The 109,032-nt window shown below is 36.3% G+C and overlaps 2 protein-coding genes across 2 annotated transcripts; both read left to right on the forward strand.

Moving 5' to 3' along the window:
* The first annotated feature begins 13,670 nt into the window (after positions 1–13,670).
* LOC149820330 (receptor-like serine/threonine-protein kinase ALE2) lies at positions 13,671–16,532 on the forward strand. The gene is made up of 5 exons (XM_089983411.1): positions 13,671–13,983; positions 14,066–14,350; positions 14,473–14,862; positions 14,974–15,217; positions 15,319–16,532. The coding sequence occupies exons 1-5, from the start codon at positions 13,686–13,688 to the stop codon at positions 15,800–15,802; spliced, it is 1,701 nt and encodes a 566-aa protein (XP_089839537.1). The 5' UTR covers positions 13,671–13,685; the 3' UTR covers positions 15,803–16,532.
* A 30,914-nt stretch (positions 16,533–47,446) lies between these two features.
* Positions 47,447–105,317, forward strand: LOC149820331 (ATP-dependent zinc metalloprotease FTSH 5, mitochondrial-like). Its single transcript, XM_089983407.1, has 7 exons — positions 47,447–47,679; positions 49,879–49,966; positions 76,521–76,781; positions 81,201–81,437; positions 81,528–81,652; positions 103,506–103,982; positions 104,059–105,317. The coding sequence occupies exons 1-7, from the start codon at positions 47,653–47,655 to the stop codon at positions 104,968–104,970; spliced, it is 2,127 nt and encodes a 708-aa protein (XP_089839533.1). The 5' UTR covers positions 47,447–47,652; the 3' UTR covers positions 104,971–105,317.
* The last annotated feature ends 3,715 nt before the right edge of the window (positions 105,318–109,032 follow it).

Raw genomic sequence — 109,032 nt, forward strand, 5'->3', positions numbered from 1 at the left:
GATTCCTGAAACCTTATTAGTGAAAGGTGTGATTTCATGCTTTTTAATGTCGAATGAAGTAATGATGCATATTGATGATATATATGCTTGAGTCCATATTGGTGGCTATCGATCTTGATAACGGTCATTTCTGGTATCACTATCTTGGAACCAGTTGAGGACCTTTTCCATAAAGGATTATCTGTGAGGGTGTGTATGACCAAGATCAGGTAATCCGGTTAGAGCGGTAGATCTTTGTGAGGTAATACATTGTCCAAGAACGGGTAGCCGCAAAGACGGTAGATTCCTGTGAGGAAGTGTATTGTCCAAGACCAGGTTTACCATTTAGGGCGGTAATTCCGTGTGAGGTTGTGCATTTCCTAGACCAGGTGATCCGACGTGGATTTTGTTAATCTTTAAATAATAAAAAGTTATGGTAAATTGGGATAACTTGCTGAGATTGATTGATATAGCATTGGCTTTAGTAATAGCAGAATTGGATTATTATTGATTTTAGATCTTGATACAATGTTATGTTTATGTCTTTCGTGGATATATGAGCCATTCTGTGAGAGAATTATGTCTCGAGTGAAATCTCGATCGGAGACAAATAGTCGCGAAAAGCCTTGAGAAATAGGAATTAGTGGAGGTTAGTCAGGATAAAAAGTCTATTAGAAATAGCAAAGACAAAAACAACGACGTGGTTATGATAAAATAAAGAAAATTTCATCCAATAATCTAGAACAAGCTAAAGGAATAGCAGGTCATGTCTATTATCCGTGACTAAAACAAGTAGGAAGTAGTGAACATACACTCTAACTGCCTCAGGGTAAGAGTTTCTAGTGATTCAGTACAAATTTTGCCATCAATGAAATCATGTACGAATTTTGATGAGACCGACTTTTAGCACCAAACGTCTCTTAGAAACTCATTGTGCGTTGTCCTGCTCCTTATATGTTGGGATATATGTTGGGAGTTTGCACATATATGTGCATCCTTGTCGATAACAACTCCCTCAGACTACGATCTCTACGGCATTTGTACAATGAAATTTCGAGGACGAAATTCTTTTTAGGGGGAAAGGATGTAATACCCACGATTTTTATTAGATAAATAAATTTAGATTTTAAGTCATTAAGGTGATACACGAATATTTTATTGTTTTAATTATTTATTCGAATTTGGATCTTGGATAACCTATTTGGATCCTTGAAGTAAATCGGATTTTAATGAGAAAATTTCTACAACACTTTAGTTAGAACTGGTATAGCTTAAGGCGATGTTCGGATCCACAATATTGCATTTGGATCTTCGATATCAGAATTTCAATATATATATGGATCCTTGTATTGAAACCATAGAGATCAATGTATATTTAGTTGGATCCATAGTTCCAAATCATATAATTAAAACTTCAGATTTCTGGATCCAGATTTATTAAAAGGATTTACGAAGCACAATGGATCCTGGATCCATATTAAGTTATGTCAATTTTTGGTTAACGTAAATGGATTTATATTAACCTATGAAAGACCCACAAGATCGTATCGAAGAATAAACCAAATGTATTAAGAAAATAATATTTTAAAGCTTGTAATATTTTGAATCCTTAGACATATCCAAATTGCCCAACTGGGTGGTTTCATTAAAGATTTGGGTTGCGGGTCTCAGTGGTGGCCAAACCGAAACCGTACCCGATTGGGGTGTATATATATATATATATATATATATATATATATATATATATATATATATATATATATAAAAATAGTAATAATAATACCAAGTATAAATATATACTTGGATCCGCAGTTGGATCCGTATGGGTTCAAATTGCAGACCCAAACTGTAGGCAAACCACAGTTACACACCGCAGCCGGATTGTGGGTCACGGACCCGATCCCAAGCTGTGCCCCGAGCATGTTACGCGAAAAAAAAAACGAACCCTGGTCGGATCCGGACCCGACCCGAACCCGTTAGGGTTAAAGCTGAGGGGCGAGAGTTCTTTTCCCCTCATGCGCCGCACTCTTCCGTTACGAAAAAAAAGAGGAAGGGGAAACCCTTTTTCAGGTTTCCTGAAAGGCACCCCGTGTGTTTTAAAAAAAAACACGCAGGGGAGAGGGGGCCTCACCTCGCAGCCCCTCTCCTCCTCCTTCACTTTCTCTCTCGTCCCCCTCCTTGCTGCATCTCCAACGAGCCTTGCACGATCCTTCCTCGACAGCCGCCGCCGACAACGACAGTCCCCATCGGCGACCCGCGACCAAGTGTCACTGTCGGCCGACGTTCCCTTCTCCGATAGCCTTGCCAGCGACCCCCAACAGCATCAGCCTCCTCCCTCTCGCCGGACAAGGTAGGAACTCAGTAGCTTTTCTTGCTGGGTTATGGATTGGGTTTGGTTGGGAATTGGGTCTGTCATGGGGGTGAAAGGGAAAACCTATTATCGCAGGTTCAATTGATCCTGATGGGGTTCTTGGCTACCGGAAAACCCAAAGTGGGTGAATGGGATTTTCGGCAGCTGCAACATTTTGATTTGGGGAAATTTCGTGGTAACCCCAGATTTTGGGGGTTTCCGATGGTAGCATGGGATAACTTAGATCCGAGGATTTTCAGCTGTAGCATTCGGATAATCCCAGATTTTTTTTTGGGGGGGTTCACTGCTAGTTTTGGTGGAAAGGAATGTGTATTGTGTATGTTCTATTCGGTAAATTGTAACCTGAGTATGATAAATCTATGTTGGCCAATAACATGTGTTTTCTTCTGAAAAATATAACCTGATTATGTTAATTTCCATTAGCCGATTTCGACTGTTTCATTTTTGTAAAACATAGCCTGATGGGTATGTTCTATTCGGTAAATTGTAACCTGAGTATGATAAGTCTATGTTGGCCAATAACATGTGTTTTCTTCTGAAAAATATAACCTGATTATGTTAATTTCCATTAGCCGATTTCGACTGTTTCATTTTTGTAAAACATAGCCTGATGGGTATGTTCTATTCGGTAAATTGTAACCTGAGTATGATAAATCGATGTGGCCAATAACATGTGTTTTCTTCTGAAAAATATAACCTGATTATGTTAACTTCCATTAGCCGATTTCGACTGTTTCATTTTATAAAACATAGCCTGATGGGTATGTTCTATTCTGTAAATTGTAACCTGAGTATGATAAATCTATGTTGGCCAATAACATATGTTTTGTTCAAAAAAAAAATATACAACCTGATTATATTAATTCCCAATAACCGATTTTGACTGTTTCATTTTGTAAAATATAGCATGTTTAGGTTGGCCGATTGTGTCTATCTCATTTTGAAAGAAATCGTAACATGGTTATGAAAAACAAAATTATGATTAACAGCATGCCTCGTTAATAAGTTAGTATTAACTGCATACATTGGTACATGCTTACCAGTTCATGTTAATGGATCACCAGGTGATATGCTGATCAGTTAATATTACATGTATACCCCATTATATTCTGATTATTATACCCTGTGATACTTGGACCAGCATACCTGGTTATCCTCTGGTTAAATATAGTCAAACCGTAGGCACAACACTGATTTTAGTGCAACAATATGACCTACTTTTACCATTCGGATTTTTTTTGTTGAACCATTGCTTTCACATACCTGATTTTTCTTGAAACAATAGAAAGTGACTTCACTCGATTACAGTAACATTGACTATGGGTTTTGTATTAGGTTACACCAGTTCGTTTACTTCTCCTATTTGTGGATATTTGAGATACATTCTCCTGTATGTCTTGTTCTGTTGATATTGCAATATGCTATTAAATATGTCGTTGTTCAATATGCTGGAGCATATGAAATGTAACCTAATCTAGTAGGATATTACATTGGAAACAGGTGAGTGCATGCTTATTGAAATTATATCCCACACGGAAAGTTTCTATCCCAAAGTGTCTCTGAGGTTAGAGTCATGAAATCATGTAAACTTGGAATGTATATGACAAAATATTCCTGTTGTACTTAGTTGATGTTGGGCTCCATATGTTTCTCTAGTGTTGTGACTGATTTATATGAAATGCCATGTGCTTCTACTGCCTTTTGCTAGAAAATGTATGATTTGAATTGCTTGTATGCAGCATGTTAACTGTGTTGAGGAATGAGGTTATATTGGTTCCAAACATATGATGATGCACTTAGTGACATATGGACATGTACCTTTCCGCGAGGCAGACACTTGGAGAAAACCCTACCTAATGGGCAATATGGGTTGAATACCCGATACGGGTATTTGGGCTATTAGCCTTTGTATTATGGCAAGAAAAATGATGAAAACTTAATCATAAAGGTTGTGCGACCGACTAGTTTAAAGGTACCGGGGTCTTGGTACTTTACAGTTTAAAGGTACCGAAGCAATTAGAACAATGATCATAATACTGATAAGAAACTTAAATATAATATTGTTGCCCGACTGGTTTAAAGGCACTGGGGCATTCGTTCTTGACTGGTTTAAAGGCACCGGAGCACTTTGGGTGGGTTATGAAATCAATATGACAAAGGATTGGGACTGGTTAATACCCCTTGGTAAAATGACTAAGGTTGGGAATTCTACTGCTATGATAGTAGAAGGAAGTTGGGGAAATGCCCCATACTTCGGAAACATAATTAAATGAAAAGATTAACCCACTCAGATTCGGGCTTACCTTGGAGAGGGTAGGTGGTACAAAACTCCGGGGACGTGTTTTACTGTTTCGAGCTAAAGTGACTCGATGGTCCCCAGTCCTCGGAGTTGGGGGACCCGGACTACCAATATGTCCTAGGTGGTAGCTCTTTGTTCTTCTGCAGAAGTTAGGGATGCATCCTGTTTTGGTTTTTGGCCTTTGGGAGTTTCTCTCGGTCACTGACCGCTCCCTTGGGATTTCAGTCTCAGTTAAAATGTTCGGGTTAATAAAATACCCTTGAATAGTATACCCCCGAACGTTTTCTTCTGAGATGGTTGTCTTGGCCCACGTGTACCCATGGGATAAGAAAAGATAAACATCAATTAGAACAGTTAGGTATCACTGTGATAGAGTCATTAAAGAGACATTTGCATATTTTTCAGTATGCTTTATATTGTGAAATTGTAATGATCTGAAATTCGGAAATGGGTAAATACAAGGTGATTGAACTATTACATGAAAGTTATGCATGTTATTGTTATTGTTGTTGCATCGCCTACCTCACTTGCTTATTAATGTTGCATATTATGCCTTACCTGCTCAGTTATTGTTATTGCATAATCGTTTACCTTCTCCTGTATATGACTGTTGATTTTTGTTGTTGCTTACTTGCTTATGTATATGTTGAAAATCACCCATGACACCCACATCTCATACTGGACTCATGATATACCTGCATTAAGAGTTACAGTTTTCCTACTTGGACGTGTTAGTCTAATTCCAATCAATTTACTATTTTTTTCAGGTAAAGAATATGGTTTATGAGCAGCTGCGGGATGAGGCATCGGATTGAGATTTTTGGATTTATTGTTCCAGAGATCGCTTTGGTTCCTTTTATGATTTTAACTCTGATTATTTTCATTGATATTGAAATGAAATAAATGTGTTGGGTTTTCTCTCCACCGTAATGTCTCGAAATACTTAACCCTATATTATTTCTTGTTTCTACTGTAAAAAAAAAAAATCCTCTTAAATTTGGGTTAAAATTTCGGGGCGTTACAAATGGTATCAGAGCCTGGGAACAATAAATCAAAGATCACGGTCGTGCCACACCCTGCAAGCGCTCTGTGAGTATAATTTATTTTGTTTTGTTTTGTTATTGGTCATGTTACTTGTTCTTTTGTGATGCTCATATTAGCATATAAGTAAATTCACGTTTACAATTGATCAATTTTGACCTATTAGGTGAATGACACATCACTTCTACAAATGATTAGCGTTTATGTTGTCGACTTATCACGCCAACAAATCATTAGTGTCAACCTACTAGGTGGATCATGTACTACACCTGCATTGTTTCATTGTAGATGACCGTATTATGATTGACTGGATGGATCTATCATACTCGTATAGCATGATTGATGTGTGTATTAGGGACACTTGACTAAATTTCTTAGTAGATATGTGCGTGTATTTCATGTCGAAAGAATTGAATGTGATTTGATGTAAGAATTATCAATGCACATGAAATGAAGAATTGATCTGAATGTCTCATAAACATAGATGATTGGAATCCTATCTGCATAACTCGAACTAAGTAGAAGTTACGTATCTTAAGGTTTAGTTGATTTTCGATATATAAATGAGCACATGGTATAAAACTCATGCTTCGAGGTTAAATTTGGAAAATGTCATGTTCCTGGTGGCAATGATATGATACATAGGATAATAGGCTTTTGCATGATATGATTGAAATGCCACGTGATCTGAAATTTTGAAAGCATGCGATATATGCTTAAGTTCAATGGTGAACTATGATTCCTGAAACCTTATTAGTGAAAGGTGTGATTTCATGCTTTTTAATGTCGAATGAAGTAATGATGCATATTGATGATATATATGCTTGAGTCCATATTGGTGGCTATCGATCTTGATAACGGTCATTTCTGGTATCACTATCTTGGAACCAGTTGAGGACCTTTTCCATAAAGGATTATCTGTGAGGGTGTGTATGACCAAGATCAGGTAATCCGGTTAGAGCGGTAGATCTTTGTGAGGTAATACATTGTCCAAGAACGGGTAGCCGCAAAGACGGTAGATTCCTGTGAGGAAGTGTATTGTCCAAGACCAGGTTTACCATTTAGGGCGGTAATTCCGTGTGAGGTTGTGCATTTCCTAGACCAGGTGATCCGACGTGGATTTTGTTAATCTTTAAATAATAAAAAGTTATGGTAAATTGGGATAACTTGCTGAGATTGATTGATATAGCATTGGCTTTAGTAATAGCAGAATTGGATTATTATTGATTTTAGATCTTGATACAATGTTATGTTTATGTCTTTCGTGGATATATGAGCCATTCTGTGAGAGAATTATGTCTCGAGTGAAATCTCGATCGGAGACAAATAGTCGCGAAAAGCCTTGAGAAATAGGAATTAGTGGAGGTTAGTCAGGATAAAAAGTCTATTAGAAATAGCAAAGACAAAAACAACGACGTGGTTATGATAAAATAAAGAAAATTTCATCCAATAATCTAGAACAAGCTAAAGGAATAGCAGGTCATGTCTATTATCCGTGACTAAAACAAGTAGGAAGTAGTGAACATACACTCTAACTGCCTCAGGGTAAGAGTTTCTAGTGATTCAGTACAAATTTTGCCATCAATGAAATCATGTACGAATTTTGATGAGACCGACTTTTAGCACCAAACGTCTCTTAGAAACTCATTGTGCGTTGTCCTGCTCCTTATATGTTGGGATATATGTTGGGAGTTTGCACATATATGTGCATCCTTGTCGATAACAACTCCCTCAGACTACGATCTCTACGGCATTTGTACAATGAAATTTCGAGGACGAAATTCTTTTTAGGGGGAAAGGATGTAATACCCACGATTTTTATTAGATAAATAAATTTAGATTTTAAGTCATTAAGGTGATACACGAATATTTTATTGTTTTAATTATTTATTCGAATTTGGATCTTGGATAACCTATTTGGATCCTTGAAGTAAATCGGATTTTAATGAGAAAATTTCTACAACACTTTAGTTAGAACTGGTATAGCTTAAGGCGATGTTCGGATCCACAATATTGCATTTGGATCTTCGATATCAGAATTTCAATATATATATGGATCCTTGTATTGAAACCATAGAGATCAATGTATATTTAGTTGGATCCATAGTTCCAAATCATATAATTAAAACTTCAGATTTCTGGATCCAGATTTATTAAAAGGATTTACGAAGCACAATGGATCCTGGATCCATATTAAGTTATGTCAATTTTTGGTTAACGTAAATGGATTTATATTAACCTATGAAAGACCCACAAGATCGTATCGAAGAATAAACCAAATGTATTAAGAAAATAATATTTTAAAGCTTGTAATATTTTGAATCCTTAGACATATCCAAATTGCCCAACTGGGTGGTTTCATTAAAGATTTGGGTTGCGGGTCTCAGTGGTGGCCAAACCGAAACCGTACCCGATTGGGGTGTAATATATATATATATATATATATATATATATATATATATATATATATATATATAAAAATAGTAATAATAATACCAAGTATAAATATATACTTGGATCCGCAGTTGGATCCGTATGGGTTCAAATTGCAGACCCAAACTGTAGGCAAACCACAGTTACACACCGCAGCCGGATTGTGGGTCACGGACCCGATCCCAAGCTGTGCCCCGAGCATGTTACGCGAAAAAAAAAACGAACCCTGGTCGGATCCGGACCCGACCCGAACCCGTTAGGGTTAAAGCTGAGGGGCGAGAGTTCTTTTCCCCTCATGCGCCGCACTCTTCCGTTACGAAAAAAAAGAGGAAGGGGAAACCCTTTTTCAGGTTTCCTGAAAGGCACCCCGTGTGTTTTAAAAAAAAACACGCAGGGGAGAGGGGGCCTCACCTCGCAGCCCCTCTCCTCCTCCTTCACTTTCTCTCTCGTCCCCCTCCTTGCTGCATCTCCAACGAGCCTTGCACGATCCTTCCTCGACAGCCGCCGCCGACAACGACAGTCCCCATCGGCGACCCGCGACCAAGTGTCACTGTCGGCCGACGTTCCCTTCTCCGATAGCCTTGCCAGCGACCCCCAACAGCATCAGCCTCCTCCCTCTCGCCGGACAAGGTAGGAACTCAGTAGCTTTTCTTGCTGGGTTATGGATTGGGTTTGGTTGGGAATTGGGTCTGTCATGGGGGTGAAAGGGAAAACCTATTATCGCAGGTTCAATTGATCCTGATGGGGTTCTTGGCTACCGGAAAACCCAAAGTGGGTGAATGGGATTTTCGGCAGCTGCAACATTTTGATTTGGGGAAATTTCGTGGTAACCCCAGATTTTGGGGGTTTCCGATGGTAGCATGGGATAACTTAGATCCGAGGATTTTCAGCTGTAGCATTCGGATAATCCCAGATTTTTTTTTGGGGGGGTTCACTGCTAGTTTTGGTGGAAAGGAATGTGTATTGTGTATGTTCTATTCGGTAAATTGTAACCTGAGTATGATAAATCTATGTTGGCCAATAACATGTGTTTTCTTCTGAAAAATATAACCTGATTATGTTAATTTCCATTAGCCGATTTCGACTGTTTCATTTTTGTAAAACATAGCCTGATGGGTATGTTCTATTCGGTAAATTGTAACCTGAGTATGATAAGTCTATGTTGGCCAATAACATGTGTTTTCTTCTGAAAAATATAACCTGATTATGTTAATTTCCATTAGCCGATTTCGACTGTTTCATTTTTGTAAAACATAGCCTGATGGGTATGTTCTATTCGGTAAATTGTAACCTGAGTATGATAAATCGATGTGGCCAATAACATGTGTTTTCTTCTGAAAAATATAACCTGATTATGTTAACTTCCATTAGCCGATTTCGACTGTTTCATTTTATAAAACATAGCCTGATGGGTATGTTCTATTCTGTAAATTGTAACCTGAGTATGATAAATCTATGTTGGCCAATAACATATGTTTTGTTCAAAAAAAAAATATACAACCTGATTATATTAATTCCCAATAACCGATTTTGACTGTTTCATTTTGTAAAATATAGCATGTTTAGGTTGGCCGATTGTGTCTATCTCATTTTGAAAGAAATCGTAACATGGTTATGAAAAACAAAATTATGATTAACAGCATGCCTCGTTAATAAGTTAGTATTAACTGCATACATTGGTACATGCTTACCAGTTCATGTTAATGGATCACCAGGTGATATGCTGATCAGTTAATATTACATGTATACCCTATTATATTCTGATTATTATACCCTGTGATACTTGGACCAGCATACCTGGTTATCCTCTGGTTAAATATAGTCAAACCGTAGGCACAACACTGATTTTAGTGCAACAATATGACCTACTTTTACCATTCGGATTTTTTTTGTTGAACCATTGCTTTCACATACCTGATTTTTCTTGAAACAATAGAAAGTGACTTCACTCGATTACAGTAACATTGACTATGGGTTTTGTATTAGGTTACACCAGTTCGTTTACTTCTCCTATTTGTGGATATTTGAGATACATTCTCCTGTATGTCTTGTTCTGTTGATATTGCAATATGCTATTAAATATGTCGTTGTTCAATATGCTGGAGCATATGAAATGTAACCTAATCTAGTAGGATATTACATTGGAAACAGGTGAGTGCATGCTTATTGAAATTATATCCCACACGGAAAGTTTCTATCCCAAAGTGTCTCTGAGGTTAGAGTCATGAAATCATGTAAACTTGGAATGTATATGACAAAATATTCCTGTTGTACTTAGTTGATGTTGGGCTCCATAGGTTTCTCTAGTGCTGTGACTGATTTATATGAAATGCCATGTGCTTCTACTGCCTTTTGCTAGAAAATGTATGATTTGAATTGCTTGTATGCAGCATGTTAACTGTGTTGAGGAATGAGGTTATATTGGTTCCAAACATATGATGATGCACTTAGTGACATATGGACATGTGCCTTTCTGCGAGGCAGACACTTGGAGAAAACCCTGCCTAATGGGCAATATGGGTTGAATACCCGATACGGGTATTTGGGCTATTAGCCTTTGTATTATGGCAAGAAAAATGATGAAAACTTAATCATAAAGGTTGTGCGACCGACTGGTTTAAAGGTACCGGGGTCTTGGTACTTTACAATTTAAAGGTACCGAAGCAATTAGAACAATGATCATAATACTGATAAGAAACTTAAATATAATATTGTTGCCCGACTGGTTTAAAGGCACCGGGGCATTCGTGCTTGACTGGTTTAAAGGCACCGGAGCACTTTGGGTGGGTTATGAAATCAATATGACAAAGGATTGGGACTGGTTAATACCCCTTGGTAAAATGACTAAGGTTGGGAATTCTACTGCTATGATAGTAGAAGGAAGTTGGGGAAATGCCCCATACTTCGGGAACATAATTAAATGAAAAGATTAACCCACTCAGATTCGGGCTTACCTTGGAGAGGGTAGGTGGTACAAAACTCCGGGGACATGTGTTTTACTGTTTCGAGCTAAAGTGACTCGATGGTCCCTAGTCATCGGAGTTGGGGGACCCGGACTACCAATATGTCCTAGGTGGTAGCTCTTTGTTCTTCTGCAGAAGTTAGGGATGCATCCTGTTTTGGTTTTTGGCCTTTGGGAGTTTCTCTTGGTCACTGACCGCTCCCTTGGGATTTCAGTCTCAGTTAAAATGTTCGGGTTAATAAAATACCCTTGAATAATATACCCCCGAACGTTTTCTTCTGCGATGGTTGCCTTGGCCCACATGTACCCGTGGGATAATAAAAGATAAACATCAATTAGAACAGTTAGGTATCACTGTGATAGAGACATTTGCATATTTTTCAGGATGCTTTATATTGTGAAATTGTAATGATCTGAAATTCGGAAATGGGTAAATACAAGGTGATTGAACTATTACATGAAAGTTATGCATGTTATTGTTATTGTTGTTGCATCGCCTACCTCACTTGCTTATTAATGTTGCATATTATGCCTTACCTGCTCAGTTATTGTTATTGCATAATCGTTTACCTGCTCTTGTATATGACTGTTGATTTCTGTTGTTGCTTACTTGCTTATGTATATGTTGAAAATCACCCATGACACCCACATCTCATACTGGACTCATGATATACCTGCATTAAGAGTTACAGTTTTCCTACTTGGACGTGGTAGTCTAATTCCAATCAATTTACTATTTTTTTCAGGTAAAGAATATGGTTTATGAGCAGCTGCGGGATGAGGCATCGGATTGAGATTTTTGGATTTATTGTTCCAGAGATCGCTTTGGTTCCTTTTATGATTTTAACTCTGATTATTTTCATTGATATTGAAATGAAATAAATGTGTTGGGTTTTCTCTCCACCGTAATGTCTCGAAATACTTAACCTTATATTATTTCTTGTTTCTACTGTAAAAAAAAAATCCTCTTAAATTTGGGTTAAAATTTCGGGGCGATACAAAATTTGCCTCTTCCAGGTTAAATAATTTGAATTGTTCAGTTTTTCAGAGATAAGTTGACCAAGAAAACTTGACGGTAGAGAAGGAGAATCCATGACGAAAGAATATGAAGGAAGATCAATAAAAAAAATGTCAAGTGCAGCAATACTAGGAAACAATCGGTGCAGCAATAGCAGAAATTCCAGCAATCCAAGTTCGTCTTCCTTTTTTTTTTGAATGAGGACAAGCTAGCTGCAGATAATCAAATATTCCCAACTATGCTGATGATGCCTAGTATTCTGGAAAGGCCAAACAGGGCAGTAGTCTGATTTAATTAAAACCAAATCATATTTGCTGCTGACGTCAAGAGTGGTCAAGAATAGAGGTAACGTCAAGAATAGGATAAAGGATTCAGATCAGGCAAAGAGCAGAACAAAGGGCTCAGATCTGATAATGAAAACAGATCTGACGTTAATGCTAGATCTGGTGCAGCGTGAACAAATTTCAATTTGTTTCACGTGTGCTCATCTGATAATGAAAACAGATCTGACGTTAATGTTAGATCTGATGCAGCGTGCACAGATTTCAATCTGTTTCACGTATGCTCAGGTGTTGTAAAGAATTGATGTTCAGATCTGGAGGAGAAGAACGATTTCAAGGGAGAAGGGAAAGATTTGAAATCAGAAATATAGAAGAGTATTGATTATTTTGTAGATCAAAAAAGGGAGATTTGAAATCAGAGATCAAGACAGAAAGAGTAATGGAGAAGAATTGACGTTGAGAGATAGGAAAGAATCACAGTGACCTGTTAAAGCGTTGGATCTCGCAGGACACACCTTCTGAAACCAATTTTGTGCACTTCGGGCGGTGATCAGAATCGAGCCCGCTCTGATACCATGTAAGAATTCATCCTCCAGAGTTCGGTTGATGCAGAAGAAGGAGAAGATTGTGAGAGAGAGGGGCAGCTGCAACAAATGGTTCAATCTCACACGCTGGGATCGTGCCCTATATTTCATATATATATTACAAATTGGATTGGGTCTAGATATTACATCAGTTCCAGACCCGATATAAAAAATACAAAGGAGTTAGGGTTAATACATAGATTTCGGGTCCAGATGGGTAAAACAACCCAGTCTCAATACCCACCTCTCTCTTTCTCTCTCGCACACACATTTTTTCATTCTGTTATTCTCATGCTACACAAACAAGCAAAAAAATTTCATTTGGAAAAGTTATCATTATCAAAACTTCTCATAGGCAAACTTTTCTTTTCTTATGAAAATTTTTCTTGCTTCCAAACGTGCCCTAACTGAGGTCATTGTCTTTTATGGTCAACAAAACATGATGCTTTCGTGGGTCAGTTGCTACAACTTTAAGTCAAGCTTTTTGCTAAAGCATGTTGCTTAGACTCACATTCTCTTGCAAATGACAATGACTAATGATCTCGGAGTCATGTACTTAGGTTTCTGGGCATTGTTTGATTATCTGAAAAGTAGTTTAATCGAATGGCTTGAGGAATAATTCTTGATTTGATCAAATGTGCAGATTGCAACCAATTTGCATGCACAAAGCCCTACACAAACACCCCACCAGGATCACCATGTGGCTGTGTGTTGCCGATGCAAGTTGGATTACGTCTCAGTGTTTCACTTTATACATTTTTTCCTTTGGTTCCAGAGCTAGCATCAGAAATTGCATCTAATGTCCTCATGAAAGTGAGCCAGGTCCGTATTATGGGTGCAAATGCAGACAGCCAGCAGCAGGAGAAAACCATTGTACTCGTTGATTTTATGCCACTTTGTCCAAGATTTGATACTAATGCAGCATTTTTTATCTATGAAAAATTCTGGCACAAGCTGGTTGCGATCAATAGTGACTTATTTGGTGACTATGAAGTATTATATGTTCACTATCCAGGTAAGATAATTTCTGAACTTTTTGTTTCCCAGATGAAAGGATATTTGGCTTTAGCATGCTCCAGCTTGCTTTTCTTTTGTAGGGCTTCCTCCTCCTCCACCTTCAGCACCAGCAGATATCGCACTCAGTGGTGGACCATTTATTCCTGGAAATAATTTGAGGGCCTTTAAACCTCTTGGGGTCGATGTGAGTAAACGGGAGAAAAAATTGGGGAATAGCCTGATAGCTGTCATAGCTCTCTTGTCGGCTGTAGCATTGGTTATATGTCTTGGTGCATCTTGGTTGTTTATTTTTAAGCATAGAAACCACTCTCAAACCTCTAAATCATCACTACAGGCAATGGCCTCAACTTTCACAAACCCAGCAGGTACAGTTCATGTGTTTCATCTGAGCCCAACCTGTTTTCCTGACAACCTATTTATGCATCCAAGGAATTGGATGTAGCATTCTTTTCTGCTTATGCTTTGTGATGTTCTTTGCGTTTGGCAGGAATTGGATCACCATTATCAGGCAGTGGGCTGAGTTCAATATCTTTGTCCTATGGTTCTAGCATTGCAACATATACTGGATCTGCTAAAACATTCACATTAAGTGAGATGGAAAAAGCTACAGGTAATTTTGATCCTGCAAGAATACTTGGAGAGGGTGGCTTTGGGCAAGTTTACAGTGGAATTCTTCAAGATGGGATAAAAGTGGCAGTGAAGGTTCTCAAGCGGGATGATCAACAAGGTGGGAGGGAGTTTCTTGCTGAGGTTGAGATGCTTAGTCGTCTGCATCACCGAAATTTGGTCAAGTTAATTGGTATATGCATAGAGGAACAAAACCGCTGCTTGGTATATGAACTTGTTTCTAATGGTAGTGTCGCATCCCATTTGCATGGTATGTTTTCTACGGCAATATGTATCACCAATTTAGATTAAATGCACCATTTCATTTTTCTTTTGCTGAGAATGTTTCTGGATTCTTCTGAAGTATGGTTGCTTATTACAGGAGTGGACAAGGAGATCGCTCCACTTGATTGGGGTGCCAGAATGAAGATTGCACTTGGTGCAGCTCGAGGTCTTGCATATCTACATGAGGATTCAAGCCCTTGTGTTATCCACAGGGATTTTAAGTCAAGCAACATATTGTTGGAAGATGATTTTACACCAAAAGTCTCTGATTTTGGCTTGGCTAGAGTGGCTTTAGCAGAGGGGAATGAGCAAATCTCCACGCATGTTATGGGAACTTTTGGGTATGATCCTATCATTCTGCTGAGACAAATTCCCTCAATATTTACCTTCACAATATCATCTGTATCAAAGAAAATAAATAATTGTTAGCTTTACACTGCAGTTATGTTGCTCCTGAGTATGCTATGACTGGTCATCTTCTTGTCAAGAGTGACGTTTACAGCTATGGTGTTGTTCTTCTTGAGCTATTAACTGGAAGAAAACCTGTGGATATGTTGCAGCCTCAAGGCCAAGAAAACTTGGTGGCTTGGGCTCGTCCACTTCTCACAAGTAAGGAAGAGTTGGAGATGATTGTTGACCCAGCCTTGTCCGGTAACTACCCGTTCAACAGTGTAGCCAAAGTCGCTGCAATTGCTTCTATGTGTGTCCAGCCTGAAGTTTCACATCGTCCATTTATGGGTGAGGTGGTGCAGGCTTTGAAGCTGGTATGCTGCGACACTGATGAGAAGATTGGAGGATCTGGAAGTTGTAGACAAGAGCAGTTCTCCCTGCATGATATTAAGATCGAAACCAGCTCAGCAGGCTCGGTGCCTTTGGTTCATTCTTCATCCTTTGTCACAGTTTTTTATGACCAGTCTAAAAGCTGAGGTTACTGTCAGCATCAGATGAATTAAGTAGTTCAGCAAGGTTTGTCCAACCAATATCAGGTTCCTTAAGGAGACCTAGTTCTGGCCCACTAAGATCAAACAGAAAGCAGCCATTCTGACAGAATTAGAAGTATATCAAGCAGCACGGTGAGTGAACATGGAGTTGCCCTAAGATCATGGCCCAGTTTACATGGGCATTTGGATGAGCTCTGTCCTCAACTCACCAGAAGATAGTTGCACATCATGGTTATTATAACCAAATGTTAGATTTGCATGCAGCCACCAAGAAACTGGCATGCATGAAAGAGTAGTGAAAGAATGCCAACTTCTCTTTCTATATGGAAATTTTGCTAGAAAAAGCTGCTTTTTCATTGTTGACATTAAAGCAGCTGATCTTATTCTCAAAAATCATATTGCTTTAGTGGTTAATTGGAAGCCTGGATGGAATGCAACAGGCAAAAGTCGATGGTGCTGGTGCAATTTGGCAGTTTTATGGTAGATCCTTATTTGATTTGGTTCTTTTTTTTAATTGGCCGAGGCTCTAACATGTTCATTTACCACTGCTGTTTTCTGGGAATGGCAATTCCTTGGATTGATGGGTGATAGATCTGGCATCCATTCAGACAAATTATTAGAGAATCACCAAGAAAGCTTACTGGGTATTCTATGGAACAGAATTCATTTTAATTTATCTTGTCGTGTAATATAATAGACTTGAATTTCAGTGCAATGCAAAAGGCCACGAGTGCTGGTGAGATGAAAGAGGTTTGGCGACCAATTGCTGCTGTAATGAAATCGTGAGCTCTTTGAATCACGATCACAAACACAAGACTAGTGGGATGATACGAAAGCCACTAATGGGCAAATACAGCTCAAGAGAGCTCACAAGTATAAAAATAAATATGTTTTACTCATGACATGCTTAAGAAAAGCATGAGAAATAATATGGGTTAACTCCCATATTTATATGCAAGAGGAGAGCCAAAGGCTAGGGATGGCAGTGGACGGGGCGTGGGTGGGGGATAAGGTCTCCACCCCCATCCCGTCTCAAAATCTGAACCTCCATCCCTGCAAGGTGATGGATTTTAACCTCCATCCCCGTTTCAAGTCCTCCATCCCCGGTCCAAACGGGGGCAAGGCGGGGCGAGCCCCGTTTCCCCTCGGTCTATAGTCATCCTTTCAAGGATTGGAGACGGGGCGGGGCGGGGCGGGGCGGAGCAAGGTGGGGATTGTGATGGGGATGGGTTGGGGCGGGGAAAAGCATAAGTCCATCCCCGCCTGCATCCTCGCACAGGGATAGATTTTAACCTTCATCCTCGCCTTCATCCCCGTTTCATGCCCTTTATCCTCGGTCCAAATGGGGCGAGGCGAGATGGGGCCCTGTTGTCCCCCGGTTCACTGCCATCCTTACCAGAGGCTAGTCCAAACTAGCTGTTGGGTAAGTCCAATAGCTAGTTTGACTGGTCGTTGGGCAACGGCTACATGGACCAAACTAAAAAAAAATGAAAAACGTCAGTATTGTACTATAAATTTGATGTGTTTTCTGAAATGCCCTACAAATTTCAAAATCTGCCAAATGTCTAATTTTGATTTTGTAGGTTTCTATTTTTTAGAATTGTTTTACCATTAGAACGTGCGGATCTTTTAAGTTTCACGCATTACGTTGTGATGCTATCTCGATTTTGTTAAAATATCACTAAAAATGAATTTTACATGATATTTATGTGGAAATCCTGAATTCCATGCACTACGCCAGTGACATTTGCTCCACTTTTGCAAAATCTCCACGAATTTTGCAACTATATTATGATAATCGCCACAGCTCTTGTGAAAATCCCTTATGTGCAAAATTTGTCTAAGATTTTCGCATGTGGTAGTCATGAAAGTCAAGTTTCGATGTGAAATTCATGAAAAGTTGCAGAATTCATGAAATGTTGCATGATATAGACTTTAAGAGATGTGAGATTCTATTTTACCATTAGAGTTTTATTGTATATATAGGCGATTAGGGTGTGAATTTTGTCTAGTGTGAATTTCACAAGCATTTAATGAAGTTGTTTCATTTCTTAACCCTATTTTTGTGCAAACTGGTGATCCTCAAACCCTATTTTTGCATAACCTAGGGTTTCCTATGGTTCCCAAAGCTCTTCTTTTCTGGCAAAATTTTCGGCGGCTATTTTTGGTGACTCTTTTCGATGATATGCACATCGACAATACTTCATCAACGACTGTTTTAGCCAATCATTCTAGTTTTTTCGGTAAGGTCATTTTTCGGTGAATCATTTTTTTATAATTGAGGAAAAAGAAAAACAGAGTGATTTTTTCATGCTGCAGATATTCTATATTTTCATCAAGATAAGTTTAGATATATGTTTTTTGTGCTCTATTACAACATGAGATTATGTTGTTGTTTTGCTCTATTAAACAAAGAGATTATGTTGTTTTTTAAGCTCTATTAAATAGAGATATTATGTTATTTTAGATATATTTTGTTTTATGTGATTATATTGTTTTTTGTGCTCTATTACCAAATGAGATTATGTTGTTTTTTGTGTTCTATTAAACAAATAGAATATGGTTGCTATTTTTACCATAACCCTATGCAGATTTATGGTTTTGTGCCTTGCAGAGTAATATGGTTGTGTTGTCCATTGCCTACCAGCTATTTTTATCATTATCCTTTCCAGATTTATGGTTGCTATTTTTACCTAATTCCTCTACAATAAACTTGTTTTAACTTAATTTTTGAGTGAAGCTATTTTGAGTATTTAGCAATTGTTTGTACTTGTCTCTATTATTAGGTGCAACTATGAAATGCAGGCAATGACTTGTGATGCATTCTAGCATGGTATTATAGGAAGCATTTTCATTTAACTTTTCTAATTTTGCAAACAAGTTACAAGGTTATCACAATGTGGATTGGCACAGTAGTTTTGTGATATCAAATTTCACACTAAGAACATTTCAACAGATTGTCAAGTCATAATTTTTATATTTCTGCTATGAGATTTGTTATTGGTCCAGAGTGCATTCCTTTTGATTACTTAAGCTTGTTGTTTAGGCTTATAATTACTTATTGTTTGATCTAATATGTATGACTGATTAGTGATGGAAATGAATCACTAAAATCATCATATTATCGCCTATGAATGCTCTTATTTTGCATGTGTAAAGTAATATAACTATTCCTCATTTCTGTTATTATAGGAATTTCTTCTTCTAGTTATTGCAATATGGCACCAAAGAAGAGGGAAAATGCATAATCTACAATAGGCATCCCTATAGATACCCAAATTTTTCAAAACGCATAAAACCCCAAAAGGTCCATTTGTCCTACCCTAGAAAGGCACACTTGAGTTGTCGTCTAGACCCCGGGTCTTATCACAGGATGGCACACTATGTGTCATCCCAACCTGTCCAGGTTGTCCTATCCCTATTATCCAGTTTGTCCCTAGATTGTCCCCTTTGTTTGGGATGACAGAATATGTTATGTCATCCCAGTCTATCCTCTTGTCTAGGACGGCATAACATGTTCTATCATCCCAGCCTGTCCAGGTTATTCCCCTTGTTTGGGATGGTAGAACATGTTTTGTCATCCAAGTTTGACCCCTTGTATGGTTTGGCAAAAAATGCTCTGTTGTCTTAACCTGTCTAGGCCATCCCACATGTCTCAGCCTCTCCCAATTCATTCCTGCCTTGGAACAACCCCCCCCCCCCCTATTGCCAATCTCACCTTGGGATAGCTCCTGTTCGGCCATCCCACCTTGGGATGGACCCCTTGTGTGGTCGTCCCACCTTGGGATATCTCTCAGTTTGGCCATCCTACCTTGGGACGACCAAATACTTTAGTCGTCCCATGACCCGAATGCAGAGATAATAAGCCAAATGGCTTATCCCCATCTGTATCTTTATCCTTCTATGCATTTTTTAGGAGGAAAGGACTCTTCTAGATGAGTCTTATCCCCTCTTAGGGATAAACTCGAATCTATTTAGGTTGAATCCAAATTCAGAAATTTCGGTGATCCATATCTTATTCAAAATTCTATAAATAAGGCTCACCCCTACAGTCTGTTTATCAAGAAATTCTCTATCTGAGCATTGGCCATAGGGAGAATGAGCCTTAGCTTTGCCATACCCTTCTCTCTCAAGTTGTCATACCTACGAGGAGGTGTCGTCGAAGCTACTGTAACAACCCCCGTACCTACTTGGAGGTGTTGTCAGATTAAAAAAAGCCTAAAAGAACAAAAATGGACCCCTAAGTCCAAAAAATGTACTTTCCAGATCCTTGGTTTATTTATCATGATTTTATTTAATATGTCAATCAATGCTTACACATGTTTGATTTTTATTTGAATACTTGAATCTGTGTTGGTTAGATTAGAACTGCAATAATCGAAAACCTACCTTGGCTTTACCTTTCCTTCCGACAAAGGATGATCAATACTTGCAAACAGCATCCCCACATCTTTCAAAAGGATTTTATAAACCTGGGTCAGTCAATCTTTCCCTTCATAAATTTTTATCAAAAGTTTGGAGATCATGATGGGATGTCATATTTTTTTTTCAATTTTCTATAGTTTGAATTGCATTTTCGATAAAATTTGGGTCCTAACAAACCAAAAACTCCTAAACTTTGGTTTTTTTTAGTTTGGACAAAAAAAACCCTTTTGTTGTCTGTAGGGTTTGGTCATCTAGTCCTCTGCTACCCAAACCCTAGCCTACAGGTTTGGCGTCTGGCCCATATGCTGCCTAGACCCTGGTCTGCAAGTTTGGTTGTTTGGTCATATGATCCCTTTGCCTCCCAAACCCTGGTCTACAGGTTTGGTCGTCTGGCTCCCATTTTGGCGGTCTGAACCCTCTGCCAATCGGTATAGGGTTTGGCCATTTGGCCCCCTTTTGGCAGCTCGAACCCTCGGGAGCCTCGTACAAGTTCTTTCCTTTCTAATCTGACGATAAGTTGAGGTGTTAGGCTCTTCGTTGCTGAAACTTTCCCTAAAGATTAACGACAACTTCTAAAGCCGATGCTTTTATTAACAACAACTGACCTTACTCTGACGATAACCGAGGTTGTCGTTAGCACAAATTTGGCACTTTTATAAAGTCTAAAAGCTTGGTTCCATATCAGTCAATTTTGGTGGGCCTTTTCTCTTAATTTTCTATACTTTTTTGTCTTTTATCATGGTGATAATCAAGAAGGATGACATCTTTTATCACTTTGACATTATACGGCTAACCCACGAGTACCATCGCATGGAGAAAGAGGATGTGGTAAGGCTACTTTTCCTTTTTATCCTTTTCATTGAGCTTCTTTATTGATTGTGTCCTTTTCTTTTGCAGAATTTGAGGGATATTGTACCTTCAAGTACCTTTCCTGCTTGGTTTATAGATTGGGTACCCGTATTTGAGCTCTCTTCCATGAGGAGTACTTGATTTTCTTTCGCTTATTGATGGTTGCTTGGCTTTGTTCCTTTAATGTGAATGGGGCCCTTATTTCAGTTCTCGTGGAAAGGTGGAATCCATGCACCAACACATTTTGACTTCTGATGGGGGAGCTGACGATTACTTTGGACGAGTGCATCACCATTTTGAGGCTTGCTCCTCCTTCTCGAGGTTAGACCATTCATGATTAATTCTTCCTAAATTTCCCTCCTTTTGATGAATAGATTGCCTTGCATAACCTAACTGGTAGAGCACAGTGGCAGTGTATGGATCGTGATGGGGTCTCATGCTTGTCTCTGTGATCCTTGTGGGAGGCATATCATAACTTTACTGACCTCACGAACTTGTCTGAGCAGAGTGTGAAGAGACTGAGGAGCAGTTTTACACTATGTCTGGTTGCCTTAATTGTCTTTGTCGAGACTCAAGAGCTTATGGACCTTCATCATGTTCACTTGCTGAAAAGCTAGTTCCGTCATGAAAGACGTCTCTCACTGAGCATGGTGGCTTTGGCTTGTCTGTACTGGGGCCTAAGTTTTTGCATGTATCTTTGTGACAAGAGCTTTGTTGGCAGAAAGGTCCTCTTAGAGATTTGGCTCTACAAGCACCTCTCATATTTTTGCCCTCCTCAGGTTCTTTCGATGGGTATCCTGTTAGGAAAATACAAAGACTTCACAGGATCTTTGAGGCATCGATCCTTGAAAGTTTATCGCAGAGTACTCAATGATTTGACTGAGGATTTTGTCACTTATGATATCCTGCCTCGACTACTTTTGGTTTGCAAGTTTATTGTGTTGACTCGGTTCTGTGGTTGGCAGGTCCTTATTATAGGATCATGTATCGTCCTGACCAGTGCATGCGCCAATTTTCTCAGATTCAGGGAACCTGTTCAATCGAGCTTCTAAAGATAAGATGGAGGTGACCAAACTGGATTCTAATGAGTAGATTGCTTACTTGGACATGGTTACCTCCTCTTGGCATTCTGTTGTGTTGGTTCTAAGGGCTTCTGAGGGTCCGAGTACTACTGCTAGTTTTGACCATTCGTGGGAGGATGTACGACTTTATTTTGATTTCAATTACTCCCCTAAAGGTCCTCAATGATGATGTTATGCTTTGCATGAATAAAATGAATGCCATCTTTTTTGTGTAATTCTTATAAATGCAATGAATGAATATAATTTTTGTGAATTTTTTTATGAATGAATGCATATGAAAACTATGTCTGAATGTGAATATGCATGTAGAACAGGTAAAATTCCTGTTTTTGGATTTTTTGGCATATGTTTTCCCAATTGGATTGGTGATAATGCTTTCTGAGATGAAAACGTAACCATAGAGGTCCTTTTTATGGATGAAAACACCAAAAATTGGCAGAAATCAAAGGGTGTCCCTTCCATTTTCAAAAAAAAAATCTCCAAATTAGATTTTTGTGCAAAAATCTTGCAAAAATGCAAGTTTATGGGCCTAAAATGTTTGAAAACTTGATCAGGAACATCCTAGTGGTGTTTTAGGAAATTAGATTTAGGATATTTTTTTTAAGAAAATGGTCGAAAAGAGGCCAAACTATGGTCGAAAACATTAAGATATTGACTGCAATTCATCTTCGACGTTGTCAGCTATAAGGACACTACCAATAGTGCTAACGATAATGCTTACACCATTGAGTTGTTGTCAGCGGACCCAATCTAAGGACTAACGACAACTTGACTTGTCATCAATGATGGTCATTTTTAAGCCATGGCTGCCTCATCCTCAGCGATCCTTTGACGACAACCTCAAGTTATCGTTAGAGGTCCTTTGACGACAACTTCAAGTTGTTAGAGGTTGATCCTAACGACTGAGCTGAAATGAGAAGGTGAGTTTGATGAGAGACTTACCTGGCCTTTTCAGCGAGAGACTAGCCATTACCTCACGAGAAGTAGAAAGAGTTGCTTCTCCTATGAGATGGCATCAGGGGAGAGTGTGGAGCCTGGAGAGCCCAATGTTTTTCCTCACAAGACCATCTTGAGAGAGGGTTGAGGGCGATTTTTCCTGGAGTCTTTAACAAGCATAGAGGCTTCTCCAGCTATGGTGGTTCCTTGCTCGATGTCGAAAGGAAACCGACAGTAGCAGTGCTTCCATTCTGACGTCTCCATTCTTTCACTGGCTATTCGGGCATTTCTGTCGAACCAAGAGTGATCATATCTCCAGCCCTTATGGGCAAGGTATACTTCTACCTTTTTGCTTGGCTCCTTTGTTAACTTTTTAGTCCTTTGCTGACTAATATTCTTTCTTTTTAGGACATTCAAGAGGAGCGTGTGATCACACCATGAGCTACTACGGACCTACAGACTTCACGACAATCTCGAGCTGATGTCTTCTATGGATGAGATCAGCTTTGGCACTTTGGCTCGCTGCAGGATGACTCCAAGATGATTCTAGCCCTGGTCGAGAGGTGGGGTGAGAGACCAACACCTTTCACTTTTCTTGGGGTGAGATAACCATTACACCAAATGAGGTTCATCTTTTACTGGGCCTCCCAATGGGTCCGAATCTGATTGTGCCTTCTAGTATGGATCTAATACAACTTTTTTGAGCAACTTTTGGGTGCCCTCCTCCTTCAGATAACAAGGTTTTGATAAGCTGGTTATATACAGAGTTTGTTGCTTCTACATCCGGCATTCGCCATCCTCTTTCTATTCGTTGCCTTGCTTAAATTTTGTATCCGATGGCCATCATGATTTTTCCTTTGGGTGATGGCATGTGGATGCCTATTAGATTCTCACAGTATACATTAGAGTATGCTCGGTATGACTGGTGCAGCAACACATTGGCTCATTCTTACTTTTATTTCAGCTAGTTTGTATTGAAGAAGACCTCAAATTTCGAACATTTCCAGTTGTGGAGGTACATACGGGTTTCTGTTAGCAAGGTAGTAGTTTCACCTCCCTTGAGTCATCGTAGGATAGCTTGGTGGATGGCTCCTCACTCGAAGGCAGAGCATTCATAGTCAGCTCCTCAGGTAGCGATCGACTCACTAGATCACTCTAGGGTACAACTCTTTTTTTCTTTTGCTTTCTGACATCTTTTCTCTATTTTTGGCTTCTCTCCTAACTTGCTTTCTTTCCTTTTCAGGTAATTTGGAGACCTTATACCTTAAAAGAGGAGCAGTCATTGGGAGCTCTTGTTGGACTAGGCCCCTTGCACTTTCTTGTTTGACCGGATCAGGGAGCCTTACTATCTTGACTGGGTGATGAGACAATTCAGCCTTCGCCAGGGTGTCCCTGCAGCACCGTCAGGTAAGCGACTTTACACTGCTCCTTAGTATAAGTTAGGAGTTGAGAAGATGGTGGAGGCTAGCACTACTTGGAAGAATCAAGCAGCTTGAGTGATACAGGGAACACCTTGAGAGCATCCTCAGGATGACATGGAGTACTTGTAGTAGTGCTCCTCAATGCAGTTGGGTCCACTTTTAGAGTAATGATATTGAAATCATACCTAGTTTATGCTCATAGACCCACCTTTTTTTTAATACAGACTTTTGACAAAAATTTAAAAACATATTTATTTATGTTTTTTAGAAATTCTGACACTTTCTCCTTTGAAAATTTTTGTAGACAGGAAAGCATATGGAGTATCGCGAGAAGTCATGAGAAGCTGGAGCACAATGAGAAGCTTCATATGCAGGTGGACATGCTATTGACTTGTGCCCACAAGCAGACAGAGCAGCTTGGTGGATGGGCTCTCACCCTGATGACTGGGTTGTCCTGAGGGCAACCTCCAATACCAGTTTGAGTGGAGAGCGATTGTCTAGAGGTGTCTTCAGGGTTCCTCGTAGAAACCCTCGGGCCATACAAGAGACAAGGCAGGCACAAGTCCTGCCTCACAATGAGAACATGGAAAGAATTATGTAAAAAAAAAATCTCAAACTAGATCTGTCAGTGTTCGCCTGCAAAGCCAATTTAGAGCTTGTGAAGAGTTGGATTGAAGAGACAAAACATGTGTTCTAAGTATTATCAGTGCTTGAGGAAAAGAAAACAGGTTTTGACACCTATCACCTTAAGGACAATGCACGAAAGTAGAGGGATGCCACCAAATGAATCCAGTTTTTAGGGAATGAGGTCATCCCATGAAAGGATTTTTGGAAGGCCTTTCTTTATATCTAATTCCCTCTACACTCTAGAAACAAAAAGAAAATAGAATTCTTGGAGTTAGGACAATGCATTATGAGTCTAATTGACTATACTATCAAGTCCCAAAACTTTGAACAATATTGCTCTACGTTATTCAAAACTGACCAGAAGAGGGCAAACATGTAAAACTCAATATTTTCTTAATGATTAAAGTGAATAAATAATGGATTATTGATGTGATTATGACTATAATTGTGCATTCTTAATTTTCTTGATTTTCTTGATTTTTTTGATCTTCTTGATTTCATGATATTATTGATTCTCTTTGATTTTCTTGATTTTGATTAATTATGAATCTTTGTCTCAAGTTATGAATGATATTTCAAGAATAATCAAAAAGGATAGATTATAAAGATCTTATGAGTTTGGAGTGGTTTGGATTTTAACTTCAGTTCTAGATCCAAAATCATCATTTGGATCCAAGTTGGATCTGGGGTGCAGTTTGGTTTGGATCCAATTTAAAATGTTATTTGGATCCAATGGATACATATTGGACCCTCATATGGGACATCCTATGTGGACCCCATTTGGATCCAGGAGTCCATATGGATTAAATTATCATATAGTTTTAAATTCATAACAATAATTAAATAAAAATAAAAGTAAATGAATAATTAAGACTTTTAATTTAAGTATTTTTTAAGCAATAAATAAATGGAACTTAGAGGCTGGGACGTCCCACACCTCTAAAAGAGTCCACATAAGTTAGATAGGCTAGAGTTAGTTGTTTAATAGTCAAACCTAATTATCTCACTAAAATAAAATTAGAAAAAAAATCAAATTAGTTAAAGAATTAGGAGTTTAGATGTTAGAATTTTCTATAGATCTCTAGAATTGACTCTTCTCCCCCTCCACACAATTTTGGAGAGAGAGAGTCTAGATTTGATTAGCTTAGGGTTGGGAAGGGTATATAAATACCCCCTCCCACACGCCTCTCACATCTTTTGAGAAAAAATATCTCTCTCTCTCTCTCTCTCTCTCTCTCTCTCTCTCTCTCTCTCTCTCTCTCTCTCTCTCTCTCTCTCTCTCCTTTTTGGTTTTGCTTCCTCTCTTCTCCAAAACGACTAGGACGTTCGGAGAAGAGTTGTGCTACCATTAAACTTGCACATACCTTGTTGGTGGTGGTGGTGTAGAGATCGGATTATTTGATTCCCTCATTCTACCTTAAAGATCTATCGATTCTCAGGTAAGATTTATGTAGTTGATGCTCTTTATGTACATAAAGCATGCATATCTAAATTATTTTAGTTTTAGTAGCATATTTACATGTTTTGATCTATTCTACATGTTTTCTTTGTTGAAGAAATTGTTTCTTTGATTCTAAAAAGATAAATAATAAGTTTTTCATAAAAATAATTTTGAGAAACATGCATAATTAGGGTTTCATTATTGTTTCATATTAGATTCAATCATACATGATTTTGATAGTGTTATTCATGAGTTAATTCATATTATGTTAGATCTAATCTAAAATAATAAGATTTCAAAGGTTTTATGATCTTAAAAAAAATACAAAAATGTTTTCTAAGAAACCAAAATCTGTGATATCTGATATATTATTCCCGACCAGTTTTCAAAATAAATTGATATCTCTAAGAATATTAGTCTAAAAAATCTAAATGAAATTACTATGATGATTTACATATCTTGATCTAAATTTTAGAATCTTGTTTCATCTATTTTGGATTCATATTGATGAAGATACACCCATTTTAACAGAGCCCTAGTTTTTGGCTCTGGTTACATGATTGTTTCAATCCATCTCTAGTAAAAGATATAAACGCCCTACAAAAATGACTCCAAATATTTTATAAAACTTTTAGATGAATCTTAATACATAATAATAGACTGTGTAAAAAAAGTTTTTTTAAAAACGTTTCATATAAATTCCAAGAAATATAGTAATCTGGTGAAAATCTTGTAGACTACAGATTTTGGATCGAAACTTTATCAAAATAGGGTTCCACAAAAGATTTTAAATTATTTTTGTATTTGTTATTTTTGAGATTTGTTTATTGGGTTGTGTTCTTGACCGATACAGATAACCATGGTAAAAATATCATGATTTTATATGCATTATGTTATTCCTGACAGATTTTATAAAAATGAGTCAACAGATATTCGAATTTCTCTGAAGACTTATGCATGTGTTTAAATAGTAACGTGTTTGGACCTTATAGTTTGAAATATATTTCTGACATGTATTGCATATTATCAGTGTTTATAGACCCTATTGAATAAAAAATAATGTTTTTGACATGTAAGAAAATCTAAATAAAGGTTTATGTGAATTGTATGTATAAGACATAACTCAATTTGTATTGTTTTATAAATTAATTATTTTGACTGATTCTAAAGGTAAGTATTTTTTGTTATATGATTATGTTCATCATGTTAGTTCATTAAATCTTTGGATTCATGCTTGATTTAATGAATATTTGATGGGTTCTTCGTAAAAAAATCAAGACTTTGATTTCTTAAAAATTGATTTAAGGTTTTTGAGCTTTTTATTAGATTTTGATTCTTCCAAAGGCATATGTTGATGATGTATGAATGTTTACAAGTTTGTACAGTATGAATTAAATTAAGTTATGTGTATTCATCTTGTTTAAGCATATTTACAATTGAACATAATTTGAAATATGAAAGTCTTTCCAGTTTGAGTTTATGGGGGCCTGGATTGAGGAAAAAGATTTATGTTTTTTGTTACAGGCCAGTTGTAGTGAGTTATTTAAATTATATACTATCATAGATATTTTAATCAAGTCTGGTATGATTTGAAAACTAAAAAGTCAAGATATTAATTAAAGCTATATCGATTTGCTTAGTGAGGGCTTATGGGATCCCTTATTGAGAAAGTTGAGTTTATGGCTTTAATTATGTTTTGATATTTTTTTTAACTTTTCATAAATTCAGTTTTTAAATCACATTAGATCTAATACAAATGTTTATGATAGAGATAAAGTTGAGATTGATGACTATGTTTATGGTGTAAGAATGCCCTATTTCTGAGAAAAAAGTCTCTTACACATACTGTGATTGAGATTGGTGAATTTGTTCAATTATGTCAGTTTATGATAAACTGATTATGAGCATACTTGTAAGTACAAAGCATGTAAAAAATGAATATGAGCATGTTGATTTTATTGCATATTGGTCATATGTGTTGATGCAGAATGATATATATGTGATATTATTGCATACTTGTTCTTGAATATTTGAAATATTGTGATATTGCATGAATGAATTGCTAAACGGTATGTTGACATGACTCCTTATTACGAGAATGAATGTTATGCTTTGAAATATAGTAGTTAAAAATGCATGCAGGATTAATAGAAATCCCACAGGGTTTTATGGGCACTTTGTGTGCTTGATAAATTAAGAAATTTATGGTTCCAAAAGAGGAAACAAAGATATGGTAATGCACTAGCCTCAATGGTAGTTTCATTTACCTATGGTCTGATTAATAAAGATGACCATGAGTAAAATTTTGGGTATGCATTTACCGAAGTATGTTGAACCAGAATAGTTCTTTGGTCTACCTTAGAGAGGGTAGGTGGTATGAAACTCTCTAGGAAAAGTCAACACTATGTATAAATTATAACTAAGTACCTAAGTGCATTATGAAAAGAGGGTTTTTAACAAAAGTTTATGGATTGCACTTTGGATCAATGGGTTTATGGATCTTTAGGGTTTGGATCTAGTCCTTGATCCAATCTTTTAACTTTGGATTGGGTTCTGGATCCGATCTACCTTGGTGTTCGCTCCAATTACCCTAAAAATGCTCTAATTTTTACATTTTAGCTCAGATTTGAGTGAAATTTGAATTGTAGCTTCCCCGCATCTAAAAATACCAATACATGGGTTATTAACCTTTAAAATACATAAAAAATGCATGAATAATGTATGAAAATGATGTATATTTCATGCATCATCACTATGATGAGGGTTGGAGTCTGTGATATAGGCGAGGAGTTGGCGAAGCAGATAGACCTCGATGGCGACAATGCAGTTGAAGACATTAACGATGATTCCTCTAGCACAACATTGGAGTCATCAATGATTTTTTTATATCCTCAAATGGGAGATTCATGGGAGATATCAAGTTGTGGCAATGGGGATTCTTGGGAGCGGATCATTTGGGACGGTATACGAAGGGATCAGCAAGATCTTTAAAAAAATGAGAATTTTGGAGAGTGAAATCATGGTGTAGAGTCGTTCCCTCTTCGCTTGAGAGCTCCTTTTTCGATCGGTAATGGCAATCGGTAGCATCGTTTTCTATCTAAGCTTCGGATTGCTCACTCTGCGAGGACAATGTATTCAGGGGGATTCTTATGTTGCTCAATAGAGTAAAAAGTATTCTCATGATTGAACAAATATGATTTTTACAAGATAACACTTGCATTAGCTAAGTGACTGCTATGGGGAAATATGGTCCTGACAGAAGAACCATTAAAGTCAGGACTAAGTTTCTTGGAGAACTGGGTCCAACTCATTCTCTTCCAAATTCTTTAAGAGAAAGAAGTAGCAAGATATTCATGAAAATAATGCACTTTAGAGATTTTCCACACTATATATCGGCTTCCTATTTTCATATCCAACCTGTACCTGGTGAATTTACTCCAGAAAGAATGGCATGCCTGGCATTTCATTTGATGGTCGATACCAGCAATTAGATTACCGTCTTGTCACCAAGACCTTTGTTGACTTTAAGTCAGAGCAGTATGACATCTCTAGTTAAAAACTGGATCTGTTGAAGGCTCCCAATATGCTCAATGAATCTACTTTATCAGATGAAGACTTGGAGGAAACTTCTTATTCGTTGAAGCAATTTACAAAGCATTGGGTGATTGTACTTTTTTGTTTATAAGCATTCCTTCTCTGCAATATGGATGGCATTGTAGCACTCTCCCACTATGAGAGGACGCTCAGATGATCTTGTTTGGGTGTTTTTGCTTAGTGTTGCATGTCGCATACCAAGTATTCAGTGTATTGCCTACACAACAAATTTGTTGTGGTTTGCATGAGACTTCTTGGTTTTGGGGGGCTTAGCTTGACTTTTGGCAAGCGGTGAGCCCCGTATTGTTGCTTGAGCGTTCATTGCAGATTTCAAAACCCCTCAGTCTTTTGGGTTTGGATTCATTATTCTTTATATTATTAAGGTAAGATACCTTAAATGAACTTGTAGAGAGCATGTTTAGGCATTATTCTTATAATCCTGTGGTATGACGTTAAATTTTTAACTGAATTGCAAATATAAATTATGTTCATACACCACACGTAGTTGTGAATATCTAGGGTTGTTATGTATGCTTATCTGCTTATATTTTGTTTCAACCTCGTTATGTGTGTGCACACACACGTAGTTGTGAATATCTAGGTGTGCTATGGTTGCCTATATGTTTAATTGATTTGAGTGCAGGACATACTACAAACACGGTACTTATTCTAAGTATCAAAATGGCTATAATACAGTGTGTATTGAATACAATGCAATCCGAAATGCAAATCGAGTAAATACCCGTGGTAAGTATACGTGATGCAAATGCATCGCAGAATAATTTATTTTATTGTATGCAACACATCTATGCTCACACACTTCACTTAGTTGTGGATATCTAGGACTCTTGTTATTGTAGTTCGGAGATCATGCTTATCATAATTGTAGTTAGCAAAATATAGAGTGTTTATTGTAGGTACACTTGCATGTGGGTTTGAATGCCCGTGCACTTATGAATATATAATATGTACGCAATGTGTGTGATCATACATTGGTTTGCGCATACTATGTTGTTTTGTGTGTTTGCATGAATTTGACACATGGTGCACATACAACTTTTATGGATGCGTGTAAGTCTTATTTGATGCATATTGTGAATGTTATATATATTATCTTGTCATATGATGGACTCATTTATTCTTATGGAAGAATGCATGTAAATGTTATAAATTGTTTTGAACTTGTATATCTTATTTGCTTGAGAAACATGTGCGTATGATGTACGCTAAGATGGTCCATAAGATTTTGACATACCCTTTATTATGCAATTATATCTAAGGTGATATATTGATTCATGTGGTGAAATAATGTATATATGACTTCATTCTGTGTGCATAACTCAAACTATATATGAGTTACGTATGTTGAGGTTTAGTTGCTTTGTATTATGAGTTGTATATGTTCACGTATGCATGCATAGAACCCATGTTTGTTTACGCATGCTTCGAGGTTCAATTTACGAAATATAATATTCTTTGTGGCGATGATATGATATGTAGGATAATATTTTTCCGTATAATATAATTTAAATATCATGTGATGTGAAATTATGAATGCATAAGTTCAATAGTGAACTATGGTTCATGGGACCTTATTTGGTTAAATGTGTAATTTTACGATTTTAATGTCATATAAAGTGATATATGATATGATGCATATTGATTGTACATGCTTGTGCCTGTATTGGTGGCTATCGACCCTGAAAGCAGTCAATTATATTGATGCATGTATGATAATAGTGTTCATTGGATATAGTACCCATTGAGGAACTATTCTCAAAGGATTCTCTGTAAGAGTATGCATGACCAGATCAGGTAATCTGGTCATGCAGTAAGTCTCTGCGAATAAGTGCATTGTCCAAAAGCGGGCATCCTGCAAAAAACAGTATATTCTTGTGAGGAAGTGCATTGTCCAAGACCAGGCAGACCATTCGTCTAGGGCGGTAACTCTTTGTGGGGTTGTACATTTTCCAGACCAGGTGATCCGATGTGAATCTTGCAAATCTTTATTATGATTAAATGAAATGCTATGATGAATTATGATAATTTTCTTAGTTGATTGAGATAACCAGTTATAAATCTATAGTTTTGGCTTTTCTATTATAGTATGATTATATACTGAACGCAGATGTCAGAATCAGATCCTTATTGATTTTAGATCTTGATATGAAGTTATGATTGTGATGCTTCTGTTAGCATATAGGTGAATGATACATCACGCTTACAAATTATTAGTTTTGATTTATTAGGTGAATGACACATCACGCCTACATAATTTTGTTGCAAATGATTATATTATAATTGTCTTATTCAAATATATCACGCATATGTATTAATTTATGTGTATCATGAATATCTAACTGATTTACTTAAGAAGTATATGTGTGTATTTCACGTTAGAATAGTCAAATATGATTTAACCTATTGTTTATAAAAATTATGAATGCATATGAAAATGATACAATGATCTGAATGTCTTATATATATATATATATGTGTGTGTGTGTGTGTGTGTGCGCGATGACTTGTATGTCTTGAATGCATATACATTATGGTGTGAGTTAAAGTTGAATAGAATATTAAATGATAAAATATTTTTAAATATTTTATGATTGAATGCTTGAAATGAATGACTTATGAAATGTTGTGCCTTATCTATCGCTTGCAGATTGATAAACAATATATAATATCTTTACTTTTGAATGCTTGATATATTTTTTTTAAGTTTGAGTTTAGGTTGCTCTACCAGAGTTTAGCGAGTCTGGCCCCATTTTATGGAAGATAGGTAATGCAGGTAAAGTATGATGACTAACTGAAGCGAAAGACCGATCGAGCTGCATCCTTGAGGGTCCACTCTTACCTTATGATCACGGTAGACATGATCTTTTTGTTTTAAGTACTTGATCATATAAAGACAGAACTATTATTTTTATACTCTGATTTGAAATAGAATTAAAACTCTTTGTATCTCAGTCTTGTATTTACGTGGTTTAAAATATGTATATCCCATATATTTTAATTTGATTATTATCTTTAGTGTACCCTCGCTCAAAGTCTTAACCATTTTTTTTTAAATCGTTTTCGCGTTATAAGATCTGATTTACTCATACTTATCGAAAAAAAATAGTCTCAAAATTTCAATAATTGAACAACAATTAAGGTTAGAATTTTGGGGGCGTTACAAAAAATGAACCCCACAACTCTCACTTTCATCTCAATTCAGATCTGGTTTTTCGAATCCAAAATCTTTTTTCAAATAAAATTCTCTTTTTGGTTTTCAAATTTTTTGAATAGTCCTTAAGTTTATGAAACAATGAAATTGCACAAAAATATCATATAAAAAATGAGAAACTTCAGTAGATAACCACTTCCTTTTCCTCCATTTCCAGCTTGTTTTTGGCTTAGATACAAAACAAAGTCAAATAACTTCCAACACATTTGCTTTGAAACAAGCCAATGCAATTAACTAGTTGAGACATGTACTCTTTTCTAACCGATACTTGATAGGCCAAGCCCTGCGTTTCGACCCCCAAGGCCCCATACCTGAAACTGTACCTAATATCGGGCCATTAATCAACTATTCCCAGTGCTTTCTTGCAGGAATATACCCTGGTAACACATGATGGCTTGAAGATGTAACACCAGGCACCTTGTGGACATCACGCAAGTCTTAGGCACTTGAATGGACGAACCACAATACACTGCACCTATCAGTCAAGTCAAAGCCATATCTTGATAGCAATATGTGCATAACAAATAACGCCAATCAAGCCCATGATGCCTCAGATAGGGACAAGTTTAGGTCATCTGACTAGATATAAGGTTTATATATAACATACTTCCTCACCATTCAAAATGTGAAGAAGGCCAAGCAATCCCAAACTCGATTGTAATTAATGCAAGCATAGTTAATATATGCAGTGAGGGGGGCAGGAATCAGAATCCGCAGCCAAGTCCCAAGTTCCCAACCAAGGGGGCTCTCTGACGATCGTCGCGATCAAAGAGTCCAAGAACCTTTCCTGTGTACTGAAAGCAAAACAATAACTTTTGCACCTGCCCGGGTATAACACGTCACCAGTACATTATATCTAGGTAGGTGAACAAGCAGGCACAACATTCCTGATTGAAAACTTGCAGTCAGCTCCAATAAACTGCATAGCCTATCTTGTGATTAGGCTGTTGGCATTGATTCATGTCGTATAAGTAACTGTAAGTGATTACATCAACATTCCCCATAAGCATTCAGACTTCATAAAAATGTGCATCTCTTGGCATAATTTAAACCATCAAAAACAAAATCTTAAATATAGGAATCGATCAAAATGCAATTGTTGTTCACAACCATATGGTTTTTATTAAGGAAATATATTCACCAAGGACTCGATCAATCAGGAATTGTAGGTCATTTCAATTATTCAAACAGAAAAAATATCAAATCCAAACAAACATATATATATGACCATAAAACTTCTCGCTTGGAGAAGCGCAAGGAGATAATCAAAGATCATTCATTTTATATTGCTTTTGATATAGAAGGATGAAAAGGGAAAACAAAAAAGCTAGGGTGGAAGTGGTCAGAAATGAATCACTAAAAGGATAAGAAATACAGAACAAGATAAAAAAGGATTCCTCATTTTACATATCGAAAGAGAAAGAGAGGCAAGGAAAGCGAATAACAACCAAGCCGATTTGAGGCCAAAACACAAGGATAAATGCCACCAGCAATGCCACACAGATCGCTCCCTCCTCCAAGATGGTGACGGGCACGACGGGATCACTGATCGTGCAATCGGTTAAGGCTGTGGAGCCGGTCGATGACCTGAACGACCTCCTCATGCATGTCTCAGATGATGTCAAAGGGTAAAGAACTGACCTTCTCGAGAAGAAAGACCATGCGGTGCCAGTGATGGGCGTGCTCCTCCAGAAGTGTGCCCAGCTCACCGTGGACTAGCATCCGTCGGTCGAGATCGTCGTGTTCCTCGTCGGTCGGAGATCGCTGGCAGGCGAAGAAGAGGCCCTAGTCTAGCAGACTCTGTCGCTCCCGCGCCCGCTCCCTCCCTTCATCCCCATCTTAGCAGCTAGGGTTAGGGCAACATTATGGATCCTGGGATTAGGGCTAGGGTTAGGGTTTCTTCTTCTTAATGCGCCTGGTTGTTAGTCGTAGGATCTAAGGCTAGGGTTTTGGGGGACGACTGTGAAGGTGATGCATCTGAAGCTCCACCAGGAAAGAGGGATCGTTGTTATTGTTGTGTTCCTTCCGACCGCTCAGACCTCGCTCGACCTTTTTATAGCGATGACAACTGATCCACAGTGTCAGAATTCTCTTAGGAAGGGAAATTCTCCCTGATAAATTGAAACATTCTTTTAAATGTAAAGCTATGTCACAAAGACACGTGAAAACGAGGACACATGACATGGATTCGACTCGAAAGTTAAAAAAAATGGAAAAGTAGGACACTAGGACACAGTTTTTTTTATTTTTCAATCAATAAAAACTGGTTTTTTGGTAATTTTAACATTAAATAAGCATTTTTATTGAAATAAAATAAAATATTAAAATATTCATTGTATGTGACGGTGTCCATATCCACATGTCCAAGAATGTCTGCTCATGTCATCAGGGACACACCACCAAAATGGCGTAGATGGCACTACCGAAACTGGCTGCAAACTAGAATATATGACACATCTAAGAAATTAATTTTTGTTTCCTTTTGTCACATGAAAAATCAAGCACGTTGGTCGAAACCACTTGCCCGTTGATAGCTATCATGGTGCCTAATTTTTTCAGGTGAGAACTTATATGGCGTCTGGTTTTTTTGATCAAGTTGCCTTTTTTTTCAGGCAAAAAAACTAGAAGCGTGGATTTGATCAATCTGCCTAATTTTTCAAGCAACAAAAAGGCAAAACTTTGAAAGGCTAGTAGAAAAAAATATATTTATTAAAAAAAACACCATGATTTTCAGATCATAAAATAATTAGTTTCGTTTTATATGAGTAGAAAATATCAATTTTGATAAATTACAACAAAAAATCATCAATAACATTAGTGAACGTGGGTTCACCAATTAGCAATGATAATATGATACTAATACTCAAAATAAATGTGAAATAAATTTATTAAATCATGATTTATGAAATAAGAATAATAATACTATTAAAATGTATAAAAATATTATGTCATGAACCTAACAAAACATTGTTTAATGACTTCCACCAGAAACTATTGGGATTTGAATTCTGGTCATAAAGACAAAACATAGAATACAATCTTATGAATGCAATGAATCAAAAAACAAGAAAAATGGATTCCTAAGAAATGAGATATGTGATCCGAAAGATGGCTACCTGAAATAAACCATGTAACGTTTTGTTTGAAACTAACAGCAACTTTTTAAACTATTTTTGTCATGAGATATCAAGTTTTATGTTTTGTACATGAAAAAACTAAATAAAGTTTGGAATCTTATGAATCCAACACAACAAAGTGTACCTCAATCCAATGACTAAGCATTGAGATATGACATCTGAAAGACAATTATGTCTATTAACACCAGACAACAATGTATCGATTGTGTTTTTGGTATCACAGGCAACTTTGCTTGATATTGTTCTTACAGTTTAAGGCCAATCCTGAATAGGAACACGAAAAACAAAAGAAAAAAGGCATACAAAGATGTATCGGATGCAAGCTTTGGGCGTCCACCCAAGGTAGAAAGAGATCCTAGAGGGATAGGGAGAAAGAAGCATCATCGCTTATAGGGAACACCAATCTTTTCTTCCCCTCTCTCCTTAATTCCTGGTTGCACGAGACCTAGTATGAGTAAAATAAGGTATATATATGCTTTTTACCATTATAGGAGACCTTGTCTTCACCATCCATCGCTAAACACTCATCCACAAATAGATCTAAGCTAATGATTTAAAATCTTATAAGCAAACTTAAGAAATAAAAGAATTACATGATCCCATATTTATAATTGATCAAAATACAAAGCCTAGATAAATTTAGATCCAACTAAACCAAAAAACCCATGTGCACTTGGGCTAGTTGTAGAACAATATTATTTAGTAAAACCAAACAAATTTCAAAAACAATTTTAAAAAATAATTGGCTGAAAGAGTTGTAGGATCGATGCAACGAGCACTAAAGGGGGGTGAATAGTGCTTTTAATCTTCGTCTTTGAATTTTCAAGAAATTTGAATACTGCAAAGCAATCACACACAAAGAACACAAGAATTTTATCTTGTTTCAGTCTTCCAGACCTACATCAAGTCCCCAAGCAAAACCTGCTTGATATTTCCACTATCACACTTGTGTCACCACAAGATCAAACAGACCAAAACCGGTCTCACTTTCAACAACAACCCTGCTGAAAGCAAACACCTCCTTTAAATCAAGGAGACTATGTCCTTTTACAGAAAAATTGAAATAATCAACTTATAATCAACCTGCGAGTCTTTCTTATGAATGCAAATAGAGTGTAATAGGCTTCTAAGGTTGCTGAAACACTCAACTCACAATTTCACTAATTCACATAAAGAATTGGAGTGAAAAAGTAAAGTGAAAATACTCAGTGACTGAAAAAATGAATACTTGAATGAATATGAGTGAAAAACAAAGAATTTGATGTTTCTCTTGATGATTTTGAGTGTAGATCTCATTCTTATTTATAGCTAAATAATTCAAGACGTTGGTGGTACGAAGGGATGTCAAACAGATGTTTTTGAACAGTAAAAAATGTTTGAAAAATGAAAAATATACCTTTTAAAAGTTTCAGAAAAAATGGTTATATTAGTCTAGTGGAATAGTTATTAGTCGACTGAAATCAAATATTAGCAGACTGACAGTTAAAGTCAGTTGACTACTATGTCTAGCTGAACATATTTAAATTCTGGATTTTAAAACTTAGTCGACTAAAGAAAAATTAGTCAACTGATGAAAATCATCAGTAGACTGAAAAAACTTTCAGTCGACTCTGCTAAATTTTTCAGAAATTTAACATTCTGTTTGGTCGACTAAGAGTCGATTAGTCGACTAACTCAAAAGTTGATATTTTGCTTTGAAAAACTGGCGCTAAAAACATCGGTCGACTGATAAACCTAAAAATGTGGGTAAAGAGCTTTCTAAAATGATTTTCGCTAAAGGTTCTTTTAGAAAAGTTTTTCTTAAGTATTTTTAGGTGAAATGTAAGTGAGATATGCAATCAAATGAAGGCTCTTACAAGAATCTAAGACTTTTAAAGAAATTTATATTTACACTCTTGTTTTCATAGATTCTTCAATGAATTCTTCAATTCTTGTCATCTTGCTTTATTGCCTTAACTGAAATTCAGTTATTTCACTTGTTCATCATCAAAATCTTGTACTTAAAGTGGCGTACGCAGCTTCTTTGCCGTAACATTGGCATCATAAATTTAGTGGATAGATCGATAGTTCTCATTCCAACCATAATCATGAGTGGGTACGGATCTTGGATCATGCAGTACCATGTCATGTTATTAATTCAACCACGATTGGCATGGACCAGAGTTTATGCTCAATCTATCCATTCAACTTGTGGGAGAGATTTTGGGACAGTGACTATAAGTACAACAGAGGTCTCTGTTCCTGGGGGCATTTTTTGTATAAATATAAAAAAGGGTTTTAATATATGGCCACAACCTAACTTAACGTGAGTTCACCCAAAACATTTGTTGTGAAAGCAGTTAAAAATATAGTATATTATAACACTGAGGTTGGGGTTTTATTACGTTGCATTTATATTTTATATTGCTCTGGCAAGCAATCTTGGCTCATCTTTCATGCATACAAATGATTAAAATCCTACAATTTTATGTGCAGGTCACTACACATTTGATTTATATCATGCATGGATATTCATGAATAAAATTTAAAAAATAAAATGATGTTCATTTAATTCATGAAAATACATCAAATCAAGATATGCAAGGCCATAAAAACTAATATTACTATCCTCCCATTATAGGTGATAGTGGTTCAGAAACCAGTTTGGTGTTTGACTATGGCTTAAAATGCACATCCTATGACATATTTGACTTCCATCAAAATTCTTTGAAATCTGTTAAATAATCTATTTGTTTTCTGCAATGCCTCTATTTTGAACTTAGTTTCTAAATGTAGAACCAATTTTTTATACAAGCTTGAATTTGAAACTGAATCTAAATTTTGAAAGATTATGTGATTTTCAGATTTTCCTAATCAAGTGAATGTGTGCATATTATGTAGGATTTAGAAATTCATTGAAAACTAAAATGATTTATTTACATGTTCTAGCTAAATCATTGAAACAAAATGGAAACTAAACTTGATGAGGAAGCATATTTGAATCCATTGGTATTCTGGTAGATCGTTAATGGTATGATCTTTCAGAACCTGTATATCTGGCCTTTTTTCTTTCTCTAGACCTAATGGGAGAGGGACTGAATTCTCTTTCTGACTTGTGAGGAACCTGAAGAGAGAGTCATTATATAAGGTTTGGAAACGCTAACCTAATGTATTTAGGAGTTTATCTCCAATTCAACTTATTACAGAATGGTAGACAGGGCAGGTCTCTCCACATAGTGTATCATACCATATGAGATACCACAGGACCCATTCAGATTAGATCACACGAACAAAGCCTGAACCTAAGACAATTTTACAACGTGTGATTCAACGTATGTAGGCCCACATGATTTTCTAACATATTAAGCATAAGTAGTATGAAAATTTACCAATTTCATTCATTATTGTAAATGCCACTTTGGTTTAAAACAAAAACTTCATTGTTCATGATTATAAAAAAAAGTCATTGTGATTCTTTTTCATTCTTTTTTTTAGCTTATATCAGAGAAAAAATGTGACTGCATATTGGCATACTCCTAGTTGGTAAAACCCTAGGGGGGTTTCCTACCCATAGCACACAACTTCAACCTTGCAACAAGAGATGCTCCCATTGAGTTTAAACTTGTGACATCCTATATCAACTTGGTGACATTCATAAATCGCATGAATAGAGCCCTTTGTGAGCTCTTTCATTCAAGTAAGTTCCAAGTATCCCATGTGGTAAGCGGGGTCCCGTCTCAAGATGAAGGCCCAGGATTGAATCCCTCCCCAACATGGGGCGGTTGTTGTTCTGGTAGGGGTCCGCCTAACCCCAACTTGACTTTAAAAAAAAAGTTCCAAATACTTTAAATACTTCCTTAAACTTAACTTTTAAGTTAATAACGAGAACGTGGACAAAGGAACACCATTATAAACATACCTAGAGCACTTCAAACACTAAACTCATAGCCGCTTGCTCCAGCCATTCACGGACTTGAAAATTTTGTACTAGTAAAAGACACCATACCCTCACAAAAGGAGTTTTAGCGAAAATGAGTAGCTTTTTTATACTCAAGCTGGGGTTAGGCAGTCCACCATCAGTTATAATCATACCATTAGGATTTGAACTTAACGTACCAACACAAGGTGACATGCACTAACAGCTCCTACCAAACAAGCAGAGCCCCCGTGCACTTCATATAAGGCTTATATCATGAGAAATAGATCCAAAGGACCCTTTCTAGTAGATAAATCAAGCTAAGCACATTTGTTGGATCCAATCGTCTAAATAATATTTGAAAGTATAATTCTCTCTCTCTCTCTCTCTCTCTCTCTCTCTCTATATATATATATATATATATATATATATAACAAGTGACATGCCAAGAAAACTGGTCTTCAGTGAAACTGGTTTAGGGTAGAATGTGTAGAGGAACCCGAAAGAACCAATGGATACATTTCAAAATCCCCACCTTAGTGACTGATTAAACTTATAATCAAGAAACCATATATAGAGAGGGGGAGAGTAAATGCAGACCAGGAGCAAAGGGAGGGTTTCTGAGTTGTTTTATCCCAAACATGGCTGTGCAGATGCATTCGGCATGTTCAATTTGCTAGGAAATGACATTTGAATTATATTTTTTTGATTAAAAAACATGTTTTTTTAAGCCTTAAATATTTATGATATTTATAAAAAATGTATACCATCAATTTTCAAACTTATAAAACTTAATAATGAAAAAGTTCATTCCTAAAAAATCAAACATGTGGAACATATCTATACTGTAAGATTCGAGAAAAACATGGAAAGGAACCCTTCAAAAGCCTCGTAGGAAACGGTAGGCACAGATCAGTGTAGGCAGCTACTGTATATAGAGAGTAGGCTGTAACATCGAATGTGACCGTGCATTATGAAGAGAAACGAGATTTAATAGTGGTTTGAACCGCTACTAAAGGATCTTTTCTTACACACTTGGTGCACATTAGTGTTTCGATGCCCGCTCTATTTCTGGGCATCCGACAATACTCCTGCCCGTGTAGAGAGAGAGAGAGAGACAACCAATGATTTTTTATCATTGGAAAACCCTATATACATATAAGATTTCAGTGATCCAAAAGTCGGTTCTCACCAAAAACAGACATGGTTTGTATAAGTTGATTGTGTTCACAATCGACTGCGATATATATATATAAAGGTTAATATTTGGTGCTAATGAAGGTATATAATTATCAAGTAGAAATTGCCTTCTTTTCATATTTTTTACATGTTTTTTGTAGATTGGATTCTATGGACCTTAACTGCAAGGTTTCTTAAATCAAAATGAGTTTTGAATCATGTGACTATGACATGTAAACAGGATTTTTAAGGGTTTTAAAAATCAAGGGGCCCATAATAGAAGACAATTTTATGATTCAAAAAACCATACTTTTACATTGAAAAGAAAGGATGCAATGTTTGATCCTTAGCAAACAAACTATGTTGAATACACTTATGTGGTCTCATTGAGTCAATACCACTTGAACTTGTGATTTTCGTCTCAATGTTCACGTACATTTATTAGTACCAAATATAAACCAATATATACATGTGTATGTATATGAAAAAATCTATTTAGGAGCCAATCTTTTGGCCCTAAATCTAAAAGGGTGTCATATTTTCTAATTTTTTGATATGGGATTCTATTCTTTTGGAAACAGCCAAATAGAGACACTGTGGATGTGAAGTACATGTTTGGTTTACTGTTTACTGTGGATTGGCCCTTGGATCATAATTTTCTCACCTGTGCATATGAACTTTTTGGGATAAAATAACATGTTGCAATTTACAAACTTTCACCTCCCAAAAGTCATATTTTCTTGTTAAAAAATGTGATATTAAGACCGATTCTTATCATTTCAACTATGTTGAACATATCTATGAGGTCAAATTTGGCCAATATGACCTGTCACTGTGAATTTAAATTAGAGGGTTTGAAACCTATGCATGCAGCCAATATTTCCACTATCAATATTTTGTTACTATTAAAGGTATTGTACTATTTAGTTGAAAATCATAGGTGCAATATGCATCAACTCAATTTGACCACATAGATGTGTTAAACATTTTGGTAGTGATCACAAATTGAAACATATTTTTCTAAAGATAAGAGCATGATTATGGTTTTTTTTAGTTGTAAAAGTGTGTACATTATAAATCACTGATGAATGAAGTTGTAAAGCCTCAAAATTTTAACTCTAAAATTTCAGAGAAAATTTGTTTTTTGATTTAAAATAATAAAAACAATCTTTTTCATTAGGTTAAATATTTTGGGTTGGTTACAGTACAATCAATTATCATAACTGAATTAAAATGTGAATAACATTAAGATTTAATTCAGTCTCAATGATTTGAAATACATATCAAAATATTTTAATAACAATAATTATTTTTAAAAAACTATTACCGAAAAATAAAAAGATTGGCTCTCGATGTTGTCTAACCATTCTACATCCACTGTGCAATTGCACATTATAATCTACCTGAAACTTCATAAAATAGGTTAGACTCATGAAAATCTGATAGAAAATAACATACTTGCAATAAATGCATGATATCATAGTACATTCAAACACAACCTCATATATCACTCATGTAACATATATCTTAGCAGGAAATAAACATAAAATTATATTACATAACAAAATAGCAGGTTAATTTAATGCACGCTCACTAATGCCAAGATTTGCAACAACGTAATAAATTATGCATATGCATGAACATTTATGAAATACATAAACATGTACAAGATGCATGAACTTACCATTTAAGTGTTGTGAGTCCTTCATGTATGAATGACTTTTTATCTTCAATTATTGTTTTTTTGCTTAAATAATGCATGTCATGTTCTATCTATATGCAATTCACAATCTTGATTCACTTGTCAATATCATCTCTTGATACAACATAAACTCTCTCAGATGGAGGTACGGTCCAAGTTTGTGTTTTCAAGCAATTGTGTCTTATTAACATGTGTGACACCCCAACTGTAACTACTCTAGAGAGAGAATATAATTTTATAGAGTTCCCAACTCCTGCAACATGATATATCAGATTTTTCTCATGAGTCTTACCTACCACACCACGGATAAATCACGGTAGTTCCTCCAGTTACGGGTCCTGTGGATGAGAAACAAAAGCAATCTTCCGTGCTAAGCTAATATTTTATAGAACCATCAGTACCAAGCTTACTCTCTCAATAAGCAATAAGCAAATTAATTTTATTTTTTATTTCTTGATTAACTTCCTTGTTAATAGTGCCAATGTAAATATACAACCACATTCAGGGTTCATATGCAACAATATTAATGGCATTCAATTTATGTTTTCAATTAGTCTCTACCATAAAATCAATATAATAATGCAATTAATATGCATGTACACAATCAAGGTAGGCTAATCATTGATATTTATGTATGCCCAATTCAATCAATAATGAAATGCATTTAGTTAACATGCATATTAGTATCTCATTTAAGCATTAATAAATATGCTGCATAAAATAAAGTGCAACCTGGCATCAACACAAGTCATACTGTACAATTTAGATCTCTATTAACTTGATTTTGGAAAACCCACTAGAAATTACAAGAAACGAGTTTAAATATCAATATTTTACTGGAATTGCCCTATCATTTTAGGAACATAATTCAAAAAATAAAATTACAAAATTCATCATAATAAAATCATGAAAATTTTGGGACTGGACCCTATTTAGAAAAAATATCAGACATATCCTTTCAACTGCAGGAATTTATTTCAGTTTGAATTTTTTTTCGAGATTTGCAGATTTTTTTTTTGACAAAATTCTTTTTATAGAATCTTGTTATACACGTTACATTTAACCCAATTTTTTTATAACTTATTTTGATTAGGATTTTAGAGTTTTCAAAAACTTTAGTCGGAACAATGTTGCTGACAAGGCAAAAAGCACGTGCTCTGTTGAAATGGATGTTTCAGCCTAAAAACTGAATGAAACATAACAAAAAAAGATTCTAAATTCAAGATTTGGATGTGCAGAACACTGTAATAATTTTCTTTTTATTTATTATCTTCATTTTCATAAAGATATCATTTTTTTTCTAAAACTGATCGAAACAAAAAATGAGAAAAGAAAAACCAAGTTTTAAACTCATGCAAGATCTATTAATGAAGAACATGAATCATGGTGAAACTCATATAATCATGATTTTTTATGCTTTAAATATACTTACAACATCATATAACACATCTTTAATCATATTCATGTTAATCTTGTTAAAATTTTAACATCCATAATTTAAAAATTACAAAACTTTCATTGAATATCTGAAATATAATTTTATCTATGCAAGAATTACAAGAAACATTAAAACATGAAATCTTGGTTTATTTATACAATAACATATTGTTTAATCATGTTACACTTGTACTAATCTACCATATATGGTCAGATTAACTTTCTTTAATATGAAACATCAAATCCCTATTTTTTTTTTGGCAAAACCTTCTTCAAAATGATTTTCGTGTATCTTTAACCAAGATATATGAAAGAGACAAATTTACAACATCAATATCTATGAAAAAACACTAAAAAATATCATTTCATATTCATTATACATGTTGAACAATCCAATAAAATATAGATATATTGATTCACATGATTTTATTTTTTAGGGTTTTGAAACGAGTCTTTTTCAAATCATTTTCTCAAAATTGATCTTCCAAAATACCATATTTGGTTTTCAAAATTCTTTTTCATGTAGATCTAATAGCCATAAATGTTCTAGGCATAAATTACCTTTAGATCCAAACCTTGGATAAAAAAGAGGGTACGTTAATGCATCCCAAAACTGAACATCATGAAAGTAAATATTTTTTTATCGAAAACTAGCTTTTCACAACAATACTGTTACTTTTCTCTTCACTCATTCTTCGTTTCAGGCTGGATTAAACCTTCACCAAGGTAGTTGCAGGTCTCTAATGGAGGTTTGGACTACCTTAATGACTTGGAGGAAGAAGGAGATATGATGAAAAAGAGGAAAAAAGATACAGTTCAATTGGCAGAGAGAACTAACCATGTTATTTATTTTGAAGAGAAACTCTATTTATAGATAGGCTTAGGCAAAAGTCTCATCTATAATATAAGAGGTTAATATCTATTAATTTCTTTTATTAATAAAATAAAATAAAAATGATAAGTCATACCTCATTAGATTCTAAAATTAATTAAGCTAGAGAGCAAAGGTATAAACTTTTTACATTGTCTTGGGCTTCAATGATATGGTAACCTTCCAGAAGGCCTACAGACCTAATGACTCAACAAAATTCAACATTGAAATAGTCGATTTGATAGCTCTCAAAATATTTATCATCATGGTAGTTTTAGATTTAATCGTACATACACAAATTAGCAAGAAAACTTAGTCAATATCAAAAAATATTAATTTTTGACTTACAATTAGGTATGAACTTTGGTCAATGAAAAAAATACTCAAATCAATACCAATTTAGGCTTGTAAATATTTGATTTCCATGCCCTCAAAACGAGAAATGTCAAGGTAGACTCCAATTTAATAGGTGAACCAGAATTTCTATCAAAATAATAATGACGTTGTTCGAAGCGTCCGACTCTATGGGTCCAATTGAATGAAATTAAATCCAAAATATCTTGAGTTATATCAAATCCAATCCATCATTAAATTGATCCAAATGTCATAGATTGTATCCATCCTAATTGGGTTAGATAAAGAATACAGTATGATCAATTTTAAATAACCAAATTCTAAACCTTATCCAAGTTGAAAAACCCAAAATAAAGGTCGATCAATTTTAAAAATTGTATTTTTTGAATCAATTCATAATTGAAATCACCAAATATGATCTTCTATGAGATTTACGACTCATAACTGACCTAACTAGAGTCCTAGTTCAATTTAAACACCTGAATTTTATCTCAATTTAACTCAAATTTTGCTCAAATTTAAAAGTTAAAACAAAATTTGCAGATGTTATAGAAGCTCTTGATAATCTTGCTTATACTTCCCAAACACATGATCCCAAATCTTGTTCCCTACTAAGTAATTTGTGTAGAGTATGCTTGATTTTAAAATATAAAAAAGGAAAGATGGTGTTTTTTATCAATAGTATGGGGATACATGATTGCTACTCTCATGAGTTTCAAGCAGTGGCCGAGCCTAAAATCCAAATTAGGGTGGGCACTGATATATATATATATATATATATATATATATATATATATATATATATATATATATATATATATATATATATATATATATATGTGTGTGTGTGTGTGTGTGTGTGTGTGGAGTTTTGGGGGCACAACATTTGGGTTAGGGTGGATACTTCCCACCTTGACCCAAACCCCCTTATTGGGGATTTTCGAGTCACTGTTGGCACTTGCCTACCCTGACCCATATATATGGCTCTGCCCCGTTTCAATACCTCAAATGAAATGTCTAATTTACTTTTCTCTAATATTATAGATGTGATCTTTATACTTGGTTTAGTAGAAACCAGTCGTTGGATAATGTTTTTCCAGCGTATTATATTAGATTTTGTCTAAGGTTGAAAAATAAATAGCTTAGAATAAACCAAATTTTTAATTTTAGAAAAATCATACTTTTATATTTAAAAATACAATATAAGGGTCATTTCTATAAGTTTGTTCATAGTGAATAATTCATTGGGTAAGATTTGGTAAAAATAACTGAAAACAATTTCTCTCTCACACACACAGTTTCAACTAGGAAGTATGGAACCTACGAGGATAGCCAATATTTTCCTGTGGTACGGTACTTACGGTAATAGCCAGTACATGCAATTTATGTATTAAGTATTGGACTTACTCAAGACCTATTAAAATACACAGATATTATTGGTGGCGTCTCATTATATACTGCCCCAAGTCTGTCTCTCCCTGCGACCTCTCCCCTACACCCATTCCTTTCCACACCCTCTCTCTCTGGCCCTCAAACCCTAAAAAACAGGAGTAGGAGCTAGGCTCACTGCGAGGATTTACGGGTTCCCTTCGATCGGCTTTTGCAATTCCTTCTCCCATTGTAGCCGTTGAGACTCGTCTGTGAACGGCGGTGATGGCGTGGAGGCGCCTCCTCACGCAGGTCAGTCTCTTTTTCTCTTCCCAAATTCCTATTTTTTGTTTTCCGGGGTTATTTGTTGGTTGGTATTTCTTTACCCCTTTTCTCGATCTAATTTGGGTGGATTATTGGACGTTGTTTTGGTGATTTATATTTGCTGATTGTTTCATGGTCTCAGAAAAAATGCCATCTTTGGTATTTAGATTGGTTTCTCTGACTGGGGCTTTCCTTTGGCTGCATTTTTTAGCTTACTTGTGTTCGAACTTTTGCGATTTATGCCTCTTGCTTGAGTTTCTTTGGATGGTTGCTGATGTAAATTGAACGGGGTGTTTGAATCGGAGCCTATGATATAAGATGTTGGTGTTCTAGGTGAATTGATATCTGTTTGAACGTTATCTTGTGTGTGTTCGAGTTTTCGTGTTTTATGCCTCTTGTTTGAGTTTCTTTGGATGGTTGCTGCTGTAAATTGATTGCGGTGATCGAATCGGAGGCAAAAATATGCATAAGATGTTGATATTCTGAGGGAAATTGATATCTGTTGGAATGTCAGCTTATTTGTGTTTGAATTTTTGTGATTTTTATGCCTCTTGTTTGAGACTCTTTGGGTGGTTGCTGCTGTAAATCGAGTGCGGTGCTTGAATCTGCCGAGAATATCTATAAGATGTTGGTGTTCTATGTGAATGGGTATCTGTTGGACGAATGTTTGCTTATTCGTTTCTTCTACCATTTTCTAATTAGCTTTTGAACTGAAAGCAAAAACCAATGAACCCATTTGTGCATTGGGATCCTTCTTCTTCTTCTTCTTCTTTTTTCCTTCTTTTGGGAATTAGTCGGTGCCTTATTTGCTAAGTATCTTCTCCCGTGAATCTTTTGGATGTAGGTCACTAACTCTGTTTCTGACTACATATAGCTTTCTTCTTAATTGCTTTCAAATGTTCCGTGATTATTGGAACCTACTCATGGCACTCCTTTTTATGGTATTCACCTTGAACGCATGTGTGTGGCCCAGCCCATAAGGGCCACACCGACTTGACATCATCCTCACCTTCCTCCAGTAGTTCACTGGCAGTCCCTTGGTTTAAGTGAGAATCGTAATGCCAGGTATCTGATGTTTGTTTGAATATGTTAAGCAAGTTTCCTTCATGGTGCTCGATGGACCCATATGTTCCAATATATTCTCTCTCTTCTTCGGGTTATATTCAGTTCTATTTCATGCATTTATTTGATTTTGTTTGTGGAGAAACTGGATACTGTTCATTAGCCATGTTTACAAGTCATTTGATAATAACCCATGTTTAGTGCTTCATTTGTGGCCTTAAACTGGACATGTGGCACATATGTTTGGCTCATTTATATCATTCTTAAAATACTTCTTTTCTTTTTGAAAAATCTCTGGAGCTGGCACCTTGCTGAATCTTAAATTTCTAAGGAAAAGTTGGTTGGAATTGAAAATCTATGACATGATTTGGGCAATATTGAGGAAGTGTTGGTAATAACAGGCTTAACAGCTATCATATTCTAATATCTTGCACTATTTATATTTACGGCCACAGAAAAATTAGAATGTTAGTTAGGCTTTCCCCTTGTTCCACGAGCCTATGTGTAAGCAAGTTTATAAGTTTAGTTGGTTAAAGGGTTGCGCTTGTGCAATTGGTCCAGTTTGTTCCAAGCTAAGCTCATTATATAGGCACACACTCACATATGCACACAGAAACTCATGCACAGTGCACTGTCTAGTTGTCTAAAGTTGGAACCAACTTTTAGGGCCAATATATGCTAACATTGAACCTTATATGACAGCTCTGGCAATTTTTTGGCCATGAATATAGACTGTTGCCTCTTTCCCAATACTTTGCTTAATGTAAATTTGGGTGTGTATGGTGCGAATGGAGTTTGCACTGATACTGGTCTGAGGGAGAGATCGGGGATGGGTTGCTATCTATATCTGGAACCAATGCTACAACATTTAGAATATACATATCGATGGCTAGTTTAGAATTTACATATCTTTGAACAATTTGTAATTTGGCAGATGATAATCTGCTGAGCTACAACATTTAGAATATACATATCGATGGCTGGTTTTAGTATGCACAGTGTGTAGCTTTCAAGTTTCAACAGATATAAATTATGTTCTGTTCACTTTCTTACTACTATGCGTTCTACAATTTTTAGTTTGTGCAGTTAGTATCCTCTTTTGTATCTTATTTTGATTTTAAACAGGTTGCAAGACAACAAAAAGATTTGTCATGTCTAAGGGGATATCAGATTCAACCTTCTCTTATGTTGTCAAGGTACCAAGGTTCTGCAGGTATGTGGTTCTCATCTTTGCACAGGTTCTTTTCAATGTAAGTTCACATTGAAGTTCTTTTCAGATTCTTGATTTTTATATTTCTCTTTGTCAAACAGGTTTTCTCATCTTTTATCATAATTGCTTTTCTGTTATCTTAATGCTATTGTTTCTTTCATAAGAAGAAAAAAGAAAAAAAATCGTCAGGTTTTTAAAATAGCTAGAAATCAGTAAAATGAATTTAAACATGTAAATAAAAATCTTTTTTAGTTTAGATGTCAACCAGAAACACGGGTTCATGTTGTAATTCTTTTCAGGTTCTTGTTTTTTTAACCGTTTTAACCTTCACAATCTTAAATTTATATATTCTCTGCCTCCAACAGTTTTCTCATCTAGTATCAGAATTGTTTCTGTCATCATAACTGCTATTATTCTGTCCATAAGGAAAAAAAAGGAAAAACATTAAGTTTCTAAAGACATGGAAATTAGTAAAGTAAATTTAGGTATATAAGAAAATTAGTTTTTAGGTCAGTTGTCAACCATAAGGTGGTCTTGTTGCAATGGATTAGACTTAAAATTTTCTCAGGACTACTTATTTTGATTGTGATCCATGGGCAATGACGTGGTGTACCCAACATATTTGTGTATATGTAACGACCCCAAATTGACCCACAAAAAAATGCGGATTTTTTTTAAAACAATTGCAGAAAACCTCCCAAGGACCGGGGGTGTATTACAAATTTAATATTCTCATTCCATCAACCATATCAAAGATAGAGTTCAAAAATTCAAAAAAATCAACTCTATTTCATCCCATTTACATCAGAACCCAAACCATCAAATCATAAACCTCGAGTCCTCCAGCCAACCAGTCTCTCTTATCACTGAGCCTCCATGCCTGAAAAACATTTTTAGAAAATGGGTAAAAACCGAAGTCCTCGTACAAATTTCTCTAAAAAAAATCCCACAACAAGTAAATAGCACAAATTCAATCATGCACAAATTTAAGAGGAAATCACAAGCAACAAATCATCAAAACTAACTTACCATTTAAGCTTTTCAAACAAGCATTCAACAATTTTATGCTAAATCAAATATTAAGGAATGTATGGAACTAATGCTAAACAGTTAAGGATGCATGAATCAATACAATATGCATGAATAACTTTTTAAGTTAATTATTAGAGTTGCTTTTGCATGAATGTCCCTATTAAATGCAAAAAAAAATAATTTTCACTTTCTTTACAAACTCGCAGATACTCAAAACAGGTAAAGTTTTCGAGGTTCAAGGCAGTTCCCAGTTATAACTTAACACACAATTTGTATTTTAATTATTGAGTTTCACACTTGTTTCTCGACCGATATCAGGCATCGGTACCTTCAATCGGAACATTAGGCATCAACACCTTCAATCGAAATATTAGCCATCATTCATCAACACCTAATGCCGGGACATCAAGGTCACTTTCTTGGTATACTAATAACTACAACTGAATCAACAACAACATCCCTGGGCAAAGTGGCTAAAAGTTTTTACAACTGTGGCCAGGAACATGAACCATACATCGGGATCTTGGGGACAACAATTGCACACAATGTTTTAGTATCCTCACGGTCCCCATGACCGCCATCCAAGATTCTCACATTGTCATCGAGACAACGAAGAAGAAAATTATTACGCTATTTGGTCTCTTTTACCATCTTAATCAATTAAGAGTTCTTTACATAAGAACAGTTATGCAAATCAATATGCAATAACAAATTCGGCCCATTGCCTCATCAAATTCGACAACGTAATTAATTTAAGAAAAAACAATTTCTAGAAATCATTTTGCAATGCATAAAGAGTTTCACTAACTCACAATCCATACATGCTCCTGGCCTCCATAGGCCCATCAATGGTTCACACACAATCACTATTCAATTCAATAAATAATTCTTGACATTGCAAAATTACAGTGAACATAAATCACACATAAATATACAAATTTATGTCCACAATGCACAATCATCAATGCATATTCATGACAAATGAATGAATGCAATCTTATCAAATTCATCGCATTAGCCAAAAACCCAAACCTTTAAAATTGACATGTTTCAGCATTTATTCATCTGAGGTTTAAATAAATATTCAAAACTGATCAGATTTCACAATTTCATTAGAAATCATATTTTCAATTTGATTTCCTGCAGGTATAGATTACAACACTAATGCACATTCAGAGCACATAGGCGAATGCATTAGGCCAAGCATCTATGTATGTACATGCAACAAATCATCAGAACTAACTTACCATTTAAGCTTTTCAAACAAGCATTTAATAATTTTATGCTAAATCAAATATTAAGGAATGTATGGAACTAATGCTAAACAGTTAAGGATGCATGTTCCTATTAAATGCACAAAAAAATAATTTTCACTTTATTTACAAACCTGCAGATACTCAAAACAGGTACAATTTTCGAGGTTCAAGGCAGTTCCCAGTTATAACTTAACACACAATTTGTATTTTAATTATTGAGTTTCACACTTGTTTCTCGACCGATATCAGGCATCGGTACCTTCAATCGGAACATTAGGCATCAACACCTTCAATCGAAATATTAGCCATCATTCATCAACACCTAATGCCGGGACATCAATGTCACTTTCTTGGTATACTAATAACTACAACTGAGTCAACAACAACATCCCTGGGCAAAGTGGCTAAAAGTTTTCTACAACCGTGGCCAGGAACATGAACCATACATCGGGATCTTGGGGACAACAATTGCACACAGTGTTTTAGTATCCTCACGGTCCTCATGACCGCCATCCAAGATTCTCACACTGTCATCGAGACAACGAGGAAGAAAATTATTACGCTATTTGGTATCTTTTACCATTTTAATCAATTAAGAGTTCTTTACATAAGAACGGTTATGCAAATCAATATGCAATAACAAATTCGGCCCATTGCCTCATCAAATTCGACAACGTAATTAATTTAAGAAAAAACAATTTCTAGGAATCATTTTGCAATGCATAAAGAGTTTCACTAACTCACAATCCATACATGCTCCTGGCCTCCATAGGCCCATCAATGGTTCACACACAATCACTATTCAATTCAATAAATAATTCTTGACATTGCAAAATTACAGTGAACATAAATCACACATAAATATACAAATTTATGTCCACAATGCACAATCATCAATGCATATTCATGACAAATGAATGCAATCTTATCAAATTCATCGCATTAGCCAAAAACCCAAACCTTTAAAATTGACATGTTTCAGCATTTATTCATCTGAGGTTTAAATAAATATTCAAAACTGATCAGATTTCACAATTTCATTAGAAATCATATTTTCAATTTGATTTCCTGCAGGTATAGATTACAACACTAATGCACATTCAGAGCACATAGGCGAATGCATTAGGCCAAGCATCTATGTATGTACAGGCAACAAATCATCAGAACTAACTTACCATTTAAGCTTTTCAAACAAGCATTTAATAATTTTATGCTAAATCAAATATTAAGGAATGTATAAGGATGCATGTTCCTATTAAATGTACAAAAAAATAATTTTCACTTTCTTTACAAACCTGCAGATACTCAAAACAGGTACAGTTTTCGAGGTTCAAGGCAGTTCCCAGTTATAACTTAACACACAATTTGTATTTTAATTATTCAGTTTCACACTTGTTTCTCGACCGATATCAAGCATCGGTACCTTCAATCGGAACATTAGGCATCAACACCTTCAATCGAAATATTAGCCATCATTCATCAACACCTAATGCCGGGACATCAAGGTCATTTTCTTGGTATACTAATAACTACAACTGAGTCAACAACAACATCCCTGGGCAAAGTGGCTAAAAGTTTTCTACAACCGTGGCCAGGAACATGAACCATACATCGGGATCTTGGGGACAACAATTGCACACAGTGTTTTAGTATCCTCACGGTCCTCCTGACCGCCATCCAAGATTCTCACACTGTCATCGAGACAACGAGGAAGAAAATTATTACGCTATTTGGTATCTTTTACCATTTTAATCAATTAAGAGTTTTTTACATAAGAACGGTTATGCAAATCAATATGCAATAACAAATTCAGCCCATTGCCTCATCAAATTCGACAGTGTAATTAATTTAAGAAAAAACAATTTCTAGAAATCATTTTGCAAGGCATATAGAGTTTCACTAACTCACAATCCATACATGCTCCTGGCCTCCATAGGCCCATCAATGGTTCACCCACAATTACTATTCAATTCAATAAATAATTCTTGACATTGCAAAATTCCAGTGAACATAAATCACACATAAATATACAAACTTATGTCCACAATGCACAATCATCAATGCATATTCATGACAAATGAATGAATGCAATCTTATCAAATTCATCACATTAGCCAAAAACTCAAACCTTTAAAATTGACATGTTTCAGCATTTATTCATCTCAGGTTTAAATAAATATTCAAAACTGATCAGATTTCACAATTTCATTAGAAATCGTATTTTCAATTTGATTTCCTGCAGGTATAGATTACAACACTAATGCACATTCAGAGCACATAGGCGAATGCATTAGGCCAAGCATCTATGTATTTACATATCGATATTGCAATCGAAAACGGGATTGTACTGATCTATATATAGCAATCCAAAATCAGATTACGTACAGGGCTTTATATATACATATGACAGCGATATACATGCTGTAACATGCTTGAAACTACTGCACATAAGTGTGTAGCTATATGTGTATCACTTACCTACTGTTGCTGCATCCATATATACAATAACATGATACCGTGTCCTTGCTGTCGTTAGACATGTGTGGACAACAACATGCTGATAGCGTGTTTACTGTCATTGCATAAGTATGGACAGCAACATGCTGACAGCGTGTTCACTGTCACTGCATAAGTATGAACAACAACATGTTGACAGCATGTTTGCTGTCACAACACAAGTGTGAACAACATGTACGAATAGCAACATGTATGTGAAAAGACATATTCGGGTCACGGGTCAGGGTCCAGACCCGAACATCATAATCATGTGTTATAATCGTGTGTTATATTATCTCATTAATGGCACATGGGTAATTGTTTTGTATTGTAAAAGGGTATTTTAGTACCCTAAACTCTTTGTATCACTAATAGCATATAATGAGAGGTTCAATAGCCGATTCCTGTATTGGGAATTAGGTTTTCTCTGCAGCTCCTTCTCTCTCTCTGTTCTTCACTCTCCACGCATGATGAAGCTCTTGGTTTTAGGAAATCTAAGTTGGATCTGGGATTGCTTCTAAAAGTTATGTCTAAAAAGATTGATTAGCCTCACAAGTCAGAAAATCAATTTTGTTATCTCTTCTTCTTCGTGCCTTCACTTTTCTCTTTCTCTCTCGTCGTTGTCGTCATCGACATCATCATTTACGCTGCGTCTCTTTACTGGTTCTGCTCCTTCTCTGTAACCATCCTGATCTAATCTGATCAGATTCATATCTGATCACATTTTTTCACTCATCGATAGTTTCTGCGTGATCCTCTTTTTTCTTTCTTTCTTAATCTCAGTCTGGTTTAAATCACCCTGTTGATCAAAATCAAATTGGATCAGGTAATAGGCTTTCTCCCTGTTGATCAAAATCAAATTGGATCAGGTAATAGGCTTTCTCCCTGTTGATCAAATTCAGATCTGACTCCATCTGTCGTTTGATATTTTTATTATCTTTACCCTTGAATGTGTTAAATCAAAATCGGGTCTGAGATTCATTTATGTGTTTCTCCTAAATTTTCGTACTTAGTGATTACCTTCTTTCAAATTTGGATAGTTACATATCTGATCTGAATTCAATATTACATCTAAGTTGGATATCAGATTTGGTTTTATTTTCAGTTTTTCTCTTGATTATTGTTTATTGTTCTTCACATAGCCCGGTATAGTTATTCTGCAAAAAAAAAGGGGAAAAAAATTCCAGTTATTTTTGTCATCTGCGTGACTACTCTGTCAGTAATAGCAAAAAAAAACAGAGTAAGAGGCTGCGGGAATTACCTTGGAGTTGAAATCTGTCTTTCTATATACCAGTTTCTTAGCTATCATTGGGCTGTGTGCTTGACACATTCTCCTTATTCCTATCATAAAACATGGATTCATTTCCTTCTCAGTCTGGCCTTTCTTCAAGCTTCCTTAGCCAATTCGTGTCTGAAAAATTAAACAATTCCAATTTTTTGACTTGGAAGAGGCAAATTATTCCTTTCATTAGGAGTCAGGATCTTTCTGGACATCTGGATGAATCTGTTTTAGTTCCTCCAGAGTTTATATCACGTGAATAAAAGGACAATATCTACCGCAGTATATGTTAGAAATCCAGAATTTGTGGCTTGGATGAAAAGAGATCAGACGCTAGTTGCTTACATTACCTTTACATTGTTACAAAAAGTGCTTGTGGCAATTCCAGATGACTGCACTGCCATGCAACTTTGGGACAGACTAGTTCAGACATATTCATAGGTTTCTCATGCCAAGATTGTATTTCTTAAAAGGGAATTTCAGATGTTAAGAAATGACTCCATGACTATCATGGAATACTTAAACAAAATGAAGATCATCACAGATCAATTAGCAGTGGTTGGGTGTGCAGTGACTGATAAGGATATGGTACAACAAGCTCTGAGTGAATTTGGGCCTGACTATCATATGATTGTTACTTTCTTATTGTGTCTACCTGATCTGCCTAGATTTGAAGACCTGCGTGCAAAGCTACTTCAATATGAGATGAACTTGAAAGGGTTTTCTGAAGAATCACATATGCATACAGGGACGCAAGAGGTCCTTGCCACGGGGGTAGTCTATGGACGAGGACGAGGAAATTATGCTGCTAATGGAAGAGGAGAACAAGGAAGAAGTGGACAAGGAGGCCGTAGACTATTACCTACACCCAACATACATCCCAACTCACAACGACAAAGGCCAATTCCTACTTGTTTTCTGTGTAATAAAATAGGACATATCAAAGCTAACTGTTGGTTTAATCTCCTAAATAAACGAAAATCAACACAGACTGAAGCAAAGAGAGGAACAAATAGCACAAAGGCCAGCGGAGAAGTAAAAGAATTGTTAATGTCAGCCCTAGCAGGATTAAACCTGAAATAGAATGAGGAAGGTACTTGGTATGTGGACTCTGGGGCAACGACTCATGTTACTGGCGATCCAGGTAAGCTCCTAAACCTTGTTCCTTACATTGGTAGAAATAGTATAATCACTGGGGATGGATCTCATCATTCTATCTCTCATATTGAAAATTTTGTTATACCCGTGACAAAGTCCTCTCTCAGTCTTTCAAAGGTTCTTTATGCTCCCAACATCAAGAAAAATATTGTTTCTGTTTCCAAGCTTGTTGATTATGCCAATGCTTCAGTTGAATTTACTCTCTCTTATGTTCTTGTCAAGGATCTCTACACGAGGGAGACGTTCGCTAAAGGAAAACAAAACAATATGTATGTTTTTCAAGAAGATCCTTCCTCTCGTGTCCGCTCTATTGGCCCAAACCTGAAGCTCTCCTCATCGTCGTCCTCAGTGGTTCCTACGTGTGTTTTTAGTGTCTTTGAATCCAATAAGCAAAATCTTTGGCATGGTTGTTTAGGTCATTGCAGTAGTAATTTCATTGAGAAGCTTGTTTTAAATAACCTCATCCCCAAGTCTAGTTTAGGAATAAATGTCAATGACAACAAATGTTCTAGTTGTCTCTTATATAATAGTCATGTTTTACCTTTTCATTTTATCAATAAAAGAGCTTTAAGACCTTTTGAGATTATCTGTTCTAATGTTTGGGGGCCTGCCCCAGTTGTTTATTTATCTGGAACTAGATATTATCTTATATTTGTTGACAGTTATTCTCGTTATACTTGGATTTTCTTTATGAAACACAAGTCTGAGACCTTCAAGTTGTTTCAAAATTTTCACACCTTTGTCAAAAATCAATTTTTTGAAAACATTCTTTGTTTTCAATGCGATGAAGGAGGTGAATTCTCTTCAAGTGATTTTACTAATTTTCTTCAAAGTAATGGAATAAAGAGAATGGTGTCTTGCCCTCATACACATCAGCAGAATGGAATTGCTGAAATGAAGCATTGCCATGTTATTGAGAGTGCAATGAGTATGATACATGATAGTAATCTTCCGATTACTCTATGGATAGAAGCCTTTCATTCAGCAGTTCATGTGATAAATCAATTACCCATGACTATTTTAGAGAACAAATCTCCTTATTTTTTCCTATTTGAAGTTCAGCCCAACTATCATGATTTGCGCGTGTTTGGTTGTGTATGTTATGTTCATATTGACCGTTCAATGAAACATAAGTTTCAGGACAAGGTCTTGAAGTGCAGGTTTGTGGGATATGCAGATGACTATAAAGAATACAGGTGCTATGATCCCATAAGCAATCACATCAAAATATCACGAAATGTTATCTTCGATGAATTGAATTTTGATCATCGTCACATTACTCTTTCTGAATCAAATTCCAAAGTTGAGGTCTATCATCCTTGGTTGAATTCTGAGCTTTTCTCTGTTACTAGTGATATCTCTTCTTCAGATTGTGATCAAAAGGATAAAGGATCTATGTTTGCTGATAGGCTGATTGCACAGGAGAGTACAGAGCCATCTTTGGGTCCAGAAAGGTATAATGGTCTTGTTTATACCCGACGAGAAAGGGATGCACCCTCTATCTTTAATCAGGAAATGGATACACCTTCTATATCCACTAGTAGACCCACCCGCTCTCGTCATCCGATAGAAAGATGGGTCAGTTATGAAAACTTTTCACTGGACTTTCAACTTTTTCTAACTGCCTTGAGCAAGGAAGATGATTCCACAACATTTTCTTAAGCAACAAATTCTAAAAGATGGATTGAAGCAATGAATGAAGAAATGGAGGCTCTACATGAATGTGGTACCTAGGATGTTGTTCCCAGACCACCTGACAGAAATGTAGTTGGGTTAAAATGGGTGTACAAAATAAAGTACAAACCGGATGGGACTATAGAACGGTACAAGGCGAGACTTGTGGCAAAAAGGTTTATACAAGAGCAAGGACAAGATTATGATGAGACCTTTAGTCCAATTGTGAAAATGGAGACAATAAGAGTCATACTATCTTTAGCTGTTGAACATAAGTGGACAATTAGTCAACTTGATGTCAAAAATGATTTTCTTCATGAAAATTTGAAGGAGAAAGTATACATGGAACAACCCACTGGCTATGCAGAAGGAAATCCTACTAAATACTTATGCAAATTAAAAAAGAGCGATATACGGATTGAAGCAGGCATTCTGTTCCTGGTTTGATAGTTTCTCTCTTGAAATACAAAAATATGGTTTTAGGCGATCTTTCCTTGACCATTCTTTGTTTATATTCAAGAATCAAGATGTGGTTACTCTGTTGTTAATATATGTGGATGATATTATCATCACAGGTAATTCCAAAGTTCATATTGAGAAGGTCAAACATCCCTTGAATCAGAAATTTAAAATGAAGGATCTTGGGAAACTGCAATACTTTCTTGGAGTTGAAGTTGACAGTACTTCTGAAGGAATGACTCTCACCCAATATAAGTACACTATTGATGTTCTCAATAAGGCAGATATGAAAGATTGCAAACCCTTGGGAACTCCTAGCATCCTTCACCAGAAACTTAGTTCTCAAGATGAAGATCTATATGAGAATCCTACAAAATATCGTAGCATAATAGGCATGCTGCATTATCTTACTTTCACTAGACCTAATATTGTTTACTCAGTAAATCAGGTCTCTCAGTTCATGCATGAGCCACATGAAGGACATATGGAAGCGGTTAAACGGATACTTCGATACTTGAAGGGAACGGTTAGGGATGGCCTTTTGTACAGAAAAAAGACAAATGAGCAAAATGAACATGAAATTATTGTCTATATTGATCAGAGTTATCGGAAGCGCCTAGGCAAAAGGGAAAGTGCGCTTCCCCGAAGCGCGCTTCGGAAGCCCGAAACATCGCGCTTTCGAAGCGTGAGGGGGAAGCGTCCCCCTTTTTTGGGAAGCGTCCCCCTTTTTTGGGAAGCGCGCTTCCCTTTTATGGGAAGCACTTCCCCCACGCTTCCCCCTCGCTTCCCCATTTTTTTCATTTTTTTCGCTTCCCCCTCGCTTTCGAGACGGTTCAGAATTTTCTTCTAAGTGGTCCCACGCTTCTCCGCTTCCTAAATTTTTGAAAGTGCCTCGCTTCCCGCTCCCGCTTCCCGTATCGCTTCCCGTTTCCTCGACTGATAACTCTGATACTGATGCAGATTGGGCGGAGGATCCAGATGAACGCAGATCTGTATCTGGCTATTGTGTGTTTGTTGGGCTGAATTTGATATCTTAGAGTAGGAAACAAAAGGCTGTTGCTAGGTCAAGTACAGAAGCCGAGTATAGGTCAATGGCAGTCGCTACTGCTGAAGCTACTTGGATTAGGCACTTGCTGACAGAAGTGGGAGAATCGATCTCTCGATCCCTCCTTTTATACGATAATCAAAGTGCCATCAATATGTCCTTTAATCCCATTTATCACAGTCGGGCCAAACATAGCGAAATAGATAAACATTTTGTGAGACAAAAGGTAGAATAAAAGGAGATTGAGCCTGAATTTGTACGGACTACTGATCAAGTGGCTGATATATTTACAAAAGGATTGACTAAAGACAGGTTTTGGATGTTAAAAGGCAAGTTGTTCATGGTTCAAAACCATGCACAACTTTGAAGGAGGGTGAAAAGACGTATTCGGGTCACGGGTCAGGGACTAGACCCGAATATCGTAATCATGTGTTATAATCGTGTGTTATATTATGTCATTAATGGCACATGGGTAATTGTTTTGTATTGTAAAAGGGTATTTTAGTACCCTAAACTCTTTGTATCACTAATAGCATATAATGAGAGGTTCAATAGCCGATTCCTGTATTGGGAATTAGGTTTTCTCTGCAGCTCTCTCTCTCTCTCTCTGTTCTTCACTCTCCACGCATGATGAAGCTCTTGGTTTTATGAAATCTAACAGTATGAACAACCACATGTATGAAGAATAACATGTATAAATAGCACCTGACAGCATGATCGCTGTCACTGCACAAGTGTGGACAGCAACATGCTGACAGCGTGTTTGCTGTCACTGCACAAGAGTGGACAGCACAGTGGCAGGGTCACTGTGCTGGCATATATATATATATATATATATATATATATATATATATATAAGCAGTGACATGGTAGATAACAATAACACATTGATTCATTCTCATACACAAGAAATAAAGAAAACATATGGGTTCTTTTACATGATCAGCAGATAAAATGAAGCATACAATCTCATATGAATTTAAATCTAGTCATGCAACTGTGCATGCAACAATACCAGAAAATTTTAAAACAACTATTGATTCAATCTTTCTGTATCATGGACCCAATAATAAGAAACACAAATCAGAAATCATAATCTCTGCATTACACCAAACTCAAAAACACTCGGCCTTTTGTTTAAAAAAAATCGTGCTTATGCTAGGAATCCGAAAAAAATGACGATGGCTGGAATTTACGTCATCTATATGTATATATATCTATATCTATATATATATGTCCTGGAAAGGAAAATCATCCAAAAAAAATTCCAGATTTGTAAAAATTCATAAATCTGTATGAAAGTATACGGATCTGATTTCCTTTCAAATCCATACTTGATTTAATACATGCTACTCTTCCTACTCACAGGAATAGAGAGAAGAACCCGTACCTAGATTCGAAGATTTGTAAAAATCTTAGAGGAAGGAGGAGACGTTGAAAGTGCTTGTTCTCTTCTTCTTCTCTCTCTTTCTTTTTCTCTTTTCCTTCTTTCTTTCTTACTCCCTCTATTGACATATTTTTTTTTGTTCTTTCCTTTCTCTCTCTCTCTCTCTCTCTCTTATAATAGAGAGGGGTCTCTAGGGGGTGACACTTCCTTCTAGATGGGTAGGGGTAGGTAGAACTCTACCTCTACCTACCTCTCAACAAGATTTATCTTCTATTTTTTTGTTTTATTTTACTTTATCTTGTGGAAGATTCCACACTAGGGGGGACACCCCCTTCTAGATGAACATTAAAAGTGTTATAAAAAACGCGCCTTGAGGTGCAAAAGGCGTGCCTCGCCTTTAGGCGAGGCCCTCTGCGCCACAAGGCGCCAGCCTAAGGCGCAAATAATAATAATAAGAAGAACTTTTTGTTAGTTTCTTTACTTTTATATGTTATATTTATTAGAAGAAGAAGATATACTTTTTATTAGTTTTTTTCTTTCTTTATTTACTTTTTATTAGTTTCTTTACTTTTATATGTTATATTTATTAGTAGTAGAAGAAGATACTTTTTATTAGTTTCTTTCTTTCTTTATTTACTTTTTATTAGTTTCTTTATATATTATATTTATTAGTTTCTTTACTTTTATATATTATATTTATTAGTTTCTTTACTTTTATATATTATATTTATTAGTTTCTTTATTTATTTACTTTTATTAGTTTTTTTACTTTTATATATTATATTTATTAGTTTCTTTACTTTTATATATTATATTTATTAGTTTCTTTACTTTTATATATTATATTTATTAGTTTCTTTATTTATTTACTTTTTGTTAGTTTCTTTACTTTTTATATGTTAATCTCATATGTTTTAACTTCTATTAATCAATTTCAGTTTCTTAGTTACTTTTATATGTTATATTTATTAGTTTCTTTATTTATTTACTTTTTATTAGTTTCTTTACTTTTATATGTTATATTTATTAGTTTCTTTATTTATTTACTTTTTACAGGTTAATCTCATATTTTTTAGTACTTATTTGAGCTTTTCTATTGCTTATTGTTTGTTGCTTTATAGGACATTATATTTTTCAATTATATAATTAGTTTTTTAGTTATGCAATGAGTTTTTTAGTTAATTTTATATGTTAATCTCATATTTTTTAGTACTTATTTGAGATTTTCTATTTCTTATTGGTTGTTACTTCATCAATAAAGTATTTTTTATTATATTTTTAAATATTTTTATATAAATTTTTAAAAGTTTTCAAAAATTTTTTGAGGCTTACACTTTAGGGCTCGAGGCTTACGCCTCACCTTAGTTTTTGGTGGAGCGCCTTGCTACGCCTCAACGCTTTTCACAACAATGACTCTACCTTATCATTTAAACTTTAAATATATATATTTTTCTTACATGTTCTTAAAGTTTAAATTCATTTTTATTTTTTTTAAAAGGTATGGATGGATTGTGGGTCCGAGTTGGATCCATGATCCAAATCCATATCCATTTCCAATTGGATCTTAGTCCATACCAGGCACTAGTCAATATAGATCTTGGACTAGGTCCAGATCCATATTAACATCAGTCTAATTCAGTGTTGTGAAAAGCGTTGAGGCGTAGCGAGGCGCTCCACCAAAAACCGAGGCGAGGCGTAAGCCTCGAGGCGTAAAGCGTAAGCCTCAAAATTTTTTTTTGAAAACTTTTAAAAAATTATAAAAAAATATCTAATTAAATGTGTTGGGATCCAGTAATAGGTCCAAAATTGTGAAACATCATAACAAGGACTTGGATCCATTCAATGAACCCTATCCGGGTTTAGAAGAATATATATAGCGGGATCTCTTAAGAGACCCGAACCATTCAAAACCTTTAATGTCATAAAACCATATCCATTTGATAGATCCAATCTCTAAAACAAGTTGGATCCAAGCTAGGTCCTTATTGATAAGAACTATGGGTCTAGAATTGGATATGGACTCATTGTCAAGACATGCAAAGACCTAATTGTAGATGATATATATATATATATATAGTGTAGGTGTGGTTTTGGATACAAATCCAAATCCATTTTAAAAATCTATCTCTATGTTATATTGCATTGGATTGAGATTGGATTGGATCGTATCAGTTCCAAAATAATAATAAATTATTACGTATCAATCGTAATGTGACATGTTAAAACCATTAAAATATCTTTAAAATTTGATTTTTTTAGTATTTTTTATATTTATTAAAAAATAACCGATTTAGGCTTACAACTTATCGATTTTCTGCCTATACGATGCGGGCGTTACGCACGTTTTTGACTCTTTCCTCTAATTAGAGGTCAGACATTCGTGACGGAAAAGCCATCACTCCACCACCCTTCTATTGGATGTCTTCCTTGGCAACTGGATGCCGTTCAACCTCCCTGGCGACAGGCTAGTTGTAGAGCAGATTTGAAAAAGTCGTCGTACGCTTCTTCCTTCTCTTTGCTTGCACGCCCATCACACTGACTGTGACGTCTGCCCCTTTCCTCACATCATTATTCAACGTCTCCACCACTAGTTTACCGTTCTTCCATCTCTTAAACTTCTATTTTACACTTTATTAGTTTAACTTCCATTTTAAAGAATTCAGAGAAAGTATTAACTCACCTTACCCCGAAGATACAAATCTCTTTTTGACAACTATTCAATGTGAGACTCATTTTGGGTTTTGTTCGGATCTTGGATCCAACATGACCAATCCAATCTGAAATAACAACACCCAAATGATATATATATATACATATATTAAATAAATATGTAATTAGATTGAGTTGGGTCCAAATGGGCCCAACCCAATCCGACCTCATTAACCGATTTCCCCTCTCTTAAGATGGTTTGGATCAAGGTTCAACCCACTTAGATTCAGCCCAGATCCAAACACTCTAACCGACCCTCTTAAAACAAAGGGTTTAGATCGAGGTTGGATCCAACCCTGATCGAGACACTAGCCGACCTCCACCCTGGACTCTTCCTCTTCATGACAATCTCTCTCTCTCGTTCACTCCTCTCTATGTTTACCCCCACACTCCCTCTCAGATCCCTCTCTATGCTCTGCCTACTCCACTACCACCACCAAGAAAGTCGTCGTCGCCGCCGCCGCCCAGGTGAGTCCCCTCCTCCCCTTTTCTTCTACTTTTCTTTTTTTTGCCGCTGGCGACAACTGCAGCAACCCTGTTGCTGCTGCCACAAGCCAGGCGGAAGGGATTGGCCAAATGCCACCCTGTTGGGTGAGATACGAGCAGAGAATGAGGGCTCTCGCTATATTAACCTTAATTTTCAGTCAAATGGGTGCTTTGACCCCCATTTGACAAAAAAATTTAGGCGTGTACGCCTCACTTTGAGGCGCGCCTCGCCCCGAGCTGTACGCCTCAAGGCGTACGCCTTAGGGTATTTACGCTTTTATGTTGCGCCTCAAGGCACAAAGGCCCTCGCCTTGAGGCGAGGCACACTTTTTTGCGCCTTGAGGCGCGTTTTTAATAACACTGGTCTAATTATAAACGGATTGGGTCGAGTCCGATCCAAATTGAAAAGACCCAAAAATAGAGGCCGGTCAAATCAGAAAAACGCATTTTCTGAACGAACCAATATCTGAATTCGATAAAACAGAACGAACCAATATCCATTGTTTCAAATATTTGGGATCTATCATTCAAAAGTATGGAGAAATTGATGGAGATGTAAATCATAGGATAAAGGTTGGGTGGATGAAATGGAAAAGTGCAACTGGAGTGTTGTGCGATCATAGAATGCCATTGCGGTTGAAAGGAAAGTTTTATAGGACGACTATTAGGCCCGCTTTACTATATGGTACGGAATGTTGGGCTGCCAAAAGACATCATATTCAAAAAATGAGTGTAGCTGAGATGTGTATGCTTAGATGGATGTGTGGAAATACAATAAAAGATAAGATTCAGAACGAAGAGATACGTAAGAAGGTAGGCGTTGCACCCATTGAAAATAAGATGAGAGAGGATCGTTTACGGTGGTTTGGACATATTCGACGAAGGCCTAATGATGCTCCAGTTAGAAGGATGGAGAAATGGTTAAATATATTAGTTAAAAGAGGTCGGGTAGGCCTAGGAAGACATGGATGGAGATGATAGGAAAGGATATGAATGCTTTGAACCTCACCGAGGACATGGCATTGGATAAAAATGATTGGAGGAGAAGGATTCATGTGGAAGACCTAGAATGATTTTCTTTTTTGGTTCATATCGCCGACCCCAATTGTTTTGGGATGAAGGCGTAGTTGTTGTTGTTGTTGTTGTTGTTGATAAAACAGATCTTCTACGAGATCTATGTTTTGATGCAGATCTAACTATGGTCCTAGATCCATTTCGCTCTTAAATTTTGCTTGAATTTAACCTGAATTTCACTTGAATTCAAAGGTTAAAATAGAAAAATTTCAGATGTTTTTCATAGCTTTTTTAATTATCTTCAATGGGCCCTGGACTTGGTCCAAACCCCTATTGGTGTAAGCCATATTCAATGATTTTTAAGCAATTTTGATATATTCAATATGAATATTTAATTAAAAACCACATTTTCAAGCTTAAAAATATCAAAAAAATTATGAGATATTACATGGTATTATCAAGGCCTTCATACCCCCCACCCCTGTGCGTAAGGGTAGTCATCGGGCTGGGCTGCCCGTCCTGCTTCGGGTACCTGGCCCGAATTGGGTTGGGCTGGGCCAGGCCCGACAAGCCTGAGCCATTAACTGGGTCGGTCTTAAAGGGCCTGGCCTGATTATAAATGAGTCGGGCTGGGCTCGGGCCTCAATACAGGTTGGGACTGTCGGGCCCTAATCAGGTTTGCCTGGTCATATTTTTGCTTCAGTTAGGAAAATTCAATAGCCTAGTTTTGATGCCACTTTGAGCCTGTGTATGATAAATGCTTTCCACAATTCATACTTGTGGCCGACAGCTTGAGCTTAAGGCTTGGGTAGCTGCAGTAGCTAATATTGACTTGGCCATTGCTGTGGGTAATATACATCTCTGATCTCAAAGTTTTCACCTTTCCTTTGCTTTTGGTACAGTGGTTGGCACAAAGATATAGTTCTCCTGGCGTGAATACCAGAAAGTGCATACTAGGGTTTGGTTTTTCTTTCAAGCTTCAATGCCTTTTGCTTATTTGATCTTCTTGAGTCAATTCCACATCATCAACACCAATAGGAATGCATGTTTCCTTATGTTTCACATTTTCAAATTTATTTTGCAAGTAGGAAATCATAATCATTCTTTAGAAGTCCATTTCCCCTTTTGTGGGTTATGGTTTGATGGTAGTCCAATGTTTTTCAAAGATTTTTTTTTCAGTTTTCTTTTCTTCTCCTTTCTTTCTTTCTTTCCAATCTTTTCAATTCCTTTCACTTCATCAAAATTCTCAGAAATGGGATGAATTCCTATCCTCTTTTATACATATTTTTTTATAAACTGTTTTTGATCCAATTTTCCCTCAAAATTTTCTCATTGACTTTCCTTTATTTTTTTGTTTATTTGCTTCCACTTTTTCCCTTATATGCCCTTATGCTTTTACAGAGAAAACCACTGCTTCCTTTCAAAATTTGCTCTGAATTTAATCACCTGCAGCCCTTTTCGTTCACCTTGCTTATTTTCTATTTTTATGTTTTCATGATATAAATATGAATTTATTATTTTTTGGCCAAAATACACAAATTTTAAACATTGTTTGGAATTTGGATCCAGTACAAGGCCCATATGTGGGGCTAAAATCCATAATTTTTTGACATACTTTCATAATTACCCAAATTTTAAACATATTTTGGTATTTGGATCCAGTCTGATATCCTGATATCCGTATACAAGTTTAAAATCCAATCCAAACTTGTTCAAACACTGATTTGGTATCAATATGATCCAAAACAACACTATTTGACCCCTTTTACATATGTGTCCAAGATGTCTGCTCTGTGCAAATCAAACATGGGACACACTGAACACATTGTCTTTTTCCATTCGAAGCAAATTCTGGACAAGGACAGTTTTTTTCTGTCCTGGACAGGACGTATTCTCTGTGCTGGACATGTGTTCTGTCCATGCTTGGACAAGCAGTCAAACACACCCTTAAAAGGCTCAGGTTGCTATGAATGAAACTTGGTTTCTTGGTGGACCTCATTTAAGTCTCTGACTTCAGTATCTGTTTGACTTTCTGACCATTCAGCAACTGATCAGCTTTGGCTGTAACTTTTAGTTTACCTCAGCCATGGAAGATACCTGTGGTGTAAAAGGGTCACTCCAATGTGATTCCCTCAGTGAAAGAAGAGGCAGCAAGACACAAAAACAGATATGGGAAGATATTGGTATTTTGGCAAATAATATTATTTGATGTCGCTGACATTTAGGTTGCTGTTTGACTGTTTTACATCATTGCCATGCTTGTATAATTCAGATTGGTTCTGCATGGCATTTTGAAGGGTTTGATGCAGTGGGTGTAGGATACACACACCATAAACCATACATGAATCAACTTCCATTTTTAAGAACTGGGTGCTATGAGTTGTTTCATTTTTATGTGTGATAAAGATGACCATCTTTATTTTTGGGCAGGTGGGCTCCTTGGCAATGGCCTTTCTGCTGGATTTTTATCCCTCCTGGGTACTAAAGTTTAGTGTGTTTTTGGATATGATATCCTTACAAGAATTTTCATGGGGCCCATGTTTCAATTGTTTGTGTAAAAACATAGAAAAGTGTGGAATTGTTCTGCATTTCCATTAAACTCTCAAAAGCTGACACATTTAGGCTATGTCACATAGACACGGCAAAAGGCCCCACGTACCTGTGTCAACACGGCCCGACATAGGTATCGGTACCAGGCGCGGCACGGGTACGCGCTGGGCCTGGGTCGGGTCCAACTGAAACCCAACCTGAACCCCAACTCTCTCTCTCTCTCTCTTTTGCTATTTTTTCCCTATTTTTCCCGTCGCCACCCTAACTAGCGGGAGAATAAGAAGAACAAAGGGAGGAGAAGACGAATAAGCAGAGAGAGAGAGAGAGAGAGAGAGAGAGAGAGAGAGAGAGAGAGAGAGAGTACCTCCTCGTTCTTCTTCTTCACATGGAGAGAGAGGCAGTGGATATGGGGTTCCCTCCTCCTTGTTCTTCTTCACACACATATATATATATATAGAGAGAGAGCAGCAACGGCTCCTTCTCATTCTTCTTCTTCACATTGAGATCGAGAGAGAAAGAGCAATGCTCCTCCACTTTTTTGAAAGAAAAAAAGAAAGGGCGACCTGATGTGATGCTCCTCCACGCTGCACTACTCCTCGGTGAGCCTTCGACGTTGTCCTCCTCCTTGCTCCTTCGATGCCTTTGCGCCGTGCTTCTCTCGATAACTCTCTCTCTCTCATCACCACCTTCTTCCGTTCTTCCTTCTCTGCTGCTCCCCTTTCCTCCCCTTCCCTCAGCCTCTTGTCCACCATGACGACTCTCTCTCTCTCTCTGTCTTCTTTTCTTTTTATCTTCCCAACATCTAACATACACTTATAACACCTGGCAGCCAGGTGTTATAACTGAGTCATTCTTGGATCAGACCCACACCAGATTTGAATTAGGCTTGGATTTGATCCAGGTCTCAATCAGCCCTGGGTCTGATCTGATCCAGGTCTGGTTCAGACTTGAGTCAAACCTATATAGGAATCAGACCTGGGTCTGAACTAGGTCCAAGTCAAACTTGGGTCAAAGTCAAGACTGACATATATATATATATATATATATATATATATATATAGAGAGAGAGAGAGAGAGAGAGAGAGAGAGAGAGAGAGAGAGAGAGAAATCAGACCTGAGTCTGACCCAGGTCTCAATCAGGCTGGTGTCTGGACTCTGGTCTAGGTCCAGGTATTATAACTGAATCATTCTTGGATCAGACCCAGACCAGATTTGAATTAGGCTTGGATCTGACCCAGGTCTGAATCAGGCCTGGGTCTGATCTGATCCATGAGTCTAACCTATATAGGAATCAGACCTGGATCTGATCTAGGTTTGAGTCAAACATGGGTCAAAGTCAAGACTGACATATATATATAGATAGATATAGATAGATAGATAGATCATTCTTGGGTGAGAGACCCAGACCTGTGTCTGATCCAGATCTGAATCAGAAGTCTGACCCAGGCCTTAATCAGACTGGGGTCTGGACTCTGGTCTAGGTCCGAGTCAAACTTGGGTAAAAATTTTTTTTTTACCCCTTGTAAAAAAGAAAAGACCCCTTTTGGAACATCCCCCACCCCCCAACACATACACACACACACACACATATAGCCGTGTCCCCGTGTCCACATTTTTCGAACTTGCCATGTCGTACCCTCCGGACCCGCACCCGTACCCATGTGACATAGCATTTAAGCTTTCAACAATATTTAGAGTTACCACCTATAGAGGTGGTATTTTCAATTTTGATTATTGGAAATTGTGGGCCCATTGTACCTAACAATTTCCATGACCCATACTTATAGGAATCATAATTAATGACAAATCCTTGTTACAATTGCCCTCTTACCTAAAATCAAGTAGAAGTTTGGAACTTCTTGGCTTTCAGAGAAAGGAGCTTAATGTGCCTCAAGTAGTTTCATGTCATAATTATTGGATTATGACTCTAGAATTGATTTTATGGCAACCTAGGATGAATTGAAATGGGCATATAGTGATATACTAAGAGTTAGCTGTATCTGAAGCGGGATAACATGATCTTCTTTCTATGAGCCTATCCATCTTTCAGCCTGGATGTGCTCTTCTGTTCAATATCCTTGTAGATGGTTGGGATTTTATTTTGGTTAGAATATGTTGAGATTGATACTGGGTTTGGTAACTTTTGCTATACCTTCTAACAAACTTTTTTTTGACTCTTGAAATCTATCTTGATGTTGGTTGAATGCTGGTCCAGGGCCGGCTGGCCTCTTTGAAATTTGAGGCCACCACCTAGGGCCTCCTATTTTGGAAGGGCCTCCTATCTGCAATATATGTTGCCAAGGTCACAAATTATTATCTCTGACTGTGTTACCATATATCTGAACCAAATAATAATTGGCCTAAGTGCAAACAACCGTGCACAATCACTAATCATCTTAAAATTTCTATCAGTTTTGTCTGGAAAATAATAAAAGTCCCAATCGTTCTCATGGTGGTAATAGCATCAAGGATTATGTGGCAATTTTGGTGGATAACTTGGTACTTGCGTGTTACACGCAAATCTGATGGTTATTTAATTCTTATGTCAAATTAGGGTTAAAGATCTACATTTGTGGGTCTTAAGTTGCAGAGTCCTATTGAAATAGGTTGTACTTCTGCTTCCTCTGTGCACTTTTGACTGTTTGCTTGCGAACCTATCAACTTAGACATTCCTGATGTGAGTGTTCAACATGACTCAGTCTTCTGTTGGCTGTACATTTGGTATATCTGATGGACTGAATTATCCTGGCATCATGCTCAAATCTTGTGAACCACTGCTAAAGTTTTCCAATCTGAAATTGGATTTTAAAGCAATCATTTGGACAATTAATTTGCCATATTTCTTGTTACCTCTATTTATCCTAAAAGTTGAACTGTTTAAAAGCAAGAAATGTGGATTTTAGATAATATTTTTTAAACTATTTTATGTTTTTTTGGTGTAGTATGATGAATATGTATATGAACCCAATTAGTAAATAAGGAGGATATTAAGAATTTAAGAAAAAAAGTTGCAACCCCTTTAATAAGTAATAGAATTTTTATGTACAATGAAAAAAAAATTAGGGCCTCATTTGGAGGCTTCGCTTAGGGCCTCAACTTCTCTTTAGCCGCCCCTGTGCTGGTCTGACATTGTTGGAAGATGAACATGGTTGGTTATTTTTTGAGACATGCTTCACTTCTTGGTTTGATGAAGCAAAAGGCAATTCTATTGTGTGATTATCCATACGTAAAGGTTTTCTTGTTTCAAAATCATCTAGATTAATAGGATTTTCTAATATTTTAAGATATCACCATTTTTACTAGAGCTCCAAAAAATTCTTAAAGGATTTAGGTTTTATGTTCTCAAAAGACCTTTATGACTTGGGAATTTGGTGATCTTCTATTAGATTATTTTGTTATCATTCTATACATGAAAGCAGTGTTTAAATCAATTTACCAAATGTTGAACTTGTAGAAATAGAAATGATCAAGTGAATTGACATATGACACTCATCAACCCATACTAAGAAAAGGGGTTGTCACCAGTGCTGTGCTATCCGGTACCCTGTGGTGCTGGGGGAGGGGTGTACTAGTGTTGGTCCTGACATTCCTTTTTCTTTTTATCTTTTTTTCCAATGAGTACCCACCATGAGGACTCCAACCCACATTTCACATTGAATACTAGTGATTCATAACTAAAAGATAATACATTATCCAATATCTAAAGTGCTCCCTTTTTATCCTTGTGTAGCACTTCATCTATAACAAAGTTGTCATCATCAAGTCTACCCTGGTCTGGAAGACTAGAATATGATATATTTCATAAAAGGGGCGAAACTCCAATGGAGTATGAAGGTGCTTACTTATGGGTTCCAATGTTTTAAAACCATTTGAAGAAAGTCAATGCTGATACTGAATTAAGTCATAGATATGATGAGTGTTTGGGTGATAAAAGAATGTGCTATGATTGGAACTATGGAATTGAGAAGCAAGTGAATGAAAAGAGGGTACTTTATTGGCTTACTTGTGCAAACTATGAAGAAAGAAACAATTCTTAGATATCTAAAGTTGGTTCCCACTTTCTTTCCCATGAAGTTGAGGAATGGATGCAAGGGTCTTAGGTGCATTGCTTAGGGAAACAATAAGAAGCAAGTGAATGTCCTCCTAGGTGATCATGTGGTTGTGCACTTTAATTGTTATTTCCACCTGTACTTAAGATTAAGATGGAAGTACATTAGGTCTCAAACCTTGATCTTTAATGTTTGGCTCCTGTGATGTAAAATTTATGCTATGCAGTTGCTCTCCTCCCCTCGATCTTTCCAATGTTCTATGTGTGTTTCTTAAGAGAGCATAAAAGAATTGACGAACTTTATGCTTGTACTAAATCATAGGTCCCTAAGAAGTGCTTCTAGTATGTGAATGGGATGCTTTAGATAGTGCAACTGGTGGTTGAGGTTTTAGGTTTATTTTTGAAAGTGCGGTGCTTTAGTTATTTGGTTAATTTCAAGCTTCACATCTTCTTACCAGAATTTGTATCATAGAAGCACAAATTAACTGAACATGACATCATGTTATCAAGGATTATTTACTAGGATGCATGCATGCAATCCAACTTTACTGTAATTAAGATTGTACTGTACAGATGGCTAGTTTTATTGACAAATTGACCTCTTCTAAAAGTATGTTAGTTCTGATAGATAGGTTGGCTAACAGTTAGGCCTTTGGGTTTATGGCACTTGGAGTGGAATTTGTGCGGGAAGAAATGGAATGTGGATTTCGATGTGCAATTAAAATCAGGATTAGAGAAAATGGGTTATCTGAACGTTTTGCAATTAAGTCTTTCTGGTTGAATCATATATGTAACAGCCCCAAAACTCACCCTAAATATCATGATTTTTTTAAAATTCTTTTACTAAATTTAGAAGAAAATCTTTATATAAAAGCGGAAATACATCCCACGGATCCGGGGAACATCATAGATTCGGAACCCACCTTCCACCATCAAACCAATCATTCATTTCAAACCATTGATGAAACACAATAGTTCAAACTAATAAATAAAATTTAATAAACTTCAACTAAGTTCATAATTTTCATCCAACCCATATTGTTTAGAAAAAGAACACCCAATAATCCATAGATCCGTCATCTCTAGCATTAGTCCCGCCATCACGTTGCTCAGCTATGTCTGAGTCTCACTATTTAGGAATATGAAACAATGGGTGAGAACTACACTTCTCGTACGAAATCTTACATAATCCAACAGTAAGACATAAAGCATAAATCTAACAAACATCAACCTTAGAAAATGTTAAAGTACGTGAAACAATTTACATAAATCAATGCATAATGTATGAGGTAACTTTTATCTTTCTTATTGACGCTTATTTTTAAATTCTTAAGCATGTTACTTGCAATCAATTTAAATTTCTTCTTGACCCCACTGTGGGTATTGTTTACAGGAAAAAACCGTAGTACAAGGCAATCCCCAAGGGTATATTTTTTCGCACACAATTGTATTTTATTAATATGGTATGCACCTGTTCCTTGGGGGTGACATCAGGATACATCCTAGATGGCCACTGCTTGGCATACCAATAATGCTTAACAGCCGCAGCCCAAAACCACACCATTCTTGGGTCTCAATTGTGGTAAATGTTCCCTACTGCCATGGTCGAGAACAATGAACAACTTATCATTCTCTTGGGGAAAAATTTCACGGAGTTCATTGCCACCCTGTTCCCCACGACAACCATCCAAGGTTCCCACCATTTTAGAGGGCAACTAAGGAGCAAAAATTAGTACACTGTTTGGGTATATCTTTTACACATTTAACTTTCATACGTTATTTCCACAAGGAATGATTTTGAATCCGCAACATTCATAGCATGCACTCATGCCACATGAGCTCCATCTAGCTCAAACATGCATATCATCTCATGCATCATTCGATTGAGTTATCTCCCCACCCAGACACAATAATATATTCATCGTGTGTATCATGACAAAATTTAAACTTTGCATTTAAATGAATTTTTCACAAGAGATTGCACCATCACACTGCCTCAACAGGCTTGCATGTTTCACGACAGTATGCCACCAACTCGTTCGATTCACCTCTTGAACCATCTCATGCATACAAGCAAAACAATTCACTAACTCAAGACTGATAACGCATAAACTTACCTGATGTTAGAATTTTTGTCATAAATCATACAAAACAATTTTTTCTCTAATATGTTAACTGAAGTTTCTTACGTATGTTAAATACATACCCTCAAGGTCTCAGACCTTAACTCATTACAAATCAGTAAATAAAATTTCTGGAATACAGACTATTTTTCCCAATTTCTGAATCTTGTCTAATTATGTCCTTTCAAAATAAAAATCCGTTATAAATCGTCAAAAAAGAATTAGACACTGAGATTTTTACTATAGGTGACTTGATATGTCAAGTTCAAGCTCACAAAATTTCAGAATTTAATTCGATTTCAGTTGAGAGAAAAATCTTAGAACATGTACTATTTCTGTTATTCGACAGAACATGTTCATAAAAACTACAGATTTTGGACTAACATTCAAAAAATTTCGTCTCCAAACCGCGAGGATGATTTTGACCATGTGTTCTTCCTTATCTAGATTAACATATCTTAAAATCTCAGCTACAGATCCTGAGTATTTTGGGAGATATGATTTTTACAAAATACTTTATCTCTGCAGGCTTACAATCATGAGAAAATATCTATTCCAACTTGCAGATGACATATCTCTCAATCACAACTCATCCTAGTCTACAATTTGATCTGAATCTACTTTTACATGTATTTAATATTCCTACCAAATTCTAGGATTTATGGAGATGTGGTTTGAGAGAGCCAGATTTTTCTTTTTGGCTGGTCGGACTAAAATAACACAACACAAGTTCTGGTTTTCTATGAAATTCAAGATGACTTTAAGAAATTCATCCAACAAAATAAAAGTACATGTGCACATCAAGAACAACATCAAAACAATTTCTACAGATATTAAATATGATGCATATAACAAAAATTCATCACCTAACATAAATATAAAACTCAAATACAAATTTTTTTTTCAAAGGAAAACGAGTTTGATTTTTTCTACGAATTAAAACACTTTTTGCGAAGAAAATCTTGGTATTAAAATTTATCCAACTTAGATCCTCTGTACTCAACCCATAAAAACAAGGTTCAATGCTTGAATGGCTTATGTTGAACCCCATACATGCTGAAAACTGTAAAATACCGTACCTTAATGCAGTTTTTGTTCGGTTAGACACCACACACGAAAACGAAGCTCAAATCGTAATGTAGCGCTCTTGTGACACCTTCAGAACGCGAAAGAGATCGTAGATCCCCTTCCAACACACATGGTTGTTGTTTATGGCCAAGGTATAAACCTTTCATCAGACCCATTATACCAAAACAAACCAAAACGCAAATACGATCGGCTAATATGGACGGGCACCAGAAAAAATAAATCTCCTAATCTTGGTTTACCTCTTGTCACCTATCACTCCTTAAAATTTTGGACTTGTCAAGCGGTCCCATGCATGGACTATGGATCATTTCCATTAGGGTCCATGATCCAATATAGGGTCCACTCCTAAGCTTCAACATATAATACTAACCCTTTTTCTACATAAACAATAATTAATTATAAAGAACCTACACCTTCAAATCTTCGAAATAAAAGCATTCACATAAAAATCTTATTAATTCAAAGAAAAATTATCATTAATTAAAATTTTTGGGTTTTAGAAAATGCTTAGTATTAAGATATGAATCTTCTTGCTATGTCTTATAAAGTAATTATCTGCCTAGGAAACAGTTCATGCAACACAATTTTGCTTGTTCCATACGTGTTAGAAGTCTGCTTTTCAGTGGACAATTGCGTGCATGTGTGCAGCTGTGGCTGTGTGGCTCCCAATACTTTTTGCTTCAAAAGCTATATATTTCAAAAATTTATTTTGAAGCGAACTAAACAGAGTTTATTTACTATTTTCTTTGCAGGAGCTCGGTCTTTAGGACTGCAAGAAAGGTTTCTGTCAAGTTATGTTGGAAATCTTGCTCGCAGAGTTCGTGATTCAGATGGGGCAAATGAGATGGCATTGCTTAAAGAACTTTACCGTACTGATGCAGAAGGAGTGATCAGATTATTTGAGAGTCAGCCTTCTCTTCATTCTAATCAGTTAGCTCTTGCTGAGTATGTGAAAGCATTAGTTAGTGTTGATAGGTTGGACGAAAGTGCACTGCTGAAGACATTGCAGAGAGGTGTGTACTGAAATGATAGGCTTAACTAGTTTGCTGTTTGGAGTTACCTCTGATGTTATTTATTATTTAAGTTTCTAATTCTTTTTTAGCAAGCTGTTGCTTGATTTTTTTGTTTAATTGAACATATATTGAATACATGGTGTTGACATATTATTAGCATTCAATGTGAAATATGATAGCTATGCCTACGTGGCTATGGTATCATTGCTTGGTAGTCTGGTAGATCATGAGACATTGCACCCATTGATGTAAGAATGTAAATTTGCATACAGGGATGAAATGTACAGAAGTATGAAGACATAAGATTTTTGCAGTTTGTTGAAGGAATTTCTATGAAAGCAATAGTTTTGGAATAGGGAGTGCATTGTAAGCTGTGCCAAACATACTATTTTGTCATGTTTGATTTATTCTATGTTAGTGTTCGAGTCAGCAATTGTATGAGTGGCACAGTCCCTTATGAAAAGAGGTCATGTTAGTGTCATATTTTTCTTACGTATTGCTTATTCCATAGGCTGTCAAGCCTGTCATCATGGCAGCATGGTGGTGGATTTGGTGTTATCACGCCAAAGGGATTTCTGAAGTCAGATTTTGTTCTCTGGGCTCATTATTTAGTGGTGTTTTGACATCCATGAGTATATTTCAGTCTAGTAGGTGTCTAGGTCTCAGAGGCTCAGCATGGAGAGTTCTGTAGGGCATGACTCTCTCTCTCTCTCTGTTTAAAGTGCTTGCATGGATTGTATTGTTTGCTTTCATCTTTGCTAATAGAAGATTTCTTCATTTCGCTAAAAATGAATAAACCTTCTTTCTTATAGTTATAAGAAACATCGTGGAGAGGTTTAGATCATGTCTCTATCCTTCTATCAAGTGACATGGTTCAACTGGTGCTGTTTGTAATCCTTCATGTTTTGTTCATTCAGGTCAATTAACTTCCTAGTGGCAATATTAAACTTGTCCAACATCCGTGGAGATGGATTGGGGACAACATTACAGATCCTATTTGTGACTTGTATAGTTTCATTTAGTCAAGGAATACTAGTTTAAATCATAGTTTAAAACCCAGTGACTCATCACTTGGCTCGTCATGGATTGACTTGTGACCCGTTTTATATAAACTATGTAAAGATATGTATATAGTATGTATATTTCATAGTATATTGGTAATATATTGTATATAATATGTATTATATTCATATTTTTATAATATGATTGTTGTATAATTTTATTAATGTATGTATAACTGTCTTTTTATATATAATATACATAATATGTATATTATATTTCATAATATATATATATATATATATACATATATATATATATATATATATATATATATATATATATATATATATATATATATATAGAGAGAGAGAGAGAGAGAGAGAGAGAGAGAGAGAGAGAGAGAGAGAGAGAGAGAGAGAGAGAGTCGTATGACTTGGCCAAGTCAACCTATAACTTGGCTGAATTCTGTGAATTTCTGGGTCATTCACTAGGTTGACCCAGTAAGGGAATGAGTTGGGCCGAGTCACTGGGTTGACTCGGTGGGTTTTTAAACACTGGTTTAAATTTGCCCGTTGTATACTTACTTATGGACCGGATGCAGTCTCATACTCCTTGGTTAGGACTGTCATCTTGATCATCAACCTTGAAAACTTACGGTCCATGTTTGTGGAATATGGTTCCATAAAAAAGTGATAAATGATAACCATCAGATTTTGATGCAACATATTGCAAGCTTGCAAAATATACTTAAACATGGTGCTCATGTACTCATTGTTCTCATTTATAATATATGAATCTACATGACATAAACTTATGATATCACCATCATCTTCAATGAGTCTATCCTGTCTTCTTGCGGTTAACTTTATGGGCTGTATTCTTCTGTTTTCCTATCAATCGCTGAATTTCTGAGTAGCTCATTTTTTTGTGCTTCCACTTACCATCTACTTCCAAGTCATTCTTCTTCTCCTAGCACCTTGGAACTTTTATCAGCTCATACATCATACTAGTGTTGTTTTTTGGCTTCTTCTGCATCCCAAACCCTTTTGTGATACTCCATCTTGACTTTTATTGGTGGGGCCCTTTAACTATAATTTACTCATTCATGATACTCCAGCTACACGGATGCTTAGATGGATGTGTGGAAATACAATAAAAGATAAGATTCGGAATGAGGAGATACGTAAGAAGGTAGGTGTTGCACCCATTGAAAATAAGATGTGAGAGAATCGTTTACGGTGGTTTGGACATATTCAGCGAAGGCCTAATGATGCTCCAGTTAGAAGGTTGGAGAAATGGGAAAATATATTAGTTAAAAGAGGTCGGGGTAGGCCTAGGAAGACTTGGATGGAGATGATAGGACAGGATATGAATGCTTTGAACCTCACCGAGGACATGACATTGGATAGAAATGATTGGAGGAAAAGCATTCATGTGGAAGACCCAAAATGAATTTCTTTTTTGGTTCATATCGCTGACCCCAATTGTTTTGGGATGAAGGCGTAGTTGTTGTTGTTGTTGTTTGTTGTTTATTGTTTATGATAGTCACTCATTCTTATGTTATATGTACCTCACTTGCACATCTTGTCCACAAATACTCAATCGTCTGGCCAATTTATATTATAGTGTCTTCTATCTTAAGTAACTATAATAGCTTCATCTTTCACTAAATTTAATGTATTTTTATTAAACCTATATAAAAGAAAGTACCATAGTGTCACTAAGAACATACTCCACGGGACTGTCGTGTATTGCTAACTGTCACTTACTGTACTACTAAAAACAAATGTAGGCTTAATTCATATCTATGACAGATATTTATAATACCAGCTTTTGCCTTCACGTATATAGAATGTCATCACCAGCATGTCATTTATGGGAAGTAAGTTAAGGGGAAGAAGATGTTAAATACAACTTAAAACCCCATTGAAAAGTGACAGCTTTTTTCCTCCATACAATCACTATAGAATTGCTGCTTGAGCTCTTTGGCTATGTATATGGAGAAATCTTAATATGCTTCTTAAGAGTTATGGCATAAAAAAACCTCTTAAGTGTTTTCCTGACTCACGTGAGATGGAATTACATTGTCCAATTTTCTCATGTTTGCTTGCATGTGAGAGAAGGGGAAAATGAGAATCATTCTTTTATAAATGTGAGAGAATGATTCTTATCTGGGGCCAGGCAAACATGCTCTTTATGAGAGTCAAGGGAAAAGAAAATTTGTGAGTTAAATGCATTTTTGACACCAAAAAGAGAGACCCAGTATATCAAAAAGCTGAATGTAGCTGAGTTGTGGATGGCTGAGTTTGTTTCCAGGCCTACTTGAAACCCCCTAGTTACACTGTAATACTGTATGTGCTTGATGGAAGTTAACTCTTGGAATATGAAAATTGTTGGGTTCACTGCCATATTATTAAATGAAGAAACTTTGTAAACTCAGATGGAAAAAGCTGCCTAATTTTAACAAAATTTTGCCTTTCAAAAAGATATGTTTTTTTTCTCTGTTGGAAGTTGTTGTGAGCATTTTTGCGTATGTTTTCCTGTAGAAGTGCATGAGTTTCATTGAAATTACTATAAGGTTTTTTCTTATAGATCTTATGCAAAAAGAGGTATGGTCTGATCTAGGGCTGTCAATGTATTGGGTGTTAAGCCAGATTGATCTCTGTATGGATCCTTATCTGACTCAGGTGCCTGTACTGAGTCTCAACCTGGGGACCAAATGGGCCTCATTAAGTAGGACCAGATCCTGATCAAGATGGTTAGAACCTGAGCGGGGTCTAATTAGGTAATCTCCAGTTGTTGTGGGAAATATTTATATTTTGAAATGCTGGTCTTAATCAGATATCAGGTTGGATGGCATTTGGTTTATAAACAGTCAAACCAGGTCCAGTTGTTAATTTGATCTTACGCATAAGACCCAACTAGCTTAATGGACCTGCTTTGGTAGGTCAAAATTCAATTACTGTTGAGATGTTATGGTTCAGTTTCTTACAGCCTTAATGTGGTCTGTTTGATGAGAATCTACTGAGATTATTTATTTTAAGAACTATATCAATGTTGTCAGTATCGTCTCGGGCCATTCAAATGATTCAGGTGAATCGGCCGATACCGATTCAGGTGAATCGTTTTTTTGAATCACCCAACTTTTATCCACAGGAAGACATGTGTCAAAATAATATTAACAAATATTTTGACCATTTTTCAGGTTTTTTTGAAAATGAGCTGATTCAGGCCAATTGCGTATCAATTTTCTGGCGATACGATACATATCGGATGATTCAGCCCTATACGCGCAGATACTGACAACATTGAACTATATTGTTTCCTTCCAAACTCTTTATGTGGTTTGTGTAGATATGTTTTAGTTTTGTTTTCACAACAAAGACTGATTAGCTGATAATGAGTGGTACTTAGCAGGAATTACAAACTCGATGAGGGAACAAGAAAGTATTGCGAGTCTTTCAGCCTTTAGGAATGTGGGGAAGTCTACCAAAGATGGCATTCTTGGAACTGCAAATGCTCCTATCCATATGGTGACAGCAGAAGGTGGTCATTTTAAAGAACAGTTGTGGCGAACTTTCCGAACGATTGCATTAGCCTTCCTCCTTATTTCGGGTGTTGGTGCCCTAATTGAAGATCGAGGAATCAGCAAGGGTTTGTTGTTTCGGCTTATAGATAGCTGCTGCTTCATGTGCTATTTTTAATTGAATAAAGCATTCAAAGCATCTTTTCTGGTTTTAATAGGCCTTGGGCTAAATGAAGAGGTGCAGCCAAGCATGGAATCTAACACAAAATTTAATGATGTGAAGGGTGTTGATGAGGCAAAAGCTGAATTGGAGGAAATTGTTCATTACCTTCGAGATCCCAAGGCAATGGAAATTATCTCTTTTCTTTTTATTGGATCATTATCTTTTCCCATGTATAACATTCACTTCTGCTGCTTCTTTTCAAATAATATTCTTGCATTTGAAATTAATCTCAATCCTTCTGTTGTTTGCATCTTGTGCATCAGATGGTTATGGTGAGAAATGTAGAGTTAATTCCTTGAAATAATTGTATCTGTTTAGTTTGATTCCTTTACATGCATTCTCAATATTCCCTAGCACATAGAAAGTTCTTGCTTTTTTTTTTCTTTGATTAATATTTCCATCTGTTTCATACATTGTAAACGATATTCATAAAAATAAACGTAGAAAGACCTGTTGGAGTCATATGCACGTGGTAATATTTTTTTTTCCTATTGGACGATTGTTCTATATATACTTGTACTAGTTATATTGCATGTGAAGCATTTGTTCACTTGTCTCATTGATATTATAGATCTATGGCCCTAAATCAGACTCAAGAATGTCAACATATTGAAATCAACATAAATTTGATTGTCCCAACTTCTAAGTGAACAAGGCACAATTCTGATATATGTAATAGTAATCTTTCCGACTTTCCCACTGTTCCATCTGGGAGTAGCAGAAGCCCTTTCTACAACAATATAACTATATAAGCTCTTATTACCAAGGTGGAATATGAGGGGCTTGGATCTGTTTCAGGTGATAAAAGAATCCAGCAAAGAGTTTTCTCATACATTCCTAATGTTGTATATGGTTTTCAGGTTTCAGCTATTTTAATAAACTTCTAAGCTCTTGATACAAGGGAAGCATGGCTTTTGAAGTCTCTTAAAATGTTCTAGGATGCATGGCAATGAATCAGAGATGGGTTTTGGTCCATGTAAAATGTGATTTCAAGGGACATCTTATAGCTTTATCAAGCACACACTTGGATTAACCATGGATGCTTGTCATGTGTCTACACGAGTGAAGAATCTGCCTGCATACCCTTAATCTTATGTGCGAGTTATCTGTGTGAGACACTTTTGTGGGCCATTTGTCTCTCTGATGTACTCAAGCAAGATTATGATTGTCTGGAACAGTTGAAGTTGCTGTATGTCTATACCCCTCTGGAAGACAATACAGAACCTGGGAGATTGTTTTAGTGCTCTAGGCATGGCAGTGATCTTGACAAATTCCATGGGTTTCATGCTGTTCCTCTATGACAATGAGTGAGAAAAGTCCCGCAGTTGTGGAAATCCCTGGAACAGGTGGAAATTTTGAGTACTTGTTGAGATTGGCTAAAGTTTTGGGGGTTTGTAAACCCACGCTTTATCCATCCTTTTGGAGGTGTGCACCCTGTTGAAGATGTGGCAGCTAATCTGTTGATAAGAGTCTGCATAGTGAAAAAATCCAACAGCTTTTTGATGGATGCAGCTAACTAATGCTTGAGGATGGAGATTAATGGTATCTCCGACAAGCTTCAAGTCTGACAAGTCATGAAAGATGTCTGTTGCCACATAAAATTTCAAGTTTCCTTTCTGTAATTTGATTTGCTCTTTTAAACCAATGTACCCTTAATTTGTCATCATTATAACTGTTAGCAAGGTGGGATCTGACTTTTGGGTTCTATTCTTGGTCAACTTTTCAGCATGCTTAAATTATTAGGCACTTATGCTGATCCTTTACACATGGAGATGTGTGAAGGGAAAATGTGGGAAAAAATGTGAGTATGGGCTGATATAAAACTGTTAAAAAGAGGATAAGAAATAGGATTTTTTGTGGTACGGCTACACACACACATTATATATATATATATATATATATATATATATATATATATATATATATATATATATATATATATATATATATATATTAGTGTTCCTAAAAACGCAGAATGAGGTGCCTCAGGTTAAAATGGCTAAATGTTCTCACCATTGATTCCTTTAATGAAAGAGCTTTAGTTTGAGTTATTTAATCAATAAAGAACAAGTGGTTTTGCACTTCAGTCTGGCATTTAAGTGCTATAATGGAAACACTGGTTGGCTCTTTGTACACTGCTCGAAAGAAAAACAAAAAACTTAGAACTAATGGGGTGAGGGGGCGATGGATTAAGATTCCACCCCCTTCTCCTCTGACCACGACCAACCCCTCTCTCTCTCATAAAAATAAAAAATAAAACAAACATATCTGAGTCGGGTCTGACCTGACTTTTACCTGTGTCGGTTCTAGTATGCTGCATAGATTCTCACTATGTGGCCACCTTTTTTTTACTTTATTGATTCCAAACTAGAGAAAGAACCCTCTTAAATAAAGGAGGGAGGGGGCCTTCGTTCCCCCTCCTACTCAGTATGGGACTAATTTTGTAGCTTTGCTGATAGAAGGCGCCTTCGTTTTCCTTCACATGTCTTATATCAAAGGTATATTGTATGAGTTATTTTCAAAAATTCCTTTCTAGTATATACTCCTTGGTTTTAGTTTTTCATACACCGATATTCTGCCGAGATTTTTTCGATAAAAATAATAAAATTTAAAATCTCCCAAGAAATTCTTTCACCGAGAAATTGTTGAGAAATGAGAACGAACTTTCTGACTATGATCCAATCAAGGCTTTAAGTAATGATTTTTCAAATTTATTGGCAGGTGAGGTTTTGTATTAGTTTTGTTTGTTCTTATATAATGCAACTTTCTTTTTATGTGTCCTTTGTAAAATTTGTCAAGTACACGTTCCATAGAATAATTTAGCACTTGTCTTGTTGAGAAAGATACTTAGAATGTGTTAAAGACTGTCATATTACATGTATTTGTGCTACCCTCATAGCTGTGTATATAAGTTTACTTTTGAGAGGTTTTTTTGTAACATAGCATTAAGGGCCTTGGTCTTCTATTTTTCTCACCTTGTGTAGCAGAGAGTCGACTCCTTTATGTTGTAAACCCTCATTCTTTTGAAGTAAGAAACCCTATTGTATTTCGGTCTTCTTTGTTGAGAAACTATGTTTTGATGATACATGATAAATATATATGATATGCTTTTATGAGATATGATAAATATGATATGATAAATATGATATGCTTTCATATATGAAATTGAATATGTTATATTATGACTGGATATAATGTGCTATGAATATAACGTGTATTTGATGCAAGGATCTTTCACTTGAAGATAGTGAAGGCTTTATGTTCAAGTACAACATTCTGATGCAATCATACTCATGAATTGAAGAAAAAGCTTGATGAGCCAAAGAGATGCATTAAAGACTATCTAAGATGATCGACTGCTTCAAGATGTCTTTTTTCTTCTTTAGAGTCATATGTAACAGAACCTTCAGAAGCATGCATATTTCATATTACACTATATGCTTTAAAATCATACAAGCTATTCATATACAAAAAGACAAGCTTTCATAAAAAGAACGTTATGTATATTGTAGTATTTCAAAAACACATTTTTGAAACAAATCATTGTACTTCCTACAAGCATTTATGAAAAAGAAAAATTGACAAGATATAATAGCTCATGATTTCAAAAGCATTAATTGTACTTCCTACGAGCATTTATGAAAAAGACAAATTGATAAGATGTAATAGCTCATGATTTTAAAAGCATTAATTGTACTTCCTACAAGTATTTATGAAAAAGACAAATTGACAAGATATAATAGCTCATGATTTCAAAAGCATTAATTGTACTTCCTACAAACATTTATAAAAAAGACAAATTGACAAGCTATAAAAGCTTGTGATTTCAAAAACATTTATGTAAGAAAAGACAAAATGCATTGGTTCATAATACACAAACATTTACGTAAGAAATTTTGGTTCATAATACATAAACATTTATGTAAGAAAAGACAAATTGTGAAAAAATATATTGGTTCATAATACACAAGCATTTATTTGAGAAATGACTTTGTAATATAAGTATTACTCAAGAAATGACCATCTGTAAAATAAAGTACTAAACAAGCATTTATTATACTCTCATATATTTAAACAAAGAATTAACGATTTGTAATAGAAATAAACTCAAACAATTAATATACTACAAATCATTTATTTAAGAAATGACAAATTATAATATAAATTACATTTCTAAATACTTCAACGTTTAATGTACTACAAAACATTTATTTGAGGAATGACACATTACAAATTAAATCTCATTTATAAATACACCAACGTATATTGTACCTCAAAACATTTAATTTAGAAATGACGACGTGAAGAAACTATCATTATTTAAATACACCAAACATTTATTACTTAACAATTATTTAATTTATGAAGTGACGATTTATGAAAAAGTAATATAGTACACACACTATTACCCACCTTTTCTTATAAAAGTTGTTTTTGAGATAACTAGGCATCTCACATCACAAAAGGACAATTATTTCATAGCATTTCAAAAAGCAACGACTATTTTTGAAGATGTATATATACAGATAAAATAATATTTCAAAAAAATACATGTGAGTTTTCAAAGAGAAATATTATTACATGACACATTGAAAAAGAGCTTAGAAAAGGAAAGAGAAAAAGACAAGAAAAGCTCTCTGACAAAAGAATCAAGTGTGTGTCTGAAGAAAAATAAAAAAAGAACATTCTGTTCTCCTGAAAGATTATTCTGCCTATTTTCAAAAGAGAGAACATTCTGTGAGAATCTTCAAATGTGCATTCAAATCCTGCATATCATTCTGAAGGTTCTATAGAAAAGTGTTGTAACTTTCTGTTTTCTGTTGTATTCCTTTTTTGTTGAAGTAAAAGACCTCTGAGGAAGATGGTGTTTTCCTTCTCTGTTGAGAGAAGTAGACATGTGAGGAAGAGGGTGTTTCCCTTCGTTGTTGAGAGAAGTAAATCTCTGAGGAAGAGGGTGTTGTACTATTTATCCCGTAACACGGATTATATAGTGAAAGACTCAAGTGATTTACTTGGGGACTGGATGTAGGTCAGTAACTCGACCGAACCAGTATAAATCCTGTGTTTATTGTGTTGTGCCTAATTGTCTTATTTTTTATATTATCGATCTGCAACGAATTACACTATTCACCCCCCTCTAGTGGAATTTCATTCTCTATTGCTTTTCTCTCTCTCTCTCTCTTTTCCTTCTATAACAAACATGGTATCAGAGCCATGTTCTTGCCTTAGTTGTCATAGGTGCTAGGCGGTGAGCCCTTAAAAAGGCCTAGGCGGTACCCAAAATAAAAAAATTTAAAAAAACATAAAAATATAATAAGAAACATGTATACATCATAAAATTAATCAATAATAAGCAATAGACAAATAATATGTAAAACAATTATATTACATAACCTTAACCTGCTCAAACAAATTAAGAATAAATTAACAATTGAATAAACAAACCATGCAACTAACAATGTGAATGAACAATACACAAAATAAAATCATGTATACAAAAAAATTTAACAACAATAGACATAATATAAACAATAGACAAATAATGTTTTCTTCTTCTCAAATAATGTCTTCTTCTTCTCAACAATAAACATAATACAAGCAATGGACAAATAACATGTCTTCTCTTTCTTCTTCTTCTTCTTCTCCTCCTCCTCCTCCTCTTCGATAAAGAAAACAAATGATGTCTTAAAAAAAAAAGAATCTTCAAAAAAAAAAAGGAAGCCTAGGCAGTGACAGCCTAGGCGACCTAAGCAGCAATATAAGGCCTCACCGCTCAGACCTGGTTGCCCAAGCGGTGGGGCTGCGCCTAGGTTGCCAGGCCGCCTATGCGCCGCCTTTGACAACTAAGGTTCTTGATTGTGAGGAGGCTGAGAGTGTGATTTGGGAGGAGCATGGCCATTGTCGACTGTTCATCATTTGTCGAGATCGTGCTGACATCAACAGTGGGTGCATGGTCAACCAGTTTTTTATCATCTGAGTTAGGGTTTCACTCAATCTTGATTTTAGAAGTATTTCCAATCATGGTTTGGGGGGCATAGGAGATATATCAGATTTTTGAGGAATTTCTGGATATTGACGTCTACAATGACCAGATTTGCATATTTTGCACATTCTGATCTTGTGGATGGATGTTCACCAAGATTTGATGTAGTTGGATTGTTTTTACATGGAAAATGTTTTGAAAGCAAGCTGGACTTGAGTTTTAGCAGTCTGGTGAAGATTTGGTAAAGTTTTTGGGTATTTAGTAGAGGCCGTAAGCAGACTTCAGTCTATATAGGCTATCGGATAGACTGATTTTGTGGGTTTTCTGCCTTAGTTTGATTCTGGGTACTGTTAGTGCTGCTGTTGGGTTGTTTTCCAGTATATTTGGTGCTTCGGTAGTGTTTTTTTTCACAACATTGAGATTAGTATGATTGGCTGGCTGTTTTTCTCAGCATTGAGTGGTATTTTTGGCTGGTCTAATTTTTGTTGAAGGTTTATTTAATATCGTACTTGCTGTGTTGCTGATTAAACTGTTAGTGTTCTCTCCATATTTGGTGTACTTTCTTTGTTGGTAGTTGTTTTGTGCAGCTTCCTTGTTATTATAGTTTGGGGGTTGCGGTAGTATGGAGAAGGGAGACCCGATTCAAGTCACTCCGGTGAAGTTAGATGGGACCAACTATGGATTTTTGTCTGAATTTGTGATTGGAGTTATTATGCTAAAATATGCTAAAAAAACAAATACAAAGTGCATACACTATTACAAGCCCAATAAAAAACAAAACAAAGTCACTAAAGCACTATACAAGCACAAAGTGCATATACAAGGCTTTAAAGAGTAAAAAAAACAACACAACATAAAAAATATCATCTTTATTGAGTAGAATACTTAGGAAAAGTATTAGAAACAAATGTGGGGTTTACCCCAATTTATACATAAGAGGTAGTCTCAATAGTGCTATTGGAACAGTCCAACAGCGGACTGTTCTAACAACTCTATTGACTAGTCAAAAAAGACCCACATACTCATGTATACATATAGATACATGTATATATATTGTATATATACATATTATATGTATATACATTTTAATAATTACATGTGTAAAAAAGTTAATATATATATGAATCAATACATTTTAACACTCCCCCTCAAACTTATGGTGTAATTACCGAAAGTTTGAAAAAACAAAAACAAATGATTGATCCAAGTCTTCATTGATAATATTTACCAAATGACTTCATCAGCTATCTCTTTATTCATGATGCATAAAAAAGCAAAATTTCTTTCTCATATCATCTTTAAAAACCGTTAGAGAGAACACCACAAAGGTTTCAACTATATAAAGGAGGATATCCTAACCAAATAGTTATTAAAAGAAAACATTTTAACCCAATAGTTAAAAAATGGTTATAGAATATATGTATCTAGTTTCAACTATATATTTTAAACAAGAATAACACAGATTAATTCATCATATATATATATATATATATATATATATATATATATATATATATATATATATATATATATATATATATATATATATATATGAAGAAAGTATGGTTTAGTTCCCCAACAAAATATAGTGGTACCACCTTAATCCATAATTTTTAATATTAGCAATAATTCAAGCAAGGTACAATAGCAATTGAGATAAACACAAGGAATATATATAACGACCCCAACTCATATCCCTTGAAAATACAATTTTTTTTTATTAAACCATTGCGAAAGTCTTCCCAGAAACCTAGGGCCTTTACCGTTCCACTCTCGATTGGATAACCAAACACACCACAAAAACTCTTACATTTATCATCTATACGAAACCTAATTTTTATTGAATAATAAGTGATATGTCTCGATACAACTGCATAAATGAAATTCAGAATGCATAAACACTTATATGAAAAAGGAAAGTAAAAAAGACTGAGTCACGCTGTCCATCTGTGAACTGTCTAGCAAAAACGTGACACCCGTAGCTCTCCCAGAAGCTAGTCGCTTCACTGATCTTTTGTGGCTGCGAAAAACCATAAAAAGAGGGTGTCTGAAATCCGAAGAATTTTGCGTACGAAACCCTCTAATGAAATAAATGAGTATAAAGAACACAAATAAGATTTTATGTAATAATTTAATAAAATGCAATTATGATAATTACATAATTCAATTAAGCATTCATGTAACCGGAAACATTTATTAACATTAAAGAACATGTAAGCAATAGTAGGGATCACTATTTAAGCAATACGATCATATGACATGTAATAGAGAACAATATTATGTATTCTCCAACATTTAACAATTAAAGGAACAGATAAAATGTGCATGATCTAATGCATAAAAGGAATATGCGTGATTTATGTGCAATGCATGATTCTCTTTCCTTAAAGTTTTTCTTTTCATATGCATGCCCTATTAAATGCATACAATTTAAGTTTCTCTTTTTATTTATCATTGCCCTCGGATACACCAAACGTATAAGATTTTTCGAGGTCAAGTAAGGTTCATAGGGTAACTTAACACACAAGTTGTATTTTATTACTTGATTCCAAACTTAGCCCTCGATCGAATCACCTTCGGAACATTAAACCTCCACATCTAATGTCGGGACACCAGGGATCCTCCACGCTCACAAGTGCCACTTTCTTGGTATACCAAAATATTTGTGTCGAACACACCACCCCAGGTAAAGTGGCGGACTCTCCCTAAAACTGTGACCAGGAGAAAGAACCTCAATATCGGGTTCAGGGGTAATAAGTAAAGCACACAGAATTTTTTGTATCCTTGTGGTCCCCCAAAACTGAATCTCTAAGATGCCCATTCTTTCGATGAGAAATCTCAGATCGTATATTACATTGTTCTTATTTATTATCTTTTTATTAAAAACCAATTATTAAGTTCTGCAATTTAGCATGCAAAAGCAAGGCAAAGGCTCACATCTACCCTTGCGAGAGTCATCACGGGACTCCCGCCCGTAGAAACACATAAACGCCTCAATACCTGAAGCGTACGCCTCAGAGGCGAAGCGCACGCTCAAGGTATTGAGGTGTTGCAGTGAAGCGTTTTAGGATGTGAAGCGCACGCTTCACTCATGTGAAGCGCACGCCTAAGTCGAAACGTGTTTCGCTTCTAAGGCGTGCACATCATGTTGAATGTCGTCTCTGATTCTCGATTCTGTTTCGAAAGAGATCAGAAGAGGCGAAATTGTTGCAGTGAGGAAGCGATGGCGTTGTAGACGATGCTCGTTCCGCTCGCGCCCAGGATGTAGGCCGAAGCATTGAGCAGCCGCTCCAGCTCCGGCGGCTCGGTTTCTGATCACGCGGCTCTTCCTCCGATTCCGAGACGGAGCTCGAGCTATCCGAGACGTCGTCGTCGTCGCCTCTCTCTTTTCGGCTGGCTCGCAGGCACGACCATCTCCCGACGTCTTCATTCTTCTTCCGGTCTCCGGAAATTTATGCCACGCCCGCTGCGTCGGCCTTCTTTCTCTTCAACTGGTACCGGTAGATGAAGACCATAGACACGAGGCTCAAAGCCGCGAAGTTTCCGACGACGATTCCGGCGATAGTTTCGGGAGTCAGGCTGTCTCCTATGGTGCGGCTTCTCCGACTGAGGGCTCCCGTTCTCCGTCGGCTGCTTCGGCAGGCTCTCAGGTATGGCCACAATTGTCGTCGGCGACGTCGTGGTGTTCGGCGACGGGTTGGAGAGAGTCGTCGAGACGTTGCAGAGGCTCTTAAGCGGGCCGCCGCAGAGGCTCGGGTTCCTGAAGAAGCACTGCGGCTTCTGGTTCAGGAACGCTCTGACCTCCGGCACCGGCCCGGAGAAGTTGTTGTAGGAGAGGTCGAGCGTCGCATTCTGCGGGATGCTCTGGCCGATCTCCGGCGGTATCGGGTCGGAGAACCTGTTGGACGAGAGGTTGAGGTACCGTACGGTCCCGATCTCCGACGGCAACGAACCATTGTGCAGGTTCGACGACAGATCCATGGCCTCCAGGAGCTGGGAATTGGTCCCGAAACACGGCGGAATCTCACCGGAAAAGTAATTATTACTCAACGAGAGGAAGCGCAGCGAGGGAGCGGTGGTGAAATTGTCTACCGGTTTATTTACGTGCTTCAAAGAAGAAATTGTCTATTTATTTTTTTACTTATCTTTTTTGGAGCTGTTGGATCGCTTGGCCGGAGGGTTGCCGGCAGTGGAGCACTTGCGCTTGAGGGTGGAGTTCTAGTGGTTCTTGATGGATTTGGAACTTAATTGATCTTGTGAGGACACAATTTAATTTATACTGTTATTTATTATTTATTATTAATTTTTATTTAAATTTTTCATTATTTTATTAATATTATATATTTTATTATTTTGATCATGAAGCTTAGGCTTCAACGCCTCGAGGCTTACACATCGCTTCATAACAGGCTCAACGCCTCGCTTCGCCTCATCGCATTTAACAACCTTGCATAGAACAGTGTGAACATAACGCAATAAAAATAAATATAATTTTCGCGATACATTTAAGATGATTAAAGAGAGAGAAACCCAAAGCTTAGGGCCTACCAAGCCCACAATAACTCATTACGATCATCGATGCACCCTAAGCAAAAACTATAACAACATGCCATAATTCACTTGTTTTCTAAATGTATATTCATATATGCAGCTTTCAGCTATGCGTAGGAAACAAGGATAGTTAGAAACATGTTTACAGTCAATTCATGTGATAATGTCAAGTGCACGCTTCCATTTAATGCATGTTTTCAAATCAATTGCATGTTTCCATTCATTAGTCATGATCATGTCTATTGCATATTTTGATTAATAAATCACTTCAATTAAAACACACATGCCATCACCTACATGCAATGACTACCATTTTCATATAAGCACCTGTATATGCAGCAAAACCTGTCACAACTTTGCAATTAAGCATAATGTATCACTCTGCAAGCATACAAACTTTTTATTCCTCTACACATACACAGTTGATCCAAATTTTAAGTAATACATCTGGACAGTTAAATCATAACTTGTAAACTTTTTTTTTTCTTTATACTCTACCTCTGGTCCATGCCCAGCCGACTGACAGTCGACTGGGTTTATAATTCAATCTGCACCCAGCCAACTGTCAGTTGGCTGGGTTTTTTTTTTTCTACAGGGCTCACACCCAGCCGACCCAGTCGGCTGGGGTTCCCAGCAAGCCCTGCTGACCTGAGTCAGCTGGGTCGGGTCTGACCAAACCTGTCCCAGTCCTGCCCAAGGGCCGGACTGGGCTAGGAGGCCTCTGCCAAGCCGGGTTGGCTAAGCCAGCCCAGCTGACCTTGTCGGCTGGGCCTGACAGCCCATGCACAGGCCCCAGTTCGGGCCTGTGTGTGCTGTCAGGGCTGAACAACCACCAAAATGAATAAAAAAAACAATTTATTTTTATTTATTTTTATAGTTTTGACCTGGGCCTGTTCAGCAGGCCCGGCCAGGCCTGCCGGACACAGCCCAACCTGGCCTGGCAGACCTGTCAAAACAACGACAGGTCTGGCCCTGGTTCAGCCAGACCGTGAGGTCCCCAACCAGATTGTATGGGTCCTCGATGGTCCGATGCTACTGTTTTTTTTTTCTTTTTCACAAAAACCCAAACCATGTATGCACTATACATATTTATATGCATGAAAAACAGGTATTACACGACCATCATGCTTCTACAGATTTTTTCCCTGTTCATAACAATTGTACATACATCCAATATCATATGCATATTATGCAATAACGTAAGAAATCGAATTCACTATAAAACAAGTGTTAAAAAGCTCACTTAACATGAAATAAAATTTTGTTTTTTTTAGAAAACCCATACACAGAATTTTTTTTTATATGAAAAGAACGGAAAACACCCATATAAAAGAGGATCTATTGATCCTCGTCCGTGTATACTTGAGTGAAGACATAGATTCACTCCTTAACCATGGATTTAGGTCATGGTATAACATGAGAATCGAATCGAATCAGTATTCGATTTCTTACTTATGTCAAAAGAAGAGACCACCTTTGCTTGAATCGAAGGAAAAGAGAAAAATAATGGTGGATCAAGGGTTGGATCGCTGGAGAAGGCCTTCTCTCTCTCCTCTTTCCCTCTCTCTTTCTCTTTTTCCTTCTCTCTCTCTCTTTTAAGTAATGAGTGGGAGAGGGGGTGATGCCTCCCCCCCCTTCTCCAGCCCTCTCTAAGAGAGTTTCCAAAAAGATGGAAACTCTCTCTCTCTCTATTTCTTAATTTTTTGAAACTTTTTCAAATATCGACTTTTCCACAATTGTTATTTTTTTAAACTTTCCAACCCCTTTTAAAACTCTCTTTGAGTAAGTATAAGGACTCTTTCAAGGAGTCCCACTCAGCCCTAAAATAAAAATCTGAAATTAATATTATTTAATTAATTATTTATTAATTATTAATAAATTAAAAATTATCTAAAGGTACAAAAAATAACCAAATTAATCCAGAAGGCTCCCTAACCTTATTTAACCCCAAAAGAAAGCTTTATATTCAATTTAAAGCTGGAAAAATGTGGGGCTTGGATCCAGATCCAAACCCATACCAGATCCAAGATCCAAACCCATACCAGATCCAAAAATTGGAGTAAGACCTGGATCAAATCTAGATTTGAGTAGGACCCAAATCCATACAAAATTCGGATCTTAGGCCTTGTATCCAATCCGATCTAACTCCGGATCCATTTTGACAAACTGCTCAATTTTCAGAAAAACACAATTTTCGGGCAAACCGAAACTCGAATTCAGAAAAGTAAAATATTGTTGCGCTCAGAATTCCGAGATGCATCCAACGCTATATTACATGAATACTAAATTCTGAATTTCGCCTGAAAATAACCCAAATTTTGCTCGAATTTAAAGGTCGAAACTAAAACTTTTTCTCACGTTTCGTTTGGCTCACCTTGACCTTGTCGATGAGACCTGGGTCAAGCCCAGACTCAAAAACTTCAGTCTAAAAATCGAGCCTCAAATGATTTTTCTCCCAGACTTACCAAAATTTCGTCCAAATTATAAAATGATTGTACTAAAATATGCGATTTTACAATATACTTCAAAATTAATTTTTAAGAATTTTACAATAAGACGATCGTACTGATAAGAGCAACATATTTTTCAAGAAAATATAAATTCTAAACATATATTAAACATAAAATATCAATCAAATATAAACAATTTAGCAATAGAGTCCTAAAGGCTTGAGTATTTCAAAGAAGATAAACTCATACGACAACAAATATATTAAATATAAGAACTCAAAGGAGCTCACAAAAAAGAAGAATTAATTAAATTCATCCAAAATGCAAGATAACCAACATGGAACAAATATAAATATCTTCAACATAGCATTAGGGATCTTAGTCTTCTATTTTTGTCATCTTGTGTAGTGGAGGGGAGATCGACCCCTTTATGTTGTAAACCCCCATTCTTTTGAAGAAACCCTATTGTGTTTCATTCTTCTCCATTGCTTCTCTCTCTCTCTCTTCTACTACAACTATCAGAAGGTAGGGATGGCAGTGGAGCGAGGCGGGGCGGGGCGGGGCGGGGAACAAGGTCTCCACCTCTGCCCCGTCACAAAATTTGGCCCTCCATCCCTGCACGGGTTTTGATTTTAACCACCCTCCCCGGTCCTTTCCCCATTTCATGTCCTCCATCCCTGGTCTAAACGGGGCGAGGCAGGGCAAGGCCCTGTTTCTCCACCTTATGTCGTTAGAGGAAAGAGAGGAGAGAAATGACAGCTCGCTAGAGGATGGAGAAAAGAGAGATTTGAGTAAGGGTTTTATGTTAGGGTTAGAAATATATATATATATATATAGGATTTTATATGTATAAGGGTATAATAGTAATTTATTTAACAGGAATCAGAGACGGGGCGGGGGCAAGAATAAGTCCATCCCCGCCTCCATCTCCAGTCCAAACGGGGCAAGGCGGGGCAGGGCTTGTTTCCCTCCGATCCACTACAAGGTTTAGATATCTTGTAATGGTTTGTTGTTTGGTGGTAAAAAATACAAGGTTTAGATATCTTGTGAGCACTGCCATGTGTGGAGAACATTTAAGGAGTTGCATTGAGATTGCCATTGATAATAGATGGAAGCAATATTATATATTTTCAGTAATTTGTACCTTAATATCTTTTGTTTGTCTCTCATTCTGATATGCTTGCAGGAAATCTGCATTTTGTTAAGAAATATGCATTGTATTATATTCCTAAGTATAATAAGGTATACTTATAGGTATTTTCCTTTGTATTTCTTTTGTATTTTCTTTCTCAATGTAATTTCAAATTTACTAAAAGTATGCTTGTTATGATTTAGATTTTAGTAAAAGGATAGTTTAGGATAATTTTACATATTGTATACTTTTAGGGTAGAATAAGGATTTTATTTATTATTATTATTAGTCATTATTTAAGATAACCAAAATTTGTAATTTTTTTTTATTTATTTACTTTTCTTTTTGGTCAAATGAGATTGACCAACTAGCTATTGGGTTTGTAACAACTATCAATCTAATTTGTTGTAGTCAAACTAGCTGTTATTAGGGGTCAACAGGTCGGGCTTGGTTCGGACCCATGTGGAACTAGACTTGGACCAGATTTTTGGGTATGGTATCAGGTCCAGACCTAGGTCTAATCGAGTTCACTATAAGAAAGACCATACTCGAACCCGATAAGAATTACATGAACAAAACCTGGACCGTACTCGGTAAAACCATATTTTTTATCATTTCTACATTAAAAAATTGCAGGTCTTAATCGGAACTTGGGTCGGATTTGGGTAAAAATTCACAAACTATACCCGGGTCCATGTATTAATCGAACCTTCAGGTTCAGACCTGGGTCTTAATCGGGTCTTCTTATTTATCACCATACCTGGACCCTATAGGGTTTGGTTCGGGTCGGGTCCGGGTAAACCAGGCCCGTTGACACCCTTAGCTGTTATGTCTTCCTCTATATATTATTCAAGGTTGTATGTATTGTATAATAACCCGTATCGATCAATTACACCATATCGTGTCGTAACGTAAATGTATTATAAATTTTTAATAACATTTTTTCAAAAAATCCAAAAAAATCAGAAAAATTTAGCAAAAATTCTAAAAAAATCATATCACATGAAACAATAATCACAAAATACAACCATAAAATCACATGTGAAGCATTTATGTTTCTATGAGATGCATAAAACATCATCAAACGTCAACCAATATAGAATCATAGATAATATTGCATGCATATCTCACAAGAACAATGCAAAATATTAAATATCTTGCAATTAGGAACATGGCACAAAACTCATACTTTCATATTACATAAACAAAAACAAAATAACCAAGTGTATAAACAATTAAGTGTTAAATAACCAAGTTTTTTTAAAACATATTACATAAAACCTCAATAATCATAATTATTTTCTTTATCATCATTATGTTCTTCTTCTCCTCCTTTGACATCCACATCGTCTCCAAGATACGTGGGGTCTTCATCATCTACCTCTTGTGCTCCTTTTATGTTAATCCACTGAATGTCCTATTTATTCAAAAGAGTTTCTTCTTTAACCCATGTATCAAATTCATCAAAATGTTTCAAACTGATGGGATCTAATTGCTCTTTGTGCCTTCTTGTTAATAACTTTTCGATTTGCCTAAAAAGATGACATGAAAAAATTAAAATTAGTTGGGTTTTAAATGAAAATGACAAATAAAATTTATAATTGTATATACCACTGCTTCAGTCGTAAGTTGTAGCGAACGTAGACGATGTCATTGAGCCTTTTGTGCTTCAATTTATTTCTTCTTTTGGTGTGGATGTGCTAAAAGACACTTCAATTTCTTTTGCATCCACTTGCACTACATGTTTGGCTAAGAATGCAAATGACAAAAGTTCTCAAATTTAGAACATCTTCCAAACCTGGCCCACCACTTGTTTAAAAAAAATGAAAAATCAATAAGACAATAACAAATATAAAATCATACAAAACATCATAATTGAATAATAATATGAAATTAAAATTGAAATAGACAAAATAAATTACCTGGACACATTGTTCACATTGCTGTAAATCTCCCAATATCTTACAATGCATTATTATAGGTTTTCATTTCCTTATGAATTTGATCTTGAATACTATAATTAGGGTTCAACCTTTCGATCCAATCCAAAAGCCCCTTGTTGACTTTCCTATCCATTTTAAACGTAGGGGAGTATCTAAATGTAGGATTTAAATAATATGTTGCAGCATGAAGGGGTTTATGAAGTTGCCTTATCCACCTATGATCAATGATGTTCTATATAGATATGTACAATTTTTCTTCTTTAAATTATCTCTAATGGCCTCTTTTGCCTTATTCATGGCCTCGTCGAGATAACCTATAGCTGGTCTGTTTTCGTTATCATGGTATAGTTATTCTCAACATGTTCACGCATGAATCCCAGAATTTACTTTTAAATACAATATCTACCATTTCTCTAGGCTTTTTTTTTGCATGGGAATATGCATTCCACTCATCTAATGAAAATATTTTTTAGAGTGCAACTCTATTCTTTACTAGACTTTGTACTGTCAAAAAATTTATAGCAAATCTAGTAAGTGCACTATGAATCTACTCAGTACCACTAATGTACTTTCTCATTAGTCTCAAAACCCATGCATGATTGTAAATAAATTTAGTAATTTATTGTCCGCATTCAATTGTATGTTGTACCTCATTCATGTTGTCGATGTCCTCAAGCATGGGGCCTATGCAATGGAAGCACACGGGGTCCAAAAGAATGGCCCAAAATTTTCTTTCAATCATTTACTTGTTGCACTATAATTTGTTGCATTATCAGTAATAAAATGCATAAATTTTTTAGGTTCAAACTCTTGAACAACCTGATAAAAACTGTGAGCAATACATCTGTTGTTTTGGGCATATCAGACAGATCAATTGACTTCAAAAATATAGTTCTTTTGGGGCAATAAACAAGAAAATTTATTAAGGTCCTTGACTTTGTCGGTCCAATCATCTCTTGTGATGCTACACCCAGTTTCTCTCAATGACTATCTCATCTTATCGCAATATGCCTTCACTTCTTTCACATTAATTTCTAAAATTTTTCCTCTCAAAGCATGATACAAAGGCATCTTGTATTCAGGCCCGATACTAGTTATGGCATCTGCCATGGCCTGAAAATAAAAGAAATTTGCCGCATTGAAAGGAATGCAGACATCATAAAACCATCTCCCAACTATGACATTCTCTTGCTCGACTAAATGTTGAGGAGTAGCAGTACGAATGTCGGGTTGCGCCCAAGGGCAGTTCTAGGAGGGAGAAAACTCCTAATAGAGCCTCTAGCTCTACCTCCTCTCGAAGAACTCCCTCCTACTCCTCTTTCTCCTCCTCTTCTTTTTGTGCCCACGACACTACTACTAGCACCGGACACACTTTTCTCCTTCGCTATAGAACTTTATACTTTTGATGCTGCGTTAGAGGTTGTAGGATCAGAAGTAAGGAGTTCATCCATTTTTGCCTCACTCATCACTTTTTCTTGTCTTTTTTCTCTCAAACCAGTAAGTAATTGTTTGCATTGTCATTTCACGAAATCCGACAATTTTCTTGACATGCAGACCACAACATTGAGATGTGTCACAGCTAAATAAATGCTTCAACCGAGAGATACCACTCGAAATAACAATATGACAATAGTCACACTTGATTTTCAACCAGTTTTCACTCATTATTCGAGTGCTCATTGTCATTCTCTCATTTGATGTCATCTTCCCTAAAAAAGCTCAATAAAAAGGAAAGAATAAGGTTTTTTTTTTTTACCTTAACCCACTTCCTTGAGTGGAAAAATGGTGAAAATGACTATCACTTGATGAAATCGCAAAATCCCTCTCCCTTGTGCACGGATTGGCCCTCAAATTGCTCTCACAAGTTTTAGGGTGTGTGGATACCTCTCTAATGGCCTCTACACAAATGAGGGAGTTGGCCTCAAGAGGTCTTTAAAACAAAACAAAAATATTTTTTGGCCCTTTTTAAGTGTGTATGGGCCTGTATCGTACAATACATACGATACACACTCATATCACAATACGAGTGCGTATGTATCATTTTTCTTCATAGTTACGATAAGTATCATACCGTACAATACAATGCTGACAACCTTGATATTGCTCACCCTTTTTGTTGTATAGGTGAGAGAGGATGAATGTTTATAGTGCGTGTGTGTGCATGAGTGTTGTAATGTGATTGACTTATATATTTGTGTGATATTTTCATTAATAAAATATTTAATTTTGTTGTCTTGTTTTTCCTCGTGGCTATGTATGGTTTATTGCATCTAGTCAAATGCATTGAGTGTCATAGACTTACGGAGTTGGGATGTGACAAGTGCAGTGTTGCATCAAATATAGTAACGAGCGGTATGCGTTGGACTATCAGTGATGTGTGGTGGTAGCATGTCATGCGATGAACAATGGTGTCGTCGGTGGTATGACGGTGTCTGGTGGCACCTAGAACGTTGTTTGGTTAAGCATTGGACCAATGGATCAAAGGATGGTTGCCTTTGGAGATTTTGTTAAGTACCTCTCTATTCGGATGAAATATCCCACACGTAGCGTTTGGTTCACACGGGGGTGCATGTAGGTTAGGGTTGATTCACCTAGAAATCACATTAGGTGATCCTAACCGCGTATGGTGATGTTGGGCTAGGCGAGTGAATGCCTAGACATTAGGGAGTGATTTGAGTAGTGTTGCTCACTATGACGTATAACTATCAATTGGCTGCAAAGCTGGGGGTCGGAAACGACCTTCCCTCATCTGTTGAGATACCTGCAAGGTCTTCTGAGTGACGCTGTCAGGAAATTGTGGCGTTGTTGTTGAATTTGTGTTGTTGGTTCGGATGGGCGTGAGCATCACCCCTCGAAATTTGGACGATGACCGATTTCGCACATTTGCTGAAGAGCACTGTGTTCTGCGTATAAGGAAGATGCGCGGAGCCGTGGCTTGGGCTAGGCATCTGCACATGAGGTGGTGCGCAGTCCCAATAATCGAATTGGCAATCACGAAAAGAGTTTGTGCAAGACCTAAGTCGTTAGGCTGGCCAGACTGGGCAGTTTGGCGCTGCACGGGCTCGTAGAAAATTTTTGCCCGTCACAATGATGATGCATTTAGATTTCATTTATGTTTGATAAAATTGTTGTTAGTCTTGTTTTTCTTGTGGCTCAGATTCCATGCCATTTCATTACACCTGTTGCTTTGTCTCCAACTGCCACATAGAGATGGATGCAGGTATAAGACACAACATAGACAGATTCTGTCACATAGAGATGAATGCAGATATAGGACACGATATGGACATATTTGGGGAGATGTGTGGTTTTAGTAAAATTAAGATGGAGGGGCATGGCACTGTGTGTGTATGCACGCGCACGTATCAGTGTCATAGTTGTGTTGCCTTGAGAGATGTGAAGTGTTTGTGAGAGATATGTCCAAACAAGGTTCTATTAGGTTTTAATTCTAACTGATAGCATTTTAGATAACTTTATTAGTCTCATTATACTTTCAGGAAGGTTGGGTTCAGTTGTTAGGGCTTGGCTCAATCTCAGTTAGTTAGCTATACAAGCCAAGCTAGAGCCTAATCTCAGACTCATTTAGTTAAACAAGCCATGTTCAATCCCTGATCTCAGGATCATTAAAGCTCATAAAAGCTTGTTTATGAGCTTATTTAAAGTGTAGCTGCTATGTTATATATATATATATATATATATATATATATATATATATATATATATATATATATATATATATATAGAAAAAGTGGTAGTTGCGCACACGCTGGCTGTCCATTGCTGGGCGTGAAGGATGGCCAGCGCCTAAAAACTGGAAAAAATGCTCTTTGTGTGTTTTTTAGCCTTTAGCGATGCTTTTTAAGCTCCACTAAAGGTCCCAGTTCTGCTGGAATGTTTAGTGGCGCTAATGCCTCAGGAGGGACGTGCGGGTCATTTTTTTGCGATGATATTTAGCGGGGGGCAAAAACCACTGCTAAATGTCATTTTTTGGCTAAAAAATGCTGTTTTCAGCATTTTTTGCAACGAAAAAAGGCTGAGCATCCATCACGCCCCCTGTGATGGACGCTCAGCAGCGTTCCACTGGTAGCTGTGCACCTTAAGGGTTGCACAGCTATATATATATATATATATATATATATATATATATATATATATATATATATAGAGAGAGAGAGAGAGAGAGAGAGAGAGAGAGAGAGAGAGAGGAATATGATAACTGAAATATGGGCATTTCCAACACTTTTTTTGCAAATCCAATCACGCGGATGTGCTTGGCATGGTGAATTTGCTAGGAATCAAGCATTGGATCGTGTGTTTTCGATGAAAAAATGTGATTTTTGAATGCTTTAATATTTATGAAGATTGGTTTAAAAGCCTTAAAAAAATCTTGTTTATGCATCAAATCGGATAATTCAGGAACTAAAACCAAGTATGTAGATCACATCGGTACGGTTAGATTCAAGAGAAGGGAACAAAAAATATATGAAAATAGTGGTTCACACATTAGTTCTCATATTCTAGTCTCTCTCTCTCTCTCTTTATATATATATATATATATATATATATATATATATATATATATATATAAAGTGGTAGCTGCCTACCACTTTTCTGGCCTATCGCCAACTTACCACGAACGAATCAGTGCTTTTGTGTTTTTTCACAAGTCTGACCCTGCAGATGTGTTCGGCATGGTCGATTTGCTAGGTAACGACACTTGGATAATTTTTTTCGATAAAAAACATCATTTTTTAAGCCTTGAATATTTTTGAAAATTTTAGACCATCGATTTTTAAATCTTATAAAAACCTACCTACCTGTGCATCAGAATCAGACGATCCAAGAGTCGATTCCTATAAAAGCAAGCATGTAGAACACATCTGCTCAGTCAGATTTAAGGAAAACATGAAAAGCCCTTCAAAAACTTGTTAGGCTGGTGGTAGGCAGTTACCACCTACCATATATACACAGACACAAAAACTTCATGCTCTTGTGGTATTTAAAGTTTTTTGGCAAACCTGAGATCATGGTTTCAAGCAAGGTTGCCAAACTAGGAAGCGGGAAACGATACAGGAAGCAGAAGCGAGAAGCGAGGCATTTTAAAATTTATACGAAGCGGGAAGCGAAGTTTCAATTTAAAAGCAAAATATGAATAAAAAATAAAGCAATATGGAATCAAACTAGAAACAAATAAAAACTAAAATAAAATTGATCATTCTTATATTTCATGATTTTTTAGCTATAAAAAGTGCTACAAATGGTTCTTTTATAAGGTGTAATTTGCCTATTGAATAAGTTTATTTTTCACTTTAGATTGAGCCTGGTACGTTATGCTGACCTCAGCTCAAGCTCAGGGTTAGCTTGACTTATGTGCCACTACCAAATACCAACCATACTGCATCTATAACGTGCAGGCTGGGCTTGATTACATTTAGGGGACAAAGTTGTAGAATCCAATTCTACTGTTAGGTACATCACAATAGCACATCGTATGTTCTACAAAAAGGAAACCTTAGTCTGTACTTTCTAGCTGCTACTCGCTCTTCTGATCCATATTGCAACTCCTTATGACATTGATCTGATACAGAACAGAAACTAAAATATGTTGTATTAAAATAGTACACACAAGACTGATGATGCAGACTCTTGGTCCCAATGTTGTAACAAATATAAGGTTTTTGTTTACTAGCATTATTTTACATCCTGTGCGTGCATACGTCTAATTTATTGATTTGGATCAGAAATATCTCTTAGATATCACTTGCCTGCATTTGATTCTTTTATCATCCTTGTGATCGGTTAAGTTTACCAGGACTAAGTGTGTTCGGGGTTTCTTCTGTTTTAACCCTTTTTCTGTCTCCTGGGACAGCTCAAATAAAATTGATTCTAATTTGGCTCTCCATTGTTGCTGCAGCGTTTCACCCGTTTAGGGGGAAAGCTTCCCAAAGGCGTCTTGCTTGTTGGCCCACCAGGTACAGGTAAGACCATGCTAGCGAGAGCCATTGCAGGGGAAGCTGGTGTTCCATTCTTTTCTTGCAGCGGAAGCGAATTTGAAGAAATGTTTGTGGGTGTGGGAGCCCGGAGGGTAAGGGACCTGTTTGCAGCAGCAAAGAAACGATCTCCTTGCATTATCTTCCTTGATGAGATTGATGCAATAGGAGGAAGTCGAAATCCAAAGGACCAACAATACATGAAAATGACACTGAATCAGTTACTTGTTGAGTTAGACGGTTTCAAACAAAATGAAGGGATTATTGTAATCGCTGCAACCAACTTTCCGGAGTCTTTAGACAAAGCACTAGTTAGGCCTGGACGATTTGATCGTCATATTGTGGTCCCAAATCCAGATGTTGAAGGACGCAGGCAAATTATGGAGTCACACATGTCAAAGGTATCTTCTGTCCCATGCTAAGTGCTTATTCTTAAGAACTTTTATGGTGTTAACTGCTAATTTCGTACATATTCAGGTCTTGAAAGCAGATGATGTTGATCTCATGGTCATAGCCAGAGGAACACCAGGATTTTCTGGAGCAGACTTAGCAAACTTGGTGAATATTGCTGCTTTAAAGGCTGCAATGGACGGTGCCAAAGATGTCAGCATGGCTGATTTAGAGTATGCAAAAGACAAGATCATGATGGGAAGCGAACGGAAGTCAGCTGTTATCTCTGAAGAATCAAGAAGGTTGACTGCCTTTCATGAAGGCGGACATGCCCTGGTTGCCATCCATACTGATGGTGCCCTTCCTGTGCACAAGGCCACAATTGTTCCCAGGGGAATGTCTCTTGGCATGGTTACTCAGTTGCCAGAAAAAGATGAGACAAGTGTTTCAAAGAAACAGATGCTGGCACGCTTGGATGTGTGCATGGGTGGACGCGTTGCAGAAGAACTTATATTTGGAGAGAGTGAGGTTACATCTGGTGCTTCTTCTGACCTTCAGCAGGCAACATCTCTGGCAAGGGCAATGGTCACCAAGTATGGGATGAGCAAGGAGGTTGGGTTGGTTTCTCATGATTATGACGACAATGGAAAGAGCATGAGTACTGAAACTAGGCTGGTAATTGAGAAGGAAATGAGGGAATTCTTAAATAGGGCTTACAACAATGCGAAGACAATCTTGACAACACATAATAAAGAGCTTCATGCGCTTGCTAATGCACTTCTTGAGCACGAAACGCTGACCGGTAGCCAGATAAAGGCTTTGCTGGCCCAACTGAGTTCCCAGCAGCAGCAACTGCATCCGACAACAACCTTGCCGTCCAACTCTACAACTGCAGAGGTTCCCCCATCTGCTACACCATCTGCAGCAGCTTCTGCAGCAGCAGCTGCTGCTGCAGCTGCAGCCAAGGCGAAAGGTGTCACTCAAGCAGTTGGATCATGAAGCCTCCCAGATTTGTTAGTTGGAGCGGCCATAAGGTGTATAGTAGTTAACTCTTTATAGCGTATATTTGATGCTTTGATGAGAGTCGGGGTACCATCATGTAAACAGTACGTTGAGTGAATGAATTGTATGAAGCATTGGCAGTGGGACATCTACACTTACCTCAAATTACCACACGCCCCTCCCCTCCGACATCTGAGTTTCATTGTTGCTCAATGCTTGCCTTACACATTTTTTCTTGAGGTGCATTCGTCAAGTTGTTAAACTTAATTCCTAACCATGAATTCTTGAAGTCTGTTGAATCATAATGATATTTGATCCCTAAATAATTTAAAGGGACATCTTTCTACATATGGAGTAAGTTTCAAGGTCATCTAGTTCAATTGCACATTTTGGGATAAAATGGGGTGTTGGATAAATTAGGTCCTATACATAGTTTGTCTCATGCTTTACTCCCAAAAAATGTGACAACTCAAACATGAGTTAGCTGTCAATATATTGTCAAACAATGTACATTTTGTATGGAATTTATCTGAAATGTGTTTCAAGGCTCCAATAGGGATGGCAGTGGACCGGCTTAAAACGAGGGTTCGTCCAAACCTGCCCTGTTTGGACTGGGGAGGATGAAGGTGAAAATCAAAACCTGTATGGGGATGAAAGCGGGGATAGACTTACTCTTGCCCCCGCTCCGTCCTGATCATGAAATTATTAATATACTCTCATATATTATAAAATCTTTATATATATATATATATACATATATTCTTGACCCTAAACTCTTTCTCTCCTTATTTTCTTCTTAATCCTCTTAAAATAAGAATAAATTTATTTTGAGACGGGATGCTGACAGAAACGGGAACAGGGATGGGATGGGGACAGCCATCTTGAGATGGGGATGGAGGGCAAAATTTTGAGACAGGGCGGGGGTGGAGACCTTGTCCCCTGCCCTGGTCCACTGCCATCCTTGGTCTCCAACCGAGCGGCGCTTTACAAAAACTGGGAAAAACTATTGAAGAATTCAGATTTGATATATCTGAGTGTTTTCAATAATAAAACCCTTTGTTGGATGCATTCTGCGATGGAAATATGAGTATGACAGATGAAAGCGCTGCATCTTCCTGCCGGACTATGGATGGATATATTCTTAGTTTATCTTCTAGGGCAAGCTATGAAAGGAATAAAAAGAAAGTGAATAGGCTTAATAAATATACAGTAGAAGTTCAATCAAGAAAAGATCCACACAAGCAAATTCTCAATGAGAAAAAGCTCACTCGGAATAAGGTGAGAACTAAAAGAAAGCACTCCAATGGAAGGTAGCTGTGAGAACCCATATCCAAAACCGAGCTGCGACCTTTGTAGCTTGTTTTTATGACAGGTTTAGCAAGATTTCGATGTGCTAACTCGGCTAGTTATGATCAAACTGGGCTTGTATTGTTCTTGGAACTGCCGATATCTTTATGCCACCCTTACCAAGGTAGGTCCAGTCAGGGCACAGGATGCACCCGAGTAGGGACAGACCGGCCCCTGCCCAGATGCTGTCCCCCGATTGATACAAAGGAACCAAGTGGTCCCAGCGTGGACTGCTTGCTTCCTGGTGCATGGGATATGTGAGTCGGTCCTGGATGGTGTGTCCAGGTGATGTTTGTCCAGCGAGTCAAACGCACCCTCAACAGACTGGGTCAGTGGTTCGGTAGTTTTATTTATGCTGCACCATTTTAAGGGTCAATAGCCGAATCATCAGGGGCAGTTCCTAGTTCTATTCACAAGAAATATTCCTGGGAGTTGTTCCGGGTCTTGATCAGACAACGATCGTATCCTATGACATATGTTGAATTCGTAGTTGTCCAAACAAATGCATCATGGACGGCTAGGATCATATGCACAAATAGGTGAGAATGTGGACGGCCAAGATGCATTCTGTTGGGCAGCTGTGATCAACATATGATGCACAACCATGTGTCATTAGGTACAATACTTTTTCCCCCTTTTTTGGCTAAGGGCAAAGAGAAACCCCTAATCATTGACTGCAACTTGATATGCTTGCATTTGATAAATGGAAAATGATGGCAAAAATGGTACGTTTTCAAAATGCTTTACATTTTTTGAAATGCATCATGTCTAAATTCGTAAATACTTGATTTCTTTAAGACCATTTTACATTTTGCAGGAGCGGACCTTCTGAAGTTCACTTAATATATCAGTATAGTCTTCGGGTATGGCAAACTCTCATTAAAAGGTAGATTCACACATTTTTTAGAACTTCATGTAATTAAAACATGTCCAAACTTCACAAATATTCTACTAAATTTATATATATAGTGCAAAGTTTGCAAGACCAAATATGCAAACTTATTGTAATTGAAACCTATCAAAACTTTGCAAATAGTCGGCTAAATTCGCATATATAGTACGATGTTTGCATAATCAAATTTGTGAACTTTCTATAACTGAAACTTATCAAAACTTTACAAATAATCCACTAAATTCACATATAGTACAAAATTTGCATAACCAAATCTGTGAACTTTCTATAACTTAAACATGTCAAAACTTCGCAAACTAACTTCACATATATTGTATAAAGTTAGCATAACCAAATTTTTGAACTTCTTGTAACTGAAACTTGTTGAACCTTTACAAATATTCTACTAAATTTGTATATATAATATGAAGTTTGAATAATTAAATTTGTGAACTTTCTATAACTAAAATTTGCCATAACTTTGAAAATATTTCACTAAATTCGCATCACATAATATATTTGTGAACTTTCTATAACGAAACTTTGCAAACCAACTTCATATATATAGTACAAAGTTTGCATAACCAAATATGTGAACTTCCTGTAACTGAAATCTGCCGAAACTTTGTAAATATTTTATTAAATTTGCATATATAGTATGAAGTTTACATAAAATCGTGCATATCTCCATTAAGTAACTTATCCTCAAAGAGATTCTCAAATATAGGGCGATCTGACTACATTTTTGGTGTGCAAATTTTCTTATATTCACATGCTTGTTGAATCATATATAAAGTTATTTTTTATCTTTTTTTCTCATTTATTTCTATAAAGAACCCTAACCCTTTTTCTTCTAGATCCCTTAACATTTTTCTCTATCCTTACAACAATTTTTTAGAAAACTTTTTGTTGTATTCTGATGAGGTTGCAGTATCCTTCTCATCGACTTCCTAGGTTAGGTCGAAAAGTAATTTCATATAAATAATATGTATGTTGATTGTTTTATTTTATTCCAAACTTTTTCCTTTTGTTGTAGATATAAGCATTTAATAGCATCATGTGTATTTATTTTTTGGTTGTTGTTGTAGGTGTTTTTTATATGTTTTTTAGTTTTATTTAATATTTATCACTGGATTTTACCGTTTGTAGTTTACTATGCTTAGGTTTTTTTATTGATATATATGTATGTGTGTGTGTTGTAGGTGATTTATATTTCTTTGCTTGCCTTTAGTTAATATTCACTATTTTTGTTGTAGTGAAATGAGGCTAGGGTTTACTGTGTACATGCATTGAATAAGAGTTAAGGGGTTATTATGGGTAGTTGGTTTTTAAAGTGGTTGCTATAGGTAGTTATGTTAATTGAATGTATGAAGTGTATATGGATGATATTTCTCACATGTTATTTTTATTACATGAATGATATGTTGTGTGGTTGGTATAGGCAGTTAATGATGACCTATAAAAGGGTTAAAATATACTATCATAGTATTAATTACTCTATTTGAAGATATATAGTAGTTTAAAAAATAGTAGCTATAAAGAATTTATATCTTTAATGTCTCATAAAACCGAATATGCAAAAAAGTCAATGATCTGTCAGTCTAGTTTTTTTTTTTATGTAGATTGAATAATTTTGAGCTGTATATAATGCATATTTATTCTTTCTGATGGTAGATAATATCTCACACATCACTCCATCAACTCTTATTTTTGTCTATCCACCAAAAGTAGTTCATAAAGTAGAATGACTTAAGGTGAATAGACAAAGAACAAAACACAAGGATGTTGGGTCTTACAAGTATAGTGTGTGGTGAGTTACA

Source organism: Nuphar pumila, chromosome 12 (genome assembly GCF_984573655.1).
Source record: "Nuphar pumila chromosome 12, dmNupPumi1.hap1.1, whole genome shotgun sequence".
NCBI lineage: Eukaryota > Viridiplantae > Streptophyta > Magnoliopsida > Nymphaeales > Nymphaeaceae > Nuphar > Nuphar pumila.

Bases quoted from the DNA above. Each gene is read 5' to 3' on its own strand.
- LOC149820331 (XM_089983407.1), top strand. From the start codon at position 47,653: ATGGCGTGGAGGCGCCTCCTCACGCAG. The intron at 76,782-81,200 runs GTGTGTACTGAA...GGTACTTAGCAG, and splicing joins GCTGAAGACATTGCAGAGAG to GAATTACAAACTCGATGAGG. The intron at 103,983-104,058 runs GTATCTTCTGTC...GTACATATTCAG, and splicing joins TGGAGTCACACATGTCAAAG to GTCTTGAAAGCAGATGATGT.
- LOC149820330 (XM_089983411.1), top strand. From the start codon at position 13,686: ATGCAAGTTGGATTACGTCTCAGTGTTTCACTTTATACATTTTTTCCT. The intron at 14,863-14,973 runs GTATGTTTTCTA...TGCTTATTACAG, and splicing joins TGTCGCATCCCATTTGCATG to GAGTGGACAAGGAGATCGCT. The intron at 15,218-15,318 runs GTATGATCCTAT...TTTACACTGCAG, and splicing joins CATGTTATGGGAACTTTTGG to TTATGTTGCTCCTGAGTATG.